General features: G+C 39.3%; 1 protein-coding gene and 1 long non-coding RNA gene across 4 annotated transcripts; both read right to left on the bottom strand.

Moving 5' to 3' along the window:
• Positions 1 to 7,748: 7,748 nt before the first annotated feature.
• Positions 7,749 to 65,913, bottom strand: UBR2 (ubiquitin protein ligase E3 component n-recognin 2). 3 transcript variants are annotated; one of them, XM_032681819.1, is made up of 47 exons: positions 65,736 to 65,913; positions 60,270 to 60,529; positions 57,254 to 57,332; positions 55,442 to 55,555; positions 52,559 to 52,686; positions 51,479 to 51,617; positions 49,781 to 49,843; positions 48,425 to 48,545; positions 45,768 to 45,875; positions 44,162 to 44,250; positions 43,395 to 43,493; positions 40,806 to 40,969; positions 40,616 to 40,715; positions 39,464 to 39,592; positions 38,540 to 38,723; positions 37,438 to 37,499; positions 36,565 to 36,675; positions 34,617 to 34,682; positions 33,143 to 33,265; positions 32,732 to 32,795; positions 32,312 to 32,436; positions 31,005 to 31,057; positions 30,645 to 30,747; positions 30,059 to 30,107; positions 29,471 to 29,625; positions 28,003 to 28,105; positions 27,147 to 27,256; positions 26,847 to 26,927; positions 25,874 to 26,055; positions 24,981 to 25,180; positions 24,006 to 24,099; positions 22,453 to 22,614; positions 22,001 to 22,098; positions 21,704 to 21,776; positions 20,829 to 20,977; positions 20,690 to 20,745; positions 20,178 to 20,274; positions 18,060 to 18,127; positions 17,422 to 17,557; positions 16,704 to 16,794; positions 15,794 to 15,924; positions 13,837 to 13,945; positions 13,536 to 13,592; positions 11,995 to 12,072; positions 11,555 to 11,725; positions 10,764 to 10,865; positions 7,749 to 9,994 (listed from the first exon to the last, which is right to left on the bottom strand). In XM_032681819.1, exons 1-47 carry the CDS (start codon positions 65,811 to 65,813, stop codon positions 9,853 to 9,855), a joined length of 5,256 nt encoding a protein of 1,751 aa, XP_032537710.1. In that variant the 5' UTR covers positions 65,814 to 65,913; the 3' UTR covers positions 7,749 to 9,852. The 3 variants fall into 3 exon arrangements, with proteins under 3 accessions (XP_032537710.1, XP_032537708.1, XP_032537711.1); XM_032681817.1 differs by lacking the exon at positions 43,395 to 43,493 and adding an exon at positions 43,222 to 43,320 and having other exon boundaries at positions 65,736 to 65,900; XM_032681820.1 differs by lacking the exons at positions 7,749 to 9,994; positions 10,764 to 10,865; positions 11,555 to 11,725; ... (30 more) ...; positions 39,464 to 39,592; positions 43,395 to 43,493 and adding exons at positions 40,145 to 40,228; positions 43,222 to 43,320 and having other exon boundaries at positions 65,736 to 65,907.
• A 17,018-nt stretch (positions 65,914 to 82,931) lies between these two features.
• Positions 82,932 to 84,368, bottom strand: LOC116784551. Its single transcript, XR_004356128.1, has 2 exons — positions 84,280 to 84,368; positions 82,932 to 83,721 (listed from the first exon to the last, which is right to left on the bottom strand). It is a non-coding gene; the product is annotated as an uncharacterized LOC116784551 (long non-coding RNA).
• Positions 84,369 to 118,595: the final 34,227 nt, after the last annotated feature.

Genomic DNA, 118,595 nt, shown 5'->3' with positions numbered 1-118,595 from the left:
AAATCTGCCTGCAGCAATCCGACGACTTCCAGAGCCATGCCCTGATTTTCAAACTAATAAACTTCAGAAGGATGTGAGCTTAATTCATGCAAACCAGGCCACTTCTTTTTAGGTACCTCCATATGGATTACCAGCTTAAATCCAAGTACACAGATCTGAGAGCCAGCCCAAGGCCTTGAAGTGTCAACTCCTAAGAAACATCACTTTTTAAAGAAATGACAAAAAGTACACTATTTTACTGGTGACATTTATTTGAAGGGACACAGAACATTGACTAAAGTGCTTTAAAGGAGGAAATATAAACAGCTTCCTTAAAGCTATTAGTTCTTAAGTAGCCTTAATACAATTGATAAGATTAGCCTCCATGCATTACATGAGCTTGGGCATTTTGTAATACCACACAAATACATGTGTGCAGCTTAGCAAAGCGCATGGGAATGCTATATCGGGCTCACAGGCACCACACGTACTTCCTAGCTAATGGCCTGGGGAGATTTTAAAGGCTGATATAAAGAAAAAAGGATCCCAGCAAAACAGTTACTTATTTACACCCGACTTGCTTGGTTTGTAAAAAACAGACAACGCTTCTCGTAGCATAATCAATGGAAAATGGGGACAGATCACAGATGCTTATTAAAAAAAAAAAAAAAAAAAAAAGAAAGAGCATTATTAGAGATTAGTTAATTAAGAGATAAGGCCAGAAAAATAGAATGGAACCATGTGATAACAGCCCCCTGTGGGGAAGACACAGGCTTAGGCAAATTTATTTCTGGCAACAGCAATGCAGCTATCTCAAATCTGAAGTAATGCGTATGTGGAACTTTTTCTGAGTTATGTCAGACCTATAATGTTCAGTGACTGACTAAACCACTGAAGTAGACAAATGCCTCTCTCAAAGCAGATGCATTTGCTGTTCTCGTGTAATTTCACAGGTGTTACTGAATTTGGATCCAAAGCACATTTATGAGGTGGGAAACGCTGGCCTGGAGCTCAGCTTTGTGGGCTCTCCATTACCTGCACCATCTTGGCAGCACCTTTCCCTGAGGAACACACCTCTGTTTCACAGTCCTCCCCTCACATGTGGTGCCAGACGAAGGGCTGAGCAGGACTCCCATTTCCCACCCCAGCAGCTCCTCCCAAAGCACACAGAACTAGTAGAACTAGTCTTGCCTGATTAACCTGTTTCTCATAAAAAGAAGGATAGTCCATAAACATGAAACAACTACTAAGTTCATGATGAACTGCATTTCCATGGTTTGTTCTCAAACCTTTCCAGGGCAGTGTGGGAATCAGAGGGACCAGTCAAACAGCAAAACAAGGACCAAAGGGCAGGTCTGCAGCCTGCCTTCCGACTGATACACACCAGGCAACCAAACCTCCAGGCATTGTACGTCACATTCCTGGGCAGGAGGGTCAAGCATCGCAAATCAGAAATGGGGAGACGTGGGCATGTGAAATGTGATAAGGCACAACTGCAGCTCAAGGGGCGATGAAAGGAGGAGACCAAAGCACTAAGTCTGAGGCACACAATTCCACAGACTGACTGTCTTGTTAACAGGGTGAAAATGAAGTTTAATTCTTGAAGAAAGCCCCACAGAAGTCACTTTGAAATATGTGACAATACAGAATTTAACAGCTGCATCCAAGAACCACTGTCCCTCCCAGCTGTGCATGCCTCCCTCTCTCCAGCCAGGCACTGTCAGTATACACAAGCTGGAGGGAGATGCTCACTGCATTCATCAGTCCCTAAACACAAATCCCCTCCTGCCTTCCTGGCTGCCCAAGTAACTGTTCAGAGGGCAGCACAGCTCTGCCTTAGACACTTTTTCAAATGGATGTGAGTTTTCCCATTAATACATGCATTTTCTTAAACACAAATAACAGACTAAGGTTAAAGATACAAAAAAACCACAGGGGGAAAATACAAATGAGGGCAAGGTGAATTCACAAGTTCATATGAATGAATCTTGTATTAATTACATAAATTAATCAAGAGTAGAAGAAAAATTGATTCTGTAATGTTGCTGTAGGCATATTTTAAGTAAATTATGACAGAATTTCTTGTTTTCACTCCAGAATTTTAAATGTAATAGAACCTAAAAGTCAAAATTTTTCTCTATTTGTCTAATTTTTTTTTTTTTTAGAGTACTTTAGATTACTCTTGAGATTAGATAATGTTAAAAATGGATTAAGTGCATTTCAGGAAGCATTTTGTTCAGGAAAAAACTCGCAGTGGTATGTCTAGATTACAAATAATTACTACCACACCATATCCCTGACTCCAGTGGGATAAAACAACTTTCTGTCCCCTCCCTCTTTGCAGGTGGCACTCAATCAGGAGTGCTGCTCCCACAGGGAGACATTCCCCGTGCCACATACCCTCCTCAAATATTTCACAGCTAGGCCTCTGTCACTGGTGAAGGCTTACAAGTGGATTCTGAAGCTCTCGAGAGCAGGATTCAATCCCATCCTCCTTTCACTACAACCACTGCTACTGCAGCCCTGGGAAACCACATGCACCTCCCTCGCCATGCCTGGAACAGAGCTGCCCACCCTGAGCACCCACTTTGCTCCAGTGCAACGAAGCCACCACACTGGCTCTTGGGTTTGCTGCCTTGGACATGACACCTTTCAACGCCCTGAACAACTGTTACTGCACACCTACCCAACAATTTGAAATGCTACTCACACGGAAACGTTTACATGTCTCACACATCTTGGCATGAGCAGCAGTTACCCGCAGCCTCCCAGATGAGCACCCTGGGCTTCTGCATGCTCCAAGTGACACACATTGCTAGCATACAGCATTTACTACCCTGTTAAAAAAACCAACTCAAAATTCCTTATTTTCAGTTCCATCCTGTTCAAGCTGACAGCAGAGACAGCAGAGTTTAAAGCCTACATTACATAGTACACAGAAAAACAAAATACAACATGAAGTATTTTGTTTCAGAGTTCATGCCATGTCCCAAGCTTTCAGCTACTGGACCACTTTATGAATTACCAAAACCTGACCTGCAAAGATTTATTATACACAGATGAGATGCCTGACTAGTTCAACAGCATTAAATAGATGCCCAGCAATTACTGCAGATTTTTTTTCTTCTAGTGTAATTTCTACCGAATTGCACATTCATTCTAAAGGACTCTGATTATAATCATTGCAAGAAAATGCAGGCTCCTTGGAGCTGTCTTTATGGGGAACAAAAGCAAACACTACCTCTCTAATGCAGACATCTCTGGTTATAGGACACCAGTGAATGACATCAGTGAACATATTGCTGATCCCCTCACATTTGTTATTTTTATATAATCTTTTCTCCAATTCATTAACACACTTTACCATCCTCCACATTTAGAATGCTGCAAGTACAGAAATATGTTTCACACATTGTTCTTCAAATACATGGCTGATTTAAAATCAACACCCTGGTTTTATAAGTCACTAAAACATTCTGCAGTGGTCTGCACAGATGCCATCCCTAACCCAAGCTCAGCTGTCCCACCCTGCCCAGGGCTGACTACCCAGTCTGGCTTTCCTTCCAGGATCCTACGCAAAGGACAAGCTGGAAAACTTACCACCTCCGAGCTCACGCTGTCTGAAAAGAGACTGTGAAAATATATATTCACAAACTGATGAAAAAGTAACATTTAATCATTGCTGTCATGGAGACCAAGATCAGTACTTGCCATTTCGTAGCTCCTACACCTGATGCACTGCGAAATGCCTCATACTCGCCCTCTTCTTCTTTCCTCCAAAAGAGCATTTGGCAAATCTCTCCATCAAAGATATAAGACTTGGTCATCTACTGTTTGCATGCCAGGAGAGGGGGAAAGGTGGTAGAAGAGCAGGAAAAAATAGAGGATGAATATGCAACAGCCTCAAGATAAGAATATGCAAAGCAGTTTTTATATGTGGTACAAAGACTGGTAGAAGAAATGTGAAAACTGCTACAAATGAAGTATGAATAGAAACATACATGTATAAAAGAGCAGAAGAAATAACTGAGCAAACCCTTAAAGAGCAGCACGTATGGATAAAGAGGGATGTGACTGGCAGCAATGAAGTGGGAAGATGCTGAGAAATGTGTTGTTTCCACCCAGCCTAGGAAGTCTGAGCTCCAAATGGCCATGGTACAGTTGCCTTCTCAGCAGCAGACCTGCACTTTGGTAGCAAGAGGGAGAATGTGGTGTGCACCATTCCTCTTCACGTTATATCAGCCAAGGCACTTCAAACCAGGAAAAGACAACAGGCAGCCTTATTTAAGGTTTATGAAGGGTCAAGCAGGATACTGAGACAAAACACAGAACCACAGGTCCTGCTGAATCGCAAAGGGTACAAAAGAGGTGTCCAAAAGCCAGCTTGCTATCACCAAGCAAGCAGAATGTAGGGAAGACTCAGGAGCCATTGCTCCTGTCCTCTGTAGCACACAGTCCTGGCCAGACTGCTTGGACACACACATCTTGGTGCCTGTGGGATCAAGTGTGTGGGTGGATACAGTGAACTTAAACAAGATGAAATCACCATGCCCTTCTATAGGGTCTCAAGCTGAAGTGAGGGTATGTTTTAGGACAAAGCTTTCACACATTATCATAAATACTCAGCTACTTCTCAGGGCCAGCTGGTGAGAAGGGGCACTGAACAGCATCAAAACACTCCCAACATGATCAGACGGGTACAGTGCACATCCAACGTGTGGTATTCACAGGGCCCTGCTTTGTAAAAACCTGAACTATTTTACTGCAGCTTATATTCCTCTATCAACCTGTAACATATTTAACAAAGTACATATTGACTAATATAAGGTGAAAAATTTTGTTTAAAAAACCAAGCTCAATACTGTTGTATAAAAGTCATTCCTGAATTAGCCCTCAGACAGTGAGATGACTCTCCCAGAACAGAACCAGGAAACACTATTTCTCCTGACCCTTAGCCTGGAATAAAATAATGAAACCTCTTCTTCCCCTTACTGGAAAAAGCTGCTTAAGTCGGAAAAGCACAACTCTGCAGGACTTTAGTCTCGCCTCTAAGAGTTTTCCAGTGGATGAGCTTCCAGAGCGTGGTTTGGGAGAAAGCACTGAGAGGTCAAGAGTCTCAGCCAAGCCTGGATCTCCAACCACCCCCCTGACATGGAGTTCTTCCCTGTCCCTGACCCAACAGTTTTAAACTTCCTTGACAGCAAAACCCCAGACTGCACGAGCACTCTGGCTGGCAGCAAGGAGAGGCAGAAGGCTCCTGCTTCCCCCGGCCATGACTCCAAGCTCTGGAGCTGCCTGCGGGTACGCGCTCGCTGCTACTTAGTTACCCAGGCTTACAGTGATGCCCCTCCATCAGTCACTGCTGGTCCCCCAAACCAACAAATGACATTCCCAAATGACACTTACTCCCAGCAGTAAGTGAAGCTGCTTACTGGTAACTGGAAGTTATCAGCAACTGGAGATGAAAATGTGCCATCCATGCATCCAACATGGCTTCCATCGGGCACCAAAAGATGGAGTTTTGGTTTCAGCAATACCTAAGTAGCAAGGTTCTTCCTGTGAGACTCTTCCCACCTTTGCCTGAACATAGCCCAAAAGGAAAAGCCAGCTCTTCTCTTTCCAATTCCTCAACATTTAAACCCCAAGATTAAAAAAAAAAAAAACATGGTAAGGAGAGACATTTCCCTAAAGACAGTTTGTCTGTAAGACTTCCCATCACTGCTGAGCAACCTTTCTCTGTGCCTGTCCCCAAGGATACACAGAAGCTGTTTCATACAGCCTGAACCAGTTACCCAGAGAAAGCAGATAAATGGCAGTGTGTTAGCTGTGCACACGGAGGTGTGGCTGGCAGGCTCCCTGCCTTTCATCACTCCTTGAGCACCTGGAAGCATTCCTGCAGAAGGCAAGCCTTGATAATAACTGAATCCAGTGTTTGTTCTTATTAAATCTACACCTTCTCTGTGCAGCATGAAGTAGGACTCTGGGACAATCACCGCAGGGAGCTGAGGAACTGAACACCTAATGTAAGTAGATGCCTCCCTACGCAAGTTTCCTTTAATACCAGTTAAGATTTGAAAAGCACCATCTCACTCCCACTCTGATGCAGGATTGACCAGGTAATGGTCCTGGCTCATCAAAAGCCAAGCAGATTGTAATGCAAAAATACTAAGATCACAAGACCTGTAGAAACCCTACAAAGATGAACCCAGAATCTCTTGCTGTTACCAGAGGTGGCCTCCCTGGGTATATCTGTATATTTTCTATTGTAAAGCACTTTTTCTGTACAGATGTCTTACTTTAGAAAAACTTCCAATATGATTTCAGACAACATCCTCATAACCAATTTGGGGAGAAGCAAACTAGGCAAACTGCAAAGTGGACAGAATTCTGGCTGGATTTCAGGTTAAAAGGGTGGCATGAACAGTTGGAAGTCAACCAGTTACAAGGGAATTCCTCACGGGCTGATATTCCAAGCCAAAACTGTTTCAGACAGTCATATTTGACTTCTAAAATCATAATCTTCAACAGCAATATGGAAATAAAGAGCCACCACTTCCTGCTGAAGGCAATTCCTACAGAGGAGCAGAGAAGAGTCCAGGGCAGAATGGAGGCAGATTGCAAACTCAGTTGATCACAACACTACTGTCAGAGATTTGAGATGCAACTTCCCTTCTGCAATTTAATCTTTCAGAAGGAAAACAGCTGGGATTTAATGCTAAAGGTACTTGCACAGTAGGTCGAGCATCCAGTTTCTCCTCTACACATTCAGGTCACAGGGACAATTCTCACAATGTTGGAGCTTCTAAACAAAACATCAAGTAATTTAGTATAAAATAAAATGCACCTGAGAAGACAGGGCTGGAGCACAAGAGCTGGTAGGGCCTAATGTCAAATACAAAAGGACGGAAAAGGGTCTGTGAGGCTGCATGTGCCATGTCCACTGTCCCAGGGAAAGAACTGAACTGTATAGTGCAACGAGCACATTGAACCCTTCCAGTCCAGGTTGTTCCCAGGGCTACAGTAGGGAGGCCTGAAATTTACTTGCTTAGTCATCAGCATTGAAGACCAGTTTGAAGGACATGGAAGGAAGCTATAGAGAAGCAGAGGAGAGCTGTAAATGTCAACAGTCTGAGAATCCACAAGCACTTAATCTCAGCCAACAAACTCCCGGAGACGTTACAGATGAAGTGGTTAGAGAGCTGTGGCTCTTGGCACAAGTCAGACAGCACCAGGTTTTTGTTATCTTGGTTATGTATTTCCAGCAGAGTAAGAAAGAGCCTCCTGTGGCAGACTGGGGAGAGTAAGAAGTGTTTATCTTCAAGTATGAACAGAGTAAAAAACATTACTGATGTGAACCTCAACCCTCATCCCTATACAAAATATAAGTTACAATCCTTTAAAAAGACGATTAGACTTTCTGGTAGAGGTCAAGAAAGGTTTAGCTGACTGAAGCAAGTGACACTAATAATATAATCATCTTACATTATAGCCAGGGAATTGCAGATGTTGCACATCCAGGTATTTCTGTCAGCTTGTGATTAACAAGGTGCACACTTGAAGGAACAAGCTCAGCAAAATTCTAAAAACAACATTTAGAAAGTACCTATTGAATGCTGACATGAAAAGCACTTACTTGATGCTTTCGGCTTTGTTTTGTATTCTGTTATGATGGTTTTATGTTTGGGAATTTTGTGTGGTTTTGCTGTTCTTTTTTTTTTCTCCCCCCAAACACATAATACATTCTAGATTGTACACATAATTCATAAATATTAAAGTTATAGCCAATTTATTACAGATATTATTTCCCTGATACTGAAACAATGTTATATATAAATATTTCTACATTAATATAAATACATGCAAAATAAATCAGAAAATAGAAGTCTGGAGTAAAGAATGACCAAATTGCAAAAAAATCATAAATTGTGTACTTTGCAATTATTTGTGGTTGCAGTCTCCAACTCTGATCTCAGAGGGGAAAAAAAAATCCTTCTCGCTGTCAATATTTTGCTTTGCACAGAGAATCAATTATCAGTATCAACAATTATCTTTTTAATGTTATGCTTACAGGAAAAGAGTTTTTCAATGCAGTTACACATTATTTGAAACTGTGGCACATAGTTCAAAAAGCAAGACTCTCCACAAAGGAATAGTAACGTCACCAAAAAAGTGGGATTTCTAAGTACCATGCACAGAAAACTGTTGATACGTCAACCAGCTTAAGTAGGGGTAACCGAGATAAAGCATTAATATCCTTTGCTCCTGCAATTTCTGCATGTCTCTTCATAAGAAGTGACAGCATATATAAATGATTCAATCTACAACAGGTAGTAGAGACAAAAGTAGTCTGTACTGTTTTAAAGAAAAGGAAATCCACATTCGCCAAGTTTCTTTATTTCATACTTCACATCTTCACTCAATACTGTTACTGAATGTTGAAAAATTGTCCTGTACACCATGAACATACAAAAGTTATCTGAGCATTAAATCTGTAAAAATAGGAACAATTCAGTCAGACCAAGTGTAACTGAAGACCTGGCAGACAGTAAAGTGAATGCTTATCTGGGCAGAAGACGTAGTCAGAAATTAAGACTTAACGAAAAAAAACCACAGATTATTAAGGAAAACAGAACTATGTAAATTAAGATTTGTACTAATTTGTCAGAAGATAGGAGAGATAAAGGTAATGAAATTTTATTTTAAATCAGTAAGCATAATGTGAACGTTTTAGAGACACGGTGGAGGTCTAATACATACAACTAGAAAAACTCACTGCCTTCAGGCACCCTCATATCAAGTGCAAATCTGCGCAGTTATAGAATATATTATAAAATATACTATATGCAAACATCTTTACAGAGCTTTAAATCAAGCCAAAAGTAAATATACTTGATGGGACAACAGAAAAAAAAAAAAGAATCAATGCAAAAATGTGGGCAGTGTGATTGTGGCCCTTCAAAGCCAGAGAAAACTATTCCTTTTGTCTGCAACAAAAAGGAGATGGGATTTGCACCTTAAAAGTTGACTGTTAACAAAATGAAGAAAATATACTCTGTGATTCTGCAAATTAACATAAATTAGCTTCTGTGACTTTATGTGTTGTTATCTTAAAATAACTTCTAAAGCACAATGTCAACCCCTTGAATACCAATAACCAATCACCTAATTGAAAGTGATTCAAATTAAAACTCACATAATTCTAAGGAGTGCAATGCTCTGGAGAAGGCTTAATTATTTTACTTGTAAAGCTAGTGTTAGTTTTTTAGTTAAAAAACAACTGGAAGCAAGAAGCTGCAAGAGTACGAATGACAAAATCATTTTAGATACACCAGGTGAAGGAGTGAATTATCCACTGATGCAGAGAGAAACATCCATTTGCTACATTATTTGCTTCCTTACTTCATTCCATTGCATGTACACACAGCTAAGTATTAAAATGCAGAATAATAAATAAAACGGCTCAGATTACTAGCACGGGGCAAAACACAATCCATATTGTGCTCTATCTCGTTTCTGTTTCAGCAGTCTTTTTCTCTTGCAGTTTGTAAGAAAAATCATAGTCAGACTTCCAAAAAGAGTCATTCTTTTTTTATCAGAAACTTAAGTTCATTTGCCCAGGTTTATAACCCAAGACATTTCTGTGAAGGAAGCACAGTGCAAATTATAGGACTAATAAAACTTGCTTACATAGAAAGAAGTTTACTTGATTAATGTTAACTGGTATCTTTATGAAATACATTGTAAAACAAGATTAAATAACAGGTTGAGCTTGTTGGGGGTTTTTTTCCTCAGACTTTTTTCCTTATCCCGCTTTGAAAAGCTTACTGAATTACAAAAATCTTTAATAAAGTTCCAGTCTTCAGCAGATAACCATTATAAATGCTGCCAATCAATGCCAGCTAGTGTTTGATTTGCTTCTTGTGCATGTCCAATTTCCTCTGTGATACTGTGCTGCTGCCAGAGTTTTTGAATCTTTTTAAATCGCTCTTTGCACAGATGTAAGGGATTCCCACGTCTGAAAAGGAGACAACACTATCAGGAATGATAAAACACTGCAGCTAAGCACAAACACTCAGGTGTGATATATTAAGTATTAGATAATACCCCTTGAAATACTAAATATTTAGATAACCCTTTAACATCATTCTCTTTTCAGAGGAAATCAACAGATATTTGGATTAGTAAACTGTGGTGCTACCTTGTCTGGTGCCCCACCCTTACAGCTCAACAGTTCCCTCCAGCCTTGGGAACCTCCTGTAAAGTCCACAGACCTCGGAATGTACGTTTTCAGCAATCTTTCAGGCTGAACCAGTTTCACAATTTTCTGATTTTGACCAGTTTCAAAAGTAGCAAGTCATTAACATTATCATGTCCAAATTATCCCTCATAGGAAGCAGAGACGGAGTTAAGACAAAGAACTACCTCATTAAATAAAACAATCTCATAGTATTCTTACTGGTATTAAATTAACACAGGTTATACACACAAATGCACTAGTACAAATAAAATTTTCAGCCTTAGTTCTAGGCAACTTTACAGATGCTCAAAAGATTTAAATTTTTACACTTCAAGACAATCGTTTATAACCTGGAAAAGGTCTTCCATTAAATATTTTTGACCTAAAAACACATGTCAGCATTAAATGTTTGAAGAATTAGATGCAGCAGGAACATCAAATATAATGTTACCTATATAATTAAAGTAGTAACATAAAAACTGTATTTTAGAAATGAAGATAGTTTCAAAATTCCTCTCTTTAAAGGATGCATTTTTTTAATATTTACCTGAGTCCCTGGTCTGTCTCTCCATAGTCATCAAGATAAGGAGGAGGATAAAAGCAGCCCTTTGTTTTCCCAGCTAAAAATAGCACCTGACATTCTCTTACCCTAGAGAAAAACCACAGAGAAGTTTTTAGGTATTGGTTTTTAGATTATTAGTTTCCTATACTTCCATAAACACTGCTTTTCCAGTTCTTACCTACTTTCATTCTGTATAATCTGTATGTACAGATTTTCAATGGTACTTTTTTTTTAAACTAAAGACCTCATTCTCTTCCTGTTATAACTTCTCCATAGCGGTTAAAAACAATGTAGTTCCATGTCACATTATTTGCAGTCCGTGTAAAATACTCAACAAAACCACAGCAAGAAAAAAAACCCAATTTCACTTCCCACTAATCTTTGCCAAAGTGAAAATAGACATTATCTAATCTTTTCTTGTATGCGGCAAGACAGCTAAAGTGAATTTTCATGGTTTTAACAGCAGCAGCAATAACAAAATCAAAGTATTTACCTTCATCATTCTGTAACACTTAAGTAGAAATAAATGCACAGACAAAACAAATTCACTTGAAAATGAAATTCAGATTTTCTATGAAATTTAATTTCAAAGAAACAGCCTTTTAACCTTATACCAAAGCATAGGAAGACGCATACACTCTAGTTTTAGGGAACCCTATTGTTAACAAAACACTACCTTACAACCACCCCTGCAATCACATTTACAGAACTACTAATTTCATGACTACAGACACCACCTAACCCAGCAGTATGAGTAGAGGCATTCAGCTCCTTACCTAAGGAATATGCCCACTCCAGAACCACAAGTGTACGTATGTGCAGTACAGGCTCCAACATCTTCCCCTTCTAATTCAGTCTGACAGCAGTAACTCTGAGAACACAGCATGGTCCCACACACAAGGCACAATGTTGGGGCTCTGCTTTTATCACCACCTGATTTCGGACACCTTTTGTTAAGCAAAAAAACCAAACCAAAACAAAAAGAAATTCACTGTATGTACTAACTCTAGATGGTAAAGAGATTCAAAAGTTAACAGTTGCGATTTCTACTTCACTGAAATACAGGGCAGTTTTGCTGACAAATGCTATGTGCCGTTAACTTTATGATTCTCCATGCAACTTTCTGAGAGGTTTAACTTTCAAGGTTAGGGGTTTCCCAGTTCATTAAAAGGAGCAGAAGACTTCAGGGTTCTCACTGTAATTGCATTCAACTTACGAGAAATTGGATGCTTGGTTAATGAGGCAGCTGTAGTCATCCGGAAGGTCTATTAATTTGTTGGATTCTCTTGCATAGCTAGAATAAAACAATCAAATCAAACACTCAAACTTCAATGAATAATACACAAGTGAATAATACACAAGTGAATTCAAACTCATTCGTGTTTTCCTGATCCATCTAAACAGCATCTGTGAATAACTAAATTTTTAAAGTTTTCCTCTTCTCTGCCATTCAGAGTGAAATGGGAACACATTAAAAAGGAACTCACAACATCTTTCAACTAAGCCACCTCCTGTTTTGTCACATTTTTTATTAATTTGACAAAAAAGAGGCAGAAAGTCAGAAAAATACATGTCATATGTATACTTTCAGCAAAACTTCATTATGAGGTCTCTACAGGTTTAACTAAATATTTGTCCTCCCTTATCAGTTTGCTTTGTATTTTCCTTTAGTCACTAATACTGAATGGAAAATAGTCTGACTCTCAAGTTCAGAGAACTGGTATCTTGCAGAGAATGAAACATTCATGCAATGAAAAGGATCTATTAATACCAAATATTTATATATTTAAAATAATAGACACTATACACTTAATTTTAATAATCTTCAAGTCTAGGAATATTATAACTTAGACTTGAAACATAAACAGAGTTTTGTAACAGAACAATGTACACGAATGTGCTCGAGGGAAAAAAAAGTCACTATCAAGTCAGACATAATCTTGGGAAGAGCAGTTAAAAATCAGAAAAAGTAAAACATGGAAAAATCCCCAACAATCACAGTAGCAGGGAATCAATTACACAGCCACAGTACTCTTATTGTATAGATTCTGTTAATAGTCTGGTGTTTAACAGATGAAGTGAGATTAATTGTTATTTTGTCTGTGTACAATGTTGAAAGATTAACTTATGATTTAGCACAGGAGATTAAAATGCAGGATATGTTTACAATCACTGCACTGGTGAACCTCACATTCATTTATAACTATCTGAATAATTGTTAACCACTATTTTACCAGCCTTCACAAAGAGCAACACCTAAATGCTTTTCTACACCACAAAGTAATAAACGTGATTTGAACTCAAAATAATTGCTTAGCAAGAAAAAAATCTATGAAAAGTGAATTTTCTTTTAGCAACTGACTCAGTGTTGGTTTCATTGAAGAACTGGATTCTTTAAGACGATATTTAAAAAACCTCTTCAATGCCTGTATTTTAACCAAGGTTATTATGTCTTAAGAGCAACAGCGTATCTTTTGAATCAGAAGTACAAAGTAACAGGAATGCAAGAAGAAATTTATGGCCTCTAATTACTGTGGATCAGTCTAAACAAAGGCAAGTTAAATATTACAGTTTTAAAGTCTACTATTTTAGCAATATTTACTTTTGTCATGAAAGTCCCAAAATCTCTTGCTTTATCCCATAATATTTTTGTCAGAACTGATACTATGTGCTATAAACACCCTTTACAAAAAAATTTGAAGAAACAGCAACATTAAAGATTTTCCCCTGTCTCTTCTTGAAATATGTCCATTTTACCTGATAGCTTGTCTCTTGCCTTCTAGATACCTTTTTACTTCATTGTTACTGCACCAACTACAAGAAAGAAAAAAACCTGCATTTTAACTTCAATGGATGATAAAAAACAAGTAGAAAAAAATCCACAATACATATATTAAATAACCCCACAACCAAAATTATTTCTTTCAAAACACTTATTGCAAAAACACTTTTCAAAATCTACAATTCACTTCCATATATGCATTCCTGGGAGAATACTTATACTACTACCTTGTGCAGGACTCATTATATTTAAACTAAGCATAAAAACACAACTTACCTTTCTATTAAAGTGTTCAGAATCTCACTGTTTTCTTGAAAAAGGCAAGTGAGGTTGTTTGGCAAGGAAAGATAGCTACATAAGTGTTCAAACTGGTTTGCTCCATTTACTGAAAAAGAAAAAAGTGTAATTCTCATAACTATGTTTTTAAAAATGACATTAACTACAATAAATTAAATACAGCTCTAAGTAATGGGACAGCTATCCTTTTCCTTTTTTTCAAAACTGTATTCTCCAGCACCCAAAACATGGCATGAAGATTGAAAGTGTTAAAGGCACCAGATAGCTATGCTGGAAAACTGCCAATAAAGAAAAGCACCTTTCCTAAAATTTCCTCCCTAAGCATATTTCAAGCATAGTCATATAAGTACCACAACTGAGAGCTGAACAGCCTTTACAACTTAATATGTCTTTGTTTCAATGTCGCCCAATAAATGGCTACTTCATGCTGCTTGTGACATGAATCAAGACAGGTGGTCAGTGACAGGCAGCATACCACAGCCTCAGGAAGAAATATAGGAATTGCAAATGCCTGTAATGCCAAACTTTACTAAAATATCTGGGACATAGCCCCAGACTGCCATAATCACACTAGTCTCTACTGGTTTGACTCTCCTGGCCTCTGCTCTCCCAATTTTCAGGAAAAAGCATACCAGTATCTCTTCTGGGGAACAGCCTCTTTAGCTTCTGAATAGAGGAGGGAACAGAATTAGAATAAAAGCTGCACTCGCTTCTCTCTCATGTCCAAGTACTTTCTGTTTTGCAATCCCCAGTAAAACAGCAGAGAAAAGGAATATAAGCCAGTTGGGGGATCTGTGGATCCAGGAGCAGGGGAGTGGGAAAGGAACACAAAACACCCAGTGTCATGGGACACTGCCAGTGGTAGGAAACTGCAGGGCCATCCAAGCACCTGGGACTTGAGGATTGTAAAACAGAAGTGAAGCAAAGCCTTTCTTTCTTGCTCTCTTACAACACGTTCTTTAAAGGCCCATAGACCTACTGTCTGGAAGTACATCTGCACTTTGTACCTTAAAGTAACCATAAAACAAAGAACTCAAGTGATCTCTACTGGTCCAGACTATGAACTTGAGAAACCTTTTTACAGAAAACAAAAGTTCAGGAAAAGAGGTTTCTTTCTTTTGGCTAACCGATGAAGTATTGTGATTGTTAAACAAAAAACAATTAAAAAAAAATCTACAATTTACACACGACTTGTCAAGGAAACATTCTGAAAGTACCAAATCACAAACACACCCATGACAAGAGACAACCACTGTTCTTATGTCAGCTCAGCACCAAGTATCAGACTTTTTTTTTAAACGTGGCAGTCCCGATGTGCTGTGAACCTACTTATTATTAACATCTTCAGATTTACATTCTGTCCCTACATGTGCCATATGTGGAGAGCAGTGAAGTATGTTACTAACATCAATTATTTGGGGCGTAACATAACACATGGTGTTTATGGAGAGATCATAGAATGGTTTGGGTTGGAAGGCACCTTAAAGACAATTTACTTCCAATGTCCCTGCCAAGAAGAGAGACACCCTCCACTAGACCAGATGACCAGGTTGCTCAAACTCCCATCCAGCCTGGCCTTGATATTAATTATTAGCGGATGCTGATTGAATGAAATCAATGCAAGGAAAAGGTGGTCTCATTTGAAAATAGTAATCTGTAGGAGCTTTGAAATAATCAAAATTTCCCTTATTAACAGAAGAGCACCAATTTCTGATTTAAGTAATCTAGAACAGTGTTTACCTCTATATTAAAAACACATTTTTAAAACAAACAAATTTTTTTTTTGTCTTTTTTGTTATGCTGATATGATTCTGCACTGGTAACAAGTCCACATTCATTCAATCAGTTCCTTCAGAAAAGAGAATTTAAATGTAATTTATTTTGATCATTAATGTTTATGTCTTGAAAAGCTGATTTAATACAAAGCAGACAGTACCTTGAATTTCTGAGGGTGCCGGGACTCCATTTAAGTAATGAAAAAACAAAGCAGAACATCTCAGGAAAGGCATGATTCCAGCTTTTAGATTCTTCCACAGGTGCCAGCCTGAGGAAATTTCTTTCAAGGCACTTAAGAGAATAGAATAAAAAAGTTTGCTTTTATTTAATCATTTCAGTTTGAGAGATATATTTAGTAAGCCATCAGCCATATTGCATATTAAATTACTGACTTCAGTTGAAACATCAGTATGCAAAGTGTTTATTTCAAAGAAAACTTCAAGAAAAACATAGACTAGAGATTCATAGAAATGTAACCAACAGGGACAGTACATTAAGGATAATTTTGCATGAACATTTCAGATCACAGAATCATAAAATGGTTTGGGTTGGAAGGGACCTTAGAGATTATCTAGTTCCAACTCCACTGCCACGGGCAGGGACACCTTCCATTAGACCAGGTTGCTCCGAGCTCCATCCAACCTGACTTTGAACACTTCCAGGGATGGGCATCCACAGCTTCTCTGGGCAACCTATTCCAGTGCCTCACCACTCTCACAGTAAAGAATTTTTTCCTAATAACCAATCTAAACCTATTCTCTTCCATTTTGAAGCTGTTCCTATCCCAACAAATTTTCTGTACTCAGACACTGCCTATTCCAGATTCTGCAAACTGACTAAAGAAAAAATTGTTCCAGAGAACAACCTTCATGAGCAGGTATCTTCATGATCACAGAGAAATTTATAGGAATAGTTACTTAAAGTGAATCTAGAAGTACTGGATAAGAAACAAGATACAAGAGCTCCCAAGTGAAACGTGTCATCTTTGACCACATTATTACATAGAATTCAATCAGTAATTAATGTTGAGTCGAAGAGGAAGAAAAATATCATAAAATTTTCTCTTTTACCTTCCTGTACACTGGCAAAGAAATTTATACAGTGTAAGCACAGCTACTTCCTCTTCACTGTTAGTGTTTTCTTGATCCATGCCATTCTCTTCTGAAGAAGAAATAAATAAATAAGCAAGTTGTTTCATATATACATGATTATAAAACAAGAATGCATTTTTTCAAGTTTTGATAAAAAATGCCCAAACTAAGTGAAATATTTCACTGGAATGGAATAGCATGTACTAGAAAAAAGTTTTCTGCTGCACATCCTATGTGGTAAGTTTATGCTATTGTCAGCTCCAGTGAGGTGTTGATTTACTTCTTCGATTGGCTGGGTTTCCCTTGCTTGGAGTTCCTTGGTTTTGGCATACCATGCCTTATCCAGCTCCTCTTGCCAGAATATACATCGATGCCTTAGTTTGCTAACTGCAACTTATTCATCATGCAATGCCTAAGCCAAATCTCTGCCATAAACTCTTCTACATACTGGCTGGAAAGCTAGGATTCATGACTAGCTATGCTCCAAGAAACCTCCAGCGTTGAGCAATAAAGACAAGATGACTGAACTTGCATGAGTACAATTTATAAATACTCTCTGTGGACAGAAAGACAGAGCACCAACACAACTGTGTTTTGCAACTATAAACTGCACACATTTACCAGCAGCATTGTAGCTTTTTCTGAAGTACAGATTTGAGGAATCATTTCAATAAAAGTTGAAAGAAAGTGGCATTACCTGTTGATGAGGTAAGTAAAATTTGTATTATGTGTGCCATAGTGACAAGATGAAACAGGTGAAGATCTCCAGTGCCAAGACTAACCCCTGAAAAATCCTGACAATGTATGGCAGGGAAAGAGAGCACCAAGCTTACCTGTAAAAGAAACAGAAAGCCGGTATATTCCTTCTCCTTGGAATCTTCCCCTTTTCTCTGTTCATGCTGCAACTATACCCTTTGAAGGGCAGACTTAAGGCTAATTTTAAAGCTAATTACACAGACATTATTTAAGAGAACAATGATTAACTATCAGGAGAGTTTTGAATAGGTTTGGGTTTTTTGGGTTCGTTGTTTTGTTGGGGGGTCTTTTTTGTCCCTATTTTTTGTTTGTGAGTTGTTGGAGGGGTTGGTTTTCATTTATTTTGGGGGTTTTTTTAACAGCCAAAGAGCATATATTCCGTGTCATTCTACTCCTTTATTATATATACATGGAAATACTTGAAACTAAAGAATTTAGTTAAAATTTATTAAGTAGTGAAAAAATATTAAAAACCTGAACATTTTGAAAGGTTCCTAACTTAAAGAAAAAGTTTTCAATAATTTTTACATAGTGCCTACTTGATCAAAACATTATTAATATATATTATGGAATACATACCAATAAATGAAACATGTCAATATCAAGTATGCAAGGAAGATTTCCATTTTTTTCATTAGGCACCAGTGCTAAATATTTTGGAGAGAAAAAAAAATTAATTGAACATTTATATGTGAAAAGATTTTAGTTACAGTTACAAAATGAGAGCCATCTCCTTCATGTACATGCTTAAAAAAATACGAATGTACTTGTTTTGGACAGAAAGGAATCAATTCAGGAGTTATTCAACACTATTGGAAAAGACTCTTGCCTATTTTACTCTACTGAAATGAAACGAAGTAGTAACTTTGTTTCATTTCTTGGGTTTCCAGTGGGAGATAAAATAAGACAGTATCTAAAACTCTGCTCTGATGCAGAAATAAGCTCAAACACTAGTGATTAAATAGGACCACTAATTGTTGCTAGACAGCTGCTCGAAGGATGCAATTTGCTTAACTTGACAAGATTCAGTGAACTTGCCCTACATAAATAATTTGCCTTATGGACTCAAAAATATACATACATTATTTTATCTCTAATTAAGAAAGAGCGAGATGTTGGTCTCTCCACCTCTGTAGTATTCACAGTAACCACAAATTATTAACTAAAGCACTCCAGCTGACAACAGAAATTCACACACAATAAATTCCAAGCACATCCATCTAAAAGCAAACAATATAAATTGTTTTGAAAATGTTACTACATATTTTAAGTAACAATCAAGGAACAGTTGCAGACTTCTTTGCTCCAAGCAGTAAAATCTGATTTATAATAAAAGAGTTTCAATTGCAGCTATGGGTATAGTTTTACAATGCAGCTATAAGCATTAAGCTGCCAAGTTTAAAAACTCTACTACAGTAAAAAACAGTCTCATCACAAGAACTTAAAAATACTTCAGTTGAAGACTACTGCTGGCCAAAAAATTAATTAGTTGAAGATGTCACATTTTGAATCTATTTCTATTACTAAACATTTCATCACTACTCAGATTTTAAATGTTTTCCTTTTGTAAGCATGTAGCCACAGAACTCAACCCAGAAGTGTAATAAATGTTTCTATCAAAAACGTGACCAGAGCGAGGGATTTTCTAAACCAAATTTCTTTTCAGTAAGTCATCTTTATGTATAGTTTATAGAATACTGACAGATCAAAGGTTAATAATTTTCCTTATTCCTAGCCTTGAAAAATAAAATAGCAGAAACTTTTTTCCTTCACACCAATCAAAGCACTACAGTTGCTTCTGTCAGTTGGAAGGAAGGAGAGCTTTGAAGAAACATTCATTCAAGTTTTCAAGAATACCCAAACCATGCAGAACACCATATACCACTAAGTTCCAGTCAAATAGCTAGCAGCATCTGCTGTCCTGCTTCACTTAGAAAACGGCTCAACCATTACTGCCATGGACTGATGACAATTAAGTTTTTCCCCATAAAGCTGCCAACTGTTTGCTGAAGTAGGTGGTATCCATCTACCTGTAATTTCAGTATATGAATGCATTTTAAAAGCTTCCTCGCTCTACTGACTGGAAATATTAAAGTTAACACATTTTATAACACCCTTTCAGAATACTCCTCTCATGAACAATTACTGCATTAGGCTGAACTTCAGACTGCTTGTCTGTATCTACTAATGCTTCAAGTTTGGAACATTTTGGCTGTTCTCATTAAAATTCACAATGAACATATGACATTACATACTAAGTCCTGTCTTCCCACAGATCCTACTTTTCAAAGACAGAAAGTTCTGCAGATATATTACAGACCTCCTATTTCCTTTCCACACTATGTTAATCTTAATTTTTTCATATTTAGATTTCCAGTGCATCCCTTTTGTGAAGGGCCACACTTCCTTCTCCTTTGCTCTAGGTATCTTTCTAAAAGGAGGAATCAACAGAAATCCTTCACAGCAAAATATCCATGCTTCCCTTGAAATTCATCTTGGAGCTGCAGACCAAAAGAAATGTCTCTTTTCTTTTTTCCATGGTATGACATAGTATGTATAGGTGGAAATACCAGCTCTCAGTCTATTCCTTAAAACCAGTACATAAAATAATTTTCTAATCAATACTAACAGTCATTCTGAAAGCATTTTTCTGTATCTGTATCTTTGCAAAAAACCAGCATAAGGTGGTGAACTTACATGCTAATAGAGTACAAAAGTGACCCTGTACTGCTGAAAGAGATGAAACTGTCCAGTGAGCTGCTGCAAATCTTGTTAGTGACGTAAGGCAGTCGTCCTTTAAAAACAAAAAAATAAGAGACACAGTCAACCAAGTCCCTCAACATGAAAAGAAAGGCCTTTTGACTTACTGCATTTTTTTCAGGCTTCTCAACTGTAGTTTATGGGAGCAGTTGGACTGTATAAGCATATGAGATACTTATTTTATGCAGATACACACGAGTTCCTTTCAGTATTATTATTTTGACTGTTACAATGAGAAACCATAACCTTACTAAATTATGTGTTTATAGGAAAAAAAGTAGCAGTTTTTCTAGATTTGATTTTTAAATAGATTAAGAAATCAGATACAGATTGACTCAACAGTAGGATCCAACAAATAAAACTATCAAATAACTGTAACTTAAAATTTCACTAGTGAAGCACAATTCCCTCTTTTTTCTGACTCAGAGGAATTGCTATTTGATCCTTACCTGTCGACAAGGTAAATGACCAAACAATGGTTTATCTTCATCAGCTAAAATTCGTTCTGTAAAAAAAAAAATTCCATCTTGTGAGTTTAACTAAATTCTGAAAATCACCTAGAAAGGAGCAAAATGAATACATCAGTACCTATAGTCTGTATCGTGTAAGCACAGCTTCCCCAGCACATTATAGGTACACGGGGATCTTCTTCATTTGGATGAACCTTCAAGCCTACTTTGTATGTTGCCGTGCCAAAAGTTGTCAGCATCTCTTTTATGCTCTCAGAATAAGGATTCCTGAAACAAAGAAAACAATATTACTAATTCATTATTTTCTCCACTGGCAGTATAGTACTTTAATAATAAGCATTCATCTCCTACTGGATTTTTAAAATTTAAGTGACAACTCCAATATCCTTCTTTGGATCTGGTATTCAGTAACCTCTTTTTTTGTGACAGATATATTCCTAATTATTATTTTGATTATTTGACTGGAACCAATCTCATTTTTTAGTGTTAAGTATATTTAGTCTTCAAAAATTATATAGTTAAGGTTAAATTACAAGAAATATGTGTGACTGATAGCTAAATCTGTTGTCAGCTGGGACAGATGCCTCACATCTTTGTGTGCACCTGGCAGACAAAACTGTCTGTACCACGTAATGAATTTTATTACTTTCTCTTCAAGTCAAGAAGGGGTAGAACCAAATACAAGCACACCATAACAGCTGAAATTACATATTAGCATATTCTCTGTTTCATAGTCTTCCTTCATGCTAGAAAAAAAAGTGCAGCATGTTCTCTGCACAAACACCACATCTACCTCTTCAAATTCTACTGCATTACTTAGGACTTGTGGGTTGAACTTCAATACCATCATAATAATAAAATTAATTTTTCTAATTAAAACAAAACTCATATATTTACCTTAATTATTGAGACCTAGCACAGAAGTTACATTCTATTTTCATATTATCATTTCATGATGAATTTTTAATGATTTATTAAGATGTAAATACATACTTCAGTTTGAAATCTGGTCTAAATCCTTCAGGTAATTGTAGCTGATCCATTTTTTCTGAATGACCAGAATGACCTGTACAAACAAAAAGTAGTAAATCACTGATTATTCACCTATACATGATTTTTACATTATAGAAAGGTGAAGAAGAACAACGTCAGAAACTGAAATTCCAAGCTGTTCTTGCCACTTATGCCATCATCTCTCAACTCCATTCTGGTAGAACAGATATGCTCGCTTCTTTTCCATGAATATTATAACATTTTCACATATAAATATACAGATTTCTTCAGACTTACTTGCAGAGTCTTCATTTCGAAGCAAATGCAGTGCTTTTATTTGCTGGGATACTGTTTTGATCCACTGAGTTAGGTTTGGTTGGCCTGAAAAGTCTAACCTGTCAAAAAAAAATCCCAACAAACAATTAAAAAACATTTATATACAGAATTAAGTATTTTAGAGGCATTCCATGCTCTTCTGTTTCTCAACAGGCTCTTTTCCCTGCTGCCCAGGTATTTTTCTACATTCAGTTCTTTTTCTGCAGGTCCTATGCTTTCCTGTCCTTTCATGCTCTAAATTCCATAATACACAATAACAAAGTAAAATCCATAAACCAAAATAAGCAGGCAGGCAATCCACTGGAGTTTATCAAAACAGAGGATAATAAACATTCAGGAGGGTTTTCTGGGGTGTAGCTTGTTTGGGACCTTGTTTTTTACACTTATTAAGGACATTCATAAAGCAAACAGACCTGTTGAACAAAACTCTTGGTGGAGGAAGCAGAGGAATAACGGTATTGCTTAAGCATTCACAAAGTGGGCAAAGGAATTCACCATTTTCTACATCATAACTCGTGTGTACTCGCAATCTTTGTTGTCTTCGTTGCTCTTTCGCTTGGACTGCATCAAAATACCTTTAGAAAACAGCAAGACATTAGCGGCAAATTATTAAAACATTACCTTAACATAAAAATTCAAGAATTCTCAGGAAGACACAGTTTTGCCTTTTCCCAGATATAGGTAAGAGAATTATCTGAAGGAAAAAGCTCTACCCTCTGACTGATAAAGCATTACTATCTCCAGCTATCCCCAGTTTTTGGGTGCCAAAATCCCCCGAAGTGCTGAAGTTCACTGGGCTGTTAAAATCATGTTTAAGACTTCAGCAATTTCCAGAGGAAGAGGTAGAGGGAAGGTTGAAGGACTAAAAGAAAAACAGAAAAGGCCTCATTTTTACATAAAATGTTTAGGGAGCATGAGCATTATCTGTGGGCATATTCCATTATAGGCCACAACCAAAACGGAGGAGCAACTGGAAAAACGCGTGGCTGAATCCTCTATGGAAAAGAAACTGAATTCACTGCTTTGCTAAATGCAACTCCTATTCCAGAAGCCTATGATGTGCTTTAAACCATGCCAAACAACGACCCCCAAATGATCTGAATACAGGCCTCTAAGGGCATTTCCAGGAGATAATGGAACCCACACAGGACTGTGAGCAGTGATATCAAACACGACAAATGAAACCAGTGTGTGGTTATAGCCACACATATATATAGCTCCCAGAATCTCTGGGAGCTCCTAACACTCTTCACACACAAGGCAGAATTTGAAATTAGGCACTTCAGAAGCCATGCCAAGGACCAAAGCAAGAGCCTCACCAAAGTCAGAGGCTTGAACAGTTTGCATTTGTCACATGGCACTGGCCCCACACAGCACGAAGCATGTTTATACACCTCCAAAAAATCAAAGAATAAAAATAAACGGAAAAAGCTTTTATTAAAAAACTAAGAACAAAGGACAAAACTGAGTTTACGTTGAAGATGAACTTGAACTAGGTTGTAGATGTTTCTACTTCAAATGAAACATGTTGGAGGAATTAAGAGTGCAAGAGATGCACTGTCATTTAAAACTCCAGTAGAGAGCAAAAGAAGCAGCAAAAACATGTCTATCAGTGAACTGCAAAAAAACCCCAAAAAATCTGAGCTTCAGTGTTCAGATACATGTGCACCACGGGGAATTATGCATTGAGATAAACAAGCAAATGGAATGAAAGCTGCCATGTACGGCTTTGGATTCTTCTTTACCGAGATGACAGACAGCAAATGAAAATTATTTTGAACATATTTACACCATTTGATTTCTACTTCTTTTTTTTCCAACAGAAAGCTGTTTAAATCACTTTATGAAATTACTTTTTACGTTTACTACATGGTAGTAATTCTGCCATTAAAATTAGTGCCATTAGGCAAACTGATAACATAACAAACATGCTATTTGGACTAAAAACTTAAATATAGCCTTTTACCTTTGCCAACAATGAGCGTGCATAATATGCCCACAGCTACCCGTGTGTGTTCCACATGACAGATCTGGGTGCATGAATAATGGGTCATACTTTTCTGTATTTAAAACAAAACAAAACAAAACAACACAACTTTGAAATAAACATTTATCAAACAACTTAACTGCAAATTGATGTTACCACAATCACATTATTATTTAACTTCATCACAGAACTGTAACTCATTTGATGAAGCATAGAACACATTACTAATCCACAATAACTTAAAACTGTTTAGATCATTTACAAGTATAATGTAAATTTTGTTTTGAGTGTGTATGTGCGCTGTACTTAAGACTTCAAACCAAGCTTTTGGAAGCCTTGGTAAAACCCCCAAGATTTACCTGCAGTTTTGGTGGTTCGGTACCACCACACAATGAATTCAAGAACATTAATTTTCAGAGTGAGAGTGCAAAACAATTCAGGGTAGAGATTTTTCTATGTGTTTACACATACATAATCCAGAGAAGCCTCTCTAACAACTCAATTGCTCACTGTGATCTGTTTTACAAAGTACCTAAATCCAAGATTTTTTTATTATTGCTAAGTGGCATTTCAGAGGATATAACTGAGAGGAAGAAAACGTACATCTTGTGCTTTTACAGCATTACATCAACACCTCCTCTCTCTCTAATGTTACAGGCATCGTTTAAGAACAAACATTTCTGATTTTAAGGGTTTTTTTAACAGTTATAAATAATTTGTCACAAATGAATGGCAGAACATTTAGATCATGCTTTGCAGTGATTTACATTGTTTAGAACACACATTTCTACCTCGCTAAAAAGATGGGGAGTTTTGCTACTGATTACAAAGAAGCCTTCCACAAACACACAGTTAACATAAGAAGGCTATGTCACTGTCTCAAAGGAACACGTGAGGTTGTCACACTGCCTCCAACATTCTTTAACATTAAAGACAACTATGAACAGTACTTACCAGGGTCTGGAGTAATTTTGTTTCTATTTTTAGACAACACAGTTGATCGCTGGATAAATGCTGCCAAGACCATAGCCCTGCTGTCCACTTTAACTTCTTGCTCCTCCTGACACAATATACACATAACAACCTGCCTGGGTTCAGCTACTCTAGTTTGCTCTGGTCCCAAGGCTGTGAGTTTTGCATCTGAAATTACAGGGCTAGAATATTGAAAGAATATTAGTAAGCAAATTATTTGAAAAACATTCCAATTCAGATCATGATTTAAGTGTGATGAATGAGTTTTCTAGATTTATGATAAATGCTGACAAAAACCAGTTTTGGCATTTATAAAACAATTCCTATGTTCCCAGAAATGGCACATACTTTCTAGAAAAAATTCATACCCTCCCAATAGTATAACCCACTCCAGTTTAACACAGAAATTAAATGTGCAGCCCTCCGTCATCAGCATCCCTTAAGTGTCTGACACGAATTTTGAAAACACTTTCCACTTCCCCACAAATCATTAGCATACTTCAGTTCATATTTCCAGCTACAAGCATATTTTCTTCCAGATCTTCAACCAACATATAATCAGCTATTTCCAATTTACTATGTTTAATAGCATAGTCTCTTCAGTATCATTAATCATGATTTTGTACAAAGAATTATTTGCCTGTTTATGTTGAGCACTATGAGGATGTGACAAGGGAGGAATCAATATTTATCCCACCATCTTGACAGAGAAGGGGAGGAAAGCATTCTATTTACTACTGTGTTTTTGTCTCAAAAACTTATGAATAGTTTTCCATCCAGACAAAAAAAAAAAAGAGCTTTTTAAAGCAGTAACAGTGGGACAATTTGATGTTAAAGTCAATGGGGGAAAAAATTTAAATGAGATTCCTTTATACCTATTTTCATGTACTCCGGAGGTTGATGTATCTAGCTCATCCAAAGTTTGCTGGAAGAGTTCTTTGTTTTCATTGATGAAGTGCCGCTGCATCTCGGACATCTGAGCCATGATCTTTTCCCTGCGCAATCTGGCAATCTCGGCTTTTCGCTTCCTTTCAGCTTTGTCTTTATCACGCGAACTCTGAAATTGTATTGTTCATTCAGCCATTTTTAAAAACGTAAGTTATTTTAGTTACTGCTTGGTGTAACAGACTAACCTCCAAATTTTAGCTACTGTTATGTGTAACTTGTACACACTTGTAACTTCTTTATGAAAATCTCATAAAAAGACACAAGAAAAGTCTATCAAAGAGTTATTTTGTGCCCTCTTTTCTTTAGCTCATGTTCAGTGCCAGGCAGAACTGCAGATCCAGAAGGGTAACCTCCTCCCCTCAACATTTAATTGTATTTTCTATTTCTCTTCCCTTCAGTCATTCATAAGGCCAGAAGGTAAGAAAGTGACAGGTCTCAGCTCGTCTCTAGAATTACTCTCCCTCCAAACTACCTGTATTCCTAACTAAGGTCTTTGTGTAGTATCTAGAGTGTCATGTTGAGCTAAACAAATGGGCAGAGCTTATCTAGAATAACCTGCATGGTAAAAGTACACAGATACTATTTCTTTTAGCAACTTTCCATGGAGTTTGAGATTATGGGAAGAGTAGAAACATTTCATGCTGTGATGAGTAATACAAACAATTCTAAGGGGTAAACTTGCAGAAGATTTGGAGACTACAATATATAAAACAAACAAAACCAGCCCAGGAACTCTACCAATAGGCCTTTCAAACCAATGGGTTTGAGCTGTGAGACAGAATTGCGGAAAGCATTGATGTTTCCCATCTTTGATTTAGAGCTACAATTAGAAATACAGTTCTTTGCTAGTCAGAACCCAGACATGTTCTAGATCAGCTAACTGTTACAGCTTGCTTTTACCTCCTCCATAATATTTCCTTCTGTTTCGGCCACGGGACTTGAAGAAGAGCTTTCTCTTAGCTTTTTAATAGTATTAAAAGTCTGTAAGAAAGAATATAACATTTAATTTGTTTGTGACATGAGAATATAACTGTGTATAATACAATGCTGTCCAGATAACATGCAATGTTGGATTCCAGAAGAGGAAAAATGTAGCTACAACAAATCAACACGGGAAATAAGGAAATCATCACAATATAATTAGGGAAGTTGCAAAAATCCTACTCCCATAATTTCGGGGGTAATATAGAATACATTTACCTTCAATATCCATCTGATCATGTCCTTGTGCACTTCCAGATGAGGTGCATTTTGCAGTGTTTCTAGCATAGCTAGAATGCTAGGGGAATTACTGGGTGCCTCTCCTGGTTCTGAGACAAATATTACAATGACAACTGATTATACCATTACCTGACAAATTATTCATTCATTAACATTACAAACAAAAATCACCAACACTTGTTCAGTAGCTGAAGAATTCCTTCAGCAAACAGGCACAATATAACTTTTAATTCCCCCCATTGCAAACATTTTCATGAATAACCTCTAAATCCTGAAAAGTTAGAGGAAACCTCTAAATCCTGAAAGTCTTGCTTACGGACTATATTTTCTTACAAGAGAAATGCACTGTATGTGCTCCCTTGCTGTTTTCATCTTGGGAGCTGCTATGTAGAACTTCCAATATTTTATTTCCCGTTATTTTAAATGCAAGAGTCTTAGCAACTTTTTCATATGTTAGCAAAACTAGAGGCTCTAGTCAGAAGATACAAAGGAGAGTCAAGATTAAAAGAATCTTTAAGAATGCAACTATTGTTTCTGCAATTGCATCTAATCCTGTACACCAATCTTTGCTGAGATGCTGCTTAAAGATATTAAGAATTAGGTTTAGTGGGAATTATTCAACTTCCGGATTTCTTCTCCAGAAAATGCCTTTAGTATTGCTACCATCATAGAATCTACACATATGTAAAGCGTGGATCTATAGTTAACTTGGTAAAATTTTGATGGATAAATAAATATACTCTTCTGGTAAATGCCGTTTCAGAAGAATAAAATACGAGATCCTGGCATTTTCAGTTATTTCAGATTTGCTATAAATTTGAAAAGAAAAGCATACTTGATATTTTCTGAGTGAAGGTAAATGTTACAACGTTCTCCTCACTGAGATTCTCCAGATGCTGTTTTTCTTCTTGTAAAGCCATTCCAATTAAATGCAAAACCTAGGTAAAAATTATGAATTTTAGTTCTTTCTTTAAATAATTCATATAATCTAGTTATATAGTTTGGGTAATTAATTAAGAGGCAGGGAAGTCATACAATACAATTATATAATAAGAATATATTTGCAGTTATTTCTATATACAGAATTCCAAAGCTACACAGGAGCAACAGTGTTTGTTTGGAACTTTACCACATAAAACCCACATTGTACTACTTGTATCTTTCTGTTTGCTGTCCTGACTAGTGAAGGAGAAGTCAGTGCTTCTTAGCTTTCTCCCTGGCAATGGCTTGTTATTATCTCAAGTCTATGGACAGAAGCATGATGTACACTTTATATCCTTTTTACATACAGAATTTACTGACAAAAATTTAAACATTTTAAACAGAATTCTCTCTAGAAACACATTTTAAAATAATGCTAATTTTTATGTCAGTGAAAAGCTGCAATTCCCTTGCACTTAAAGTATGGAATTTCCCACTTAAAGAATGGAATTTCCCTATTTAGTCCGAATGGTATTTTAAAGCTGAAATACTTCAATCTTGGTGGTGAACTCTGTCATGCTGAATCAGCCATTTTGCAACCCTAAGCAAATTGGCAGGATGCTCCAGACATAAAGCATTACTGAATGCCTGGACTCAACACCGAAATCCACCTAAGGAAAGGATAATCACCTGAAAATTTGTAACAGAACTGGAATGCAACAGTCTAAGCATCTACAGAAAAACTGGTAAAACCTGATGAGAGTCTTGAAGTTTTTAAAATTTAATTACACAGTCAATTTTTCCTCAGTCTATCACATCTGTTTAACAAGGTCTCATTAGATGTGGGCCATTTCCTCTTGCAGATGTCTCATATCAACCTTTGTATGATCTTCCAAGACAAGAGCAGTTGACTTGAGAAAAATAAGTCAAGTTTCCCAAAGCTGATACATTGTCAAGTTAGAAAACTCTTTTGTGCACTTCTATGATTTTTTTTAAAGTGATTTAGCTTAAACTGAAATAACCAAATGAATGTCAAGAAAAAAAAAAATCGATGTCTACTTAATATGCAATAACTCAGATTATTAACTGGTTCTCTACCACAATGAACACTATTTCAACTGATTCAAGAAGAATTCTCTCCTCTTGTGTGCATCACATTAGAAATTTACCTGGGCCTTCTATTCACTTTTAAAAATAAATTGCATTGGAGAGGGGTTTCCCTAGTTCTGTATGTCAGCAAACACCCTCCATTCCTCATTCAGAGTATTCTGTATACTTCAGATACCAAGTAAACAACTTTTATCCACAAAACCATGTTAAAATGCTAAAATAAATATTCCTTCATTAGCATAAGCATTATTTTAAAACAAAAAAACCCATACCCTTTGCAGCATGGACTCTGACCAGGCATAGCCATTGTGTTCTACTGCCCACTGCAGTATAGTTCCCATAATGCACAGCATCACATCAGACTGCAGAATATTAACCAGACTGGCAAAAAGTGGGCAGAAAGGAGGAAGAGCTGGCGGTGGAAGTGCTGAAAGGGAAATTTGTGTGTTTGACATTTCTCCAAGATTTGCAACACCCACATAAAATGTCTGACTGAACAGTTTAACCCAAGGCAGGGGGGTAGGAACTACATGATCTTTAAGGTTCCTTCCAACCCAAACCATTCTATGATCCTAAGGCAGAACACAATTGCTTGAGAAACAGTATTACTGACAACAGGCTATAACATTCCACGTGGCTTGCATGTAACAGAAAAGCCAAAGGAATAACCTCTCCAGAAGGCAGGTTCCATGACAGATGAGACCCCCGTCTACAGCCAGGGAGACATAAGGGAAATTGCTACATTTTCAACCAATTTCTACTCTAGCCCAGGAACAGGCTGTTAGTCTTAAGTTTCAGGGCAATACACAGCTCAATATGTGATTCCTTCTTCTACCATCTTCTCTCAAAAAAAAAAATACCTGTATCTTCTCTGTTCTGTCTTTTCAGCTTTCTTTGTGCTTCCTCTGCCTGAAATAGAAGAACAATGCCAGCATTACTCAAAACCTGTACAAATATAAAACTAATAAAAAAAGCATTCATGCTTTACTCCATTGTTACTGTTTTTTCCCCTTTTTCCCAGCCTTAAATAAACATGAAAGCTTTCATGTCTTTTCAATTTATGTTCTACTTGTAAAGTAGGCCACGCAGCTTCAAAATTAATCTTTCATCCTGAGCCAGCCTGGACTCTGTTTCTAGCATAAGATTGTAAGACAACTCTGAGCTAAAGCAGCAATTTCCATAAATCTAAGGGAAAATACAAGTTGCTTTAAATACTTTCAGTAACATAAGATGTAAGAGAAGCCACAGACAAGCTCCTGAAGGCCCACTGATTTCAATAGCTCTGTATAGGGCACAGGATCCAGTGGCACAGCAAAATCTTGGGCAAATTTTGTTAACGTTCTCAAACACATAGCTGACAACGCTTCCTCCCAGAACTAAGCTTTGGAAAAAGGCAAACAAAAAAAGACACAAAATAAACCCCGGAAAATTAAATTACTAAGTTACCTTTGATTGTTCTGCCCTTGAAAAGTGATAGAAATACAGATTGAAGTTCTTGGCACATTCTGGTTTTAACTCATACAGCCCTCTGCCTGTTAATCCAGGTTTCCTACCAAAAACCAAACCAAACACCTTATGTCCATTGGTTATTAACATCTGAGAATAAACAGTTAAGTAGAACAGCTAAAAACCGCTGCTCAATAGGCATTCTAGAAAACAAGTTAAGTAACAGGATTAAGAATTCTGCATGTGAGTAAAGCCATGAGAAACTGCCTCAACCCAGCCCTCTTTCTTTTATTCTCTCATTTTCACTAATTTAGCCATTCCATTTCTAAAGCTGAAATATTAGAATAGAGGGAAACATACTTGAAACATGCCACTTCTTCAATCACACTTTCCATTCCTGTCTCTCTGTTCTCCTACAATTGAGTGAAAAGGCAAGACAATGTGTTACTGTAGTTCTTGGATTAAACACGTTCAAATATCACACAACACTACAGTAAGCACGCAAAATGAACGTAGTACAAAGTCATTTTACTGGCACCCAAGAGAACACTAAAGCACATAACATGAAAATACATTCAGGAATACCATCTCTGCATTTACATTTTTAACAAGTCATGTCATTCTAAGTGCTTAATTTTTATGTTTTTTCCCTGTCATAATGAACTTGGATGTAAAATAAATAAAGAAAGAAAACCTGAAGCTAGCATACTGAGCTTATCTTTGGAATACACAGTCAGTATTTCTGGTTTCTAGGCCTTTAAATTGAAATAAATATAGGAAAGCTAAAAAAACAAGTTACTGAAAAATGATAAAACAACCACAAAAAGCAGCAGGAGACATCAGCTCAAACATGTAACACTACTTCATACACGAATTGCCTTTTATTATTCCCATCCCCTTCATGCAATACATATTCACAGCAGTTAATATGCAAAGAAAAAAAGGCTGACAATACAGTTTGGAACTCTAAATTAAATCCCAGTTTGCTTTTTCATCCAACCTTAAATTATTTTTAAGTAATTTTAAAATTTAACTTTTCAAATTCTTTAAGATATTCAGAACAAAGAAAAGTATTTCAGAATCTATCTGTACAGTTAAATAAACTATTGAATTCTGTCTTCAGAAATCATGTTTAAAAGATTGCTTCAAAAATACTAAAAAGGAAGCTTTGCTATCCTACAGAAGTACTCCTAACAGAATTCACATAAATGCTTCTGTTCATGCAAATGAACCATTTATGTTACACGAGTCGTAATGCTGTGTCTGATTCCATGTCTTTTCACTTATTGTTAGGCATGAAAATATAACAGCTTATATTTTTGGATAGTTCTAACAACCCACTTCCATACATCTAATTCAGGGTTTACAAGCAGCCTGCAGAGACAGCCGGCCAGATGGCCAGATAAGGAACAGCATTTAAAAGAGAAAGGAGCTGAAGAAGCTCTCAGGTTCCTGCCTCTTCCATATGTTATTCCTTCCTTATCTCTTTCCTACCCTCTCCATGAGAATTATTACTCTGTACTCATGCTAACCTTGCTCTGAGCACAATCATGCTGCTCCCATTCCATCCATTCCACATTAAGCGAAATGAACTTGCGTAAGGAAAATTTTCAGCAATCAGCCTTAAAAAGTAAAGTTGCTTCCCTCCTCCAGGCCAAGTTACTTACATCTTCAGGTAATGCCTTCACCAATTCACTGTGAGCCATTGGCCTGATGCTCAGCTGATGGATGATCTCTCGTTTGATTTCATCTGTTGCATTTACCTGTCCTATTCCCGGACTGAATCTTTCACCTGTAGAAATAAAATACATAATTTTTTTCAGGATTTTAAACATTCTTTTCTCTTCTTCTGCAAGTTAAAGGCTGGAAAATAGGCCACCTTCTGTAGAATCTTGTGTTCATACACCAGGGTTCAAAAATTCATTACATTATTCTAAGCTAGTTTTGAGGCTTTTCTCCTAGGAAAGAAGTCAGAACTACATGAAGTCCACAACAGAACTGAACTTGAGATGGAAACGATGAATGTTCATTCCAGACCATTAAAGGGACTAAATTTTAAAAATTAGTTAAATACATTCTGAACTTACCAACAATCATTATAATGAGGTATAGCATCTCTTCTATAAGAGTATTATTTTGTTGGACAACATCCTGAAACAATCAAAAAAAGAATTTACAATTTTCAATTAAAAGAATTATTCCATATACTGAAAATACTTTTTCAGTGATTCAAAACATTGCTTGTTTTCACCCTTAGCACTCCCAAATTAAGCTATGCTGAACTGTAATCATAAGTGCAAAAATTATGCAGCATTTTCTGACATTTACCAGTTTGATAGGTAAAAATATTTACGTATATTTCAAACCAGCCAAATGAAATTAAAATGGGATAGGTTTTGCTTTTTTATCAAGAAATTGCTCAGTCTCAGCACAACAGCATCTGATACACTTTGAAAAACAAAACTGCAGGTTTTCTATAGCAGTAATACATAAAATACCTTGTTAGTATTTTCTGAGCTAAATCTTTTCCCATAGTCTGGAGTACTAAATATCTGATAAAGTTCAAAGCGACTCAGCATTATCATCAAGAAGTGATTTGGATCCATCATAGACACACCTGTCTATTAAAAGAAAAGAAGATTATAAACAGAAAATAGATTTCATATTATTATAGCATGCTTGTATATTTCTATATGATGTCCACAGCATATTCTTTATGAAATTCATTCCTTTCTCAATCTTGGGCATGAAGACTTAATTACTTAAATTTACACTCATAGGACTCCAAAATGAGAAGTGTCAGCACATTTGACAAGCTGAATCCCATGCTTTAACAATAATTCCCGATGCCCTTTTAAAGGCTTCACGTAAAATACTCAGGGTTATTCTTTCTATCTGAAACAGTCTAAATAAAATTCAGTGAAAGACTTGTTTTCTTTTTCTCTCCAATCTCATTCCTGCTGGCTCAACTTAAGGCATAATATCAATTAGTATATAGCACTAACGATTTTAAAAACAAATTCCAATCCTCAAAAGAATGGCTGAAGATTTTATAGCAAAACTTCCCAAACCACCTTGGAAAGAAAAATATTAATGTTTTAATGCAGCACAAACACTGACTTCCGTTTCTGAAAACTACTGGCTAAAGTTTTTTCTGTTTATTAAACAAGATATCTAAGTTAGTCAATTATAAAAATTTGCTGTTAGTTCACTACTGCTAATGGGACCATCTTTAAGACAGAATAATTTCCAACACAGCTAAAGGATGTCTATCCAAATGGGCAGCTGCAGATGATCATTAAAAATTAGTGTCAGATCAAGCCTCAGTGAAGTATGTCTGAAAGCAGAAGTAACTTGGGGCATATGTATCCTACTGGGTATTGCTAACTCTAGGTAAGATCTGAGAAACTTCCTGAGAAAATATTTTGCTGTCCATGTGAACTACGCACCCCGAGCTGCAAATGTCAGCTTACATTGCTCTCAGTGTAGAAGTATTGAATCTGTGTCAGAGCTAAATAGACTGGCAGATTTGCAAAATCTCTTCTGAAGGACGAAAAATAAATCAAAGGGGTTTCACTTTCCGCCCAGTATTTTAGACACCAACTTTGAAGGGAGGGAGAAGAGCCAACGCATACCCTGAGTACATGACTGAAGACATGCAGACTCACACAATTGCTACTACAGCACAACCCATTAGTTAAAACATTACATTCTTGAAGAAGTAGCATTATATATGTGTTACACAGAAAATTCTGCACTTTCCAAAGTATAGTTAAAAAACAAGGATTACAACAATTGTTATTTCCTTTACAAATTATCCCATAATGATAAAGCTACAGTAAGAAAATTGAAGTCTTCCCACAAAAAACTGACTTTTTTCCTTGTCATTGAAAGGTTCTGATGGAGCTAATAACAAACACACACACGTCCTGAAAATGCTTGATAAAAATGCAAACTGGCATATGTGATTACCTGAAGCATTACTATGTCCTTGTCAAACATCTCCCTCCTGCACTTCACATTATGATAGTAATAAATCTGAAAAACAAAACCGAACACCACAATCATTAACAAAGATCATAACTAATCTAAAATGATTTTAATTCTGAAAAAATTAACTTTGCTATACAGTGTTAGTAAACAAAAAATGAACCTGTGATTTGAAAAAATGATACAATTGTATCTGTATGCAAAAAGCTTTTTTATATAGCACAAAATAGTTGCTGGCTACATTGTATTGATCTAATGTCTGGACTGCATAAACTTAGAAGGAAAATATTTTTGACCTCCTTGGCTTATGAATTAATATATCTATTTGTTTAGCAATTAACTGTTTGAAATTCACAGGAGAGAAAGCCTTTGCAGTTAGAGAAATGTTTCTTCCTCATTTCATGAATTGCTCTTTGATTATTTGAGATACAATCTTTCAGGAATTGCTAGTGTCAGCAAAACGTTAATACTGTGATGGAACTAGACTTAACCCAAACCATCCTGAGAATGAACTCAACACTACTGTGCCAAGCAGCAGCAGCACTGCAAACACTGCATGGCGCTGAAATGCGGGAAAGTTTAGTTCTACCATAATTAAGGAAAAATAAATAGGGCTGACAAGTTTCTACCTAGGACCGGGAGCAATCTTCAGCATGCCAATCCTTCCTCTACAGACACACCATTTCTCACCAGAATTACATGGAAGACAACTAGGCATGCCTTCCCTTTCTTCCCCACCCTAATAATCCACACAAAGAGATGCCCATTCCTATTGTCTGGTAAAATACGCAAAAGAAGCTGGTTGAACATGAGCTCTCATACCCATAGGAAAGAAGAAGGACTTGCTGACTCTGGGAACCTTATTATCTAAACTAGACCATGCTCTTTACTTCAAGATACTGACAATGAGGGGAAATCAACACAGAGACTTATTTTACCATCAAAAGCTACACTGAATTTCCAGATCTGACGTGGGTCTTCAGCAATATGGGCACTGCTATAATTTTACATAACTAGAGCTCTTTTTGTTTTAATAATGACAGTAAAGGACATCACCTTAAGAAGATCCTTTAAGAGTCAAGAAGTGTCAGAATACAGTATGTTTGAACAGCTTAATTGCAGTGCATGTGTACTAGGAGACTGAATTATCTAATGAATATGAGGGCTAGTGGGACTGAAGGAATTTTCTTGCGAATAGATCAAGTTAACACCTCCCAGAATTAAATCCTGTTCCTGTTGTAATGTAAGTCTCGCTAAGAAAATCACTTTAGAAATCACCCTGGTGGGTGGTACTGACACCACAGTACCCATTTTATAGCTGTTATACTTGAAACATCTAATTCATACAAACACAGAGAACATAAGTTTAGAGATGAAAGAAGCTAGTCTCCAGAAGTATAAAATAAGTACGAGAGCTAGAAGCCAAGAAACACTCAGTTCTACACTGGTTCTAATGCTTCCGTGGGGTCTTAGGATTTCAATTACTTTTTAAATATAAATAGCCATAATATCTTAATGCTGCATATTTTTATATCTGAGACATTTTTATGTGGAGGTGATGAATGCACTACTGAAGATGCACAGATCAAATTCTGCACTTTATACTCCTTTTGGACAGCATACCATAAAAAGGCTAGGAGTCAATAACTGCATTATGCTAAAACTTCTTTACATGCAGAGCACTAAGGTCACTGAGCCCTGCAGCAGCCCTGAAACAAAAAAGCAACTTCTGATTAAAGAAAATCAAAGACTAGATTAAAAGCATAAATATTCAAATGATGTGCGTGCTGATATAAACCCCTACTTCGCACTGCCGTAAGATTTACATAAATAACATTTGGGATCAATAGAGAAAGGAAGGTTTTGAGGTCTGAAATTATCCTGGGGGACCTACCAGAAAACAGTGATTCTGCAGGTGCTATGTACTCACCTGATTAACAAGAGAGAACCCATTCCTTCTCCACATTCCTGCGTGCACTTGGGCACATAGGACTAGGCATCGTAGAGGATGTTCTATTAACATGGGCGGGCTAAGCTCACTCTGCATTAAAAAAATGCAATATTTTGATATATACAGAGAAAATAAAAGAAAATGGGACTGAAATGAAGTAGGATGGTATTTGTGATAATTAAAATATTTCAGCAATACAAAAGAGAAGCAAATCCAACAGGAAAATTTGATGAGCCTATTCCCAATCTATCCAGTCAAATGTTACCCTTACATTTCCTTTGCTCCACTAAAATACTACAAAAGGGCTTTAGTTTATTCCTAAAGACAGCAGGTTTCATATTTTAAAACGTCAACACTGACTTTCATTCAAAGGTTAAGTACTACTTCTTTCAAAAGACACTGAAATTCTTCTCCCAGTTAGGTTTTATCCTCTTTTATCCTACTTTTTTAAACTTCCCCTAAAGAAACAGTATATCAGTAAGAAGGTGAGGGAAGCAAGAAACACCTGGGGAAGAAAATTAGAACCCAGGCCAAAGAGAAGGAATTAGATCCTGCCTAAAGTTCCTAAAACCAGTTTCTACTACAAAAAGAAAGTTATGCATGAAGAACAAAATACAAGCCTTAAACTTGAGTCTTAGTTACTTAAGAAAGCAACACTGATTGCCTATGCTCCAGTCATGAATACCTAGATACTAATCTTTCAAGAGACAATTTCATCTGCTAAAGAGAATCTGAGTAGAATTTATGGTAAAAAGATCCTTTGTTTTATTTAATAATATCCTACATTTACATGACCAATTTAACGTTAAGTATTAATTATATTTAATTAATATGCTACATTTAATTACATACCAGGGGTAGCAGCTCTGGAAACTTATATGCCACCTCAGTTTTACTCAGCAAAACATGCAAACCTACATAAATACATGAGAAAAAAACCCATATAGAATATTACAGACAATATTTTATATAATTCAAACAAGACAAAAAAGGTCATATAATTTACTCAGACCATTTTCTGGACACACCTACAAGTCTGCAGATTTATCATCGTGGAGCCACACAGCTATTTCATGAAGAAACATGTTAAAAGCATACATTCTGAGAGAATTAAAGTTTTCCCATTGTATCTGTATAAAACTTGCAGTACAAGTAAGATTTTTGCCTTTCTTTTGATTCTCTCATACCCTCTCAGCCAGGAGTCCTGGGTCTATCAGGACAATCAACAACAGATACCGCATCCTTTTTATCAATTCTTAGATAAAATACCTCATAAAATACCTCAGGAACTAGAATGTGGCTCCTACAAAATCCATGAGGGTTTTCTCCTTTGCTTTGTTTTTAAGTTACAAGGACATGGCTCAAAGATTCAAATATTCAAAGTTATTTGATCCTAAGCTGCACGGCATTTTACCTAAGAATTACTTATTTCATTTCATTACTTGTGAATTTTGTTTTATCATATGGCTTTCTGATTCTGTAAACTAAAATCCATAAAGTGTTTTTCAACGCAAGTGTTGAACAAGATAGGCACAATATAAAGAGAAAGGCATAGCTTAATTTTCTGGTGACACATCTGCTTGATAAATCTATTCTCTAACAGAATATTGATTAGTCTATTCCCTCTAACAGCTAAACGTATTCCAAAACATTCAATCACGGTGCATATTTTGCTGCAGTTCTTTTGCATCGCTCAAGGGGCAAAAGCAGCAGTAGCTGCCTACAATACAAATCCAAAGGCATAAGACAATCTCCACCAGGCCTGAAATGATAACAAGGCCTCCAGTGCTTGGGAACATTTGACCTAGAGGCTACCAAACAGCTTGAAAATGGCCAAAACAAAGCCTATTCAGGCCTTAAGCAACAGTTGTGTGGTTCTTCATGTACACACAAATACAAATCACATTTATACAATGTTTTTTATCTCCTGAAATATTTTTAAACCAGTTCATACCTGCAAGTAAACGAGAAACTGGGAGATGAATGCTAACTTTTTCCTGAGAAACGCAGTATCTGATGGTCTCAACTGAATGTCCACACATACTGAGAACAATAGGCTGTTCTCCATCAGTAAACCCACTATGACACTGCATCAACACAGTCAGGCATTTCTTGTAAGCTTCAATCAACACTTTTTCCTAAAAGAAAGATTGGAGTTTACAGAGATTATGAAAAAAACAGAGCTGCGAAAAATAATACAGCCAATGTAAGAAAGACTGAAGGGTTGGTAGTTTTTACCTATAACAACAGTCCTGCAAAATTAAGATAAGGAATCCAACAAAAGAGCCAAATTAAGGGGGACACAGACTGTAAAACTCATACTGGTATGTCTGATTAGAAAAATACCCACTAGTACATTGTTTGGGTTTGGGTTCTGGTAACTTTCTGAGCAATGATAATGCTAGGCTAATAAAACCTGAACATTAAATAACAGTAAGAGATTAAAGCCAGCCTGAATATTCAAATATTCTACAATCACTTACTCCACAGCCATATTTTACAATGCTCAAGTTCTGTACTCCTAAAATTTGAAACACTTATGGAATAGAAATATCATCTATAATCCACCGTATGTGGTAGATCCAGGGTCTCCTCCTTTATTCCTCCTTCTCTGAAAATTATAACCTGACAGTGTTGTGATGATCACAACTATCAGATGTGTGACAAAACTCTCTGAAATATTTTGTAAAAGGCTTAACCACATTCTCATGAATTGGACAGTACAAGCCATAAAAGATGTGCTTAAATACAGAAAAGGTTTGCACTCACTCAGAGAAGATGTGAATGGTGAATTTATGTGTTTAGCTCAATTGTTACATGTATTAATATTTAGGTTTTATCTCCCTTCACACAGAAAAACAATTCAGAAGGAACTCACATCTAATGCACACCAGTCCTGCATCATTGAAATAACAAGGGTTAATTTCATCTGCAATGTAAAGGCTGCTTCCCACTCTGGTTCCATTTCAATGTGTTGTCCTACTTGACGAGTTATTGGATCCATACCCTAAAACAAAAAGAATTCTGCATCTCAAAAATGTATCATTGAAATATGTTGACAAAATTAGCATGAGTGTGAGACAGTGGTTAGCTACCCTTATAAGCATATTGTTGCTGCAACAGGTGAAAAGAAACTTGACACCATCTGAAAGGGAATGAAATACATCAAAGTAATAACAAGAATATTAAATGGAATTTGGGAGAGTAGAATACTATATCAAGAAAGGTTTTGGATATGAGCTGTGTTTATTACAAACAAATGTAGAGATTTCAGTATTATGAGCAGTCCAACAATGTTTGCATACATACAATATCTTACATACACATTTTGGTTTCTGAATACACTTTCTAGGGTTGTGCTATTACATGCAATTATGTACTAATTAAATACTGGGTACTATAATACATAATCAGCTCTTAGCATAAGAAGAAAAAAACCCAGCATTATCTGAGGATTACAAAATTTTCAAGTGACTATCAAAAACCAACTAATGAAAGCTAAGTACTGAGAAAGGTATGCTACTGAAGTACTGAAAAATGGGAGTGATTCTGACTTACACCTTACTGATCATACAGTCAATTTGCCCTTGTAAAAGCTGCATTGTTTTTAAAATGCTCCTCCTAAGATAAGTACATGAAAAGGCTGTGGAAAAAAAACAAAGTGAAGAGATCTGTTTGTGTGTCTTGAACAATATATTCCTCAATACATAAGGAGCAACTCTGCTGACACTTAAGATGGACCAGATTTTGCTCACACAATTAAATGCCTTGTCTGCCTCTACAACTGCAAAGTATGTCCCAAATTACACTTTTTTTTGAACTGCTCTTCCACTTTATTGCCCTCTACCACAAACTAAATTTTAAAAAGTGAGGTAGATGTTATGTTTCAGGAAAACATGATGACTTCAAAAGTTATACTGTACTGAAGTTATAAAATGAGAAGTATATTAAATTTCTTCCATTTTTACATCGTGATAGCTAACTTCCTGCTTTAACCTTGCAAAATTTTGTAATTCACAGATTTACATACCTGCATACATTTGAGTAATTCTAAGAAGGCATCGAAACCCTCCAGGAACTTGCGTCTCAAGTCATCTGACCACTCAGTTGGCTTACTTATCAACACATACCTGGGGAGATGAGTAAGGTGCAAGCATTAATTTTAGATTTTTTTTTTTTAAGCTCCATTTATCAAATCAGCACATAGTTAATATACTTACTTGAGATCCAAAATAAGGCTCTGAACACGTCTGAATTTGAAAGCCTGCAGAGCAGTGTAACGTTCAAACTGAAACCTGCCTTGGATGTCACGGTGCCTTAAGTGGTCCATGAAAGTTTTGATGATAGTGGTCATGAGATTTTCTTCTGTTATTAGCATTCGAGCCTATGCCAAAGTACATTGAAATTTGCTGTAATTAACAGACACAGCTAACAAGATTTTCACACTGCACCACGAAGTTTATAATATATATTATTTTTTATCCAAAATAGTTATATCAATAATAAAACCAGAACATTTAAAGGCAATCTTTTCAGAGAATCACAGAAGGAAAAGAAAAAGTAAGCTAGCCAAAAATTATCAGAATCCAGATCTTTTTTCAGATCCCTTCTGTACAGAAGTTTGTCTATGGAAAGGCTCCTGTTAACCCATATAATTATGACACATGTTATTATGTGTCTTATAATTAACTTGTACCTCCCTTTAAATATGCGTTGTCTCCTCTCATATAATTTAAGTATGAGCCCTTTAGGGGAGGGAGAGCTCTTTTGTTTTCTGTTTACAAACTGTCAAGAGCTGTGGTGAACAGAGCATCTTCTGAACTGCTAAGGAACTGTACAGTGCAATTTCCATATGGAAATTATGTGAAATTACTTGTAATTCCCCTCAAAGGCTACTGCATACTTCCATGTGTTGTATGAAACAAATCAACAGGTAAAGTCTGAGGAAGATTGTCTTCCACACCCAGCCTAAACTAACCCAACTCCACAACAAAGGAGGGGGCAGTAAGTAGGCACTGCCTGCTCCTACTTGTGAACACTTCCAGAACTTGCCCAATCTGTTGGCTCTCCAGGTTAAATGGGGTGAGCCTTGCAGTTCTTGGATCTGGCTGGTAGCTTGTAGAAGACTGGCCACTTTGTTCTACCCCAATGACACTGCAGTTCTTGGCTAGAGCTTCTGGGTTCTACAGTTGCTAACAATACTTGGAAATAGTTTCTAAAATGCTACTGCAGGGGGAAAAAAAAATCTAGTGATTAACATTTTCCCCAAAAAAGTCATCACCAACACAGCTGCCCACCCATCCTCAAGCAAAAACCTCAGTAAAGTACTAATACCATTTTGAACATGTTACTGGAGGGCAGTGGGGTGGTCTACATTCTTCAACTTACTTAAGAATGAATGGCTCTAAACATATAAAAATAGTACTTAATTCATATGATAGGAACTTATCATAACTACTTTCATTTCATCAGACTATTCTGTCATTTTGCAAAAGAGTCAAAAACCATTTGCTTTACTTTTTTTGCATGCTTTTAAAATAGAACTCGTGTAAAAGGGACATTGCAATCATTCCGCTTCAGGAAATGTTTGAAACTACTTTTTTAAAAAATATGTATTTATTCACATACTGTACCACCCCCTCTGCCAAAGGAAAAAATACCACCATAACCATCTGAATAATACTAGTTTGTTAAGTCTAAGTCTAAGTCTGAATAACTCTTACTGAAAGCACCAACATTAAAAGAGGCAACATATTATTGTCCTGAACCATGGGAACAAAATCCTGAGGCCCTATTGAATTCCCAGGAATAACATCTGCCACTAGGACACTGAAGAACAACTTTTCTCAGCATTGTGACTGCCCTGCTACTATTGAATTTTAGAGCTCAACTAAGCTGATTAAATTTGGGAGGATTCAGAAGCATTGATTTTTTAAAACAATTCTGGGTATGAAAATTAGGCTTTTATTCCCAGTACAGCTCCACAGTTTAATTTGTCTAATTCATAATACAAGTAAAGACAGACTTATTTGGAGACTGGAGCAAGGAAGAAAAAAAGCTTCCCAAACAAGCCTAAGCTGGTGAAAGACCAGCAGAGCTGGGAGAAGTCACAGTGCTTGAAGCACTGCAACAAAAATTACCTGGAAACCTAAAAGGTGGCATTGTCTGAGTCTCAAAGTACCAAAGGAAGCAGGGAATATCATGAGACAATTCTTGCTTGCTCTTGTGTAGAGTGGAAAACATAAAGTGGATCATTTATAAAACTGCACCAGAATGGCGCTCTGAAACCATGATATGCAAACCATAATATAGATTTCTACCAACAGTAACTGTGGCTCAGTATGATGAGGAATTTAAATGTTATGTGTGTGTGGTTCTAAATAAACATGAAAGTACCTTTCTAAAAAAAGTAAAACATAAAAAGAAAAACCAAAAACATCCAGCTCACTCTGGGAAGCCAGACTCAAGCTTTGCAATGCTGAATGCTTTAACTTCCAAACCCATAGCAATGTATGTAAACAGTCTGACTGCTCTGCATTTCCACAGTAACATTAAAGAAATCTGAAGCCTTGATTTATGAACCTTGAGTGGCTTTTAACAAATAAAGATTTCCTTTTTTGGTCTTTTAGTACTTACAAGAGAAGGCACTGTGAATATCTGTATCGAGAGGTCAGCAATTGAGAACTCTCTGTCGTGGTCATCTTTCATAAAATCACTCTGCAATCGCTCATAGTTCTATTAAGAAGGAGGCAAAAAAAGGCAAGGAGTGCCAACTATCAGTTTTTAAAAGAAAGACAGGCACTACTCACCAGAGTAGGTACAGTGAAGAGTTGGACAGACAGAGCAGCCACCGATACTGCCCGTTCGTGATCATCCTCCATATAATCTCTCTGCAACTGCCGGTAATTCTAAACAACAAGGGGAGATTCACCTCTAATCCACACTGACCTGATTTTTTAATTTAAATGTCTGCTCTGGGAAACTCTAATGCCATGATAAAGGGAAGAGTAGCTCTTAAGGATTATTATATGGATATTCTGTACAAAGAATATGACAACTTAATCTGCTCACATGTGAGATCTACTCACTCTCATTTTCACAATAAAGGCTAGCATTTTATTTTCTGCTCAAAAAAATTATTTGTCTGCAGGAGAGCGAGCAGAATTTTGCAGTGCTGATTTAAAGCATTTCAAATACTAGTTACTGCAGAAATACTAATCAGCATAACTGAATGTAAGCACTGTTTCTGAGCAGTACTGTAACAGCTTACACCTCAACACTGGGAAGCGATTAGCTCTTAAGAAGTGATAGCCTGCACAGTTGATGGCGAAGACAAAAACATCTAAACCGCTTTAGTATTGGGAAGTCTGAAAGTTCACTTCCTTCCCAGGAGATGAGATGCCATTACAACTAATATTTTGAAGACCTAAAATAAAGTTGTCAGCATTTCAACTTCTCACTTCCAAAAAAGGAAAAAAAATCGGGTAACAGTTCATTTGAAATACTGTATGCTAACTAAACTCTCTTCACTGGACAGTTTAGGCATTTAATGGCTCTTTTTAAGAAAGATACTTACTCTTGCAAAGCGGATAGCGAAAAGTTTCTTGTACTTCAAATCCATAAGCAGACTGCTCATGAATAACTGGTGATACACACTTCTAGCTCCTGTCAAGAAAAATGAATGAAATATTGCATGTTACTATATTCTATCAACATATTATGGAAACATTTAGAAAAGTAAGCATCTACAGAATGAGGCAAGTGTTCATTTCAGAGTAGAAGCTGCTCTGATTAAGTCTGTCAGGTGGTAGCAAAGGATGAAGAATACATAAACCAAAATTCTTCAAGAGGCATTATTTATTACTCCTGTATAAGATAACACTGTTGAATGGGAACATAAATCTTCAAATATAAGTGAAGTCAGCAAAGCAAGAACAGAACTTTGTTCCTCCTCAGGATAAACAGGGGATTTGGATGGCTCAGGGAAAAGAAGAGCACACTATTATGAGAAGTGTGCAATAAATTTTGCTAGTTATGAACATCTCCATAAAATAATCAGCTTATCTGTCTCTGAATTTCTAGTCCGTCTGAACAGAATCTCAGAAAATATTATCAATACAAATGCGATTTGTCTGTATGTAGCATGGACACAAATGCACATATGCACCATTTCCTTCTGTAGGTCACTTTTAAGTCAAAAGCTATTACACTATTTCCTTAATGCATAGGAATTATGGAATACAAGAAAAAGTAGAGAAATACTAATGTTGAAATAGAAATGCAAGAGTTACTCCTTCTTCCATGAAAGACATTATCCTAACAAAATCTGTGTTTAAAATGTTGTAATGCTCCACAAAAGTAGTATCTTTCAACTCACAAAATTTGCAGTGTCAGGAATTCATTCTCAAGACAAAGGGATTAGAGAAACAAAACCTGAAATAATAATTTTCTCCATATTACATACACTATTCACTTTACTTTTTACTTATTTTATTCCTACTCCAAGAAATTCTCGAGACAGACATATTGCATCATTCTCTACCTTCTCTGTGCTTCCCTTTCTTACACCTGGCCTTACGTGCCCTTTCAGGATACCAGAACAGACAGAGAATCCATGAAGAAAAAGAAATTCACTACCTCCCCTTCCTCAAAATTACAACTTTTCTAGCCAATCCCATTTTATCAGTCAGGCTTTTAAATTTTCAAGGGCTCTAATATAACAGTACAGTAGTTTTCACTGAATGTTCTCAGAACATTTAAAAATATCTCATGAACACAAACACAAGTCAAAGCAGAAAACCACTGCCCTATTTCTTAAAAAGAGGTATTTTGGTAGATATGATACAGATGCTGAGATCCTATAAAGCAGACAAACACCAAAATGCTCTATTTTTCACTCAGTTTCCCTTAACTATCACTGTCATCTGCATATTCAAGTCAGCCTTCATTTCAGACCACTTTGAAAAATTAGATCTAAAACCGACCTCATGTCCAAATGGTCTATGTTCTTTTCTTAAATATATTTGGGAGTGTATCATGAAGGGACAGATGGATTATAACAAATCAGGCAAATTTATCTATAATACACCCCAGTAAAATTGATTAAACATTAGCAGATATAGCAAAGGGAAAACTCATGCACAGCAATCTTTAGCATTTTCCAGAAGTTTGAGAAAACTCACCTTTCCACAGTTTAGAATCATACAGCATCAACTTATCCACAAGAGAGGAATTTTCACCATCTGGTCCTTCTTGTAAACCAACCTGACACAATATTCGACGAAGGCCATCTTAATGAAGAGAAATGATACAAGTTAGTTATAGCTTAAACACAAACATACGTTATTTTGACATACTGAAATTTTCACAAAACACAGAAGTTATGACACATCCTTCTTTTCCCTGACAAGTGAATAACACCACTCATAGTTTGCTGATAGACACACTAACATTTCATACCTTGCAAGTTTCACACTAGCCTTTTATGGAACGTAAGGAACATTGTGAAAATTGCCAAACACAATGATCTGTTTCAAAGTTATCAAATAAAAACGTGTTTCCTTAAAAGTGCTGTTGACTTACTATTATATAAAAAAGAGTTATATAGGAGGCTAATTTTTTAGGTTTTATTTTCCTGTTTAGTGCCCTATCAAAAGGAAAATATAATTCATAAATGAAATTACTCATATATGAGTTTTTTGCTTACACTTAGGAGCTGCTATCATTTCAAACCTTCTCTACATATTTTTCTAACAGAAAGCAGTAATAATTGTTATTACATAAACACGTAAGTTATTACATGTTTGCAGACGAACCTGCATCTGCAACAGAGAACAACCCAGACATGCTCATATTAAGAAAGTTCAACCTGGCTTTGCACTGCAGATAATGCATATTCCACAAGAACTTGTGGCTTACAGAGCCCTTATTTCCACATGCTGCTTGGCCTTCTCAGCTTCTTAGGTAGAGTGGGCAGTGGCTTAGTGCTGTGTATATCATACTGCGGTACAGTTCTATAGTCTGAGAACCCCTAGAGCAGTTTGGGGTTATTTCCTTTTGCCTTACCGAGTTCAATTCCAACCAGTGTTATAGAAGATAACAAATTATGGGAAACCGCTGCATTGTTCAACAATTACAAAACAGACACTTATTCCTGAAGAACTGACATTTGCTAGGAAGGATGTAGAAGTCAAACTTCTGATAAAGTTCCACAGAAAAGTTTTTTTCCCTTTTTTTCATGACAAGAATCCTTTCACAGCAATCATCCAACCTAATTCTGTGGCACAGCAGGAGACCCCTTACTTGCTATAGCCCTGTGTTCAGGGACATGTAAGTGTAACCACTTAAGCAGTGCAACTCTATCATCCCATGTTACAGAAAGATTGAGCAGAATTTAGTTGTTTGGGTGAGTTTGTTAAAAAGCTAAAAAAACCCCAGACTCAGGAGTACATTACAAGCCTGCATCCCGAGATGTGTAAGGCGGTTCAAGTACTTGAGGGCACAGGTCACACACAGAATGTATGTGTGCTGTTTACCATCAAACATGCTTTTTCCTCTTCTGAATCATAAAGAACACAGCATTTAAGGAGGTGAACTCTTCAAACTTCAGAAACACTACACGCACAAGTCAAACTAAATTCAATACTTTTTTCTGTAATTTGAGACATCATTAACATATGCAAGTTACTTTTTTGCAACTATCATTTAGTGCTGAAAATTAATGACTGTGTCACCTGGCACAAATGACATGGCACAAAACTGGGCTTAAAAAAAATTAGAAAGACAGTGCCTGCCTACATGTTTCACCAAAAGGAAAATTTATCTTAGAAATCAAATATCTTCGTAACTCCTTTCTTTTAATACCTATTGTTTGCCAGCAACATTGGCAAATAGTTGAACAAACTGTAACCATAACTTTTGTTCAAATGTTTGATTTATGTATATTTAAAAATTAACTTACACAAACATAAACTACTTATCTTACAAAAACAAGAACATAGTAGAGGCCCTGTGCCTAAAATCTTGACTAGCCTTCCGATTACCAGTCTAATAAAAGATATAGTCTCTGAAGAAATCTTGCATCTACGCAGAACATATATACAATATTACACCAGCATGTGCTTTGCTAATACTTCTTGCTAACATTCTCAGATGCATAGAACATAAAATGCATGGGGGACTGTATCTACATTTCCACATATCATCAGTTTGACACTTTTCCTTTTATTTCCCCTCATACCCCGTACCCTCAAAACCTCAAGATTTAACAGGGCAAAGGAAGAACCAAGTCAAAACAAGCACAGAGCAGTTCCATAAGAACTGATACAGTGCATCTTGATTCCTTTAAGAAAACTCTTTCAAAAATCTGATTAATACTTTGTTGGCTTCCGTACTTACCAAAACCCTCCACACATCCTTGCATTTTCTCTGTTGTTCTACTTAGCAAAAAATCTGAAGCAATCACTTTCATCATCATTCATCAAATTACTTCTGAATAATTTTGTTTTATCTAATCAGAGAGGTTATTTTCAGCTTACTGCATTCATTTAAAAATGTGGGGACCGAAAAATAGCTTTTTGGCATATTGCATCTGACAGCGAGTCTCAGCTTCTGTTCAACAGAAACTAAACAGAAAAGACTACCTAACACTGGTAGCACTTTCACATGGAAGTTAGAATTCAGAACTCCAGCAAGAGAAAATAGAATGAAGTCTGACAAGTTATTAATAGCTTTGCCTTATACATTACATATCTGCACTAAGTGGACAAAATTGTTTCAGAAAATCAGCCAGTCTCATAAATATTCTCTAACTTACTCAAAGAAGTTCAAGTTTGCCCACCTGAATATCCAATAACACTTCCAAGCCAAGTTAGGAGCTTCAGACCAAAGCTCTGATGGGCAACAATAGATGAATGCATAACTTGTACTTTCAATGGCTTTGTCTGACGACTGGTATTTCTCTTAAAAAGAAAAGGAAAAAGGAGGTAATGCATATTTATGTGAGGACTGGCATATATTTCTATACAGAAACACAGCGTTCCTATGATTAATTTCAATCATTTATAATATTAATACATACTGCGATCATAAAAAAACAAAAAAAGCCTGAACTTTGTTTACCCTATTAATATTTGAAGGACCTTATTATGCAATATCAACATATGTAGGTCAATCCATTTTCCACCCTTGGCCTCTTATCAACATACACACTGATCTGCTGCATGTTACTGATAAGCAATCCCACACACAACCTGAGACCGCCATACGTGTTTGTTCTTCACAGCATGACATGCAAGTCACACAGCAGCCCACCAAGGAAACTGACTGTTTTCAAAAATACAAATTAAACACACTGAGTTAGAACAAGAAAGGAAGTATTTACCCTCATCTCTGTGTTAGAAACTGTAATAGTTAGATGTTACACATAAGAGCCATTTGTGCTTTGACTGCACGGGCACTAAGTCTAAAATATTGCACAACTTTATCTTTAAAAATATGCTAATTCTTTCAAAATACCTTAAATCATTTAAGATCAGTAAATCCAGTTGCAGCATTTGTTTTTCAGTGGTAGCAGTATTATACATAAACAATTTCTTACATGTGATTAAGTAGTGCACTGCAGCAGTTTAAGAAAAATTAAACAGAAAACATTATTCCCATGTTCTTACATGGAGGAACCTTGCAACATAGAGATATTAGTACTATATATACATGTAAAATGCAGAAAAGCAAAATGAAATTGTATTTGTAGTTTCACAATTCATCTGGGATTCAATCTGTAACAATTTCCATAATTGTGGCTTCAAAAGACACAACTTCATTCTATAGGAAAAAAACTAAAGTAGTTTAACTTCACTGATCTGAACTGGCATGTAATTCTAAAAGACTCCATTTAAAGTTCCTGATCACAGTCTGTTTTCTGAAGAAAAAAGTTGTCTACCAACTTCTTTTTAGAAAATTATTTTGGGTGCAAGGTAGGCCATGCTAGGAAAAAAAAAGGAAAAAAAAACCCCCAAACATAAATCTGTATTTTGATACCCCTACTGTGCATATTTTAAGTAGTATCTCCAACATTCTGTATTATTAAAATATAAAGATTCATTACGATAACAGCATCAGAAAACTGTGTAGCAAAGCCTCCTTTTGCTTACGATGAGGCAAATCAGTGGATAATATCACTTACACCATTACTTACCACTATTACTGATTTTGCTTGGTCGCAGTACTGGAAGTCTCCATATCGAACAGACCTACGTCCCTGGGAATTCATAAAGACATAACATTACCACCAGCCTCAAAACAAGAAGTTCCAATGCTGTGTTTTACATTAATATGAAACACACAGTAAAAGTTTCAGATGCACATTAACCACTCCTTCTTTCATGCTATTTTCACTGTTAAAGTACTATATATGTTACATACTTGGATTGCCAAAATGCATCCTGTACTTTTTAAAAGAAAATAAAATTATATGCAGTCATCTGTCCTACTAAATTTTCTGTGTATTGTATTGTTTTTAAGATGTAACCATCATACTTTTTAATTTTACAATACTGAAAACTTATCTTTAGTATGAATGCCTCAATTGGTTTTGGTAGAATTCGAAGATATTTCAGACATTTCAGTGCCCTTTAAAAAGCAGATATTAAAACCAATGGTCTTTTAAACATACAACTAAAGCACTTTCCTTATTTCAAAAGGAAACTCTTCAGTCTTTCTGTACTGTCAATACACACATCAAAATAGATAGTTGATTGAATTTATAGAGTATTATACACAGAACAGCTTACTGATATTTTAGATCTGGCCTGATGACAAATCACTGCTTCAGGCATAATATTCTCATTTCTTTCACATACATGCACATGTATATATGCATTCCTGTATGTATTTAAAAGTAGGACAGGATCAACACCAGGGAAAAACTACGTGCATCCTATGATGCACAGTATGAGGTCAGCACATATTTAGGGAATCTTTTGGTTACTGGTATCACAAAAAAATAAAGTACTGATAATACAAAACCAAAATCTAGTTCAGTGGTCAGTAACATAAAGTGGTTATATTTCCTTCTCCACTGACCTTCTTGAAGTACTTTAAGCACCCAAAATGACATTCATATTGCCATTTTGTAAGAGATTTCCTCCTCACATCACCCCCCCAAAAAAAGCACAAGGCAACAAACCAAGAGAAAAGGACACTCATGTTTATGGCAACTGCATATAGGCTCATTGCACAAATAAAAAGATGCAGCTGTCCTACAAAGCATCCCTTTCTTAAAAAAATACACAGGAGCCACAATACAAACACAACTTCTGAAACCAACGTACTAGTTAAAATTATATTCAGCATGTAGTGATTCTAAACTCATTTTTCTTTCTTTATACTGTATGAAATGCTTCACCTCCTCCTGCCATTACAATCTGAAAATTATGAAAAATTAAATTAAATTAATAAAACAACCCCCCACAAACCACAAATAGTTCCATGAGTACCAGAACAAAAGCATTCAATTATGGATTTTAACCCTCACAGTTAACTGCTGTTACTCTGAGAAGCATTTCCTACACTTGGAGCATATACAGGGGCTCTTTCAATGTCAGTTCCCCAGCGTACTGTAAGGGATGGGCCAAAGCTGCTGCCTGCCCTTGACAGAGAAGCAAGAAACACCCTGCTATCTACACTTACAAGACTTACAGGAAAACATTTACATTGAAACATATATTCAGTGTCAGGTCTGGTTTGGATTGGTCAATGAGTCAAGACATTTAAGGGTGGCGTGACACATAGGGCTCAATCACATTAACCACATGTTTTGGGAAAACAAACTGTAGTCATATAAAATAAACATTAGGGTAAGGTAATTAAAAGTTCTAGCAATTAATTTACTTACATCTCTATCTACTGTTGTTGCAAAACCAATGGCTTCCTTCTGCGTGCAGTTGACAGCCTTCTGAAGAGTATAAATAACTTGTTCGTAGGTATGGACTTCATCATTAAACAGCATACAGTAGTAAGTGTCACTCTTCTCACTTCAAAGCAAGGATTGAATTTATATCATTCAAAGCAATGTAATTTAAAAAATCTTCTAGTTTAACAAAGTTTTCCACCAAACAGACAACCCAAGCCTGGGCTTCCTTTGCTATACTGGAACATATCTCAACAAATTATTTGAAAAGGGTAACTCCTGTCCTCCATAGGAATGTGCATCTTTCCTGAAGAATTAAGTCCAAAATTAGCAAAATCTTAAGAAAATATTTCAGTCTGAGTTTTATTTTTGAACATTTGTTGATTATGAAGTGACAGTTTCCTACTAAAGAGAATGTATTTCCTTCCAGTGCAGCTGTGCTCATTACATTGCCCCATAGCTTCTTAGAGATTTCAGCAGTCTTGGCATTATTTTGCCACACCTGTTTTTCTGACATTGCATAAAGGTCTATTAGACAACAAAAACTTGGCAGTCTCTTAAAAAACCAAACTCCACAGTCCTCAAACGACAACTTATTAAGCTCAGAGATTCAGTTCAATCTGTCGATTCACATCATTTATTTACACAGCATTCTTGCTCATAAAACACAAAGTAAAAGCAGATACTAACAAGATGTCACAAGTTAATCCATAATAGCTATGATGCTACAATACACTTAAGCATTCTGTAACACTTCAAAATTTGTAATAAGTGGATCACCAAAAGTACAAAATACTTTTGCCACCAGAATTTTAGTAACTTTTCAATACTAAGAAAATTAACAATATGGGAAAGAAATTGTTCCATCATTGCTATGAAGAGAAATATGCTTTACAATCACAAAGTAAAAACTATGAGAAATACAAATGTATTACAACTACTGTAGCCCATTGTCTGCAAAATACTTCTGACAATTTTAGGAAAGGCAGAAAAGATCAGAATTTGCACTTCCAACTGTAAATATCTGCAAGTCTTTAAAAGGCAGAAGACAAATATGATACTTACGTCATTTCTAGTCCAGGCAATTCATTTTCCTTTTCCCATGTTAATATATCTACTGCATATTTAAATGTGATGGCAAAAATATTATAAGCTCTAGCTACCATATCTTCGGGTAAGTGCACAAGAGGATCCTGGAAAATAAATATAAATAGCAAATGAGAAATTAAATAACATTCAAAACGAACTCTCAGATTTGCACCTCTGATTTGCACCTCTGTTTGATCAAAGATGACGTAAGCATTTTTAATGATGTCTTTCTTTAAATGACTTTTCATTTGAAAGGAACAGTCAATAATCATCCTGCTTTCTTTTTCCAGTTCTACACTGATAATCACCAAAGCTCTAATCTGACAACAATATCTGAGTGCTAACTTGTCTTTGATTTACAGAGACATTTTCACACACTGACATTTACACACATTTCTCTGTTTTCACTCTCCCTGATCTCACTCCAGCATACTTTCTAAAATAGTTCTTCTGAAAAAGTTTTAACCTCAGCTGTATAAAATCTGTTTCCTCTGCTATGCCTTCAAAAACATGATTTCAAATCACTGTATCTTTTGTTCCACTTAACAATATTAGAAAACTGCAGAATACAAATGACCATTCATCTACTGTCCTGTTATTTAAAGACACCAGTCTTATCCATCCCAGCTTATACAACATGCAGCACACTGGCATCATGATTTATGATGCACGTCTCTTATATGCTGTGGTATATAAATAATTAAATGCTGAAATGTAATGAGGTGTTTCATAATGATCAGTCCACATCTCAGTCTTGCTCACAGAGAGCTGCTCCCCTTTTGGCTGTGGACCATGCATCCATTAGTGCCCATTCTGTGCTCTCCATTTAACAACTGCAGTAGTCACTACAAACTCGTCCTGCTCTCTGTGCCAGAGTAGAATGGCTGCTGCTGCAGGTGGAGAAACAGAAAGGAGGAAGGGGAGGAAGAGGAGTGCTGCCTCAGTCTGCCAAGTTGAATGGACTGCTTTTTGGAGCAGCAAATGAGAACCACTGCCAACTCTGAATGAAGTAGTGCTGGTACCACTGCCATTTCCCTCCAATCCATTTCAAGGATTGTGAATAAAAAACACTAAAACCTCTTCTCTGAAGGGAGTTGTCTTCCACTATTTCAAATTTTTGAGAACAACTAGTTCCTCTTTTACAAAGCTTGAAAGGGAACACTGCGTGCCCTGCAGGCCACCTGGACATATGCTATACGTTGGGTCATAGACTCAATTCATCATTTGGTATTTTGAAGTATATGTAACTGTTAGCCAACTAAAATATTTAACAGTGGCCCGATTTCTGTTTTAAGATTACCTAATACCAAATTCTCTGTTTTACTACAGCTTATGTTTATAAAAACGGCCACAATAATCTTTTCAGAACTTATGTCTGCATTATCTACAGGAGGCTCTTAACAGTCAGCAATTCACCTGTACTAGTAAAGGTTATCCCCCATCCCCCAAGACTCTTTGGGAATATCTGGAAGCCTTATAGGACAGCTAACAATTACCATTCCTCTTTTTTTTCCCCCCTTCATTTAAAATTTTATATAGAGTATGGAGAACTATCAACCACCAAAAGCAAAGGCAAACCATAATCAGCAGTACTCCCTCCATTCCCAGCACTTTCAACAAAGACATGTATCTGGGCAAGGCAGAAAACAGGCTCCAATAATGCTCAACAAATGATCCTTAATTTACCTCAAGCACAACTGCATAACATAAGAGATCTCAATCCACGTTGCTCATGGGGAAGAAATACAAAGGCTGAGTGGTATCTTAATTTTTCTGTCACACTCACTGTGTGAGTATCTTTGGACACAGAAGTTGCAGTGCACCCAAGATTTCAGAACAAGAGTTTCCTAAGGCTGCCAACTAATGTAAGCTGTCATGTAGACCAAGCGGTGAGTCCAGCAGCAGTGCTGGAGTCTTAGGGCTGAGATAGTGAGAACAGACTTTAGAAGGACCACTATTACTGAAAATATAATCACAGTTGCTTCATTTAAACCATCAGATCAGCAAAATTACTGAAAACTTTGCCTTATATTTTCCCTTTAGAAAAATCTCACAGTAATTATACTATGTAAGTACACATGTGAGTGGTTAGACCAGAAGCCCAATTAGCCACACTCACTCCTCAGATGTAATAAGTTACAAAGAGTATAAGCAGAAGACAGAACGCTTCCTAGTCTCCAGTAACTTAAGACACTAATACTGAGATTTTAAATGGCCATTGATAATTTTTCCCTCCATAACCATGACAAATTTCCTTCTGATCATATATAAACTTTTAACAATGTTTTTTTGCAACAGTCCAACAGCTTGAATTCATACTGTAAGAAATGGCATGTCTTTTTGCATTTAATATGTCCAAGTTGTTATTCTATGATTCTGTGGTGAAGATACGTTCTCTGTTTACCTTCTCCATACCAAAAAAGCTTTTAGAGGCCTCTGCCTCACATCTCCATTGTGACTTTCCTGTAACAGCAAGTTACTTTGATTTTAAAACTCTGTGTACTTTAGTAAGAATCAGAACATATGTTGCACAGATAGCTTAATTTGGCTTCTTGGTGCACATGACTCTGCATGTGGCAGAATCCCTTCATCTGTCCGAGTACAGAGAAAAACAAAGCAGCAGAACTAAAGCTGCAAGAACATACAAAATGAAGCCTTTAAGTAGAAAACATAATTCTAATTAACTTCTTAAGTTAGACATTAATTTTTGTCTAACAGTGTGGCTCAAAGAGCAGAGTTCCTACCGTCTCTTATGCATAGTATACAAGATTAAAAATAACCTCATGTGAAGGATTTATATATATACACATACATATACACAGTTCATGTTTTGAAACTTGATGCCTCTCTTGTAATTACCTCTTCTTCTGCAGTCTCTGAAGTGTTAAGTTCATGCTTTTGACAGTAAGGACCTTCCTTCCAAGCTTCTGTATCACCACAGTCACAGAAACCTCCTCCACCTGATGTTGTCATCTAAAATTATTTAAAAACAAAGCAGTTCATGTGAATGTGTATATACATATATGCACATTAAGAAAGGACTAGTCACAGCTAAACTACAAAAGTATGATCACAGCACCTGATAGCTTTAGACAGTACCCTGTCAAAATACCAGTGAAACCATGTCTACTTCTATGACAGCTGAAAGCTTGCCTACTTCATCACTGTGCCTATGTCAAAAGAAAGAAACCTAAACAACAAAACACCTTCAAACACCTCCATTCTGCCCTGCCTGAAGGCTGTGGATTTTTCCTGGTTTTCAGATGTTCTGAATCTATTACTTGCAATGGCATCTGTACTATTCCCAATTCCCACATTTTTAATTTGAACAAAGCTAAATCATTTCACACAGTGCTATTACACAGTGAGTAAAAGGTGGGCTTTATATTAAAGGAATTGAGAGACAAAACTTAAATTGTTCATATAAGTTTTAGTAAAGGGAAAAAAGGTACTTGAAAATTGTAATGATATATTTACACTGTTTTATAATAAATAATAAATAAAACCACAATCATTATCATTATAATATATAAAATATACATGTTTATATATTATGGATATGGCAATATACATAAGATATAAATATATAAAATAGTGTGTATTTATTATTGTAAAAAAATTTATTTTATTTTAAAGCTAAGACCACCTCAAGTTAATAAGTGTAATAGTACTCTCTTTGCATCACAACTATTAACTGATTTAGAGAAGAATTCTTCTTCCATCTATTTCTGATATACCGGTATATTCTATACATACAGGTACCTCCTACAGTATCAACAATGTTAAATCAATATTTAAAAGAACATCTGCTTACACTTTTTGATGTTACCTAGACTTGTTAATTCACTAGGCTTGCACACTAAAACCCTACATGTAAGTGATATGTAGTGATTTGCACACTAAAACCCTACATATAAGTGATATCAGCAAATCTGGCTAGGTTTCTTGAGACAAGTTGTTGTATTTGGGTTTTTTTCTGAATCCTAGTGCTCAGTGTAAGCAGGCAGTGATCAAATTTACATTAACAGCAGTGCAGTATTGTCAAAAACAGATTTACAGAAAAGCTGCACTGGTAATTTTCACTTAACTTATTAGTTTAAAAACACATCAAGGACTTCTTGGCTTTGTTTGTATGGGTTTTTTTTAACTAATCTGTACTACTAATAGTAGTATATCACTAAAATAAACAGCACCTGCAGATTTAGTTTTCTATTTTAACTTTATGTTTAAAAACAAATAGAGGTCCTGGTATTGTACATAATTTGATAACAATTCAGATGTTTAAAGAAAAAGTTCTAAACAGAAGTGGCTTCTTAATAAAGGTTTTTCAATAGCTTTAAAAAACAGAGAAACATAAAAGCCAAAGCAAGCTGAAAACTAAATCTAATGCTGTAAAATTCACTAAAGGGCATGCGTTAAAAAAACCATAAATTTGTAAACTTAACAGTTGTGCATAAATTTTAATTGCTCTGTATTTTAAAATGTTAACTTCCAGAACTTACACTCAGATCAAAACACTACAATTCTTGTAAGATTACTGCAGACACAATTTCAAACTTTGTATTTGTGCAACATTTTGAAATTAAGTATACATTCTTAAACTCGAAACAAGGAGTTTCATACACATACAAAATTACTAATGGCTATGTATATTCCAGCAGTATTACTAACCCTGTATCTGTGCTCTCTATGAATACTTCCAAGAAAGCACTCCATGCATAACACACAAGTTGGGTCAACTGCACAGTCTCTGAAAACAGCAACAACAGAAAGAACAAAAAAAGCATTAAACATTTGGTTTTGCCTTTGATTATACATTTTACAACAGGTAATTTTCAAATATCACCAATATGAACCTTCTGACTAACGTATATGTTATTCTGAAAGAGCGAAGCGATGGCTTTCAAAGAGAGGGAAACAAATAAACTAGAAAAAAAAAATCTGTTCTTACAACAGAAGTGGCTTTAAAATACCGTGTGGGTAGTATGTCTAGTTGGGTAATACAGACATTGCCTTCAAGAGGTGAGATAAGTATATAAGTAAACAGATGAATTACATAACACAGGACAGGCAAACAGGATAAACCCAAGCATGTTCTCTCAAGTACACAGTACAAGCATTAATGATCTCCAGCAATCAGAGATGTTGTTTTTTCACTGATCACTGGAAAGAAAAACAGCACACAACAGATTAGATCAAACCTCTGCTTCCAAGTTTAGCCTTACAAGCTCCCTGAAGAGGTGTGAGAATGCAACTTCCTCAACCAGGAGATCAGAGACCATAATAAGGTCCTGTCTACAAGCACTGTACTATTAGACAGAAGTAATATTTCTAGCGAAAGTGGGTAAACAAATGAAAGAGACAATTATGCATTACATTTAACTGTACTCCTGAAAAAACCACTGAAAATATATGAACTTATGTAGTGCAACTGACTTCAAGGCACCTCAAGATAAAGGGAGTCAGGTCTTGTAATGTAAAAATAACTACCAAGAGACCCTCTGTCTTATGATGATTATTATCAAAACAAAAATTCAGAGAAACAACTTATTTTGTTTAAAAGAAAACACCAGAGAACACATGAAATGTTATCAAAAATTCTTTTCATTCCATTTAATCAAAAAAACGATGGAAAGACAATCAGGCAACCATGACTTACTATGCAAAAAGCACCATTTTCGCATTTGTTTTTATCCAGAGGAGCTACTGAAGGTAAAAATGTCAGAGCAAAATTATACAGAGGTCTTTCAGCTTTAGTATAGTTTATGTTTATGGCATTATTTTTTATTTTAAAAACTTTTATATATATACATATATATATAAAATTTTAAAAATTAAAAAAAAAAATTAGAAACCCACTTAATGTAACAATGTGCCTGCAGGATTTGGGAGATCAGTTCTGCAATACTGGGTGTTGATTCTTCAGAACAGTAGACTTGTGGCAGTGTACTTACCAACTCGGTACTATTTGCCAAGTAATTTCTCAAACAAGTAAGTGTGCTTACACCTAAAGCAGAGGCAGACCTGTAAGCTGCACAACTGGACAGAAAATCCACTGCTTTTAATGTATTTTGTGGACTTGGAAAACAATTCTTTGCTGTATTTCACTAAAGCTTAAATTAAACTCTCAGTACTCTTCATTACCAGCTATAAGTTAAAGAAAATTAACTCACAATAGGAAACAAATGTTTCCTGATTGAAAGAAGATGAGAGAGATTCCATCCTGATAGCCACAACAGCAAAAAATAAGTCTGTACTCACTGCTGACTGTGACTTGAGCAGAAGACTGGACAAGCTGGCCTATCCAGACACCCTTTTTAACATGAATGACATTATGATCTGCTGTATTTATATAACTTCTCTCCTTAAACAGAGACCCTGGGTACAAACAGCACATTCACTCATTCTCTGAATTCTACCAATGGATTGAATTATTTTATGTCTTCATCATATCTGACAGCATTCTCAAGGAAATACTTTACATATTGAGTTGCTGGTCTTGAAAAAGCAAGTGTTTAGAAGAAAATTACAGAATTCCCAAAGTTTTCATTAGTCCATACATACAGTATTTGATCATTAACATGCTACTTCCAGGTTGTAATGCAATTTGACTTGTACTAAAATACTAGTTCTGAAGTTTGGATTTTTAGTTCTTTGGGACTAGATTTCATGAAAAGGTACTGAAGTAACTGGAAACTCTATTTATAGCCTCTGATAGTCTTCATCCTCTCTACCCAGATTTCTCTACTTTTTCACAGGGTGAAGGAAGAACTTCAGCACAGCTGAGAGGAGATGGAGTTTTCTTAGTGGTCAAAAGTATCTAAAGTACCCATCAGTTTAATCTCATCCATCTCAGGATAAAGAGTTCTCAAAACATTTTCAAACCCAAAAGGTCAGTTAGATATCATGTTTCTAGAAGATGAGAGCACTGGAAGATAGAATTCTTCCACAATCATTCTGCCCTTGTAAACAAAGGGGATGGAAACACAGACAAATAAATCCACGAAATAAAAGAGACGTTCCCCCCCACATCACCCCATCAAGTGTTCAAGCATCCCAGTGAGTGGTAGAAACCACAGAAAATGGGAGAAATCTATGACAGAGAGGGTACAAACTAAACTTAACCTACAAACAGTTCAGAAAAGATGAAAACAAACCTACAGCTAGTAAACAATGGCTTAAAACTGAAGATGTTTTTAAATACTCGTAGTTGGTTAGTAACTTCCTGTTCTCTTTCAATAAAAGTATTTTTAGAGAGATCTAGAGCTAGAGGTAGGGAAGGAACTAGAAGCTGGTATGCCTGTTTTAGCATCCAATAGATTGGTTTAACAGGTCATGGAAAGAGTCTAAAATACATCATTGACATTAACAGCTGATATTAAACACCCAAAATACATGCACATACACCTGCCCACTTACTTGTGATTAATGCCCTTAAATCATGCTGACAGGTCACCCCAACTACTTTCTTAACCTTCCATTTGTTTTGTACAGAAAACACTCTACATCACACTAATTAATATTTTTCCATTTACAAATCTGTAGTGTGTTAATTTTCCCCTGATCCCACTTGAATGAAACACTGCAAGGTTACTTTAAAAATATATTTGGGGTATTAACTTTTCATTAAGACAGTATATTCTTACTGAAAAACGTTCCAGGACTTCACAATGTTAAGTTGAACTACCTGCAAGAGTATGTAGGCTCTCCCACTTTAAAAACACGACCACAGAGATGGGAAGGTTTGTTTGCTTGCTCCAGCTTCGGAAAACCAAATGCAGGATCTTCTCCACAAAGATACCATTCCATTGGTCCCAGCAAAACGTGTTGTGCCAGCATGTCTTCTCTCTGAGGGGCAGGGTTAGGACCCCTGCAGTAAATTTTTGGTACATAATAGGCCAGATGCTGGTATACTTCTTTCTGAAGGTCGTTTGCTTGCAGCCATTTCTTTTGAATTAAAAGGAATGAGAACACAAATTCTTCATTAATAAAAATACCAAACATAGCTATATCCATCTGGATTATTTTATTTCTAAATCAAAAATCTAAAACGGCATTGCGAAACTAGAAAGCCATGCTTCCTCCAAAATGTTAAATCTAGATGATCAAAAAAGGCAGGCATTAGGAAAGGAATAATTTGTTTCCCTGCTTGCACATTGTATCCTTATCATATACAAAATTCTTTTCAAAAATACAGAATTTAAGAGAAAAAAAAAATCATAAAACTTTTCTTCCAGGATGCACAACCAGTAAAATGTCCCAACATTAGCAGTGACTTTTGGGATATGGCCTAGACTATGTTGGTTGCATTTCTCTGGAGTGCAGACAGATGCTGCCATTTGGGGATACAGAGGATCAGCAGAAGCCTCAGTTGGTAAGGAACAGACAGAGACAAAAAGTACACAAAGAATAACAAACACAGCATCAGGTAGGAGTCCATTTCTCACTTAATTTCAACAAATTACCTGTGAAAATGAGGGAGTTTTGGTTTCTCCTAGTTCCAAAATAACTTATCGGAATTCCTAGTTCAAGTGTGATGCTAGATCCATGAATTCTTGCACTGAGTTTGTGTGGCAAGGCTTTGTTAGCAAGGGAGCTACAGGGGTGGCTTCTCTGAGAAGCTGCCAGTGGCTTCCCTCATGTCCAACAGAGCCAACACCAGAAGGCTCCAAGATGGACCCACTGCTGGCCAAGGCTGAGCCCATCTGAGATGGTGGCAGTACTTCTGGGATGACATATTTAAGGCAGGGGGAGGTGGGAAAGAGCAATAGCAGCTAGGAGATGTGAGTAGGAATATGGGACAGCAACAACTCTGCAGACCCCAAGGTCAGCACAGAAGGAGGCAGAGGAGGTGCTCCAGGCACCAGAGATTGCCCTGCAGCCCATGAGGAAGGCCATGGTGAGGCAGCTGTGCCCCTCCAGAGCATGGAAGTCTGTGGAGCTGATATCCACCTGCAGCCCCTGAGGGACCACACATCAAAGCAGCTGATGTCCAAAGGAGGCTGTGACCCCATGGGAAGCCAACACTGCAGCAGGCTCCTGGCAGGACCTGTGAACCCATGAGAGTGGAGCCCATGCTGGAGCAGGTTTGCTGGCAGGACTTGTGACCCCACAGGGTACTGGAAATGAAGGACTGCCTCCCATGGAAAAGGACTCATGCTGGAAAAGTTTGTGGAAGTCTTTCTCCCGTGGGAGGGACCCCACACTGGAGCAGGAAAAGAGTGTGAGTAGTCTTCTCCCTGAGGAGGAAGGAGTGACAGAAACAACTTGTGAACTGACCACAACCCTCATTCCCAGTCCCCCTGCACTGCTGGGTGGGAGAAGATAGGGAAAAAGTGGATGAAGGAAGAAGGGATGGGGGAAAGGCGTTATTAAGATTTGGTTTTATCTCTTATAACCTTACTCTGACTTGACTGGTGATGAGTCTGTTTTGCCCATGACAGTAACTGGTGAGTGATCTCTGCTGTCCTTATCTTGACCCACAAGTCCAGCTGAGGAGGGGAGTGAGAGTGGCTTTAGTTGGCACCTAGGGTCCAGCCAGGGTCGATCCACCACAAGTCTCTTAGTCAATCAATTGTACAAAGCCAATGTTGACAGTTTTTAAAAGGCATCAAACTACTGAACTGCCCTAAGCCACTGAAAAACTCACAGCTCCTCCTAGTTTCTTTTTCCCTTGTATACACACACAGAGTAAAAAAATCCTCTAGGACAACATTTGTTTTATTTCTGCCTTGTGGATTACAAATTTAGAAAGGTTTAAAATGTAAATTAAGACAGCAAGGTTTTTATAATAAACAAATGGGAGTAAGCACATACTGCAAGTGTCCACTGATTAAATCCTGTGTTACATAAACAGCCTTAGTGTGCCATTTCTCATTTTAAATATGACAAGCAGATGCCCCCTAGCAACTTTAGGAAAAGAATTCAGAATCAACCTAAAACTGTACACGAAAACCAAGAATTAATTATACCAAAATAAATGGGTTTAGTGATCCAATGTTACAGCTTGATTTACTCTGAATTATTTATAACTTACTCTAAAGAACTTATGTTTGAGACAACACAGTGGTAGTAAGTTCTTCAGGATACAGGCACACAGAGTCAGTAGAGCATCTGTGCCATTGCAGAGTGGCTGAATTTTTGCCTTTGTTTTAATATACTATAGTATTTTCAATTACTAGTTACATTTGCTAAAGTAGAACTAAAGTTTATAGTTAAAAAACCCTAATTTGTCAGGGTGCTTTCCTCACTTCTCTTTCCCTAAGTTTGACTTCCTAAAGTCATAATTGATCTGCTAAATCTTTCTATATTCATCCAGCTTTGAAGGTCAAAGCCCAGATTTTTTCCAAGGAAATACATGGGAAAAGGTTGCCAAAAAGCCACAGGCAACAATCTAGAAGTTTACAGATAATCTCACCATTTCCACCAGGATTCCAAGAACTCCACACAGAAAAAACAGAGGAAAAAAAAAAAAAGTAAAGTTTTCATTACTAAGAATTTGACTTTTTTCCCCCAATTCATTAATCTTTTCCTCAACTTTCATCAGTTGTGCCAAATATCTACTACCACCAGGAACTGACCCAATCACACTAGCACTGACTTAGTTTCTTCCATGATTTCCATTTACTAAGTTCATTTTTAGATTAGTTTTTTTGGCATATACTAGTTATTGTATCTGCATTTTTTTCAGTGAAATATCTTTAACTTCAGCCTTTTAATTCAGCAGTACATTACTAATTTCCATCTAGAAAACACACAGTGCATATTAGCTGCACTACAAGCTCAGACACATACCTAGCCAGAGAAAATTCTTGTTCCTCGAGTAAATGGCTTTCCCATCCCAAAAATTCTGGGAGTAGTGTCTGAAAGTTAGGTGTGGCAACACTGAACGTCATCACACTCAAATCTCTTTGTGGACCAGTTCCACACGCATAACTAAGCACACAGTTTTGAAAATCAGAACCTGGCTGAAATAATATTAGAAGGAAATCCAGGCTACTAGGACAAGGAAACAGATGGCACTCCAAGAGCTACCAGGAAGGCAACTCACAGTGCTGTTGTGCATATAAAACCATTAAGAGAAATAAATACATATGCCCACCTATGTTGCACTGTCTTTCTAAATTGCTACCTGAGAAACACTGGACTCCGGAAAAACTACTCAAAACTTTGGAATTTGTTCTTTAACAAAAGCATTTTGCTGTTAGGCAAGTTTTCAATTATTATTTATTTGTCTGTCTTCTAGCCTGAAGTCACATGCAAGAAAAGATAATGTTCTACTCGAGAGAAGAGAGGTTTTTATTAAAAAGGGAAGTGTATTCCTCCTCACTTCCTCCCTCCTCAGACTCACTGTCCTGCAGCAATTTTTAACTGCCCCAGAAAAAAACCCAAAAAACAACAAACCAAAAAGCACTAATCAAACAACATTTTATGTAAGTAAATACCCAATGATCCATCAGCTTTTCTATCAAATCCACGAGTATCATAGTATCTCTACGTAAGAGATACTAGCAGAACAAAACATATAATACCAATAAGCCACAAAAAACTCAGGTAGCTGATTCAAAAGCTAAAAGGAACAATTTATGTTTTTCTTAGCTACACAAATAAATCCTTGCAATGTAGTGTCATGTTCTGTTACAAATAATGCATTTTTTGATCGCTGTTCTTTGGAAGTTTAAGTTGTCGCAAGGAGAAACTAAAGCCTGAAGTGCTGCAACTACTGCTTGGGGCTGGTATTGTTTTGTTAACAGTGGGCTATCAGGTAAGTAATGTAATCAGCAAAGGAGGCAGAAAAACAATGTTAAAACCACATCATAGATTTGAGTGACAGATCTCAGAATTGGAGCTTGTGCTGGTGACGACAGAATAAAAATGAGAAAGAACTGACTATATTTAAGCTGGCACTTGTAACTAGAGTGAATTCCTAAATGTATTCCACTTGGTGCACATTTGGCTTTGGTTTAACTACAGTGTGACCCAAAAAAACATCTGCTATTCACACAGGCAAGGTAGTTTGGTGGACTACTTTATAAATGCTTGATGGAATTATTTGGTTTGGGAAGGAAGACTAATCCTGGAGCTAAACTAGCTAGGATATAGCTAACTGTGCACATTTGCTCATCTAATCATACCTTTGTCTGCGCTGCAGATGTATCAGCATAATCTGAGGATAATCTGAATTATAACAGTCTTTTATTTTCATTTGGAAAGCAGCCAATGTAATTCCCATTGAAATACACACAGACAGCTCTTCAGGGTTTTAGCCTACAGATATGCACATGAGCAGTCTCTGTATTTTGATATCTATGTCCAGCTCCTCAAATGCACAAACGTCTATATGAACAGACATTTATGCCAGAAACAAAAGTTTCTCTGAAAACTTTACCCTTGAGACTGTGCTTCTCTTCCCTTTCAACTACTCCTCGTAAAAGCAGGAAAAGTATATCAACAGAAGTAGATTGCTTCCAACTCAGCATATTCTATGATTCCATGAAATGCTACACTAAAACTAAAACACTGAAACTAAAACAGTAAAACACTGATTTTACTAAAATTTTCTCTACAGACATCCCATTCTAATGGTCCTAAGATTAACTACTTCAAGATTTTGCCAGAACTGTGTCTCAAATAGCGGGGGGGGGGAGGAAGGAAGAATCCTGTAATGACTTTTCAACGCTGTAAAGCCTATTTGGGGTCAGACATGCACCTGAATTAACAGCGAGGGAGGAGAATCTCCGGCCGAGAGAGGAGAAAGGGCAGCAAAGGAGGCAGAGGAAAGGAACTCGAGGAAGAGGTGAAGGAAGGGGTGACATGCCCGGCTGCCCTGGCAGGGGATGGCCACGGCCAGGCAGCTTCCAGGGAGCCACCTGCGCCAGCCGGCACAACAGGAAAAGCTGGCTGCTCGCTGCCATGGATTTCGGCTGCTGCAATAGCGACACTGGCGACAACAGCGGGCTGAGGGCACAGCGGGACGCCGCTGCCAGCCGAGGGTGCCCGCACAGCCAGCCCGGGCAGGGACACCCCCCCTCGGACAGCCTGCTCGCCCCCGGGAGCGGCCTCGCCCCGGCCCCGGGAACGGCCCCCCCAAGGCCGGTGCTTCCCGCGGCCTCCGAGCCCCCGCTCCCTCCCCGCGCCGGGCCCGCCGCCTCACCACGGCGATCTCCTCGGCGGAGCACTCCAGCAGGCTCTTGTCAATGGCCTGCACCTCCGCCTCCAGCTCCGCCGCCATCTTCTCCTCGCTGCTGCCCCTGCCCCGCTCCGCCGAGGCCGAGGCCGGGACAGCCGGAACGGGGCCCGGGCGGCCGCCCAGCCCGGGGAACACACACTTCCGCCCCGCCCCCCGCGTCACCGCCCGCCGCGCCGCGTTCTGGGGGCTGCAGTCCTGCCCCGCGTTCTGGGGGCCGCGGTCCTGCCCCGCGTTCTGGGGGCCGCCCAGGCTGGGGTCCTGCCCCGGCGCCGCTCCGCCGGGATGCGGCGCCGGCTCGCAGAATCACAGGAGTCAGGCTGAAAAGGTCCATTGTGGGTCATCTGGGCCAACCTCCCTGCTCAAGCGGGGGCATCCTAGAGCACATGGCACAGGATTGCATCCAGGCAGTTACTGAGTATCTCCGGTGAGGGAGACTCCAAAACCTCTCTGGGCAATCTGTTCCAGCGCTTGGCCACCCATACAGTAAGGAAGTTCTTCCTCATGTTCAGGTGGAACTTACTGTGCATCAGTTTCTCCCTGTTGCCTCTTGTCCTATTGCTTAGTACCACTGAGAACAGCCTGGCACCCTCCCTTCAGATAACATAGAGACACTGATGAGGTCCCTTCTCAGTAACCTTCTCTTGAGGCTGAACAGGCCCATCTCCTCATCCCTTCCTCATGATGGATGCTCCAGGCCCTTAATCATCTTCAAAGCCCTCTGTGGTCTGCTGGACCAGCTCCAGAAGCTCTGTGTCCCTCTCGTACTGAGGAGCCCAGAACTGGACACAGTACTCTAGGTGAGGCCTCACTAGGACTGAGTAGAGGGGCGGATCACCTTCCTCAGCTTGCTGGCAATGCTCTTCCTAATGCATCCCAGGATACCACTGGCCTTCCTGGCCACAGGGGCACACTGCTGGCTCGTGGACAGCTTGTTGTACACCAAGACCCCCAGCTTGTTGTCCCCTAGCCTCCCCCACTGCAAAGCAATGCCTGGGACTGGGGGCATCTTTGGTCCAGCTGGCAAAGCTGGGTGCCCTCGACAACTGAAGCGCCTGTGTCAGCACTGCCCATGGATGAGGGGGTGGCAAGGGCTTCCCAGGAGGCCCCCGTGCCCTGTGCGCAGGTGTAAAGAAAATAAATCAGTAAATTACAAGAATCTGGCAACTACAGCTTTAGGACAAATGTTACTAAACACCAAAAGCTATAAATCTTGTTGCTCAGACGAGCCCCTGCCCTGGCTCCCAGAGGGCCACCCAAGCTGTAGCATCACTTCCTCAACCAAGCAGGAATCCAGGTGACTTAAAACAAGTCACCACCAACAAACCCAGCAGTCATCCTCTCTAACTCTATTTCAGCTCATACAGGCTTGGCATCTTACAAGGCCTTTCCGAAAACCTGTTGTACCACTGTGATACCCACGGGCTTGCCTTGCACCTCTGTAATTACAGCTGAGCCCAAACCAAGCAGACGTGTCTGACCGTGTGTGCAGCCATGGGGCACCTGAGTGGCTGCTGGAGCCATGCTGAGGTTTAAAAACACACCTTCCTTTGCTTGCTGGCAACTTCTGTGTGGACCTGTGCGCACAAACTAAATACCATTTCCACCTCGCATCCCCTGTCAGCCTTCACAGCTGGGATAAAGACCCACCCAGCAGGAGCCTACCCCAGCAAATCCTGTTGAGGAAGTCTCTGGTCCAGAGAATTTACACTTCCAAAACTAGACAATGCATGGGAGAGGAATAAAGAGGCAGGAAAGACAAACCAAATTATAACTGCCTGCAGTACTAGCCAAAGGCGGCCATAAATGTTACCTTTGCCAAACAGTACTAAGTTACAGCAAAACTCTGCATTGAAAGCGAGTTCCACTTCTTGTCTTATATTCCTTAACAATTTTTAATTCTCATAGTGAGTTGCATAGTTACTTTTTCCCTTTTTCATCTCCTTTCTTCTTCCTTCTCCTCATTCTCCCCTCAAACAATAATTTACATATTGAGCTTCCCAAGGGAGATACCTTATATCTGTCCAAGCAGTAACAAAACATCTATGGCCATACATTGATATAAGAAGGGCGATGGGCTGTGTGCCATCTCCTGGCTACTCTCGGGGAGATTGAACGTTCAGTGCATCAGAGGGCAGCACCCTGCACTCCTGTGTTACTCACACCATGTAAGCACTTGTTTATGAAACCTCAAGGGTTTATAAATCATCGCATTGACTTACACACTGGGTTTGGGAGTTTTGGGGAATTCTGAGATGATGGAAACACACATACTTCTGGAAAGACTCATTACAAGAACTGAAAAAAGGTGGGGTTAGCCTGTGCTATGAGGGAATCACGGAATGGTAAAAGGATAGCCTTGAGAATATTAATTACACCTTCTAATATTCTAAGAATAAGGATAATTTCCTTTTGTATGTACCCTTACTATATGCAGGGTACATATTTTTACTGTATTCATTTTTATCTCGTTTGTCACTTTTTAACTAATCGTTCTTAAAACACAGAAAATAATTATATATTCCTTAGAAGATCAGTAAAGCCCACGCTGCTTCTCATTCATGCACTGTTGATGCCTAAAGAATACAGAACACGGCGCTTCTTTGGAACACGGCACAGGGTGAAAGATGGCTGTATGACTTAATTGTTTCTCTTTCTGGGCTGCATGAAGAAAATGTTAGAAGAATTCTGGGATTTAGTAATGTGAAAGGCATCTTATTTTACCTTAGAGAAGTGGGCAACCCAAACAGAAATTAGACTGCAAAGCCATTATTTCAATATGAGCATAACAACTTATTGGGTATCTTTTTTTACAACTCGTGGTAGAATTTTCTGTAACTTTTAGCCTCTGCCATTAACTTCATAAGCAAAGATATTATTCAAATTCAGGAATAATAATTAAGGTTGAGGAGACTGTCTTTATCTTCTGCCAAAAAGTCTAACTCTTCCCAGGTTTATTATCAGATAGAAACTGAAGAAAAGAAATTTAGAGAATTTAATGTTTCAGCAGGGTTAATATTAAATCTTTATAGCATTTTTCTGCTCTAGCTGAGAGGTTTCTGGATCTCACTTTGCTTTTAAACACACAAGATAGCCCACAGAATGCTACAGACTATGGTTATGAAAGATGCATATGTCATTTATATCTCTTTCACCTCCTGACTTGTCTGTTTAAGCACTGCTTGCCTCTACCATTAAAAGAAAAAAAAAAAGAAAAAAAAAGAAATCAAATTTGGTACTTTGACTGGGGATCAATTAACTAAATCAAGGTCCAGTATTTTTAATAAATGCTGCATCCAGTAAGAACACAATGTAAATACGTGTTGTGGTTTAACTCCAGCCACCAGTCAAGCCCCACACCGCCACTCACTTGCTCCCCCACTAGCACAATCAGGGAGGTAAAAGCTAGATAAATGGGTTCAGATAAAGACAGTTTAATAGGGAAAGCAAAAGCCATGCATACAAACAAAGAAAACCAAGGAATTAATTCACTGCTTCCCATGGGCAGTCAGGCGTTCAGCCATCCCCAGGAGAACAGGGCTCCATCACACGTAATTGTTACTTGCGAAGACATATGTCATTATTCCAAATGTTCCCCCTTCTTGCTTCTTCCCCCCAGCTTTATATATGGAGCGTGATGTCATATAGTCTGGAATATCCCTTTGGTCGGCTGGGGTCACCTGTCCTGGCTGTGTCTCTTCCCAGCTTCCCATGCACCCTCAAGAATGGCAGTGCAAAAAGTAGAAAAGCCCTGGGCTCTGCACAAGCCCTGCTCAGCAATAACAAAATCATCTCTATATTATCAACCCTGTATTCAGCACAAATCCAAAACACAGCCCCATACTAGTCACTGTGAAGACTACCCCAGCCAAAACCAGCACAATAGGCACAACTGAGAAAACATTAATTCTCACAGTGGAGAGTGATTGTTTTGTCTTAAAAAACTGTTTTAGAAGGTACTAATGGATCATCTACTAGAAGACTTCCTCTTGATGCAACAGAAGTTACCTGTGGCAGCCAAGCTGAAGCCTGACTGTTTTGATAGAGGAAGGACCTCCAAACAGAGCATGCTTGAAAGAGGTGCTCGGCTTACAGTAACTATTGTCATCTTGGCTGAGTACTGCTTGAATGTGATCATCTTCAGGGCCTGTTGCATTTGCAACTAGGAATGGATGAAATCGTAAGGTAAAAGGATGTTAGGGTGAATTTTTAGTGGCTGGTTTGCTGACGTGTTCACTGTACCTTAGGTGCAGTCAATTTGACATCACTGTATTAATTTGAATGTAAATAGAAAAACATTGCATATCTGGACTGCAGGGATAGATGTCTTCTTTATAGACTCAGAAAAATAAAGTGCTATTTAATTTCCCCACATCAACGGAGTTTTCTGGCAATCATTATGAAAGGTGAGTCTTGTGAGAAGGATGTTTCTATTCTCTGTGAAAGGTTCATCTAGTACAGTTTAATAAAAAACATTTTAAAAACACTCATTTCCTTGTTTGTTCCCTAAAACAATGCTGCACTTGTAACTTAATTTTGAGGTTTAACTATTAAAGCAAATGATCAGCATTTTGCTGCATGAAATTGATATTACATATCTGTATCTAAAATCATCCCTTTGCAAAGACATTTGTATCTCTTAAATCTTCCCTAAGTCAGCAACCCTATCCACCAAATAAAGCATGTATCTAAGTGCAGGATTCAGGTTTATATTTTCAGTAACAGTAATTTTGATAGAACTGTTTGCTTAGCAGATACAGAATGGCCAAAGTAGTGATTTTTACATAGCAAATATAATTTTTAAAGCCATTATCATTTACATGGTTTCCCTCCCTTCCTCTTCAGTGCCGGATGAGGTAGGTTTGTAGTTACCATCTCCTTCATCGTCTTAAGATAAATTCAGATGGTAATTCTTTTATTTCTGTACTGCCAGTTCCAATGACAAATTACGCTGACCAAAATAGAATTTTGCCTGTGATAATGTTAATTAAAAGATGAATTGTGAATGAGGTGAACAATGACACCCAGTACTTGGTGGATTGATAAGACATAGTTCACTAAGCAAGACATTATTCAGAACAAAAGAGCACACGGTAATCTGCAAACACAGATTATTTTAGGAATTTGGTTCAGAATTAGAGTATTAAAAATACTATCTGACAAACTGTAGGCAATTCTTTGTTCCTCTGAGGCACTAGTGCTATAATATCAGCCCTTTTAGCAATAAATCAGATTAAGCTTATTTCTTTTCCCTGCTTTGTCTTTGCATGAGCTTAGATTATAGGTGTATAATATTCTAAACATGATGTCAAGGAAAATTATTTAAAAAGAAGATACGTAAAGCAGAGCATATTGCATAATAACAGCGAACACAGGAGGCATAAGGAAAGCATAAAGATACTGTGGCCATCTTCCCGTCTGGTGAATGCTCTGCAAGTCTAGCAAAGGCAGTTACATAACTGATTTTTATTGCATTAGGCAACAGCAATATTGCTAAGCAAACGAATGTGCAGAATTAGGAAGCTTCTTCCACAGTGGAAATGAAGAAAAAAGACAGAGGAAGGGTCCTCTCAACATCCAGTAAGAAAGCAGGGCAAGAGGATGTGCATCTTCATTAGCAGATCATGTCAGGGTGACAACAATGATTTATTCTCATCACGCAGTGCCTTAGAAAAAATACAGTGCCAACTCAGTCCATGATAATTTCACTCCTTTCTGCATTGTAATATGTCAACAGTCTAGAGCTTAAGCTGGTAAGTTAAAATGCCAACCTCTAAAAGAGATTTACCAGGAACTAAGATAATAGTCTGTAATGAGTTGCACGGGGGGGGGGGAAAGGGGAAATTAACATGGGAGCAAAGGAAAAAAACCACACGCACAAAAATGTGCCTGATCTCATCTGTTTTCACAGTAAATTCAGAACACTGCTAGTGTGTATTTAGACATAGCAGTTAATACAGGCCAGGGGATAAACAGATCGAGAGCAGCACTGCCAAGAAGGACTTGGGGGTGCTGGTGGATGAGAGGCTGGACACGACCCAGCAATGTGCACTGGCAGCCCAGAAAGCCAGTCGTGTCCTGGGCTGAAAAGCAGTGTGGCTAGCAGGGTGAGAGAGGGGATTCTGCCCCTCTACTCTGCTCTGGTGAGACTGCACTTTGAGCACTGCACTGCATCCAGCTCTGGGTTCCCCAGCACAGGAAAGATATAGACGTGTTGGAGGGAGTCCAGAGGAGGCCACCAAGATTATTAGGGGGATGGAGCACCTCTCCTATGAGGAAAGGCTGAGAAAATTGGGTTTGTTCAGCCTGGAAGAGAAGGCTTCGGGGTGACCTAATTGCAGCCTTCCAGTACCTGAACGGAAACTACAAGAAAGATGGAGAGGGACTTTTTACAAGGACATATAGTGATAGGACAAGAGGGAATGGCTTTAAACTGAGAGTATGTTTAGATTAGATATTAAGAAGAAACTTTTTACTGTGAGGGTGGAGAGGCACTGGAAGAGGTTGCCCAGAGAAGTTGTGTATGTCTCATCCCTGGAAGTGTTTAAGGCCAAGTTGGATGGAGCTCTGAACAACCTGGTCTAGTGGAAGGTGTCCCTGTCTATGGCAGGGGGTTTTGAACTAAATGATCTTTAATGTGCCTTCCAACCCAACCCATTCTATGATTTTATGATAGAAAGAGGTTGGTAAGCTAGTACCAAGAAAGCCTACGCTTTTGACACAGGGGTGGTCAGCTTTGACACCTAGGAAAGTAGAAGCACCACTTGAAATTTATGCTGCAGCTAACGCCCTTCCGCCTCGCTTACTTACTGATGCCAATGAACATACAGGCTTCTGTTGCAACCTTTCCCTTTGCAGGCCTTACTTTCATGTGGTTGACTATTTTTCAAGCTTGAACAAACTTAATTATTCTTGAGACTTCTGCCACTTATATTTGTGTGGCAAACAAAGTGACAGGAAGGGGGGTATAAAGAGAGGCAACCACACATATGAACTGTAATTATTGACGCTGTGTTGCTGTAGGATGAGACCTTTAAAACCCCTGCACTAAGAAAGCGCAGTCAGGGTCTTTGGCATGAACGGCAGCGCAAGGAAGTGCACTGTCAAAGTTCGGAGACTCCGACCTGTTACAGCGGGTGTAGGATGTGGTGAAGTAGGCAGGTTAAGCGGTCCTCCTGAGCCATGCCCGCCCTGGCGGCTCCCTGCCGGAGTCTTGCTTTTCCTCGCTGTTCCCTCTTCTGGGCGCTGGGTGGCGGCAGGCGGCGCGGGCACGGCGGTGCAGAACTCTCTCCCGCCGCTTCCACTCCAGCCCTCCCAGCTCCCACTCCCTCCAGTGTGCAACCGGAAGGGTGTCGGGGGTGGGACGGGAGGAGCCGTGCGACTTCACTTTTCTCCCCCCCCCCCCCCCCCCCCAATAAGGCTTTAACTGGTTAGTGGCTGGTACTTAAGGAAATTCAAGACATTTTTGGAATGAGTCAAGTGTTAGAAGCCCGGGGGCCATGGATAGGGCTTTGGGTGGTAGGGGAGGCAGGAGAGGGAGAGAAGCACAAGCGGTGAAGGAGTCGCCCGCAGAGATGGATGGCAGGATGAGCGCTGCAGTCTTCCTCTGGCAGAAGAAACTGGAGCAACCTCCTCTAGCAAGGCCCTGCATACAGCACTGCAGAGGAGCTTCTGGGTGCCATGAGCAGCTGGGCACCCCGATGGTGACACTCAATGACATTCCTTGTTCTCTGCTGATAGAAACCAGAACTGATACCAAACTCTGGAGGAAGAGTTCTTGGCTCTGTCTGAAGCCACATTTACGTGCAGTTACACAGGGGAAGCACAAAGGAAACAGGAATGTACAGCCACAAGGAAAAGCAGGGAGGATGAAAGATTTATCTGGGAATATGAAAATGCTTTGGACAAGTGAACTAACTCTTCTTTCCCCCTTCATTCACACAACGGAGCAATTTTAAATTAGAACAGGTTGTAACAGATTTAATTTAGATCACCATGGTGCCTAGTATAATGCTACAGCATTTTCTAGTTTATCTTTTTCCCTGATTCTAAAGGGCTAAACAGTTTTTAAATTGTGGATTTGTTATAGAATGTATGTCTGCTAGACAGTCCTACCCAATTAGAAATTTTTTACTGCACTGTGATTAATTTTGTTAGATAAAACTACTGAAACACAACTGAAAGTAGAAATAAAAAGCATTTCAGTGCTGTACAGCCATGATTTACTCTTCAGAGATGCATTTAATGCTGTCTCCGGCAGAACAGCTTCATCCATTTTCCAAACATTCATTTGTTTATTTCAAGATTAGTCTCAGTTATAAACAGACATTAAATCACCTCCAGGCCCTAATACATTGTAATGAAGTATTGTAAACCATGTAGTATGTTGGTTTAAACAATGTAATCAGAAAGCAACAAAACCATTTTCTCCTGGTTCTTGCTGGCTCCCTGACTTCTGTCTGTTCAAAGAAAAGTTGTTTTTAGTCTGTAAATGTCAAGGTCACTCAGAGGTCAAGTTTGTGCTTTTGAGTCGTAGTTCCTTTCAGGTTATTGGCTTTGTTTTATTACTGAAAGGAACCATCCATTTTGGCATATAGAGCAAAGAAGTCATGTAATCCTATTAAATACAAAACCAACATGTACAAATAATGGTGAGGGTTTGACAATCACACAAAAGCCCCCTTTTTCTGCCCACGGTTAAGCCTGCACTGAGTAATTAATGGTCCTTCTATGAGCCTGTCTACAGCGGGAAAACTGCCTAACTAGTTTTCAAAACACTTGCTCGAAAACTGGCGGAGAGCTCTTTTTAGGCAAGCTGGCATCTTTCTACTGCCATGCTCAGGAATGGGAGGAGGACAGAAGCAGCTACCTCTCACCCTCCCTCTCAGAGCAGAACATGGCACAGAAGGAGACAGGCACAATCCTAGGCAGAGGATCCTTAGAAACTGACTTAATTAACAAAAAAGAGGGAGGGAAGCATCTGTAGAGAGTTAAGGATAAAAGGAGGTACTTTAAGGTATTAGAAAAGAAACTTGCTTTGTTGGCAGCAGAGAGAAGTGGAAAGCAGGGGTTACTGCGTGCAAATGGAGATGTAACTGGATCATTATGTACTGGGCACAAAATCTAAGACATAAAAAATTAACAACAAATAGCTCACTGATTTCCCTATGAAGAATATTTATGCATAGTGCAAGGTCAGTAGAAGAAAAAATTAGGAAGAGGAAATAAGGTACAATCAGAGTTTAAAATGGAGCAAAGAAAGTGTAGGGTGATTTAAAGAAAACTGTCCTCAAAGTGGTATCTACACAGAGATAACTGAGGGAAAATGCTGAGGATTTTTGTGGTCAATTAATTACGACCAGATGTGAACAATGGACTTGCAATGTTGCGTGTTGTGCTTGTCACTTCTCTGATGACAGTCAACTACAGTATGTGAAAACAACCGAGGACGTGCAAACCCCAGTTTTCACAAACATAACACTATTTTCACATCCCTCAGACAAACATATAGGTTATCACAACTTTAAAATCTCTGTCTGCTAGCAAGACAAAACATTACCATGCTAGAGTGTATGCAAACATGTGAACTGACTAGATCTATTACTAATAGAGAGAGATGTGCTGACTGAGAGTGGAGATAGCAATTGCAGATGAAGAACTGCATGAAACACAGGAAGGAGCTGCAGAAATAAACACCAAGCCAGACATACAATTGAATATAACAAACATTACAGAAGTGGGAAACAGAGAAATCTATATTACCCAGATTGTGAAACAAGCCTTAAAAAAGACCAGACAGTAAAAGTTTCTGGCCTATCATATTGCAAGGACAGATAGACAATAAAGATGCTTGGAGCTTAAGTGTGGAACAAGTCCAAGATCTTCAGATAGTCTTCTAATAGGAAGAGAAAACACTGGCACACCACTAGGGAAGGACCTCCACGCAGGACTGCTCCTTAAACACAGACTCAATAGGTTTTTGGCAGACACTTCAGAGAGAACGGCCTCTAATGGCGTAGTCTTAAAACAAGTCTGGAAGAAGCCTGGGTTTGCTTCCTGGGTTGAGCATATTTTAAGAAGGCCACAAGTTCCATATGAGTAATTAGGGCTGAATATATTTTTCTGTCCTCCTTTGTTCCCAGCACATCATTCAAGTAGTGCGAAGAAAGTGAAATACACCCACAACTCCTCATCTGGGGATTTCCTCAACTGATATACAATTGATATATAATTAGCTCCTTTGCCCCTCTCTGGGGTACAGAGGAATTATCAGTGCCTCACTCTTCTGTTAGATTAGTCAGATAGTGTGGGACTCAAAACAAAAATCCATGGAGCTGTACTTGTCCTCCCAAGGGGGTTTAGAGGAGATGTTGGTGTGATAAAAGGACACATAAGCTGTAAAATATATACCCAGAGAAACACAAATGCATGCCTTGTCATTGTTAGAATTGCCAAATAAAGTTAAATGGATTCTGCAGACCAACACATCAGCTAAACCAATTTGAGAAACCTCTTTTCCCTCCCCGTATTTCATCAAGCTTTTCCAGCAAGCTAGCAATGCTGCAGGTACTGCAGACTAAGAGATGAGTCTTCTGGTCCCTAGGTTATCAAGCCATCATTGATGGGTTCACAGGGAGGTCTCAGATATGGAAGAACAAGTTGGTAATACCCATGGTTAGAAGAAAACTTTGGAGAGCTTTTATATGAAAATTCCACACTTTAGTGACTCAGAAGAGAGTCTCTCCTTTTTCACATCTGAAAACAATCACATGCCAAATTTGCACCATTACCTCTCTTCTCAACAGAACAGATCCAAAGTCTGAGACCTTTAGTCTCACAGACCTAAGCTTGCATCTGGAGCACTACAGGATATTTTTTTGGGATCCCCTAATTTCCCGTCTTTCATATTTGTTTGGAGACTCACAGGCCATTTAAATGCAATGGAGATAGTTTCTTCATCTCTAGAAGCAAAATTTCTCCATCAGAAAGACATCACATACTTACGTATTCCTGGATTTACTTGTCATCTGCTGCCCTTCAGCTGCTGCTGGCAAAACTCTCAGCTATAGAGCAAATTGCTTTCCCTCTACTATTGTTAGCCTGCTTTATATGGGTCTTGCAGTTCCCTGTCTCACTGCAGTTTTACAGTAACTCCATTGCATTTTCTGCTTTCTGTTCCTTAGTGTAGCTCTCATCTCCTCAAGTGTTTTGGGGCCACCAAACAAAAACACTAACACAGAAATGTAAAGGATCTTGTCTTCTACTGTAAGTGCATTTCCATCACAGTAAAAATGTGAAACAATACAGCTTATTTCAATTTGATGATGTAAAGTGCCTTACATCACTATAAACAGAATATACTGTATATATATTGGATATACAGTGTCAGTCTAGCCATGTTGGTTAATAGCATTTTTAAATCTTGACAGCTGTATCCTTACAGTTTAAATGCATATCTGCCCACTGTCATATATGTAAGAAACAAACAAGTAAGACACAGTGAGACCTTGAAGTAACTGGTATATATGACTATAAAAGACTTGTATAAAAATTCAGGTTACAGTTCTGAATGGGAAAGTTCAAAGCAGAAGATGTGGATGGTTGTTTTAAACTCCTTCAACAAACCCTTGTACATTCAGCTTTGCTACAATCAGTGTAATAATTTGCTTCTGTGCTGAGGAATATGAAACAGAAAACAGAAACTGCTGAAAGTAGGGTGATACGATGACTGGCAAAGTTCCAATCAGAGATGGTTGCCTGTGCTCTTCCACACAATATGTGGTGTACTATTGCCAATATTGCATCCACTTCCAATGGACAAAATTCTGAAAAAGTAACATAGCTGACATTGCACTGAAATTCACTATATACATTGGAAAACTTTAATCTTGATTTCAGTTGTCAGTGTGAACTTAGACATGTTGCATGTTGTGGTAGGAAACTACACTGACTTAATCATATCTGTATTTAGATATCATCCTTCTGCTACAGAAAACTATTAAGATTAACTGTAACTTAAAGTTAATATTCCAGGCTTCCTTCTATTCTCATCACACATCTTTTCCATAACTGTTTACCTTTTATCTTTAGAAAAGTTTTGACTGTAATCAGCTTCATTTTTCCTTCCCGAACTCAAAAGTATGATTTTTCTTTTTCAGCAAACCCATTAGAAATTAGTACAGCTGTCTGTAACAAGCCATCCTAGAGCCTTTTTTTTTGTATATATCAATTCTACTACATAACAAATTTTTAAAGCCAAGAGAAAATAATACAGGAAGATTGCTTGGGGCATTCAACAAAAATTGTGGGAGACACTACCTTAAATCTGTCACTGTATTTCAATGGATTTCAAGTTGACAGTGTCCCTGTAAAGGCAGTTTCCATTAAATAGTGTAATTGAATTAAATCTTTGTCTGCAAACAGGACTCAGTATTTCTATCTAGTAGTACAACAGCAGCACATTTAGAATAAGGTGTGCTTCTTCATAGAGCACTTTTCAGTTGTTACCACTGGGAGCGCATATAAAGCCAGCAGGATAAAACCTCTTGCATGTCAGTCAAACCTCCAAACATTGCAAGCTGGGCATAAGATCTACTTGCAAAACACTGATCTGTCTTCAAGACATAACAAAGTGCAATGATTTAGGAGATTTGTTTTCATATTTTACCTCTGCAGCTGCTTTCCTGGATGACATTGGACCACCTCTGTTCCCTAGTTTACCCATCTGTAAAATGGATACGTATTACTGGCCCCGAACTGTAAGACCATCTCAGATCAAAGCTGTAACAGAGTGAGTGGTTTTAAAGTGTAAAATAGCTCAAACCACTCCATCAACTTAAAATTTGGAAATTATTTTTAAAAGAAGTTATTTTCACTCATGTTAGTTTTATAAAGATACAAGAATTTTACATGTTTACACATTCATAATTTACAAATGCATGTAATATAATTTCATACATCAGTGTATTGTATAAAATAAAACATTTCCTCATTTTTGGCATGTGAAAAAGCCATGCAAACTGGAGCGTTGCTCACTAGGACATGATCACACAAGATGGTCCATGTCACTGTGTATCCCTTGTGCACACATATACATGCCCACAGGTTATTCCTGACAGCATGATAGTATAAGTGACTGTTCCAAGAGGAATGGTAACTGGCACAAACAAAATGAAGCAAGAATGTCTCTAGCTCATTTTCCTCTGTAGGGCTCATGCATGACTGCAAAACAGTAATACTGTCGGTGAAAAAAAATCTCCAAGTCATCACTATTTCTCACTTGCCTATCTGTAATTTCTTTACCAAAACATTCCTAAGCACTTTACAGACTTTGATTTGTGTCAGGGCATCCTGCAAAGCGGTATCACAGGTCCTGTGCCTCCAACTGCAAAGCAATGCAGAGAAGTCAAGGCCACATCCCACCAAGAGCTGTCAGGAGGATCCCTCATCCATCACCACTCATCTCTATCAGCACTGGGCCGGAGCCCTAGGGGTTCAGCAGCTACTGCAGGCTGCACCAAAGAAGCAACTCAGTGGCTCAGTGACTGACAGGGTTCGAGTTGAGAGGAAACTAATGCTTGTGGACTCCTAGAGCTGCCCATGGTGCAAACAGCTATGCAGGTTCAGTTTTCCTGGTTTTTTTTTGTCCTGGACTGACTATCTTAATGAGCATCTTATCCTCCAGATGAGAGAGCAGCTGTGGCTTCATGACAATTAGAGGTAATTTAAACTTGTGTGGATGCAAATCCCACTTTTGGGCACACACTCCTTCCTCCTTTTCTGGTACTTGCCTGGCTGATTCAATGAGACAACCCATGTGAAAAATGACAGGACATTTCTGCCAGCACTGAGAGGTGATCTGGCTCACCTGAGTAGCGTGAGTGTCAGCATCAGGTGCAAACAGGAGGCAAAACCATGCAGCTGGAGGCAATAACTTGCAGAAGGGACAACAGGACCCTAGCCATTGCAATTCACTCATTTTAGCCTTCACAGAAGAAAATCATAGAATCATTTAGGTTGTAAAAGACCCTTAAGATCATTGAGTCCAACCATTAACCTAACACTACCAAGTCCGCCACTGTCCCTAAACACCACATCTGTACATCTTTTAAATGCCTGCAGGAATGGTAACTCTACCACTTTCCTGAGCAGCCTGTGCCAATGCTTGACAACCCTTTCTGTAAAGAAATTTATCCTAATACCCATTATAAACCTCTCCTGGTGCAACTTGAGGCCATTTCCTCTAGCTCCACTGCTTGTTACTTGAGAGAAGATAACCCCCACCTTGCTACAGCCTCCTTTCAGGTAATCATGGAGAGCAATGAGGTCTCCCATGAGCCTCCTTTTCACCAGGCTAAACAGCCCCTGTTTCCCCAGCTGCTCCTCATAAGACTTGTGCTGCAGACCCTTCACCAGCTTTGTTGCCTTTCTCTGGACAGATGCCAGCACCTCAATGCCTTTTTTGGAGTGAGGGGCCCTGTGGGCAAGGCTTTTACCAGCAGTCTGAGTGACAGCAGTATGCTTTCCTCCTCTTCTCTCCTCGGCACATTTCCTGCACCATTCCTTACGCTAGGCAATCAGCAAACCAATCTGGCTGAAAGAGAAGAAGAAAATAAAAAAGTTTTACTTCCAGGATTAGGTTTCAAATGTTGGCGGCACGGTCTGAGATCAGATTAGTCTGCTGGTGAAATCCATGACTTCAGCTCACGTCTTCGATCAGAGCAGCCACTTCACTGGACAAAAGCCAACTTGGACCAGCAAGGGTGGGATGCTGCTTGCCTGACACAGGCCTGCTTCTCACCCAGGCAAGAGCGGCCAAAGGGTAGTTTGCAGTAGCTGGGGTCCTTATGCATTTCTACGAAAAACCATTTTAATTTTTTTTAAGCTCTGTTTCAACCTTGGCCATTTTTCCTAATTCACAATGGATGCAGTCAGAAGCGACACGAAAGAGCACAAGCTGTTTTACCCTAGAAGCTCTCTGTGTCCTGAGCTTCCTGGTAAGAGGACCTAAGAGGGAGAAACACCATATTCAAACATACATGAAGGCAAGGAGCACCAAGGCGAGAGCAGAGGTGCTAACACTACCTTCAAACAAAGCAGAGGTAAAGTTTCTTGAGCACAGGGACGACCTGGAATGATGCACTTGCCGATCTCTGAGCAAGCCCATCACCAACTGTAATTTAATTTTCTTTGTGTTCAGGTATGTGGGATGCTGTGGCTACTTCCCTTTCGATGCACAGGGAATGTGATAGCAGAAAACATGTTTGGATTTTTAACTATTCTGACCCTGCTATTGTCACTCCTGTAAGACCCCAATGTGTCTTATACATTCAACAGGAAAGAGACAAAGGTAAATGACTTGGTAAAAGCCAAGGGATTCTGATGATACCAAGCTAATTTAGAAGGGAAAGAACCAGCAATGTCAAGCTGGAAAACTCACAAATTGAAATGAAAAATCAAGGTCGAACATTTAACCAGAGGATGATCAGTAATTACACCAGAACAACAGGTAGCAAAGGCCATATTTGCCATTTCTTGAATTATCCATAATGACTTTTCATTTTTCCTGGAAAATAAACTTTAACTGAGTAGGTTATAATCTCAGTTATAAATAGTACAGTCCACATTATGTTGGATATCAGATTCTGAGACCAAACTTGCTTTTAAACCTAAATCCTATGTCAGTACACTGTATGGCTCAACCGCTCCACATTAAAACAAAATTAAGTCTGTCATTGGTTTTGTCCAATGGACTTGGATAATTAAGGTCTGGTTAATTTTTTTAAGATAACATCCACAATTAAAAGTTCAACCTGGAAACAGGCATCCAAACCCAAGAAATAGGACGGATATCCATACTTTGGCTGCTGTGACTTCGAGCAGTAAGATACTTGCATAAATGTGATTTATTAAGGTGTCTTAAGTAGTTTTATTTTAATGACTCCAGCTGTTGAACAACGGTATGTTGCCTCCTACCACAGCCATACTATGTTTTCTTCAGCACTGTCTTTCTTGGAAAGCCTACAAATTCAAGGCAAAGCCTTCTAATAAAAACTAAGGCATTTGGGAAGATGATGACACAGCAATTCTGTGTTGGAAAAGAATAAACCAGGAGGATGATCAGAGACCTTATAAACTTCTGTAATTCATTTCTAAAACACCCCTGCTTAGAAAAATTAAAATGCATTAATTGCTAACAAAAATCTGACAGAGAGACTTTTGCTGCTTTGCCATTAAGTGGTGGGAGGCTTCAGGAGGCAGCTGAGCCACCCTGATAGTTTCCTGCAGGTCCCACGTCCCCCCTCAGCTCCCTTTGAGCTGCTCCCGGCACCCAGCTGACTTCCCAGGGAGCTCACCAAAATGGCAGGAAATTAACCCAGAGAGGGAATAGTTTTCTGGCTTGATGAGCTGAACCACCAGCTCGACGGGCAGGCAAGAGAGAGCAAGGTCTCCCTCTTCTGACAGCAGCAAGCGGGCAGCTCCCCTGGCCAGGACCTAACTCACCCCAGCTTCAGGGCTCCTAGCACTCACCAACTTGCCAGATATCGCTGTCAAATCATTATGGAACAACATCATGACAAACCTGTAGAATTATTCTGAGCTTTAATACTGTAAATAGTAATATGATTTGTTATTCAAAACTGGGAAGCTTGATACTCAAATCTTTGAAGATTAGAAGAAGGATGACGAAAACTGAGAAACATAAATTAAGGCTTTGTGCTTTTGATGGAGACCAATTCATAATTGGCAGGATAAGTACAAAGAATGGAATCTGGTTATAGCCAGCCCCCATAGTTCTATGGAAATGTTGTCCAAAGCTGAAAGAATAGCTAAACTTGTTATGGCAAAGATGGGTCCAGTTTATAGCACATCAGAAGGTTCCTTGATAATGATTCTTTGTTCAAATTTAAATTAGACATTTGCTTCTATTTTGAGAGTTATAGCACAAACGTGTGTGTTTCAGGTAAGTCAAGTAACACCTAGCTGATTCAACAGAGGTTTACTTGTACCGATTAACTGGACAAGTAAAAATGCTGAGACAAACCTAGAAGGACTGTTAAATTCCATTGCTTATTTTCAGAAGTCATTTTGGAAATCACAAGTAATATGGGCTATTCTAGGTTTCAGACTAGACACAAAAACTAAACAGAGGCAAGGCACATGTTGAGTGTTGAGTTGTGGTTTTAATTCTATTTTCAACATAGTTTATATGACTTAGGACTCCAGCAAGCAAACAAGCCAACCATTGAATCCAAAACTTAGAATACATTTTGTATAGCTCAGCACAGAGAAGTTACATTATCTGAATGGTATTTTTCAGTTAAGTAAAAATAAAATTAGAAAATTACTAGTTGGCTGGGGAAAAAAAAGAAAAATTAAGAGAAGAGCCTTTCTCACATTTTAAACAGCAGAGACCTTTGCATATAGTGCAAAGTAGTTTAATAGCCAATGGGTGATATGCTTTTTCACTCTTCCTCTAATCTACACTGTAAATCAAAATAATCTCATAAAAGGTTAAATTATTAAGAACAGTGGCCCAATGGAAGTGCCATGCAACCAGGAAACCAGGATGACCATAAAAAGAAAATGAGGCTGCTGGTAACCATTATAATGTAAGGCAGAATCACAAATGCTAGCACCAAACCTTTTTCTGTTTGAGTTATAACCCTTGAGAGTTTTGTGTGTTGGATTTTTTCCCCTCTTTAAAGACAGAAGTAGGCCCTTTAACCATCCCCGTTTCAGTTTCTCTCTTCCTAGCTACGGTTTCTTACAGTAACTTGTCTGTCATTGTCCATGAGCTTAAACAGAGCACTGCATAAGCTGTATGCATCACATATACAGATATGTCCCCAAGTTGCAAAATCCTTCCATGCGAGGGAACATTTTGGTGCAATCTAATGCAAATGCTGAGCCCAAGAGAGGCAGGACGATGAGGTATTTCACCAATATATTTCTGTAGAATTAAAAAAAAAAAAAAAAAGGTAATTTAAGAGTACCAGTGGCGAAGATCAGTGACCACAGGAGCAAGTTCCTACACGGTTCGCTGTATTAGAGAATTAACTTCTAAATTAACCCAAAGCGCCGGAGCCTCCCTGCAGCCGGAGGCGGCCCCGGCAGGCGCAGCAGCCCTTCCCCGCACAGGACAGGAGACCTCCCGGGTGAGAGAGCGCCTTAATCGCGGCTGCTTTCCTCCCCCGGCTCCCCGGGGCTGGCGGAGGCCGGACCGCAGCGCCCGCAGCCCCCGGCCCCGACACGGCTCCCCCAACTCCGCAGGACACCCCCCTGCGCCGGGGGAGGACCCCCTCCGCCCCAGCCCCTCGGCGGCGGGACTCCCTCGGCCCCAGGGCTGGCGCGGTGTCACTCGCAGGCACGGCCGACCAGCCGGGAGCGGGAGGCGGCCCCGGCGCCCTGCGGCGGGATCCCGCGGCACCCCCTCGCCCGCACCCCGCCGGTCCGGCGGGAGCCGCTGACAGGTCGCCGCCAGTGGCCCCGGCACCTGCGCTGCGCTCACCGCCCTTAGAGGAGGGGCTGCCAGCCAGACCGCGGCGCGGCGGAGCGGGAGGGAAGGAGGGAGGTACGGCGGGAGGCGGCGGCGCACGGCCGGCGGCGGGCGGGCCCCGGGGGCCGGCGGGCGCCCCTCGCCCTCGCCCCGCCGCGGGGCCGGGCGGCCGCGGCGCCACCGACACCTTACTTCCTGCTTCGCTACCCGGGGCCAGACCCATCGCGGCGGAGGGATCCCGCCGCCTCCCGCAGCCTCCTCCCCCTCCTGCTTCTGCTTTTCCCCGCTCTCTGCTGCAAGGAAATTATTTGACAGCGATTTGCTGACACTGTTTTTTTTTTTCTTTCTCTTTTTTTTTCCACCACCCCCCCCTCCTTTCTTTTTGCATCACGGACTCGGCAGCGCGGCGGGCGGGGGAGGCCGTGCCGGAGGTAAGTGCCGGTGCTCGGAGCCTCCCCCGGCGCGGGGCCCCCGCCCCGCTCCATGTGCCGCCGCCGGGGTGGGTGCCGGGCAGCGGGGCCGCGGGGGGCCGGGGCAGCGCGTTTCCTGGCGGAGAGATATTTGTTTACAGGATGGGCGCCGTACTGTAAGTGAAGTAGGACCGAGCCCCGGGCAGCTCCGTAATAAATTAATATCGCGATTTGCTCCCGCCTCGCCGACACCGCCACGGGCCCCGCGCCCGGCCCCCCTCCCCCCCACCACGCCTGCACTTGTTGCAGACTTGGCGCCAGGTAGGGGCAACGCTTCGCAAGTTTCGCTTCTGCAGGAGCCGGGGCAGCGCTGGGCGAGAAGAGGGGGGGTGGGGGGTGGAAAGGGGATTAAAAAAAAAAAAGTTTGCAGCTCGCAGTTCACTTTCGTTCTGCAGCGCCCAGGCCCTGCCGGCTCCCGCCGCCCCGTCCTGCCCGGCCGGCTGCGGGCGGGCGGGGGGTGCGCGGTACCTGGGCGGCCCGGGCGGGCGGAGCGGGGCGCGGGGGCCGGCGGCGGGGCGCCCCACCGCGGCGCTGCCGCCCAGTCCCGGGCGCCGCCGCGCCGTGCCGGGGAGGAGAGGAGAGGAGAGGCGGGGAAGGGCGGCTCGGCGGGGCTGGCCGCGGAAGTTCTCCGAGCCGCCGCGCTGTCACGGCCCCTGACACGAGTGTCCAACCCACACGCGGCTCCCCCCGCCCTTCGCCCCGCAGCGCGTTCGGTGCCGTCTCGGTATCAGTGTTGGATGCGGGGCGGTCCCGGGGCTTGGCTGTGGAGCCCTTCCCGGGCGGTACCGCGCGGGGCGGCGAGCTCGTCTTGGAGGAATGGGAATTTCTCCTTTCCCGCGGGAGAGGAGCGCGCGGCGGGCTGGGCGCTGCCGGGGCGATCCGATTTTCTGGCCCGTCAACATGCGGGGTGGTAGCGAACAAGAACTCGTAGCCAGGTGTTTAAATACCGGAGAGGTGATTTGCAAGTGAAATTAATCGGCAGTTAGCCACTTAATAAATGGATAATGCCTACTCATCCTTCTGCTGACTTTACAGAGCGGTTTTCACGTGTGCCGGTCACCTAGCCAAGCTTGACTGGTCGAGATGTAAACTTAGCGGGATTAGTGCCTTCATCCAGTCAAATCTGACCTGCACTTACTGTCCCTGTGCATCAGTGCTGGTTGTCATTCAGATGGTTACAAGTGAAGTTCATACATTTTTGCAGATTAGTATGATGGCTAAATAGATATGATGACCCACAGCTTAATTATTTATGGAAAATATTGCAATATTGCAGTCATGCTTAACTGCATGATTAATGTTCTAATGTTCTAATTATTGGGGAGGCATTTTTATGCCTTTGACAGCTACAGTTTTATTGTTGGTATGGGAAGAGGAGAGAGTTAACTTGGCAAGTTGGCCTGGCATGCTGGGCTGTTTGTTAGGGCCACCCTGCTCTCTTTACCCATCCTGCTTGGGGCTCTGGCCCACAGAGAGACTTGGTCCCTCGCTAGGGGTACAGTGCCATAATGGAGTGATCCATTCTTATAATGTTGGCATTTGCATGAATTGTTTCTGCATGTGATATATGCAGCTGTTTGCTGTTGTCCGTTCTTGGTGGTCTTGGATGCTGAGTTGGATTGAAATGGAGCCATTGCCTTAATAAGACTCATGTATCTAGAAATGAGCCACTTCAGTTTGTTGCCCAGTGAAGTGACGGGGCGTGATGTGCCCTGGTGTGTTAGATCTTTTAATAAGGCTTGTTCGAGTCACACATTTAACAACAGAAGTGCTACTCCATGAGTGTTCTGTGCATATACATGAGGCACAGAAGTTCAGTTATACATCTTTGCTTAAAACAAAGATATTTGTGCACAATTTAGATAAGTGGATTTTCATACGAAGAAAATGTGTTGTATGCATTTTTCTTCCATAACTGATACTCTGATATACTTTGGAAAAATTTAAGCCTTAAATATAGTCTACTCAAAAGTTTTGGTGCAAATAAATGCTCTTATGATCTGTTCTGCTACCGTTGATAAGCAGCTTGTGTTTCTGAAGTTGGGCGACTCAGTGAGGAACTGAGCAGCACTGCGGTGTGGTAGTCAAACCCAGTGTATCTTGAAAAGCCAAAAAATCTCAAATGTAAGTAATGCACTTCACTGTGAAAGTTGGCCTGAGTGAGGAGTGAAGAATTGTCTTCTTGGTGAAATGATAAGGTGAGAGCTTAATCATGCTGTTATCAATGTACGTCTTGCTGTTGGCATCCCTCCCTGGGGGAGAGGGATGAGGCCTCGAGTAGCTAGGCAGGCATCCTACCTCCAGTATTTATATTAATCCTGCATAGGCCAACATAAGCATAAATAAACCACAGCATGACTAACCTCTCTACCTAATATTGACTCATGTTGTGTTTGGATAGACTGAAAAAGTCTCCGTGCCTTAGCCATTTCATTTTCTCAGTCTTTATGTTGCTAACGATGACCTGCCTCGTGAGAACACTTCAGTATGCGTTTAAGACCATTAAGCAAGTCCTTGTTTCAGATTTGTTTTGGTTTTGGGTAGTACTCAACTAGCCTAGATAGGAAAAAGGAATTCCTAGATTTTAACCTCAAAACTCTGTCGCTTCTCTTCTTCTGACCTTTTTAATTCTTCCAGTGATATACTGAGACTTGCCATTATAAACTGAGCTTGTAACTTGGCACCTGGCAAGGAGTGTGAGAAAAGTATAGGACGAGCAGTCCTGTAATGTACTGTAGGTTCCCTAAAGCATTAAGATAATATTTTGCTGTGAGTATTTTCATGTTATTTTTTTGCTTGTTCTAATCAAATAGGGAATATGTCACCTAAAAACTTATTCAGCGAAGTGTTGGAGAAGGCTCTTCTCTCCCTTTACCAATACTGTAATGGGACAGCAGTAAAGTAAAGAAGAAGGGCCCTGGGTTGTGCCTCTTTATTATGTGTCATAACAACTTGTGAGATAAGGCAGTTTCATTTCAGCTTCCTTAGAAATATGTGTTCTGGTTTTGTTGTTTTTTTTTTTTTTTTAAAAGCAAGCAATGTTTGACAGATACGAAATAGTGGTTGATGTGGAAACAGTTTGTTTCCCCTCCTTGCATTTTTGGGGGGCTGCATATCTGCACAGTTCCAATGAAAAATTATCAGAATTATAGTTTTTTCTGTCCCTAAAAAACAGATTCTTTTGGCTCCCTTCCATCTGTAGGAAGTAGGCAAAAGCATCCTTAAGCACATGTATGAATTCTGCCTGGAGTGGGTGCCACACCCTTGGCTATTTATGTAAGGTGAGGAGCACAAGTGGTGGTCGCACTGACTTCTATGGCACTGCTTACAAGAGTTGAGTTACCCTGTGTGTATTCGTAGGACGGGGACTGAGGGGGTTGTGTTTGACACTAAGGGAGCTAATTCCATACGTTTTGCTGCATATGAAGTTATAAAAGCTCTTCTTAACTTGTCCATCTCTGAGAAACCTATTATTGTAATCAGTTGCAGAGCTGTGAGGGGAAATCAAGCCTTCTAAGATAAAGATAAAAATAGCACATTCAAATATATTTTAAGAAAGGCGACTCTTCCTTCAAAGGGTAGATCTGAGTGTGGTTCAAAGAAGCGTAGCAACAATTTTATCAGTTTTTTTTGGTTTTTTAACTCTTTGCTTGAAACCAAACATTTAAGAGATCCATTGAAGTTACTTCTGAGCAGCATGCATTTATGTGCCAAGTTATTTTATGGACCTTGTGGTAGTGTTTCCCCTTAGATCTGGAGATGCCGAGAAAGGGCTCTTGCACCATCATCTCCTTGCTGCTGCTACTGTATGTCCAGCCTGGCCAGGAGGATGAAGTAGGTTACACAGTTGGTCAGCAAGTCATATCAGTGCTGGTTCTTGTTGGATATTGGTTTCTGTGGGCAAAAGGAATATTATTTTTGATAGCGGTTTCTCTCATCTCTTTCTGGTTTGGCCATATCACTCCATGCTGTTAGGGGTGTGGGCTCACCTGGACCTGCTCAAAACAGCAGCAGAAAGAAAAGAAATCCATTGATTTTTGTGAGGGAAAACTAGAAAATGTGCTCAGGTTACAACCTGCTGCCACAGAAACTAGAAGGCAAGTACTTAATTTACATTACTTTCTTCTTGAGAGGATAATAGTTTGGGGAGCCCAGGGCATGCTTTGAAATGTATGCCCTATTACCCTATAATAGGACTTTTTGGGTTTTTTTAAAGTTTAAACTCTTTGTATGAGAGTGGGGATGTTGCAGGGGCTTGGGGTACTTGTGTAGCATTGGGTATATTTTGAGGTTCTGAGTGAAATGAGTCTTGTGGTTTCAGCTTACTCTGTAATAAATGTAGTGTGTCGCACACAAACAGCCCACCTAAGTTTTCATAACTGACTGATGATTTGCTCTGGAAAGACCCAAAATCCTGATATGATGCAGATTCAAAAGGTAGTTGATTTTTTAAAAAAAATTCTTTTCAGTTCGTCATTCTCCAATTTACAGTTCAAATTTTGTTCGAATTTCAGGCAAATAGCTAATCTTCAGCTTCCCATGCACCACTTAGCTGGGCTGCTGGAGGTCACTTCCCAGGCAAATGGCCACAAGTGCTGAGTTTCCATACCCCACCAGTGTCTAAAGCAGCCATCCTGGCTCGTCACAAATTTTCTCCTGTCTGTTTAGTTCAGTGAGAAAATGGTTGCTGTCTTTCCCCTCCCTCCCCTCATCAACTGCTCATGGTAAGATTTTTGATAGAGCCCGCATTGTGATATGTCCTTGAAGTACAGAGCTGCAAGGTTTTGTTTTCCTTTGCCATTTCTTCTCTTCATGTTTAGACTTCAGTGCAACTATAGCAAAGCAAGATTTTCGTGAATGATCTTTTTCAAGTTTTTTTTTTTTATTTGTCAAAAATCTCATATTCAGTAAGAAAAAGCTCAGACTCTGGTTCTAAAACCTCCAACTCACCCTGGAGTGTAAAGACTGCAGAAATGTGGACTGGGGAAGGATTGCCCCAGAAAAAACAGGTAGGTGTAAGTTAAATGTTAAATTATCGGCACCTCTTTTTATATAAGGTCCGTGATGGTGAGATGTTTTTGTTCACACCACCTGGCTAGAACAAGGCTTACCAGGGCTCTTAAAGGACAGGGTCCGTTTGAGGTGCAAAATTTGTGTCAGGTACTTTTTTTTTTAAGTGAATGTCAAATCCTAAATAACTTCAGCATCAAACTGTGCAAAAAAGTACCCAGCCCTGCTCAGCAAGTGGCTATGAAGTTTAAAATTTGATAATGGCTGAAGTTCTCTGTCTTAAAAAAGAAAAAAAGCAGGTAATTTTTGTCTTTGTCTTTGTTCTCCAATCCCCCCCCCCCCATTTTCATTGATGGGGAAGTTTCATTTCCTTTATTTATATATTTTTAGTGTAAGTGTGTTTGGGGGGGGCATGGGGGTGCATAGGAAGGAAGTCTGTGTTCTACTTTTTATATGTAAGAGAAAAGAATAGTTAATGCTGGTGTGTTTAGAAATGACCTTATATATGTTCTCCCCTTTAAACCAGCAATTCTGCTGGTAAAATCGTGAATATTACTAGGGGATTGAGGGGTTTTGCAACGCTTCTGTGTGCGTGAGAGTCCTGTCTGAGTTCCAGTTGTACTAGCAGAAAAACGTTTTTCCCAGTACTGTCATGTTTCACATGCCAGATCAGAACTAGAAGTGCCTTTTCCTGGAAGGATCTCTATTTACGCTTGGAGGGTTATGCCAATTACGGCTACATTAGTAAGCCCTTTTTTTAAATTTTTAATTTTACACTTGACCTACATAGTAACTTCTTTCATTTTCTTAACAGAACGCACACAACAATCCTGGAATGTCAGTAGGGTAAACGCTGCTGTCCTGTGGCTCTAATGCATATGGGCATTGTTGCAAGACCATGATCTTAAGTGTGTCTTAGTGAAATGAAGGCTCTTAGCGCTTTGCATAACTTGAGATGGACATCTGTTCTGCATACAGAATTAAATACAGTTTATTGGGGAGCAGGCAATATGTTACCAAGTATGTTATTCGTATGTAATAATATTTTTCCTCAAAAGAGATCCAATTTTGAATACAATTTTTAAACACTGCAGATTAGGAAATACTGCATTGCAGACTTGTGGAAGTTTTGAGGCATAAGATAAGGTGCTATTAATTTTTTTATCAGAGACTTAAAATTGTTTACTCCTTTGGACAGTGTAGTGGTGCATGAAGGAGGAGGAGGTAAATGGGGCTTCTTTGACAAGTGTCTGTGGGTGTTGGGTGTTGGAGCAGGACTGTGGCTGTCAATGCTACCTCCCAAACTTGTACCATCAGTGCTTTGCTTCTGCTGCTGCTCCACTGTCTCTTTCTCCTAGTGAACCAACCTTGACTAGTAACTAGTGTCGTTGCTATTTTGTGAGCGGATTTGCTAGTTATTTATTCTCTTTCTGATGTTAAAACTTACATTGTATTAATAAAAAAAAAAAAGAATGCTGACCAGTCTTTACATGGTTCACATCTTCCAGAAGTGTGAATACTTACAAGACTTACTGAGCTTTCTTTTTCCAAAAAGGTAGGCTGCCAAAGCCCTCAAATATTTAGGATATTGATCTGAAGTTCTGTAAATGTCTTCCCAATTGCTTCTTTTTGGTCTGCCTCTTTTATATTTTGTTCCATCCTGAGTGTTGAAGCTGGGCTTACCTTGCAGAGAGGTGGTGGCATTTGAGTTAGCCCCTCACTACCTTCAGCAGAGAGAAGGCTGCATGTTGCACTCTTTTTGGAAGCTGAAAGCATCATCAATGTCTCCTAGGCCACAATGGGCCTTGAAATAGCCCTGAGCTCTGTGGCCTTTACCAAAGCTGAGCGCAGGAGGCTGGAGTCACCTGAACTGCGAGTTCACGCCGCGTGTACGTCAATGTTGAGCGCAGCAGTTTTGTGGCTGCTTGTGCCCCTAATATATTTGGGGGGAAGTATGTGGAAGCAGTTCTTGTGCTAACTTGTTGGCATGATTTTTGGGGTTTTTTTGGTTACTTTTTAAAAGCTTATATTCAGTATTGCAAGGGAACCCCTATGTATCATGATAAAAGAAATAGTTAATGTTAATCCACACGGAATGGTGCAGCTTTGCAGGAGCATTGATACCCCATCTGTCTCTTTAGCCTGCCATACAGTTCAAATTCAAGTGAATCCCACGTGGTTACTTTGCAAGTGTCCTCCTATCTCTGTTTTGTATCTGCGATTTCAGTATATGCTTCCAAAATGATTTTTATTCATTTCCAATCATTCTTCAAAGATAACTGGCAAAAACCAACAGGTTGGTTGTGATTTTACAGCAGTAGAAGGTAGACAACTTTGATCTTGTTAAAATTAATTTTCTTCATGTGTGGGCTGGGTGTGTAGTATGTTGATTTAGTTTTTATTGATCAGTGTAAAAACATGAATTCGGCATCACAGCAATGATAATAAACAAGTACATGCAGTGATATTCTAATCAGTTCCTGACAAAAATAAAGCAGAAAAACCATCTCAGAGATTGATATGCTTTAGCGGTGAGATGCTGAACCAGGATACTTTATATAAAAGGGTTGAGTAAAGCTGTTTGAAGTTCTGGTTTTTCTCTGGCAACACAATTGCTGCGAGCAGTAGCATGCCAAACTGGGCAAGATACAGTCTTTTCTGTAAGCATTTGAGTGTCAGAAATGGCATTCTTGCCTCTGTCTGGTAGGTCTTTCACCCTCCTGATCATGCCAAGGGAAGACAGGTTGGAGGAACCAAGTATCTGCTTTGTTAGAAGGTGTCTCCAAATGCAAGCAGTGGAGCACTAATTACCTTTCCGTCCTCATGCACAGGAATGCCCTGCAAACCATCCCCATGTGCTTCAATAAGCCTGCATGGCAAAGCATCAGGTACAGGGTAGGGGAGTGGAGAGAGGTTTCTAAATTATCAGACAATTTATGGCTAGAAAAGTGAGATTCGTATTCATAACTAAGTTAAACATATTTCTGAATATGATAGAGGCATATCTCCATTGAAGATGGCAGTAGTTCCTCTAAGCCAAAATATTTGCAGTAGTATGGGCAGGCAAATTCTCCCTCATTATTCCCTCGATGCTGTGTTTCCAGTACTGGGAGAGGCTTCTCAGTCATGGTGGTGAACAGTGATTTTCTGTGTTTTTTTGTCAGATAAGCTTGTTTTATGCTGTCAGAGTTCAGTAAATTGGTATCTGAGCAGCATGGATCACGATGAAAAAGTATTGCTGCTGCCTGCATGTGTTTGATAAAATTAGAAAATGAGAGGCAAATTTTTTCTAAAGTGAGGAAAAGAAGGGTTTTTTTTAGGACTATGAAATTTTGAAAGAGATGGTTCATAATGAACTTTAATACTTTTCCAAAGTTGCTGCTATTATAATGAAAGAGCATGAATAAGAGAATATGCCTTGCAGGTAGAATGAAAAAAGGCTTCACCATTTATATACTTAAAAACCAAAGATACATTGCAGAGGATGAATTTTACTCCTCATGTATTGCTTGTAGTAAAAAGCTAGTCTTTGAAGTTAAAAACAGCTTTAGATTTAAAGAAAGAATACACCTGAACAGGGAGGTGCACAGAAGAAAGACATTGGGTTAAGTGCTGTTTTGTTAATGAAAAGAACGTAAGTTAAGCCAAATGCGGCTGCCTGCATAGTAAGGTACTGCTTAACATGAGTGGGAATGATAAAATAAGGTCCTAGCAGACTTTCATTTCAATGATTTTCAACTTTCAGAAGCAGATTTAATCTGGATATTGAATGCACATGTATAAACCATAGACTAATACCACAGAATTACTCTAATTTATGAAAGGAGCAGTACTTTGATGGTGGAAGTCTGTCAGCATATGATCCCTAGGCTAACTACTTGATTGTTAGTTAAAGTAGGGGTTCATTAAAATAACATGGGCTCCTCTGTTTTTAAAGACTAGCGCTCTGCCAGTAGGTGAGGGTCCAAAAGTAAAAAGGTTGTAGCACAGACATTATATGACAGTGGCACGCAGATGACTACGTAAAGCTGGCTAAAGCTGGCTGTTGGAAAAGCTTCCGTTGGATTGCGTGTTCAGTACTGGACTAAATCTTTCAGTTTTTAGTGATCTGTAGCAACACCTGCTCATGCTGTAGTTGGTTGAACTACCTGTGTGACTGTTTGAAAGAAGGTGCACGATTCAGTCTGTATATGACTGCAGCTCCTTGGTGTAATTATTTTACTCTGTAATAATTGTGTTCTTCTATTTGAAGAATCGTAATTACAAAGTGGATGATGGGCTTCAATTATGTTAAGAAAATCCTTACATTTAAGCACCATGCTATCCTTAGCACAAACAGCTCTTTTTTTCAGGTAGAACTTTTACTTTCAGGTTATTTCTGGAAAATCCGTACTGTTACTTATGTAAATTGCAAGAAATGAAAAAAGAGAACAAAAGAGCAGGGCATCTTATTTTAAGCTTCAGCAAATGCAAAGTCATATGTGGCGGTTCCAGAATATGTGCCTGAATTGTTCTGCTACTGCTTCTGTTACCGGTAAATCAGATCAATTAAACTGGGCATTTCTTGCAGGCTTTGCACAATCAGATTGTCAAATGTGGGAGCTGGGAAGTTTTTCCAGTAGGAGCGTCAACTTATGCCCTATAGAGAATTCCTCCCTGCAGAGCTTCTTCCTTGTGTACACAGAAGTTCCTTGCTGAAGGAAAATGTAGGACTTTCTCTTTTTTGGTCTGTTTGTTTTTATGCTGTTGTGTAGCCAAGTGCATGTTTTTTAGGGCAATCCTGTACAACAGCAGTAAGTTTTTGTACCTGATCTTTTACCTATTAAGGCAGTAAGAAGCTCTCCTTGAATAAAGGAAAGGCAGATTTCAGATCTGCCTGCTGATTAGAGAGAGAGGAGAATGGAAGAAGTGGTGTTCGAGTGAATGAACAAACTTTCAAGCTGACTCAGTGATACATGTACAGTGTACGCTCTAAGGATTAGTCACCACTTACGGTAAATCTTTCTTTATAGTGCCTGGTGGGTATGTGCCTCTATCAAGCTACTGTTAGCAAGCTTTGTGGGCTGGGAATACAGGTAAATGTTATTTCCACAGTATTTTCCCATTGAACAACAACAACAACAACAACAAAACCGTGAAACCCAAAGACTTTTAAATTACTGAGCTAAAGGCAAAAGAAATCTTTGTTATCTCATGGTGCTGCTATCTTGATCTGTGAAACTAGTAGGAAAGTGAATAAATTATGCAACAACTTTTTTTTTTTACTGTTTAGAAACCTGTGCTTACATGCTATTAGTGCTTTTCTACTTTATTCTGTGCAAGTTGGTTGATTTGATGTTGTTTTTCTTTCAGTAGGTAGGTTTCAAGCTGCATTTCTGTAAAACACCGATTTACGTGATGGTAACAGAATAACAATTACAGGGAAGGATATTTTCATTTGCCAAGCAGAAACTTCAGGAAAATTACCCTTCAGGTTGAATTTTCTCATAAATGCTCTCAAGTTCTAAAATTATTTACTGGCATAATAAGTAAGCATAGCACTTAAGGCGGAGTTTCTGTTAAGAAGTTACTTTTTTGGGGGGAAAAAGTGGGAGGGTTTATTAAAAAAACCTAGTTAATATTTTTAAAAAATGATAAAATTATTCTGCAGCATTTTCTGAGTTATCACAATTCAAAGTTTATTGTTTGGTTTTTTTTACTTTCAGATTTTTCTTTCATCAGTTTCTTCTCTGTTTGGCTGAAATTTTTTTTGTAAAGTTAGCTGGGCATCATTCATAATTCTTAGATGCCCTTTTTCTCTGATCTTCTGACCTGTTTTGCTTGGCTTGTTTAATCTGTCCTTAGAGAATAGTTAATTTCAACCATAATCATAGCAAAAATCCTTTAGAGCTGTTAGAGCAAGATTTTTTTTTTTTTGATAGTTTGTTTAAAATTACTTCCTCCAAAATAAAGAAAAACCCCAAACATCTTGTTGAAGAGTGAGAACCAGACTCTGCTGGCACTGCTGGGTGGGATGGTGCTGAGGTTGCGTGCCTGTACAAGTGGTTTGGCTTGCTGCTCTCCCAGCAATCTGATCCTGTCATAGGCTTCGAGTCCTCTGAAGAGCAGGAGCGAAGGCTGAAAGCATTATTAAGTTCTGGGGTTATCGCACACTGTTTATTTGAAACGGAGGCCAAACAATTTACATATCTCTGTATCTTGGATCTGAAAAAAATTTTTTTTTCATTAGCCTTTTGTGTGGAAATGACATCACAGCTTACATCAGCCATGCTAAATTCAGAGGGTTTTTTTCTCCTCCCTTTTGGGTTATTAATTGGGCATTAGCTCTGTGCAGTGAGTCTTCCCTCGCTGACTGTGGCACATCAATAACTTCGTCTTAAATGCTCTGAATTTTGTATGATGAAGAGAAACGAAGATGTGGTTTAAAGCCTTTTGAATGTAACTCATTTCATTGATGTGCCTGCAACCAGACTGGGTGACCCCCAATGCTGCATTATTCCCAGGATCACTGATGCAGCGGAAGCAAGCCAAGGACGGCACTTTGCCTTTTGGCAGATCTGGGGACCAGGTCTGGATTTTGCTGCAGCACATTGTTGCGTAGGTACGTCTCCTCAGCCCTGCAGGTCAAAACCTACCCTTGTGAGACTGAGTAGGTTCTGAACTAGAGCTCTTAGATTGTGCCTGGATGTCCCGTGTGCAAAGCTGAGCTCTGTAGCAGAAATAGGGAGTACATCATCTCTATCAGAAATACCACATTTTTGGGGCTGCCCTTCTGGGGTCAGTGCTAGGGCTGCAGCTGTGGCAAAGTGTGGAGGCATGGGGGTTTCCTGTGAGAGCCTGAGGAGCTAGGAGGAGGGAAACAGAAATCAAAGCTGACATTTTGAAAAGTTGATTGCTACCTTTTTTAATCATAAAGCAATTTTTAAAGTAAGTCACTTCCCAGAGGAAAAATAAATACATTAAGAAGAGAAATAGGAGAAATGTGATGCTGAATTTATGCATTTGAATGCAGCAGACTTGGTTGTGTGCTGGTGGTGACACCAGTCTGCGCAGAGACAAAGCAAAAGGACAACTATCATTCTGACTCTCTTGCTAAATTTCCAGCCATGATGTCGTATATGCAGAATATTTTAATTTATCTTTACTTTTTTGTGGGGATCTGAGACAGTGGGTAAGAGACTGATCCCAGTTACTTAAAAAACCCCTGAAAACTGTGGTGAAACAAACCCACACGACACTGCAAGGGTTGTGGAGAGATTTCCCTTCGTGTCATCATAAGCTGCACTTTGCTCTGGGAGGAAGGCAAGGAGGCCTCCAGGTACCCTCAGCAGGAAGGCTTGCAGGAAGAGCTTTGAATTGGGCTCTGGGATTTCGAAAGTTATGGACTCACACACTTTGTATTTCTCTTATATCTCTTCTGGCTCAGCTTTTCTGCAGCAGTCAAGGAAGGGGGTGGAGAGCAAAGTGCTGAGGGATGCCCTGGCACTTGTTGGTGGTACCCATGTGAGTGTGTGTTTGAGTGGTCGGTGCTCACACACTGTGGAGGTGGCCCGTTGGAAAACCGGTGGAATTACTTGTCTGTTTTAGAGCTTGCAAGGAGCACTTCATCACTGTACTTACTTGTATAGCCATATGCTATTCTTTTTTCTTACATATGTTCTCTGATAATTGTCAGTAGCAGGTGCCTGCGAGCCAAGGCGGAGTGATATTTAAAAATCAGATGCTTAATGGGGATAAAGAATAATGTGAGTTAAGCACCAGCAAAAAGGCCAGGTTGAAAACATTGGCCTCTGAAGGTCATATTCCTCACAGACCAGCAGCATAGTTGGTAGTAGTGCTGGTCCTTCACCTCTACTATTTACCTGCAGGGATGTGACCTTCAAGAAGTAGTCAGGAGGTCTGGTTTTGGGTTTGTATATCTGGTTGGGCTGAATCAAGAAAAATGCCAAGTCCCTTCTGATGTAGGTACCAGCTCACAGGAACAATAATGGGCGTGCATTGCACCCCTGCTTGGTGACTGAGGTGATATGGGCTGGTTGGAGATGTGACATGAAATCTCTAGTTTGGTAGACTCATTTTTTGAACCCACCTTTCCCTCTATGTTTGTTGAGCATCCTGAGCTGTTCAGGTTGTGTAACTGGTTGCTATAGCATTGTGTGTGCATTGGTGCCCATGGATTACTGGTAGTAGTTGTTGATGCTGTCTCCTTCCATCATCTGAAAAACAGCCACTGAGAGGATGATGTGGGGAGACTTGTAGTTGCTCTGGACTTGGAATGATGCAACTGTGTCCACTGAAAATCATTTTGGGGCATCACATGGCCAGAATCCCCCAGTATACATGATATTGCTGTCACATCTTTTTCATATCTCCACAAATAGCTCTCTGAACTACCATTCCTTCTGTGTATCAGTTGGGGGGAACTTAGAGCCTGGTGTAACAGATGTCTAGGTGACCAACAAATCAGTAGTATCTTGCATTTCAAAGTGTCGGGGACATTTAACATCCCTAACATTCTTTTGGGGGGGGGAGTTGTTGGTTTTTAGTTTGGGGTTTTTTTTCTTCATTTCTGTTAAAGAACTAGTAAAATATAGAGCACATATGGAAATGGCAGACGTTGTTGAGTTTTTGATTTTTTTTTTTTTGTTGTCCTTGTTTCTAAAATTAAGCACACAGGAGTTTGCAAGATCTTGCAAAGAATTTAAATGATATTGCACAGTCATGTGTTCAAGGAATCTTTTTAATCTAGTCACATATATTGTGAACAGATCCAAATTTTAAAAAATACATTGCAGTAAGGAGAAACAAACCAAACAGGATAAAGACAAAAGGCTGCTAAATATTTTTGATGGTACTTGGTTCAGTTTGCTGGCAGAATTCTGTCGTGTTTCATTTTTGTTCGGTTGTCCTTCATGTTCCTCGTATGTGAGAAAGTAACCTGTGGTATGAGCTGTTCTGCTTATCCCTTGCATAATGTTGGCAACTGAAAATTGGATCACGCGACCAAAGTAGGTCCTTCTCTGTGTCAGAAAACTTAACGATTTCTTCTTCGTGTGGGTGGGTATCCATGCACATGGGTAGTAAGTTTTCATTCTGCCACTATATGTTTCTGAGCTGGATTGTAGGAGGAGTAGTGATCTCGCAGCTTGACCATAAATGCACTTGGCAGTGCTCACACGGGCCCAGCTGGTTCCAGAATTTGGGTCAGCAGGACAGTATCCTGGTGAGCTGTCTGGCACAGGACCCTGTAAGACTGACTTAACTGTATTAACTTACCCTAATTCTTGTTATATATACCATAAAAAACTTTCCTGAATGTTTTTACTTCTGTGTTTCCAGAACCTAGACCTTGAACTACTATAAAACTTCTGAGATACTTTTGATGGCATGTCCTACACCACTTCAGAGCACGTGCTACTCAGGTCAGACACACTAAAGGCAAGTTTAGGCTTTGTAACTGTAAAAGATGTACAGCACATCTTACAACTGTAATGACATTCCTTTAATTGTTTCCTTTAATTAATTCCTTTAATTTAATAAAGAAGACTTGAGAGACAGACACACACATACACACACATATATATATATATGTATACATACACATATATGCACAGAGGGTGGATCTGAAAGCAGCGAACACAGGCATATATGCATTGTGTTGCAATTGTTTTCCCTTGCAGGTTTTGTTATTGTTGTCCCTTTCACAAACCATGAACCTGTAATTTTTTCATGTGCTGTTCTCTGGCCCTCTCTGCCAGAGAGGCTCAATCTATCATGTTAAAAAAAAATCAATAAAAAGTCTAGAGGTTTATTTATAAAGTAGAGCATGGAGAGAGGGTGCAAAAATTCCATTAAAATGGCAGTTTAACACTAGCTACATCTCTTTGGGACTAAACTCCAATATTCTAAACTATTAAAATTGTTACAAGAGTGCTTTTAAAGTGCCACAAATCACAGTAAAGCTTTCTAGTTGAAACTTGCCTTTATATAGTGTGCTAGAATTCAGCTTATATATGTTTTTGGAGTGTCTGATGCTGCCCTCAAACACCATTTTAGGATCTATTTTAGAGCTTTATTATAGTTAATAATCTTACAGGTTTATCCTCAAGGGAAAATACGTGGATGTAAGAAGTCAGAATTTATTTTCCTTGAGAAGTGTGACTGCATGTATGTCTTTGTGCAGATGCAACTCTGAGCAAATTAATTACTTCTGAGAAGTTTGTAGGCTTCTAATGTAATTCATCAGGATTGCCTGGCTTGGCACAGGCTACTTGGTTATAAGAACTTATAAATTCAGGCATCTGTAGGCTGTTTTATAAGATAGCAGTTTTCACCAGTGATGTAGTGGTCATCTACTCCATGTTTCTTATCCAAAGAAATAAATTTGTCCCGCTGCTCATAAATGTGATGCTGGAGAGTTTATGGGATAGTATCTGTGTTAAACATCTCAAATACCAGAAGCAGTGTATCTGAGGTGTAAGCTTCACCTCCACCTAGCATCTTTTTGACTTGTTTCAATAGCTGAAGAAGATTGATCTTGAAACCGTTGAGTTTTAATGCAAATGGCATTGTATCGTTCTGTGTTGTATCATCTTTTATCCTGGGATAGAATTGTTTCTAGTGGAAATGCCCTTTATTAACTTCCAAAAATACCCAGGAAAAAAAATGGGGAACTGTTATTTGGGTCAAAAGCAGGCTTCTCTAGGAGACAGTGCAGATTGTCGGAGACCATGGCGCTTGGTAGGATTTGTGGGAGCAGGCTACATAAATGAACATGACAGAAGGCAAATGAGAAGCTCCAACTCACCAAACACTTCTGTGTGGTATAAATATGCACCCTGTCACACAGTCATATGCATACATACAAGTCAGTAACCCAATTCATCATTCCTACATTATTCATCCATCAATCTTTTCTTTTCTTACTAACCCACAGCCTAGTTCTAGCTTACTTGTTGCTGTTGCTTGCATACATTTTCCTCTTTCCTGGATGCATGGAGTAAAGTAATGATCCCAGCAAAGTTAAAAAGAGCAAAGCTATTAACATGACCCTTTCACTGTTAATTAACATCTGAAGTTTCAGAAAAAGGGATCTAACTTGTGTAATTATTGTGTGGTTAAAAAAATCTTGAAAATTCATACTAGTGCTTGGGAAGTTGAGATGCTAAAGAGAAACCATCAAAACTTACTTTTTGAACAAAAGACAACTAAAATCTGTTCTATAAGGTGCCTCTCGATGTAAAAATGAAATGACTCTAGTTGTTTTACACAGCTCTGAGGAGAAGTGATAAAAGCTTCTCTGCTTTTGAAAAAAATAAGCAAGAGGTGTTAATGACGATAAAGCAGAAGAGCATCATTCAGGAAAATGGAGTTTCCTGTGAAGTCTGGAGTCACCAACCCACCAAAACCTGGGTTGCAGGTGGGTTAATTGGGTTTTGCCAGATTGTCTTTGCTGCCAGCCAAGGTTGGCTTTCCAGCTCAGCTCTTTGGCTGAGGGGGGCTACTCCTTGTTCCTCTTCCTCCTCTTCCTCCTCCTGGGCTTGTCCTGGCAGCGAAGGGAGAGTATTGGCTCCCTCATCTCTTGATGCTGCACGGTGCTGCTGTGCCCAGACCCACACAAAACAACACAATGTAAGGAGGGGAGACTGATGGGAGGTTTGGGAAGAGACAAGTGAGAGAAGGTAGCGTAGCCCAAAACAAGAGGCTGCAGCCATTGGCAGGCATTCGTGAGGTCAGGGTGCTGCAGTGGTGTGGAGGCTGCCTGAGATCACATGGGCAGTGTGATGCTCATCTCACCATGCTGTAGCCCTCAGAGCTGTTGTGGCAGTTACTCCCTGACTATGTCCTTGTTGGCAGAGCATCCAGTCACCAAGATTTGAATGCTCTCTGGTTCAGGCCACTGGTTTCCATTTCTCCCCCTTCCTCCCAGTGGTGGGCATGTTCTCAGTCTAGCGGGGTGTTTGTCTCCTTACCTGCAGCATTGACCTTTTGCGGGTAGTGGTAAAAAAAATCTTGGTTGAACGTTGACAGTTGTTGGTCCTGTCCTTGAGAATGGGCTGGCAAGGTGTGCGCTGGGCCGGCGCTGTGGACACGCTTTGTGAAACGGGTGAAATCTGTGGGATTGGAGCTGAACAGTTCTGACTTAGCTCTGGATTGTGTCCAAAGTTAAGGTGCTCAGGTTTGTGTAAGGAGTAGTTACTAATTGCTTCAGCTTCTAAAATTTCTTTGGGAAGAGCGCTGCATTTTGCCAGCTGCATGCATGATGAGTCAGATCATACACTTGCACCTCACTCTTAATCTTTGTCCTGAGGTTGGGGCATGGGACAGCTCCTAAAGGAAGCACTGAGTCTGGCTAGTGAGTTCTTCCTATCAGGGTAGTTTGGGGCATGATGATGCCCTCCTTTCTTCATGTGGAAGGGGAGTTTTTTTTTCCTTTTGTGTGGGTTTGCCACAGCAAGGAGATGGTGTGTTTTAGGATGTTGTAATGACCTTACTGAGCTAAACAGGTATCGTGTAGCTGCTGGTGACTGGAAAGGACTATCCTTTTGCTGGGCTGGTCCCTTATAGGTTTGTGGTCTTACTTTCGTAAGAACTGCTCTCTGAGACACTTAAAAAGTCTCTAACAGAACTGGCAAAACCTTTGGCTTCAAGGAGTTTCCCTACAGGATGTGGTGGTCTTACCACCACATCCGGTTGTGTTTGAACACCAGCATTGGCCCTCTCCTGGCCTTGGGGTTGAGCCCACAGTAAGGAGGGACTCTCGCAGCTTGTGGCAGAAGGGAGGAAATGGTAGATACCAATCATCCCCTCTCTCACGTCCTTCCACATGCATCTTGCTAGTGACCACCCAAATTGTCCCCTAGAGATGCTACTCTACCATGAATAATTTCCTGGCTTTTAATTTGAAAATGCAGTTCTTTTGAAAATCAAAGTTGTGCAGATCAGCTGGGGCAAGTTCCAGCTTTTGTTGTATATGAAAACCTAGAAAGCATACTTCTGGGAAGAGATGTTGGAGATGGATTGGGTTTTCGGTATTTTGAGTGATTTGAAGACAGGAAGTGGATTAGTCAATGTTGAGGATTTGAATAATTGATGCACCTTGATTTGAAAATCAAGACTAAGTGGATTGGAAGTAGTAGATGCAAACTCTGTCAGGTATGAAGACTAACCAAGGCTGTGATCATTAAAACTTTTTGCTGTTACTTGTAATACCATAAAAGCTCTCAGTCTGATTGATAGATAATCCACCTGTGTAATAAACAAGTTATCTTTCCTCTGTTGTTTATACAAATATTTTTGTTGGTAGTATTTTATGGACAGCACTACTTAATTGACTGTAAATGTTAGACGTAACTTCTGGTTAAACTTCTGTGGGAAGTATTTTAACTAATAGATGTACAAGCATGTGAATTTAGTCATTTCTTTATGCATTGCTTTCCCAGCTATAAAAATATTCCAGTTAAGGGAAATAACTTTTCTTAGCAAATAAATATTACTCTAAGGAGAAGATTTTGTGTTTTCTTGTATTGTGTGTTTTTTCTTTGGGTTTTTTGTGTGTTTTAAATAAGAGTACTAAGTGAATAAAAATACTTACTTGAAGTATTTTGAAGTATTGGTGATTTGGTAATGTAAGGTCAGATACTTACATATTACCTATATGGTGTGCCACTTGTTTAAAACCAGATTCTAGCACACATTTCATGTATATATACAACTGCAAATACTGTAAATTACAAAGCACAGAGTAGAACGAAAAAGTAAACTTTAATTGTAGTAGATGCATTGAATTAATTGAGATGCCCAGGGAAGCAAATTTAGGAAAACAGGTGTTGAGATGGATCCTTCCTATATATGAGCAGTTCAGATGTGAGAAATTGTCCAGAAGGAAATTGTACAGTTTCAGTATCTGAAAACCATTTTTACCAGATTTTGCAATTATTGGTGGAGCTATAAGTAAATGCAGAATAATTTTACTGAGCTTCATTGAGTTTCTGCAGATCAGTATCAACCCAACAGCTCTTGATGTCAGGCCTCACTTCCTCCTTGGCTGGAAAAGCCAACCCAGTTCTTAAAAACTGTGGGGAAAGTGGCTGGGCATTAATCTTAGATAAATGGGTCATTAGGGTTTTTTTGTTTTGTTTTTAATTAAAATATATCTTTTTCAGATGGATTGTTTCCTGGAAATGCTGGGAAAACTGAGCAGTTTCCTATTACCAATCTTAGTCCCGGCATTTGACTCTAAAAGAGCGAAATACAACATACAGCCCCGTCCCAGCCTCTTAGAAGCCTACTCCGAGCCCTGCAGACAGCCTTTGCTCTCCTGGGGCCACCCCAGCCTGAACACCCTGAGGGAAGTTTGGAGCACAGAAAACCTTGTAAATGAAGTAAAGAGGAAAGTAAAATTCTCACTGTTTCAGTGTGGGAAGCAAGAGGGAAGTTACAGGGTTGGTTATATGTTAGCCTAAAAACAGTTTTCAGAAGTTCCTTGGATAGTATGGACTCATCTTTTTTACAGGGAACTGCTTTTAGATTGCCTGGCTCTTTAGGACTTGGTTGATAAAATTTAATCTTAGTGAAAAGTGAGTCAGTTACCTAAAATAACATTTCTGTTAAGGCCTTGCCCCAGTGTAAAATATTTGAAGTTTAAAAAACCAACACTTTTTCTTTATTTCTTCTGTCTTTAAAATTGTCTCTATGATCTGACAGCAAGCTGTGAAATGGTTGTGACACTTACTATCTTGACTTAAGCCTGTATCAAGACTCCACTCCAGGGAGTGCAATCATGCGATAAGCAAACTAGTCAAACACGTCTTAATTGCTGCATACTCCATGTAGTTGCTTTCTGGGACCTTCTCCTCGTGGGGTTTTGCAGGATCAGGACCATGAATTAGCTTCTCTGTACACCGTTGGTGACCCTTGGCTGAACAGGGTAAAGAAAAGAAAAGGTAGCACATGTACTCATAGAGACATAGCAAATAAGGGGACTGTTCACCTTTTATTTTAGCTCCTAGCAGTGCAGGTTTTATTGAATTGCCATTAAAGGAGGCTTGGTGAGGTATAAAACGGACTTGTCTTGACTTCCTCCGGTGATCCCAGCACTGAAGTGCTGTGGTGCCTGTCCTGTGTTTCTTGGGTTAAGAAAAGTGAAGCAAGGCAGCAGGAAGCAGGGATGTAAACTTCTCAGAAGCAGCAGGAAAATAATGACATCACTGTTTTTTCAAACTTTGAGCCATCTTAAAGTTCTAGAGCTGTTTTGATCATATCTGTTTCATGAGGAAAAATGTGTATTTTTTTGTAGTGCTAAATGTGGTTATATGCTTAACTTTGTACAGTGCTGGCATATGCAGACATGGCAACTGCTTTGAAATGGTGTTTCTTTTATTACAGACCTGATTAGTTGGGAGGGAATGGGAATTAGATATTCTAATAACAAGTACTGGCAATATCTCCCACCCCCCCCCTTAAAATAGCTTCCAGTTTTATTTCTTTTTATGTGAGGTGCATGCTATCCAATGAAATAGAATAATGAAGAGACAGTTGGAATTCAGATTTTTGTGAGATAATCTTGTTTCAGCAAAAAAAAAGGCTGTGAAACTTTTAATAAAAAGTAAAGAAAGTTTTAAAAGTTCTGGCTCTGGAAACCCACTTTTTTCTTCTGAACTTTTTACTTATTGGTGTGATTCTTTTAAAGAGGTTCTACTGCTTTCAGAAAAAAATGATGCTGAATGAATATCATGGGATAATACAGAAGCCTTTATAGGATGTGCACTGACCTACCTAAGAAACCCAAGAGAGATAATTACAACCTTTGGTAGTCTACATGTAAATGCACTTTGCAAACGATTTTCCACGCAAAAAATGCGAACCAGTTACATTTTGGAATCTATATCTATATGGAAAATGGACTGTAAAAGAGATGCCTATTTCAGGCAATTTTTGACGAGTTCCAGATTTAAAAAAATAAAATTATGGCATATTAAATTATTAGGCATCTTTATTAGGGTGTAAGGAAGATTTATGGTGCAATGAAATATTGCTGCAACCTAATTTAGAACTTGACAAATCCGGTTTTATAGGATTGAATTATAAGGGATACCTCATTATTTGTGAGGAAAACTTTTCTTTATTGTTATTCTTGGCATCCTGGTCTCCTTTTTGGTTGGGCTGTGCTCTGTAGGAGCTGCTTTGGGCAAGATGTCTCAGCTGATTCTTTTTCAAGGGAGCTGTGCAGGATGAAGTCATAATTAAGGTTCACATCCTGGCAAGCCTTTCTTACCACGTGTGGTCGCTGATTTCAAGTTAAATGCTTGCAGTCCTCGTTGCTCCTCTCAGTCAGAAGCGTAGGTCTTCTTAAAAGCATAGAATATTACTTTATTGTCAGATATTCCTTACTGATAGTGTATATTAGATACTGTATATACAGTATCGGTAGTTACAGAAAATTTTGCTGCACCAAAATTACATTTATGCTGCTTTTTTTTGAGGCCTCTATTCCTTTCTTCTGCATGCAGGCCTCTTGATTGCACAAGGGCATTCTTTCAAGCGAGTTTCAAGCGAGAGGCAATGTATGACCTGGCGTTATGGCTTGCAGCAGTAACTAGAGAACATCACAAAAAAATCCCATCATTTGCTCAGTTTAGGAAGTAGGAAATTTGGGGTAGCAAATACTTCTTTGGCCCTCTTTTGAGACTTCTTATAGTATTCTTATGTTGCTGTTTACAGGTTCTCCACTGAGAAACAAAACTGGAAACTAAGTTTGTGCATTTGACTAAGCTGAAGAGCAAATTTTAGCTGGAAATAGTATGTCTTTGTAGGGGAATACAGTTTTTCTTGTGCGTTGTTTCCTGTGCTGCACTGTCATGCGAAGTGATTGATCTTAAGCAAATTGCATACACTCGTAACTACAGCCATCTATGCGCACATAAAGGAGCATGTGACAAAGGAAAACAAAAACACAGACTTTGAGCTCAGACAGTAAATCTTTTGGGGACCTTTTCTCCGCGTTCTTGTGGAAGAGAAATCTCAGTTTCTCCTGATGCTGGCTCTGTTACCTGACCCCGTGGCTCCACAAGTGTGTGTTCTGATGTGTTGTGCCTACCACACTGGAGGAGTAAGGCGTTGCTGGGTGGCTTATGTGATCAGGTATAAGTAGAAGAGGAAGTGTTTACATTTAGAAGGCTCTCATACTGAATACTTAAATGACTTACTGGTAAGCACAGCTTCACTAGAATTCCAGTTCAGTGTGTGTTGAATGTGCACTGTGTTATACACTTAGCTTCAACTATAAACCATTTGCTGAGTTTTAGTGACTCTGATGTTTAGTCTTTGCCCCCCCTGTTTAGACATTAGTAGCCAAGTGTTCTGCCTCTGTATTTAGCCTTAAGTTGCACTTTTTTCTGATGTAGTCATCTGATCAAATTATTTATAAAATGAGGACATCCTTTTGGACTTCATGTGTAAACAGTCTTAAATATGTGCACAGGCAGAGAGATTCTTTTCTGTTTATCCACAATTGAAGGCCAGACATTAATAAATGCTAACATTAAATAGGGTTTGGTTTTTTTTCCTGCTTGATCTTTACTTACATTTTCCCTGTAAGGCTCAGATTTCTTCTCTAGATTACCCAAAGAACTTTCACCTTGATCAAGGTACTGGTTGCAATATGTCTCTGCTACAGTGATTTATCATCAGTTAGGGTAAGCAAGTGAATTCTTTTAGAGTGATTCCTACTGGGCAGATATTAATTGTTATCAAAACCATGGTAGCAACACTGGCACGTATGTTTGAGAGTAGGATCTGCCATCACTAGGCAGTATGGTGACTCCAGGACTTTTAATTCTGGAATTAATGGTGAGAGCTGGAAATATGCCACCAGCTCACCAAGGTGCCATTTAAAATTTTCTTGGAGCCAAGTTGGTCTTGGGCTTGGTTTATTTTTAAGACATCTCAACAGGTAACAAAGTGCACCCCTTGTAGTAGGGATTTGGGGGTAGTAGGAAGGGATTCTTAATCAAGATCGGAGGTGACTGATGATGTCTCAAGCTGCTGCAGCAGGGAGACTTTTTTGGCTCTCTCTGCTGTGTCTGTTTGCATACAATGTACCAGACCTGGGAGGTGCCCATACAAGTGAGTGGCTGCCTTCAGCAAAATGGGGAGATGGGAAAGCAAGAAGCAGGACGCTGTAAAACAGGGTTTGACAAAGGTGCATCTTTCATAGGTTTTAAAGGTACTGACTGCTGCCGGGGTAACTTCATTTCTGTGTTTGTTTCAGCTTTCTGGCTTTTCTTTTTGCTTTTTTTAACAAAACTTCAGGCACCCTCTTAGCCAATGACAGCTAGGTTTGCAAATCAAAACCAAATCCGAGCACAGCACTACACTTGAGTGAGTTGTGCTAATCTAAGACAAGCTTCTGTTTCCTGCTTGGAGCTTCTCTCCTGTGCTCTGGTTTGGCACATGTATGGTAGTGTGTGCTGACAGACACCTTTGAGGCACAGATCAGTTAAAGAAGTGTGTGTGGTGCTACTGCTCTGGGCTTGGTATTTCGTGTGCTTATTGGCTACCTACTCCTGGTTAGGAAGTAGTTGTTTGGAGTCATGTAGGCTGGAGAGGACTCCTACATTTGTGAATTAACATCCATAATGGAGTGGTGTTAGGTCCTTTTTGTGTGCTCCTGTGATTAGACAAAAAGCTTAATCTGCCAATGGAAGTATTCCCCGTAAGAAGTCACAGAGTGCAAGCAGTGTGTGTGAGCAGAACATTTCAGGTAGTGAATACGTTGAACTGATACAATCCCACGTAGCCCAGCACTGCGGTTTGCATAAAAGCGGACCCTTAAAGACCGTGTGGTCTCATCTTTTATCAGCAACTCAACGACTGACTTTCACTTTCCTTACAGTAAGAGAATTGATAGAGAAGAGAATTTGCCATCAGTTTTCTCTCTCTGCATTTTTCCAGACAGTTTGGCCTCAACGAATTGTACAGCCTCCCTCTACGCTGCGTGGGAGAGTACAGACTGCTGCTGGCGGCAAGGAGGAGAGATTAACATTCATCTGTTCTCTCCTCGCTCTCTTTTCCATCCCGTGGGCATGGGAGACTTATGAATGTGCCGCTCCTTCGGGGAGCGTTTCTACTCATTGCCCTGATGACAAGACCACAGAGACACTGATATGGTTGTGCAAGTTTCACATTGCTGATTAAATAGACATACGAAAACGTCAAGTGCAGTACCTCTCTGGAAGAGGTCAGAGAAGAAGATGGAAGGACTGACATAAGCCTTAGGTCACTTGCTTGCTGAGATGTCTCATTTTCCAGAGTCCATGCGCATTGAGGGCTTAATGCAAAGTCTGCCTCCTCACTTGGGTCTTCCATGAAAACCGTGTTTTGCAAGAGCTCTGTGCCAACCAGAGATATTTACTTCTTTGATTTTTACTCTGTGTTTTAATGTTGCATGTATAGCCAGGAAATCTGATGAAGAATATATGGGAACAAATGTTGTGGGGTTTTGTGGGTTTTTTTGTTTGTTTTTGGTTTTGTTTTGGTTTTGGTTTGGGTTTTTGTTTGGGTTTTTTGTTTGGTTTTTTTGTTTGTTTGGGGTTTTGGGGTTTTTGTTTGTTTGGTTGGTTTTTTTGTTTTGGTTTGGTTTTTTATTTGTTTTTTTAAGAAAAGTATTTTCCAGTGTGGAAGTTAAAGCTGATGCTGTGTATGCGTGTGCAATCATAGCAGTGGTGATAACACTCAAACGCAGGATTAGGAGATTTACTTTCACTTTGTGGCATTGGCGGGGATAGGAAAGATTTTGCAAACAAATGTTTCTGAACCATCCTGCCGCAAGGGGAGCTCTCAGCTGGCATCATCCTCCGGTATCCATTTGCCATCTATAGGAGTCAGGTACCGGGGTTGGGTACACACCGTGAGGGGGTGATCCCTCTGCTCACTTCCTGCTGCATGAACAGCAGGCTCAGTCCGTCTGGGCAGAAACAGCAATTGTTGTCCTTGGTGTCTCATGCTGATACCAAATTAAAGAGTCTCTCTCAAGTAAGAGCCAGGCATTCTTTCCCCCACTGTAGCCCATCCTACATGGGGAGGGGTTGATAGTTAGCATTTACTAATTTAGGACTGTGGAAGGTTTGTTCTCAATGAAATGCAATCAGGAGATCTTGCTCCTCCTTTGGTTAGTAGTCCTTGCAGGAAGAGGGCAATAGGTCTCTTCCTGTCCTTTCCCACTGCCTAATGGGATGTGATGAGGCAAGTGCTGGGAAGTCTCACAAGTGTGCAACCAGCATCCTGCATGAGGTGGTGGAAGAGTACAAATGCAATTTATTTTGAAAAATATAGTGAGGATTTTACCTGGGATAGCATATGTATTGCATACATTGGCAGGGAATTTCTAAGAGCTTGTTTGAACTTTTAGAAGGATGTTGCTAATAGGAATCAAGTGTGATGAGGTCAGTACAAGAGGAACAAAACCTTCCATTCAGATAAGAGCAGGGGAAGGGAAACACTGCCACGTGTGGGACTGGTTCAGGCTAAACTGGTCCGTGCAGTAATTTCTACAGCTCTTCAGAAACATACTATGGGCTTGAGCTTCCCAGCTCAGACAGGTCTACGTTCACGTTCCAGGCTTTGGGAAAGCAGGAACGTCACCATCTGTGTCCTACTTCATTTGAAAAAGAAAATTAAAAAAAATCCTGAATGCCAGCCATCTGCTGATATCACATCCAGATTTTATCCTTGTATCTGGGGGCAGAGGAGGAAGATGGTTTCTGTGGGGAGAGGCACTGTGCAGAGAGAAAGAGCTGCCTGCACCTGGGGGTGCTGCTGGATGCAGAAACCAGGAGAGGAGCAGGTTGCCTTGGCGTCTCAGTCCAGCTACCTTCTGTAGTACTAAAACAGTCCAGCCTTGAGAGAGTGCAGCTGAGTCCAGTCCTGCCAACAGAGTCCACAACACTTGGTTTATGGATTATTAAGAGGAGATCTGTGAAAGTGGATGCAGAGTGATGGGTAGTTAAGAGCCACCATATTGATGTCTGACACAAAAAGATAAATCAAGGCTTTTTCCTTGTAGCCTGGTCATTGGGCGTAATGTTGTTTTGGAAATAGATTAGGAAGTGTTTTTCTACAGACTGGCTATTAAAATAGGCCCACTATCTCGATGGGAACTAACACAGGCCCTTGGCTGGACACAGGAAATGAGCAGACTTGCTTTTTTTAAATCCTTTTTATCCCAGATATCCCCCAGTAAATGCCTAGTGAGTTTTGATTTGCTTATGAAAGTGCTTTTTCTGAAGTAAATGTGTCATTTTTCTATGCTGTATTTCTCTTTTCCTTTGTATTATAGAAGTTGAGTTCTGTTTCTGTCCCGATAGGTCTGTGTGAATGTGAACACAAGTAAGGCAGTAGAGAGTTAAAAAAAAAATCCATTAATTAAAATATTTGCATTGGGAGCTGCAAAACATTTACTCTTTGAGTAAAACAAACTTCCCCATTGTTGTTGTATGATTGCTACAGTTGCTCTGAAAATAGCCAGGAAGAGGTTGTGCTCTGAGGAATTTTACTGGGTTGGCAGGGGACTAGAAGGGTAGGGATACTGAAGGGGGCTCTTGGTCAGTGGCTCTCTTTTGTTCAAATCTTTCTGTAATGTAGACAAAATTTTGATCTCTTCTTTATAGGAGAAAAACAAATTAAAAAACCTCACAATGGTGGAACTATGTTGTCATATTATTCTGGTAATGCCAAAAATTAATGATCATCAGTAGAATCTGAGAAAATGGTATTTACAGGATGAAAGATTTATTTTTTTAGCACTTAAAGTGTATACTAACATGCACTTGAAGAAAGGGGGAAAAGGAAGCATCCCAGAGTAGGCAGTTTGGACCCTGACCTACAGGCAACACTCCTGGCTGGGGACCCATGTGGTGCCATCCCCGTTTTGCTGATGGGGAAATGGCAGCACAGCGTGGTGGAGGCTGTCACCTTTCTGTGGCAGTGAACACCTGTGGGTTCCCGCTGGGGTCTATTGGTATCACAGCTGCTCCACGTTCAAGGAAAGCCAAGTGAGTGTGCATCCAGTTTTGTACTTTAGGCACAGGGATACTCTTCAGTAGCATCACTATAGGAAAAGTAATCAGACATGAAAACTGTTTGCTTCAAGTCCTTTAATTCCTGCCATATGTCCCCTAGATGACTGGATTGAAAAATTCAGCATTAGTTGTTTGCTTTTTTTAATGGTGTTCTCTGGTATGGTGTGCCATTTCACTGTTGCACATTCCTGACCTTTTCCAGCCTGGCGGTGGACTAACAGGCCTTATGGGCAGGACACTGAAAAGGCTAAAAGGGTGTGTGAAGGGGTTGGTTTGGCTTTTTAGGTCCTTGTTTCACATTTCTCACTCTAGGCAGACTCTTAGCGCTTTTCAGGGTTGCCAGATGGGAGGTCTCTCTTCTGCCCTAGTGACTCACGGACTGGCTGGATTGCAGGTCATGTCATATTTTCTTAATGGTACCACAGATAAGTGTTTGTTTAAGCGCAAATCTGTCATGACTGTAAATTTTATTGACAGTTCTAAGGTTGCAAATTTGCTGTTATATGTGCGGTAGTCTTTCCTCTGATCCCAAGTATGCCAGGCTGCGTTATGTTTACCTATATTATAAAAACACCATGATTGCTTTGAAAGGTTGGTTTGTAAAGGTGTTAAGAAATTAAATGTACTTGTTCAGGGTGGGTGTCATTTAAACTTGAGCATGAGAGTTTTGTTCCATCAGTTTCTTGCATGCTTTACTGTGTTTAAGAAAGGCTGTTGCTGACAGTTTCTTGGCCTGGAGATAAAAGGTGCTGCTTACCCAGGTTTGATACTCTGATGGAAAATTGTCTCCACGATGTATAACACTGCTGGGATTATTTCTAGCCATTACCATTGGTCTCATTTTACAGCCATTCACATTATGTAATTTGATGCTCATTTAATTTCATGAGAGGATGCTGCAGACTTACTTACGACTTGGCAGGGCAACCTGTACACTTGGACCACCTCTGTTATCCTTGCCAAAGGAGGAAGAGCATGTTTCTTACAGAACATGTTATAACATCTTTAATACCTTTATATATCCAGGTTTCCCAGATTGCTGCAGACAGGAGGGCAACTTGCCCGGAGTGTAGATTATACTGGAATGGCGGGAGAAATTTAGGGGTTTTTTTCTTGAACTGCTTATTAGACTTTTGTTTTAAGGTTATCGGGAGGTATTAATGGGCTTTTTCTTTTGTTGCAGATGGAATTTTATGACCCTCTGTATTTTGAATAGGACAAGGAGATGTGTCTGATAAGGTAAGAGAGGGTAAGATAAACATGTTCCTATACAAAATCGTCTCACTGGTTTGATTTTGGGTTGAAGACAACCATTTCTTTCCCTGACAGAACCCTGCAAATAATTGAGATGTTTATTTTTCAGTTACATCTGTCTCTGACTCTCCAAGCAGAGACTGCCTCTGTTCTATACAGCTTCTGACCCAGTCCTTTCTCCTGGTGAACTGATGTACAAATTTAGAAGACAAAAACATACGCCCTTTCAGGCATAGGGCTTAGCAAGATAGATTGTACTTATGCTACTGTTTTAGAGCTTTTTTTTAAAGTAACAGATGAGATAGAAAAGTTTTTGTTCAGTTTTGAGATATTGCCTCCCCCACCCCCTATCCCAGATATTTGAAAGGTAAAAAGATTTCAAGCTGTTTTAGCTTCAACACTTTAAACCTTGTTTTTCTTGTTGTAGTATTTTCAAATTTGGACTGTTTTTAGTAGGACAGAGTCTATATTAGAGTAGAAAACCTCTAGATTTGAGTATTTGTCATCACTAGTGTGGTGAAGGAAGCTGAAAGTTTGCTGATTCTTTTTAAATTTATTTGTTTATTTGTTTTTATTAATAGCATTTTTTAAAGGCAGTGTTTATATACTTTCTTTCCTTTCAGTTTCTGCTTCAGAGGCTTCCACCGGTAGAGAGTAGATGTCTTCAGAACTCTTAGATGTTGGGATAACCATATTCAAACAACAAACAGCCAAACAAAGAAGTAGTATTACACAGGGATTGTCACTGTCTTTCAGTATATGATCCACACTGTAACTATCCAGCTCTATCACTTGTGTGTTCCATTTTTGTCTCCCCTTTCTTCCTGAGCTCTGTGCCATTTACAGGCCTCAAAAATCCCTATTGTTCTTTTTGGCTCTTGGTTGGAAAATGTAGTGGAAACAGCTAAATGCATCATTGTATGAGGACCAGGACTAAAAGACTTTTTCCTTGGATTCAGAGATTTAGCTGTTGTAGATGCTCTTGAGGTTTTTTGGTTTATGGGTTTTGGTTTTGTTTGGGTTTTTTTTTCCATTTATGTTTTGTTTGCTAAGTAGAGTTAGCCTTTGGAGGGTAGCTGCCCAAGCAAGAACTCAAAACTTTGAATAACTCTTGGCTTTGTGTGCGGTATGCAAGAATCAAAGGCTTGCTTGCTTCTTAGGTTTTTTTGCAAGTATTAGGCATTTTGTCCATTTAAACTACCCCTCTTTCATGCCATTGTTGGATCTTGTTATGAATATTTTATATAAAGGCTCTACACTAAGGTGGTCTTGTATGCATATAGTTGGTAAAATACAGCTCTCCAGGTGAGAGGCCTTGCAGTCTGCAGCTCTGTTACACAAAGCACCTTCAATGCATACCTCATTTGTTATGTAAACGAGCTGCTTCACTTTCACGTGTTCCAACCGGTCCTTCTATGCTCCAAGAATGGGTAATTAAACTTGCTTTCAGGACTTAGAGTATTTTCAGCCACCTAGAGTGTCTTCAACCCGACCTGTGCTGGCACCCCTCCACAGGCATGCAGGCTGTTCAGCTGCCATCCCATTGCATGCCTGCCGCTGGCACTGATGCAGCTGGAGGCTGAGGGATGCCCACTGTGCCTTTACCATTGGGGTGCTTTTGTCAAAAAGCAGCATGGCCACAATGGGATAGGTAGAAGTGCTTATGTTCTGGCTGGTTTGTTCAGATACAGTTGACCAAGAGGTGTGTTTGTCCAGTGTCAGTGCAATGTGGGGGACTTTGGTGTGCGTGTGGGATAACAATTTACTTATTCAGCTGCTAGTATTTTCTGAAGATGTTATCTTCCTGTATTATACGTATATTATATAGTGTATGCTGTTCAGTACTGTTCTCTTCCGTGGAATAGATATTGATAAATCTGCGTTATACTGTTCTACTGTCTTTCCCAGGGCAAGCTCACTCTTCCTTTTCGTGTAAAACAGGCAGTAAGGAGGCTCTGTTTCTAGCAAGTTCTGCAGCTTGAGGCAGTGAGGCCTCTCCCCAGTGCTTTATTGCCTACCCCGGGCACGTGCAAATTGTAAGCCAGATCCCAGCAATCACAGAACTGGCTTTAAAATGAGATACTGTGAGGAAGAAGTAGCGCTTCCCACTGGCTCTCATCTTTCACCTATAGAAGAAAATATTCTGTCTGCATTTTGTGTAATGCCTTCTCAGGATAAAATATAATCCTGAGCTGGGAATGGGTGTCTTGTTCGCCTTTCTCTGAGAGGGCTTTGTTTATCCTTTCCCCAGCAGCCTGGGCTAGGGAAACGCAGCTGTCCCATGCTTGTCCTCCCATGTTATAAGAAGTGGCTGTCCTGGTCATGTTCCTTCTCATGGCCACAGTTGTCAGGTGTCCCTCTTTCTTTCAGCTATCCCTAGCTACTGTGGATGGCATCAGTGTTACTTATTTATTTCATATTTTTTTTTAACCTTCTGCTTCCTTTCTGCGTTCTCTCACCGCATTTACATTTAGGTTTTCGTCCTTCCAGGCAGGCATCTGAATCCTGCCCCAATTGTGCCCTTGAATCCTGTCAGTGTCTCCTGTCCATGGTTTTGGTGGTTACTTACATTTTTCATGGGTATTTCCTGACCCATTCCCTGCTGTTTTTTTCTTCTGGAGGAGTCTTTCTGAAGCATTCCCGTGTTTCTTGCTGCCGTTCCCATTAAAGGGGTTGCTATGTTTTGGTCCCATTTAAAGCAATGAGAGATGGTCCAGTCTGTACAAAGAATAATCTTGGTTTAATCCTAGCCATGATGACTTCCTTGTAATGGTTGGCTTTTGGCATCTGTCCTATTGATTATGTGATGAGGTAGAATTAAAAAAAATGAATAATAGCTCTTTTAGTATGCCTGAAGCCTAGTGATGAAATTATGAGACTTGGCAAGCTTGCAGCGATGTTGATAGGTGCCAGACCTCTCACCCAATATTTTCTTTTCTTTCCCCCATATTTCCCTATGCCTTTATCTTACTTCCTTCCAAGGAACTTGGAGCCCTTGTGAACTGCAAGTCAGGTTTCACATGAGGTCTGCCTGCTAGCTTGGATCATAAATATAAAATTGTTCTGTTAAGGCCTAATCTATTTTCAGAGGTATGTTTATAAGGTAAAAATTACTTTGATCACTGAAACAGCATTGTGTCATTTTTGAAAGGAAATGACAAGGAAGTAACTTATCAGGCCTATTTTCACCCGCCGTTAGCTTAGACCTGACGAATTGCAGCTCCAAAGTCTTGTGCCTTAGCAGTTCCAAATTAGGTTGCCAATTAATATTGATTATCTGAAAAGCAGTAGGTTGATGTATATTCTATTATTAATAGCTGTTAATGCACTTTATAATACCAATCTGTTTTGCAGACATTTTCTGGTTGTTCTTTTTTAATGAGTCTTGGCAGTGAAAACCCTGTTTTTACACATGCAGAACCACAGTAACTTGTTGAAGTGTTTGTGTGTGTAGGGTTTTGTAGGGTTTGGTTTTTTTTTTTCATTTTGGGTGTGTTTGTGCTCTTGTTTACTGTAACAGTTAATTTTGATGAGACCAAATAGAGGCAAAGTCCAGTAATTATTTCTGTCTAAACTGGTACATTGTGGTTTCTTCTTGTGTTAGTGTGTATCAGTGCAAAACTCTTGCATCACTGCTAGATGACTTTTAATAACTTCCTTTGACATTGCCTATGAGTACTTTTGTCTCCACAGAAGCCATCTTAGGAAAACTTTCAAAATAAGAAAGACAATTTGAATAAAACAGTAAGAGGTAATTTGAGTTCCTTTTCTTGTGTTATTTAGCTGTTATGTCACAATATGTGGAAAGTACCTGGAAAGCACAGGGAGAAGAATGGGAAATATCTCATGCATAAGGAAAAGCCTCTAACAGTGTGTGTGGGTAGACTATATACATAAATGTAGACATCAAGGTAAATGCTTTTTCCTCTTTTTTACTTCCAGAAAATTTGAATATTTGCACAATCTGATGTTACAAGTTGTAAATGCTTAGCACTTCTAAAAGAATAAATTACTTCAGTGCCTGAATGTGTAGATAACTGTCAGCTTCAAAGGATCAAGTGAGTTGGAAGGAATGTCTGGAGAACTTGGTATAGGCAGGTATCAGGAAGAATATAGAAAGCAGGGGAATATTTTCAATTAATATAACAGAGTCCTAGATGTAAGTTTATGTATAAATTAAGACTAATTATGTTACAAAAGGGAATTTCTGTGGTTCTGCTTTTAGCGTAAAAGTGGAATGTTCACTTCCCTCTCCCCATCTCTGTCATACTATGTTTCCCAATCTGCTTGTTGTAAGAATTGTTCTGCTTCTGTAAAAATTGAGTTGGAAAATTAACCTATTTAATACTTTTCAAACTATCCTTAGAAAAAAAGGCTACCTTTTGGCTTTCGAATATCCTTGTTGTGAGGTGGCTGGTTCTGTAAGATATAAGTAACTCTGAACTCTTGACTAAGCAATTAAGAAAAACTGAAATCAGTACTGTAAAATGTGCCTTAAATCTACAGGGCTGAGATTGAAAGGGCCGTTGTTCTTGAGAAGTGAACTGATCTGAAGTTTCCCTTGAGTACGTAAAGCGCAAAGATAAGGTGTAGTTTAGGTTCACAGTCTCTGGGTTGCCTGTCTCCTGTCTTGCACTGCACCCAGTGAGGCAATGCAGGGTACTAAACCTGGCCAAAATTACTTGCTTAGACTTCTCCTTAGGGCTATTTTTCTGACTCAAGTGTTCCGGGCTTCAGCAGGTACGCAAGCACAAGGGGATTGTCAGGGCAGACCATGGGGGTTGCAACTGCCCCTGTGGGGTGAGTGTCCACCAGAGCAGGTCTGTGGGGTGATGTGAGAGCATCACTACTGCTGCTCGTCACTGAGCCCACCACCACACTCCCTTCATCCTTCCCTGATGCTGGTGGTGTGACTGGAGCTCCTAGACATGGTGTGGAGAGCAGGTGACCCTCTCCCTTGTGAGCACACGGTACCAGCTCTGTGGCTGTGGACCGGCTGCCAATTTCAGTGCTTGAAAATAGCACTGGCAGCCAAGAAACTTCCAACTGCAGCTCTGCTAATGACTGGTGTTGTGGTTTTGGGCAACTCCCTTGGTTGTCTTTGAGTCAGCTCCCCTTTCAGTGAAAAGGGGATGATACTTACTGTTGAAATGATTAATTATTGTGCTTCAGATGTCAAGGTCCTGCCATGTATTTTTACCATTGTTATGGAGAACCTTCTCTGCTTTTATTAAGAAACTCTGGCTCCAAGAACAGGACAGATTGCAGGGACTTTTTTCTTTTGAGGTTTTTTTTCCCCCCCTCTGGTAATTTATGAAACAGATCACATTGACTTTCAGTACCAAAGTGCCAACCACCACTACCAATCTTTTGAATCTTGGCTCCTTCTCCTCCCCTTTTCCTTCCTCTTAGAATCTGCCCCTTGACTGTCCACCCTTCATATTAAACCTTTCCTAAATTAAAGACAGGATGCTGGATAAAGTAAAAAAGAAAATTTTAGTTGAGGCTGATGTTG

Source organism: Chiroxiphia lanceolata, chromosome 3 (genome assembly GCF_009829145.1).
Source record: "Chiroxiphia lanceolata isolate bChiLan1 chromosome 3, bChiLan1.pri, whole genome shotgun sequence".
NCBI lineage: Eukaryota > Metazoa > Chordata > Aves > Passeriformes > Pipridae > Chiroxiphia > Chiroxiphia lanceolata.
Note: the sequence above shows the minus strand (reverse complement) of the source record. Positions and strands in the feature narration are given on the sequence as shown.

Excerpts from the sequence above, each read along its gene's own strand:
- UBR2 (XM_032681819.1), bottom strand. The coding sequence starts at position 65,813 with ATGGCGGCGGAGCTGGAGGCGGAGGTGCAGGCCATTGACAAGAGCCTG. Across the intron at positions 44,251-45,767 it reads TGATTCTAAACTGTGGAAAG|GAGCTAGAAGTGTGTATCAC; the intron begins GTGAGTTTTCTC and ends TTTTCTTGACAG. Across the intron at positions 22,099-22,452 it reads CCAAGAGTTTTGTTCAACAG|GTTAGACTTTTCAGGCCAAC; the intron begins GTCTGTTTGCTT and ends TTTTTTTGACAG.